We start from the raw sequence: 144,179 nt of genomic DNA on the forward strand, positions 1-144,179 counted from the left end.
TCAGCTAGGTGTGATTTTGGCCTTCCTGGGCACATGGAGTAACATCTGAGGCATTTCTGGTTGTCATATCTGATGGTGAAGATGCTGCAGGCACCTGGTGGGTAGGGGCTGGAGATACTGCTAAACTTCACACAACACACAGGACAGCCCTTCACAACAATTATTCCACCCAAATGTGAAGAGTGCTCCTATTGAGAAACTCTGCAGAAAAGTAGCGGTTACGAGCAAATTCTATAGCCAGACTTCCTGAACCATAACCCAAGTTTTTTATTTACTAGCTATGCATCTTCGGGCAAGTTAGTTATTTCTGCGGTTCAATCATCTGTAAAACTGGAATAATGATAATACCTATCTAAAAAGTTGTGGTGAGAAATGATATCACTTATAAAATGTCAGCACATAATACCATTCAGTTGCGCTAGTTATTAATATAATATCATTTCACATACATGATGTCTTGGTCTTAACATATGCAGTATTCCTGTCTCTGTTTAATTAATTAAAAAATAGATTCTCAGCAACTTTACATAATTTGCACAAAGTTATCTAGTCAGTGAGAGGGAGAACAGGATATAAGTTCAGGTTTGTAAACCCTCTTTGCATCTCACCCAATGCATATAATTAGAATATTTTTGATGGATTAAGTCTAGACCTGATTTTCTGCTTACAATTCAAAGTCAATAGAATCAACTTTAAATCTTTTTTTAAATATCTGACTTATTTATGGATTATCTATGCCCCAAAACACCATCACATCATTCCTACCTCACATTCCTCTAGAACAAGAAAATAATCAACAATTATTGAAAATATCCAGCAAGAAAACACCTCCAGGAAGTATAACAACAAGCAAAAATAGTCAAATCAATTTAGATCCATTCAAACGAGTTAAAAATAGGAAAATTAAAATATAGATATTAGCGGTAATTGTGCAAAGGTAGAAATAAATGAGAATGTCAGAAATGTTAATGTCATAATTTAATGGTCTTTGAATGTAAACTGAGTATGTTCGATCGGGAAAGGAAGGAACTTAAACTTATACTAAACATCGTAAATCAATTTCTGAAGAATTTTTCTGGAAGGAGCAATGTAGGCGAGGGAAACCCACCGTGTGCTTTGCTCCATTCCTCACAATACAAACATGGCAAACTCGGTCCAGGAGGGCAGGGATTGTTGGCTCTTTGTTTACTGATGTATCCTAAGTGCCCAAAATAGTGCCTTCAATGTAGTGGGGCATTAATGAATAATTGCTGGATAAATGAATTAATTCATATAGTCTAAACTCTTTTATTTTCCAGATTAATTACTAATTTCCCCCTGGCCTACTGTCAAAAAGTTCAGTAATTCACTCTGAGAGCATGTTCCCACAAACTTCCTAGGAAATCAGGAGGGCAGACCTGATTCCAAAGGTCAGTTAGAGAAAGAACACTGTGGTTGGTCCCATCTAGTCCTTTTCTCTTGTGTCACACAGTCCAGAACTCAAGGACTTACATCAATCCACTACAACTATCAAACATTTGATAATTCAACTCCCTGCCCACAAATGGCCTTCCACATACACCCTGTTCATATTCCCAGTTTTAGTTCTTGTTCCCTAAGCACAACTACTTGGCACTTTCTAATTGCAACAGCGGTCAGAATGGTTGTTCCTACAAATATCGGCAGCAGGAGACACAAAAATCAGGCCTACCCACAGTACCTTAGACTCATGTAGTGAGCCCAGTTTGTCTGCTCAGACTCCCTCTGAATGCTCTGTAATTTATTATACCAGGCTTTTTTGCCTTCCTTCTCACCGGGTCTAAAATGCAAGCATCCTGATTTACACTAAGCAATTTCCCTTTCTGAAAATTTAGATAGTAGTAACTTAGTCTTGGTCTCTTCCCTCTCAAGAAAGCCTCATATAGAAAATATATTTTCTACCCAGTGATCAGCTCTTTGCACCAAGTATGTTTAAGCCTTTATTCAGCAACTCGAAGGTAAACACCTGATGCCCTCTTTTCTCAAGGTTAGTGGGTGCCTTTTAAATGTACCTAACTACACGTGAGCTTTTAGGAGATTCTTTGTAGAATGAATAATATCAGGTATAATCTGATGATTCTTAGTGTCCATCCTAACAAATGTAATAAATGTAAGCATAAATGACAGGTTTGGGGTGGTAGGGGCTGATAAAACTTTCAGAACCAGCTCTCAAAAAAAAAAGTTACCTGATTTGTAGCATTCAGCAATTTCCATGATGTAAATATTCCCATCATGGCTTGCCAACATGACATCATGGAAACAGGAAGAGATATGGACAATGAGTTTCCTCTTTTGTACAAGCCAACTTCAGCACACTTGTTCTGAGGAATGAGTTAATGTAGAAGGACGAAATGCCAGCAGCCTCTCTAAGAAAAATTACCATGGCACTTGCGATTATAATTTGATGGTGGGCATTATAAAAGCATCCCCATAACTTATGTCCACAACAAGCTCGTATCTTCCCAGAGTACAACAGGTTTCTTTATAGAAAGAAAAAGGCTCGTGGTCCATCTTACCTTCACAAAAATTTCCCAAAGTTAGAAAAAACACCTTGCAAAATGATGAACAGCTTCCCTTGCTTCCAACATTAAAGCCAGTATTTTTCATTGCCTTTTCAAATAAGCTGAGCAAAACAATTTGAACAAACAAAAGTTTTAAAAAATATGTTTCTTGTTTATATTGTATTTAATATTTTAACCTGTGCTTTATAATTACATATACATCGTATTACACTTACCAGCAAAAAGAATACTTTAAAGAATACTTTAAATTAGAAAAGGAATGTACAAACCCACTGTGAGAAAATAATTCACACATATAAAACAGTCAGACATGAAAAACATAGTTCCACAATCACTTTTACAATTAGCAAAAATTAAAAGGAGGTAAACAATAAAATACCATGTATATCTAACTAAAGTAGAAATAACAGGGCGCCAGAGTCTGAGTGTTTCGGGAGTGAGATCAACAACCAGCCACATCTGTTGGGGTCTGGACACAAAGGTTTTAAAAGAGTGATTGAAGAAATCATGCTAATACTCCAAATTAGGAAAACAAATCTAATAAAAAATATGCAGCTTTTTTAAAGCTGACTTCAGATATCATGACCACATTTTTGGCTTTGATGTAGAATGCCATTTTAAAATAGAAAAGAAATATAAACCTTTAAAATAAAATTCAAAATTTCTATTTGTCATGATCAAAAAATTTTAGGTGTACTCACCATTCGCTTATATTCCTTGCAACCATTAGCATCTAACATTTCTCACATAGGTTGCTTTTCGTTATGAGGGTAATAAAAACAATTTGTTTACAAAATGCTTTTACATATATTAATTTGATGCTTTTTACTAAAACCCCGAACATGGGAAGGGTACCGAATTCCTGAGTTGTGTTCCCCTCCCCTCTTTGAACAAATGGGGATACAATGAAAGGCAGAGATTACTGGGAAGGTTAACTATGTAACATAAAGTTCTCACCTCTCAAACAGTACATAGTTAATATATAGCAGTAGACTCTAAATCTGAGTTCTAACGAGTCCATTGGTGGTGCTGAGGCCCTAATTGGCTCCATCTCCTGACTTCCTTTCCAGAGCTCCTTCCCCCACAGCACACTTGTTTGACAGTCATGTGCCCAAGCAGCACTGCTCCTCAAATAGCTGCTCAATATTAGGCAAGATCCCCAAATGCAAATGTGAACAGGGAGCAGGAAAATGACACTTAAAAATCTTTTCTAATTTTCAAAGTGAAATATTAAATTGTTTTAATTTGCATTTATTTGATTTCTAAGATAATTGATCATTTTTCAAGAATTCAGTAACCATTTGTACTCCCTATTTGGAGAATTATCAGGGCTACCTTTTTAATTGTGAAGGATGACCAAGAATTTAATAACAGTGCTGAACCGAATGCTTAGAGGAATGTCATAAGAATAGCTTCTTGAAGGATGCTTGGGATTTGGATGTGCAGAGAAGATAGTAGAATATAGTTTTATTTTTTCCTTTCCTGTTCTTTGTTTCCATAGTATCTGCCTTGTAAACTTTTCTTATTTCCACTTACTTTTTTTCTTCTACAGGTAACTAGCCTGTCTTCTATTTGTGGGGTAATAATTTTTGGACTTTATTAAGATGCATTGTAATTGCAGTCTCCTTAATTGCTTCCTAATTGGTTCCTTCCTCACCTTGGTGTATTTTTCATGCATTATTAAATTCCAACAGGCTTTCCGGAACTCATTCTGCATTCCTTCCAGACAGCTCTTCCAAAGTTAAGCTCCTGGTCCCTTGTTCACACAGGAAAGAGTACTGGGGGAATTGAGAGGATCATTGTTTAGAACGGATGTGCTTCCTGCTATAACAATGACAACAGCAACAACATCAACCATTCCGACCACTTACTATTATTCCCAAGAACCTTAACATACAGCAACTCATCTGATAACAGTTTTTTTCTTGTTTTCTTTCTTTCAATTGCAATTGATATTCAATATTATATTAATTTCAGATGTACAGTGGTTAGAGATTCATATAACTTAGTAAGTGATTCCTCCCCCAATAAGTCTAGTGTCCACCCGATACCATACATACCTATTAAGATATTATTGACTATATTCCCTATGCTGTACTTTACATCCCCATGAATATTTTGTAATTGCCAATTTGTAGTTGTTAATTCATTCACCTTTTTCACCCAGCTTTCTAAACGCCCTTCCAATTGGGAACCATCAGTTTGTTTTCTTTATAAGTTTGTTTCTGTTTTGATTGTTTATTTGGTTTTTTAAATTGCACGTATAAATGTAATCCTATGGTATTTGTCTTCTCTGATAAGAGCTCTTAAAGCAAGTATTATTATTACCATTCACCATGGGAAGCAGAGTTTAAATATCTTTCCCAGAGTCAAAACGCCGGTCTGGGACTTAAATCTAAGTCTCCTGACTCTGCGTCCGGTGCTCATCCCAGCATCACCTGCTGCTTGTATAGTAAACTAAATGGCAGCCTTATAACCAATTGACCTCATTAACTCTTCTACATATTGCACAAGAAATTATTTTTCTATTCCATCAATGAAGTTCTTTAAAAGGAAAAGTGTTTTGTGGAAAGATTAAGTCATATGGAGACAGAGATCTGATTTTGAGTCTCAGCCCCTAGCTGGGAAGATTGCCTACCCCATCTAATCGGCAGTCTCCCCATCTGTAACGCTAATCCTCATTCTACTTACTTTACAAATTTATTGTGGGTATCTTGTGAACATAAGCTATTTTTATAAGGAGAGTATTGCTAAGCGATAAGGGGTCATTTTACTATAGGAATTTTAAGGTTCATTTCCAATCCAAAATTTTATTAATCTCTAAATATCTTAAAATCTCATGCCAACAGATGCTTGAAAGACTAAATGCTTGAAATGCTTTCTGAAACAAATAGAATTTAAAAACTCATAAAAATACATGTTCTTATATTCCTAGCCTTCTGTCATCCAAAGTCTCCCATTCACCTACCTTTGTGCTACCATTTATTATTTTAAAACAAGTGGGTCATTTGTCTTGTAAAATGTCCCATATACATACATATATATATATTTTTTAGCTGATTGCTAATCCATGCTGTTTAACTTTTTCCTTTATCTCTCCTATTTCATTAGTAGTTAAATCTAGAAGTTTGATTAAATTGGGGCGTGGTTATATCTTATACCTTATAGATACACTGTATATCTATTTTATAACATTAAGAAACGTGATTTTTTTAGGAGTATTCAGATATTTCAGGCTCAGGTATTGTTAGTGCGATCTATCTGTTATACATACTGTATACATACACACAGCATGCTTTCTTTACATACTGGTTTTAATACTCATTGATAATCTTTGCATAGAATTGTTTTCCCCATTGAGAATTTCAAATGATAATTTTCTAAATAAATCATTTCTCCTGCATTGATTATTTATATTCTTCTACAAAAAAAACATTTCCCCCTCACCATCTCATTACCATAAAATAAGATTCATGTAGGTGAACAGGACAATTACTTGATTCTTTTATTTATTTATTTACTTTTACCAATTTTCAGGTGAAGTTGGTGCTAAAATAGCCTCTTAATATAACCATTTTTTTTCCTTTGTGAGTTTTATTATGAACTCAGACATATTTCTAGGTTTGAGATATTTTAATTAATTGCAGTTATTATTCTCTTGGATGTTTAATTCATTTCATTTTTAGCCAGTGGGAACCCCTTTAACTAAATATTAGATGTTTTTAAACATTCCTAGCATTGTCTGAGAGCTTCATTATTTTCTGGAACAATAAAATATGCCAGGTTCACAGTGTATATTTTCTTCCCCAGATACCAATCCTAGTTTCTCAGGTTTTTTTCCCCCATGGGAAATAATATTTATGTTGCCAGTGGAACGGGGTCCTTGCAGTGTCACAAGCACTTCAGGGACCACACATGGGAAGGTGAGGTATGGTGGTAGAATTATTGAAGCTGGAGCAGACACAAAGGACTGTTCCAGGTTCAGCTCTATACCACTGTGGAAGAAGTCCAACCTTGTCTTCAACAATTTCAGCAGTAGGGCCAGGGTCCAGCAATACTCTGCCATTGGTTTAGTCCATGCCAAAGCTTAATCCAGTTCAGTCTCTGTCCCCACTTGGCTAGCTTAGCCCCTGTTTCCAGCTGCGCTCTGACTGGAGCTGTGTTACTGCACCCAGGCTAGTGCTTGGTGCCCTCATGGCTGCCAGGACCACATGACTGTGACAGAGAGTGAACACTTGAATGAACAGGAAATTGCATGTTACAGAGAGACAGAGAGAGACAGAGACAGAGAGAGAGAGAGAGAGAGAAAGAGGGAGGGACCTTGCTGTTGTTAGGCTCTGCTTATATTATTTCAAGCTTGGGAAGGAGCAGGAGTTCTTTCAAACTAATCAATCCATTTCCCAATCTTTTGGGAACAATTTCCCAGATATTCTGGAGTTCTATGTCCCTTTATCCAACCCAATTCTTCTCCCAGGCTAAACAGACAGGCCTCTACGGCTGCCATCTTCTCTCCTCCTATATGTTCCTGATAATAGAAGGACCCCCCACTGTGTCATCTTGGCTTTTAGTGGGCACGCTGCCAGCAGAGAAATTCCGCCTTTATTGTTCTATTCCTTCTCCACATAGTCCAGGTGACTGGACCAGTTGTACCCTGGAGAGTCGGATAGTTAGTTCTTCCTGCACAAGGAAAGAAGGGGCGTTAATCCCCTTGGCAGGGTAATGCTGCAACCCCTTGGGGTATCCAAGGCTGTTACTTTCAGACTTAATCAGGCTTATTATCCCATTCAGGTACCTAGTTTATCATGCTTACTCTATTATTCCCTTTACTCCCTTCTTTAGTAATATCTAGCTATCTATGCTAACATTTAGAGATTACAAACAAGCACTAGAAGTGATCATCTCTAAGTGGGTTTTTTATTCCTATTTGTAGGCCATTTTTTTAAGTGAACAAAGCTAATAAATAAGCATTTTAAAGAGAAAAATATATAGAATTTATGTTGACTTTTTAATCCAAATGTAAGATTATAGAAAGTTTTCTTATTTTTTATTTTTTTACATTTGCATATCTTTAATCTTATGTTGAAAACACCAGTGGCTAAGTCATTAACAAAATCACTTACCACTTATTGCCTTATTGCCAATAACAAAACTGCAAAAAAATAAGATTTCTCAAAATTAAACCAAATGTTCTTATTTTTAGTATGTATCAAAATGCATGATTATAATTAAAAATTATCTTTCTATATATGGTTATGCAACCAACCTGATAATTACATTCAAAATTTCAGCTTTGGGAATTGCTTTATTTTTTTCTAATTTTCCTTTATTTTATTCTATTATGTAAAATATTTACATGTTTTAATGTCTACATCTATTCAGTGAGGTGTTTCTTCTTTTATTTATTTATTTTTCATTGTTGTTCAAGTACAGTTGTCTCCATTTTCATCCCACCACACCCCACTGCCCCACCCATCCCCACCTCCCACACTCCAACCTACCCCCTTTGCCTTTGTCCATGTGTCCTTTATACATGTTCCTTGATGGCCCTTCCCTATTTTCCCCTATTATTCCTCTCCTGTCCTCTCTGGTTACTGTCAGTCTGTTCTTTATTTCAATGTCTCTAGTTATATTTTGCTTGCTTGTTTGTTTTGTTGATTAGGTTCCACTTATAGGTGAGATCATATGGTATTTCTCTTTCACCACCTGGCTTTTAAAATAAAATCCATTAACTGTTGACTTCTACTACGGTACTGCTTTAATTGTCTTCTATTCTACATCTTCAGTTTTTTCTTCAAAGGAATTCTTCCTATTTAAATCCATACCCTTTTCTTTCTCTCTGCTTACAAAAGGTATTCATATCAATTCCAACAAGAACAAAATAACACTCCTTTGACCATGAAACACTCTGGGCACTTGACAAACTATTTATTCACAATTCCTCCAAACTGGCCAACAAAATTCACTGCCTGCATTTCCTCACATTTTGTGTCTTCACCCAATGGGAATTTGACTTCAAACAGGGTATTTCTTTTAAACAGAGCGTGGAGGTGCCCAGCACGGTGAGAGAAACTGTATAAAGCAGCAAAACAAATTGGATGCATAAAACACAACAGTACACTTTCCTATATCTTTTAGCACAGATCTATTTCTGATAGCATATTGACACTTGCTCCAGAACCTTAACATAACAATGCACATGTTCACACACACACACACACACACACACACACTCATCCTGGTACCTGGATGATTTTTGAATAGCCTTCAAAATGGAGAGGCTGCTATTACAGGCTGCCTTTTTCTTTTCTTTGTTTTTTTTATTGACTGATTTTTTGAATGAATATATCCAGATTCATGTTTATAAAACTTATTTCATACCATAACAAACTGGTACACCAGACACATTGTACTGTCTGTTTTCTAGCAGAACCACAGAGTCATTTCCTTCCGAGTTCCACGAGCCAGCATTATGCATAACTTTTCTGGTAGCTGCTTCCTCTTTAGCTCAGGCATCCAAGCCTCCTCATGGATTTACTCCAGGGATTCAGAGAGCATCATGCCTGGGATTATAAACCAAGGAATGAATTTACCACATTGTACTTTCCAAAAAGAGATAAACATTTTTAAGAATTTAAAAATACCCACCAGTTTACCTGTTCAAACGAATCAAGGATTGAGTACAGAAAACAACTGAAGTTGCTCTACATTTTATCAAAAATACTTCCTGCCTCCATTTGAAAGGGACCTGCTAACAATTGTTAGGGCTTCTAAATGGGATGGGCTCTGATCACTTACATAGCGTTTCTAGTCTCCCAACTCAAAGAGTAGTGCTTCTGCCAAAAGATAAAAACATCAAAGGACCCTTACTGCATTGGTAAAACAATAAACTCACTGTCCCCACTTTGTGGTTTTGCTCATGATGTGAACCCTTCCATTTTTCTCTGTACATTTAGTCATTAGAAGATCCTACCAAAATGTGAATGTGTTCCCTCAGAGAGGGAATGACATGTTGTGATTTATCATACATATATATATATTGTCGTTAAGATGACCAAAATAATTTCTTCTGTATTTGTTCTTTATCCACGGTCCCTGGTTCACAGGTCCCAAAATACTTAGAATTTTCTGAGTGATGAGAGCAATAGGAACAACCTTTATAATAATATTTGGTCTCTTGTTCTCAGTCCCTGAAACTGCTTCAGAGCCATGAAGGTGACAAGTATCTGGGTTTACATTAGGTGGTTTTGAAAAGCACCTAAAAATGGGGGCTGGTTGCAGGGGAACCAACCATGAATCAAGGATTAGAGTGGTCAGTCCCCCAGCTCCATGATATCCTGGGAGGGGAGAGGGACTGAAGGTTGAATCAATCGCCAATGTCTAACTAATAATTTAATGAATAATGTTTATGATGAAACCACTATAAAAACCCCAAAAGGATGGGTGTTTGGAGAGCTTCCAGGCTGGTAAAGCAAAAAATTTCCACGTGCCATCATGAGGAGCTTCAAGTGCCACAAGGATAAAAGCTCCTTTTTTAAGGAACTTGTCCCATGTCTCTTCATCTGGCTGTTGATTCTTTAATGTCCTTTGTACTAAACCAGTAGTCCAGTGAGTAAACAGGTTACCTGAGGCCTGTGAGCCACTCCAGAAAATTAATAGAACCCAAGGAGGGGACCATGGGAACCTCTGATTTATAGCCGGTTTGTTGGAAGCACAGGTAACAAGCTGGACTTGTGATTGGCATCTAATGTGGAGGATAGTCTTGTGGGTCCAAGCCTTTAACCTATGGAATTTGATGCTATCTCCAGATAGTGTTCAAATTAAGTTGAGTGGTTGGATAACCAACTGGTGTTGGATAACTGCTCGTTGGTATAGGAGATCCCCTATATACACACATACACACACACATACACACTAGAATTTTTTGGTGCTTAACCATTAGAAAGTAATCTTATTGTCAGTGATTAATATTTTATTACAAATGGGCAGGTAAATAGCATTGCCTAGTTGACTGAAGTATACAAAACTGTCAACTTTTGACCAGAAGGAGAGAGACTGTTGTAAATGATTGGGATTATGGTCAGAGTAATAATCATAATAATATATCATTTAATGAATTATTTCTATGTGCCAGATTTTGGCATCAGTAATTCAATATATCAACTCACTTAATCACAAACCACTATGAAGCAAATTTGATTATAATCCACAATGAAGCATAAAGAAACAAGGCACTATAGAAAGCACAGGTGGAAAGGTGCAGACCATGAAGAGCTCTAGGCGTCCAGTCATAGCAGAGGAATCTGACACCTACATGAAGAAAGGTGGGAAAGATGAAAGTAGTTTCTCTTCTTAGCAAAAGTTAACTTTTACCAACCTAACGAACCTGCCAAGAAAGGCTGGACTCTTAGCTAAAAGAAGTCTTAGCAATTTTTCTTGTCGAAAACTCATTTAAACTGAGGTCCAGAAAGGGGAGATAATTTGTCACTGACAGCAGAGTCGATGACATAACTGGGACCAGAAACAGCTGTAGTGACTTCCCAGGCCACTTCTAAATCTAAATTCCTGTACCCACTTTCCCAACTTTCAATGTGCATTTTCCTGTCATCCTTCTGAATTTTATTTCAGATTTATAAATCCAACGGACAGTGTAGTATGCTAGAAAGAATGTCCTATTCAGAGGTAAGCAGACTCACACTTGTGTCACTCTACGCTTTGGATCAAGCATTTGTCATTTCTGGATGTCCCTCTTCCCAGCAAGACATAACTCATTTCATGGGATAATCATGAGATTTTATACAACGTATGCAAATGTCTATGTAGCTAGCATCTGGTTAGAGATGAATTAATGCTTTATTACTTTTCCCTTCAAAACTCAAGTTGTTTAACTATATAAAATTTAGCAACACATCCTCATGATAATTCCTAAAGAGAGAGAGAGAGAGGGAAACCTTAAGCATGCTACTTATTCTCTCTTGATTCCTGCTTAATATATTTTGCATCTGGAAAGACATATGTTCCTATCATTACCTTTATCTTATTATCCAAGATTATTTTTGAAACATCTTGGTGTTTATCAAGAGAATTCCTTAATGCATGATGCATTAATTGATGTCAGGCCTGTTGTCCTACTTTTGATTTTTAAATCATTTCCTTGTTTTATTTTCTAAAAGGAGAGGTTCACAGGAGCTTCAAGAACAGACACAAAAAGTATTCCTACCCAAGCTGATTACACATTTCATAGAACAAAGTTCCATGCAAAATTCTAATTTGCCTGGGACGATAACATGACTTAAGTACCAAACTAGCTTCTCTCCTGCCCAGTTTTTGGTATTTTAGCAGCCCCCAACCAGGGGCCCGGCACTCATGACAGGCGCCACATCCCAGCCTCACTTAAGAACGGTTTCATCAGACTTTTTCCAGTCACTTTATTCTGTTCTCCTTCTCCAAGCTTTTAGTCTGTTTGTTCTCCTTCCATTCAGCACTATTTCCCCAAAACATTCAGCTGTCCTCCCTTTTGCCCACAATTTGTGTTCTGCCTTAGATGGAAGTATACACAACTATTTTAGTGCCTTCACCTGGGTCATTCCAGCTGAAACAAGAAAAAGAAGGTTGAATATGTAAAATGTGCAGTAAAGGAACTGAGTTTTGGGGAGATTCTTGCCCATAACACCTGGTTCTAGGCCACCATTATGTCATTTATGCTTTTCTCCCCATATTTAGGATGCCCTTCCTTCCTCTTTCTTTACCAAGCCAAAACTATTCATTCTTAAATATTCAGATAGATATAACATCTTTTAAGAAACATTCCAAATTTTTCCCACCTCTACAGAATATGTTTGATATCTCATTTTTGCACTCGATTAACATCCTGTGCATATTTCTATTATAGGATAATACATAATTAATTGTGATTATGCTCTCATACTTACATAAAAATCATCACTTCTTACACTAGACTGTGAACTCATTGAAGATAGAGAATTGTTCTTTTTCATGTTCACACCATTACCAGGAGAGACCTGGTTCTTTTTGCCAATTCCGTAAGGAAGTACAGATCACCAAATCTGTTAGTGTGCAAACAGGGTTTATTGGTGACATGTTCTCATGGAAGAGATTGGGCCTAGTTAAGGTGAGGTTAGGGGTATATAAGGCCTAGTTTCTGGGTGAAGCAGGGTATGGGCTGCAAAAGCAAGGGTGGCCAAAGCCCAGGGTGGCAAGTCCCGGGGTAGTGAGGACCGGACTGTCAAGCATGCGCGTGGCCAGAGGCCAGGTGGCCTAAGGCCAGGCAGCCAGAGAGCCAAGCCCATGAAAAGCCCTGAGTCCTTTGTTCTAAGGACTTACATGGTTGGCAGGATGGGATTGGGGTGAAGAAGGTACATAGGGATTGACAGGTAAAGGTGGTGCCAACTTTGGGGGTGGGGGAGCATGAATACCCAAAGATATTAATGGGCTTCTTCCCTTTTGGGCCTTTCAGGCCTTGGGATCAAAGCACAGTTTCAAAGGCTTTCTTTCCCAGATAAAGGAAAAGATACATAGAATTTCAAGGACTGCTGAGTCAGTGGGTAGGGCATGTATCCTTCCTCCTCCCTGCCTTTGTTTCCCCTCTGGCTACTCATTCTACCACAACAGCACCATTTCTAATGCATTGCCTAGCACAAATAAAATACTCAATATTTACCAAAACAATTAAATTTTAATAAAAGGTCTATAGGGGAGAATTGGGACAGCAAGGAAGAGAAGGTCCACAAACATATCACATCCAAACAGATTTCCAATTCATGCAAAAACCTCAATTCTTTACTGAAAAGTAGAATTTAGAGACTGCCTTGGTAAGTCTCATTTTCTTTACCTGTAAAATAGATACAGTGATAAAGTGAAGGAGATTAAATAAAATATATGGGAGCACCATAAAGGACTCAGCACAAGAGTAAGTGATTTGTGGCAGGAAAGAATGTGGGCTGTTCATGTAGCTAGGGTTTCTCCTATAATTTTTATTAAAACATCAGAAAATCTATGAGGAACAAAAGTTGATATATTTTTTAAATATGTAAAATGTTCCCTAACCAGGAAATTCTTTTTAAAATATATTTATTGGTTTTAGAGAGAGAATAAAGGAGAAGGAGAGAAAGAGATAGAGAGAGAAGAAAAAAAAAAACATTGATGTGAGAAAGAAACATCAATGTGAGAAACATTGATTGGTTGATTCCCATATGTGACCTAACTGGGGATCAAACGCACAACATAGATGTGTGCCCTGACAAGGAATCAAACATCCAACCTTTTGGAATATAGAACAATGCTCCAACCAACTGAGCCACTCAGCCAGGTCGCACCCAGGAAATTCTTATAAAGGGGACTCTTGTCTGATGGAATGAATCCTTAAGACATACAGACATAAGAGACATAGAAGGCTTTTGAGCATGTTATACCAGTAGAAATATTACCAGCTTGGATTAAAAGATACAGAGAAAGATGAAATAAAACAAGGCTGTTAGACCCCCAAAATTCTGTAGGCATGAAACAGGTTGATAAAACTATTCAACTGGGAATACATGCTACCCTTTATGAAAAAGAAAAATCACTCATACGGTAAAGCCATAGGCACAGAGAGGAAAACCACCAATTTCAGAGAGTAAAACTATAGGCCAAGAGTTTTGGGTAATTTACAACAGCAGCAACAAGAACCTAATTCCCTCGTAATAACTGAAATTATCTCATTGATTTATTTGTTCAGTGTTAGATTTTTTCTTTTAGAAAGTAAGTTCCATGAGAATCAAAGACTTTGCTCATTACTGTACCTACAGCACCTATGACAATTTCAATATATTATATATCCAATAAATATTTGATAAAATAAATAAATTGGTACATATTAATAGTACATATATTAATAGTTCAACTTTTGGCATAAACAGGCTAAGAATTCAATGCAATACCCTGATCTAATTCTAAGCATTTCTCCACCAACTTACACCATACACAAAAATAAACTCAAGGTGGATAAAAGACTTAACTATAAGTCATGACACCATAAAAGTTCTGGAGGAAAACATAGGCAGGAAAATCTCAGATATTCCATGCAGCAATATTTTCACCAATATGTCCCCTAGAACAAGGGACTTAAAAGAAAGAATAAACAAATGGGACTTCATCAAAATAAAAAGCTTCTGCATGGCCAAAGAAAACATCAGCAAAATGAAAAAGGAACCAACCATATGGGAAAACATATTTAACAATAATACCTCAGACAAGGGTTTGATCTCCAAAACATATAATGAACTCACATAACTCCACTCCAAGAAGACAAACAATCCAATTAAAAAATGCACAAAGGACCTGAACAGACACTTCTCTAAGGAGGACATACAGAGGGCCCAGAGTCATATGAAAGGATGTTCAGCATCACAAGCCATCAGAGCAAATTGCAAATTAAAACCACAATGAGATACCACTTCACACTGGTGAGAATGGCCATCATAACCAAATCAACAAACAACAAGGGCCAGAGAGGTTGTAGACAGAAAAGGGAACCCTACCATACTGTTGGTGGGATTGCAGACCAGTGCAGCCACTGTGGAAAACAGTATGGAATTTCCTCAGAAAACTAAAAATGGAACTGCCTTTTGACCCAGCAATTCCACTGCTGGGATTATACACTAAGAACCCTGAAACACCAATCCAAAAGAACCTATGCACCCCAATGTTCATAGCAGCACAATTTACAATAGCCAAGTGCTGGAAGCAACCTAAGTGCCCATCAGTAAATGAGTGGTACATTTACACAATGGAATTCTATGCAGCAGAGAGGAAGAAGGAGCTCCTACCCTTCATTTACAGCATGGATGGAACTGGGGAGCGTTATGCTAAGTGAAATAAGTCAGATGGTGAAAGACAAATACCTCATGATCTCACCTATAAATGGAACCTAATCAACAAAACAAACAAGCAAGCAAACTATAACCAGAGACATCGAAATAAAGAAAAAAATGACAGTAACCACAGGGGAGGGGGGTAATGGGGGAAAGAAAGGGAAGGGTCATCAAGGAACATGTATAAAGGACCCATGGACAAAGCCAAAGTGGGTAAGGATTGAGGAAGGGGCAGGGAAAGTGGTGGCAGGAAAATGGAGACCACTGTACTTGAACAACAATAAAAAATGATAATTCTAAGCATTTCTTTTCATCTCTAAAGTGTACAGCAAAATGTGCCATTAACATAAAAATACATATAAAATCATTCTGAATGATTTAAGAGAAGACATTTGCAAGTGTTAGTATTTAACCATGATAAAGGGCCAAATGTATTATGTTATACCTCACAATGACCTTGATACATCAGTGCATCACAACACCAAGTTTAAGTGCCCTCTCCTCCCTGCCCATCTCCAGGGATAATGTCAAAGGTCATGGGCTTTAAGGAACTATTATTGGTATTTGAGATAACTCTTTTGCTTTGCTCAAAAATCCTGAAGTCATTTACTACTGAGCTGCTGCTTTCCTGGCAGACTTTATCATAAAAACATATAAAGGCTGGAGTGCCCCATTGTGAGAAATACAGAAATAATCTGGAAGTCAGATCATTTTAAAACTGTGCATACTACCACCCCAGGGAATTTAAAATGGGATGTCCCAAAACCAATCTTTACAAATATGGTAGCTCCATCTGTGGGCCATTCTTGAAATCTGCTGCTACAGTTTTATGCATTCAAATCACACCAGTTAAGTGCCAAAATCAGGCCTAAGAATGATGCATATCTTTTTTCATAAATTTTGTTCATATTAATGTGCTCAGTATAAACCTGACACAAGAGTAAAGTTTCAAATGGCATGTTCACCCTTTGAGAAAATTGTATGGTTGTGAAAAATAATCTAACTGAATATCCTCCAAAAAATTTATAGCATGCATGGGAGAATTTTCCAAGTACATGGTGAAAAGCTGAATTTTAAAAAGAAGCTGCCTTTGATTTCTGATTGTATTTTGGATAACTCAGATTGCTTTGACAGAAACAGGAAAAAACAAACAGAAATAAGCACATGTAGGCAGTTAGAAATGTGATTTACCAACCTTTTGGGGTATTTCATTACTAAATCTGGTGATTCTTGTTTCTATTATCCCAAAAATTCTCACTAAGTATCTATCAAGTGTCCTAGACTTAGCAATACCTGGTTAAAACTCCACAGGACAAGATGTCATTTATCCTTTATCTCTCAGTGGTAGCTCTATGTTCAGCAAGAAATCCTCACTAAAAGTCCAGTGAAAGGAAAAAGGAATCCCACTCAAACCATCTCTAATTTACAAGCAAGCTAATGATGGATCTTGTAGTAGTGATCCATGGCTGTGTGACAAATCACCCCAAAATTTAGCAGCTAAAAACAACTATTGTTTTTAGTGGGTCGGGGATTTAGGTGTGTCTGATAGGATCTCTTATAAGGCTACAGTCAAGTTGTTCACCATGGCTGCAAAACTTGACTAGAGTAGGACAAGCTCTCAAGCTCAATCACATTGGTAGGTATGAGGTCCTCAGTGGCTGTTGTCAGGAGACATTGGCTCCATGCTATAATGCTCTCTCCATAAGGCAGCTCACAAAATGTAAGCTGGTTTCTCTCAAAGTTAACATGCAAGAAAAACAGAGAAGGCACCCAAGATGGAAACTATGGTGCTTTGGTATGTTAAAGTCTGAGTGGGCATTCCCTCGTTTTGCAGTATTATGCCTGTCAGAAGGAAGCCACTAGGTCTAGCACTCACTTGAAGAGGATTATACAAGGCATAACTAATAGGAGGCAAGAATCACTGGAGAGCACCTGAGAGGCTGCCTACCACAGCTCTCAGAGATTTGAAATCTTCATATTGTGATAATTAATTTGATGTGATATCTTGACTAGGATATAGTGACCAGTTGTTTGGTCAAACACTAGTCTAGATGTTGCTGTAAAGGTACCTTTTCAATGTGATTAACATTTATAATCAGTTTACTTTAACTATAGCAGATTACCCTCCATAATATGGGTGGGCCTCATCCAATCAGTTGATGGCCTTAAGAGCAAAGACTAAGTTTTCCCAAGAAAAAAGGAATGCTGCTCTTAGGCTGCAGAAACCCTGCCGGAATTTCCAGCCTTCAGACTCAAGACTGTAACATTAACTCTCACCTGGATCTTCATCCTCTTGGTTTGCCATACAGATTTCAGTTATCATCCTCCTCAACCATGTGAGCCAATTTATTAAAAATCTCTTTCATTTCTCTCCCTCTCCCTTTCTTCTCTCTCTCTCTCTCTCTCTCTCTCTCTCTCTCTCTCATAAGATTATATATATATAAAATAAATATATAGTTGGCTCTGTTTCTCTGGAGGGCCATGATATTATATATAATGTCAAATTTTATATGTGTGTGTATGTGTGTAATTATACTTATAATGTTGAATTACATATATATGTAATTATACATTACACATATATATGTAATGAAAATGATAGTACCTGATCCAGTTACCACTAAGGATTATTGTGAGGCTAAAATATATTAGTATATTGAAGAACATTGATTTTTGGATCAGTCACACAGACCTATATCCAAAACCCTGCTCTCCCCCTTGCTTAACAGTTTTTTGACCTTTAGTGAACTACTTAATCTTCCTGAATTTGTATGATCACTTAAAATGAAGATAATGGTACTTATAGGGTAGGATCAAATGGCTTGAATGTGCTAGTCATTTGATTAAAGTTAGTTATAAATATTTTTATGTTACCAAATATAAGCATAATTATAATTTTAGTATAATTGTTGTTGCTACTACTATGATAGTATGCCACATTCAAATATTAAAGACTCCATGTGAATAAAGGCAGTCAATACCAGCTCTCTTTTCATTATTTATAATGTGTTTCCTAACCAACCGGAAATACAAAAATTAATAGCAAATAGGGCATTTACAGGTGGAATGAATAAATCACAGGTAAAAGTAGTCAATTAATCAGATTATTTTCCTTGAAATCAATGTGTTCTCACATTTGTTAGTATGCTAATTACTGTGGCAAAGTGTTTCAGAGTTGCTTAATAGATTTAACCACATCCCAGGCCATATGTGTATTTGCTATAGTACATTTTATGTGTAAATATCGACAATATTTCTTTGGGGTACCTTGGCAGTGCTTTGTTTCTGCTCAGTTTAAGAAAGTATCTCTTCACTTTTCCTCAGATTAGACAGTGCATGTAAGTCACGTAATTAGCTTGTAAGTCATGACTTGGTGTGATAAAAACCACAGAAAGGACAGAGAGTGGGATTGTGAAAAGCTCCATTTAGTCTACTGAACAGGGGCGAACATCCCACCTGGTGAATATATTTATAACCCTGCCTTTATGAGTATAGATGCCAAGGCTTCTGTTTGGTAACTCTGTTGTCCATTAATAACTATGATTTATTAAGAATGGTCCTCAGCACTTCCTACAGCACGCAGGTATAAAGCACAGTGCAGCGCAGCACAATGCAACCAGCAGTGTGCCGAGGCTCAGACAACGACTATCCGGGCTTTCTGCTTGGAGCTACGTGATATTGAAGACGTTTTTAACATTTTTCTAAATCTAGATTTTCTTATCTACAGAGTGAACCAGTCAGGATACAACCCTTCCATGAGTCTATCTAAGGATAATATAAAACTTCAAATTCTCCCCTTGGGGAAAAAATAGGTTACACCATGTGCCGAGCCAAGTTATATTACTTATTGTTTCATTTATTAATATTCCATTTATGACTGTAAGTTGAACAGTTAATGGCTACTGCTTTTTACCAAACTTTTGTTAGTCTGCTAGCAAAGCTACAAAGAAATGAAACGTTAGATAGTTAAATGTAAATGTAAAGCAGCAATTTTCACCTTTTTTTTAAATCTCATGGCACCCATAAGCTAATTACTGAAATTCTGCAGCACACCCAAAAATATGTTTTTTGCCAATCTGACAAAAATGTATAATTTTGAGTGATTTACAAAAAAGTGTTAATAGTAATTACATATTCTTTTTGCTCCAAAGTGACTTTTTAAAAAACAAGGTGCTTATACTTGTATATAAGGATTTCTGGTACCAAGAATTAACCAATCAGATGCAACATTCTTATGCGATATGACTAATAAGATGCAACTCTAGTATATGACCTATATACTTATAGTTTAAAACAGAGCATTCACAGCAGATGGCTATTGTTGTGTTGTCATATTTTTATTTGACAACCTAAGGGAGAAGAGGTCAGTGCCCCTGACTAAACAGTCAGGAATTACATGTTTTAAAAATTCTTGCAGCACACCAGTTGAAAATTGTTAATCTAAAGGATAAATCAAGAAAAAGACAAGGTCAAATAAATTGTCGAATAAGACAATTTAATCATAAAGTATCTAATCTCAATAATTATTTTTACTATTATCACTAATAGTTGGTTTGTGTCAAGACTGAAGTAATTCTATTAAGGTCTCATCATTTGCCCTGCCATCTCCTCCTGTGGTGGTGAGTTTTAATATATGAAATTAATAGGACAAAAGCCCCCTTTCAGGCTCTCTTTGCCAGGGCTAGCTGGACCCAATATAGCCCGGCTGAATCCTATTTTAGGAGCCTCTATCCTAAGGACTAGAAAATTACTAGAAGTGCCCTGACGGCACCAAGGCTCCTGGAACTTACGAAACAGGACATGCCAGACGGCAAGGACCAGACCCTGCACCCAAAGACAACACTGAAACAAGCCGCAGCCTGTACAAGACCAACTGAAACATTCTGCTCTACAACCACCCCGATCACTTAGGGAAAGCTTAAAGCCCCCACCCCTCAGGACTGGTGTCTTTCTCCACACCAAGCCCCTGCCCCTCTTGGAGAGTGAATAAAAGTCTTTACTCTGTGTTTTCTTCTCTTTGTGAATTCTTTCACAGCCTGCATCACCAGCCACCCTAACAGAAATAACCGGATGAAAACAGATGAGAGAAGGGAGTACTTAGCCCCAAACTCAAGAATTGGAACTAAATGGGGCCCTGTTTGGGCACTGTCTTTTTTCTCCATCAGCGGTCACAGAGATGAGGCTCCAGCTAGAAGGCAGCTGTTGCTTTAACATCAATGTTCAGGAGACTAAGGGACGCAGCTCAAGCATGAAGTCTTGAAAGGCAAACTATATAAATGTAATAACAAAATGGTTATTTTGCAATGATTTCAAAATGATGCTTTATAATTAATAACTATTTTAAGAACTAAACAAAAGATGAAAATTATTAGAATTTCCCTATCTTAAAGTATCTCTCATGACATCTTCTTACTTTAGCAATTGGTCATAGTCCACAGCAGTTTGAGGTAAAAGATCTTGCACCATTGGAGTCGTTCCCAACTTCTTATACACTACTCCCCGATCTGGTCATCCAAGGGTGTGAAAAATAAACTATCTTCAGTACTCTGATGCACAGTCACCATATGAAAAAGGATCATGCACTTTATCGCACCATTGATGAGAAGGTTTGCATGGCGTTTACAACCAGACCCCAAATGTCCCTGCACTCTTTATGGGACTTGGCTCCTGTCTTGCAATCATGCATTCCAGGTGTCTGCCATTCCAGCTGGCCCTGCTAAGTCCTGGAATGTCTTCCAAGATCCCATGGGACCTAAAATGTCCAACAAAAATCCAACATCCACTCTTAATAAAAAATAAACCCTTAAACTAGGAATAGAGGAAATTTTTCACTCAATAAAAAACATCCACAAAAACCATATAGTTAATGTTGTATTTAACAGTGAGAAACTGGACATTTCCTCACTAAGAACAAGAAGTAAACAGAATTGTACTCTCTCACAATTCCTACTCAATACTGCACTGAAAGTAGTAACTACTACAATAGGACTAGAAGACAAAAAGGGAATTAAATACATACAAAATTGGGAAGAAAGAAATAAAACTGACTTTGTTCACAGATGTCATGATTATCTATGTAGAAAATCCCAAAGAAGTGACAAAAAAATTACCTAAACTAAGCAAGTATGTCAAGTTTGCAGAATACAAGGTTAATATACATAAGTCAATTGTCTTTCTATATTCTAGTGATGAATAAATGGAATTTGGAATTTTAAAAAGAATACTATTTACAATATCACCAAAAAAGTAAAATATATAGATATAAATCTAATATTTATAGATGTCTATGTAAAAAACTATAAAACTCTGGTGAAAAAAATCAAGGAAGATCTAGATAAATGGAGAAATATTCCATTTTCATGGATTGGAACTCAATATTTTTAAATGTTAATTCTCCCCAATATGATTTGCAGAGGCAATGTACTCCCAAACAAAATCCCAGAAAACTATTGTGCAGATATCAACAAACCAATTATAAAGTTTATATGTTAAAGCAAGAAACCTAGAATAGCCACCCCAATGCTAAACAAGAACAAATTTGGAAGACTCACACTCCCTGATTTCAAGACTTACTATAAAGCTATAGTATACAGAATAATATATTCAGAACAGAATAATATTTCTGGGAAAATAGATGCATAGATCAATGGAACAGAATAGAAACACCAGAGATATGCACACAAATATCTCACACAAATATACACACAACTGATCTTTGACAAAGGAGCAACGTAATTCAGTGGAGATAATTGTTTCAACAAATTGTTCTGAAACAATGGAAGCTCAACAAACAAACAAACAAAACCTCAAAAAGACAATAATAACTACACATGTTTAGAAACAAACTCGTACACCTTTCACAAAAAAATAACTCAAAATAGACTATAGGCTTATAAATAAAACTCAAAACTATAACGTTTATAGGAGAAAATAATGGCAAATCTAGATGATCTTGGGTTTGGAGATGAGTATTTGGGTAGAGCATTAAGTGCACAATCCATGAAAAAAATAAGTTGCAATTTGTTAAAATTTAAAAATTCTCTGCTAAATGCACTTAAAATGTAAAAAAACACGTTACGTATAAGAAGAAAATATTTGCAAGATGCATATCTTTTAAAGAAGTGATATCCAAAATATATAATCTTAAAACTCAGCAATAAGTAAGCAAACAACCCATTTTCAAATGGGCAAATGACCTGTGAAGACACCATAGCAAAGAAGCTATGTAGATAAAAAAATAAGCACTTCAAAACATTGTCACTACGAAGTTGCAAATTAAAACAACAGTTATGTGCCACTGTGCACCCATTAGTACAGCTAAAGTTTTGTTTTCTTTTTTTAACTGACAATACTAATTACTGGTGAGTATGCAAAGGAGTTAGTTCTCATTCATTGTTGGAAATTCAAAATAGTTCAGCCACTTGGGAAGACATTTTCCAGATTCTTACAAAGCTAATCATAGTCATACCCTAAGATCCAGCCATCACGCTCTTAGGTATTTATCCAACTGATTTGAAAACTATGTTCACACAAAATCCAGCATATAAATCTTTGTATCTGGTTTATCTATAATAACCAAAAAAAGGGAAGCAATCAAGATGCCTGTTAATAAGTGAATGTATAATCTAACTGTAGAACATCTATACAATTTAATTTTATTCAGCAACAAAAGAAATGAGCTACAAAGCAGCAAAAGACATTAAGGAAACTTAAGTGCATATTGCTAAGTAAAGAAACTAGTATGGAAAAGCTACATAAAGGGCTATCCCATTTACACAGTAGTCCAGAAAAGACAAACTCTAAAGATGCTAAGGAGATCAGTGGTTGCCAGGGATTCTGGAAGTGGGGAAGGAGGTTGAATTGGAATAGCACAGTGAATTTTTACAGTGGTGAACATATTCTATACGATACTGTGATATAGGATACATTACACTATGCATTTGCACATTCATAGTAATTGAACACTAGAGCACAAAGGATAAACCTTAATGTATAAATTTTTTAAACTATTTAGAAGGTAAGGGGATACCAAGATGAAATAAAATAACTGTAACAAAACAGCCACACTATATATACAGAATAACATCAGCGAAGGGGTTGTAGAAACAAGGTTCTGACCTAAGTACTTTGGAAATTACTGGAGTCTGTAAGACCAAAGCAAAGAAACTGTACATAAGAATTGTACTGCAGGTGATAAAGTATTTCCACAGGAGTATGGATCAATCATTGCAATACCACTATACATGAACAGCGAATGCACAATTAAGTAAATGGATGGTAAATGGTGGTCACCAGGCTCCTACCTGATAGAGTGGGAATTTACAGATAAGCAAGGAAAGAGGCTAAATAATCCATGTGGTAATAGATTAGAATTAGAGACATTGGTACAGACTCATGCTTAGGTTTATATAGATAAATATGATTCTGTATATATATATACATATGTTATAATATACATGCACATATATGAACATGTTTCTAGACTCACACACATTTCTTTGCAGTGTCCGCTAAAAGAGCTAGAAGCAATGAAACCCCAGTATCAGAAGCACATCTAGCTCCTGGATCTTGGTTTTGTAATACCATGCTCCAATAAAGCCAATTGCTGATTCTAGAACTGGAGCAAAGATATACAAGATGAACCCAGCGCATTTGTAGTGCCAGAAACTTAGCAAATACTAAAACAAAAAAAATGCTTCTATGATTATATGGGTATATCAAAGAAACACAGTAATCAACTGGAAGAGCTGCCTAGTCTAATCACGAAAAAAACAGACAAAATTTAATTGGTGGACATTCTACAAAATGGAAGTGCGTGGCAAAGCTGTCGATGTCATCAAAAGCAAGGAAAGTCTGGGGAACTGTCACAGGTGGGAGGAGCCTAGAGCAACAGAAGAATGGGACCTAGGATCATAAAAAAGATGTTAGGTAAAAACTAAGGAAATCTAAATAAAGTATAAACCTTTCACTTAATAATAACATATCAATATCAGTTTATTAATTATAGTTAATGTTCCATTCTTATGTAAGGTGTTAATAACATGGGCAACTGGTTATGTAGTATTATGGGAACTTTCTGTACTATATTCATAATTTTTCTGTAAATCAAAAACTCATAAAATTAAATTTTAAAATGATAAATAAACCATTAATGCCTAAATTTTTGTTTCTTTTTCTGACCTATGATATAACCAGACCTAGAAACTCCTATATTAGACCTTTTGAAAACCTCTTACAAGAGTGACTTTGATACTTATTATAATTCTCTGGAGTATCTACTATAGCTATTGTTGTTGTTCTCATTTTATAGGCTGGTAAAATAAAGTCATGAAATATTTTATGATTTTCTTATGTCATTTAGCCAGCAAGTTTTAAAGATACATTTCGGACTCTCTCTTCATCCCTCTTTCATTACCCTGTGTTACACACAGAGCTCCACGCCAAATTATTGACACATTCATACATGTGTCACCAGTACCGTACAGGGCATCTGGTTAATAATAGAGTCAATGAAGAGGCTGTACAGTAATCCATGCTTTATGTTTAGGTTTAAAGAAATTTGTAACTGAAAGAATAATCAGAGTTAATCTTTTCAGCTCAAGCTTTCTCATTTTGAGATAAAGAAAATAAAACTAAGAAAAGTGAACTAATTTTCCCATGCTTATTGCGCAACGAGTTGGCATCTGAACCAGAGCTGAAATCCAGTTCCAATTCTATTTGTTTCTCCCTTCAGCAGTGTTCTAGTTAATAGACTGCAGCACAAACACATACGCACAACCTCCTTCATCTGTGGCAAGACTTAGGAAGCAAATTGCCATAAGAATTGTAATATTCTTGAAAGTTCAAGAAAATCTCTAAGCAGATGTTGCCTAAAGAGCAAGAAAATAAAAATTAATATATACCAAGAGAGAACAGCTGTTGACAAATACTCTGGGGGATTAAATTGAGCTATCTGAAGTTAATGATTTTAAACATTTTGCTATGCAAAACTGTCAGTTTCATGTGGTTTAACCAATGAGATCCTGGCAACTGGGTTAACATAGGATAATGTAGTAAAACCTGCCTATCATATTGGTATGCATATTAAAATGGTACCAATTGTATGACCTTTAGATATGTATTAAAAACAATATTCATTCATTTATTCATTCATTTAGTAGGTGTTTATTGAGCATTTTCTATGTAAGGCATTGAGTTTCATGTTTACAGAATTAAAAAGATAAGTAAGATATAAACCCTAAGCTAAAAGAGAATATTAGTCTAGTATTAGGATAAAACATGGACACTATCATTATAAAATAATAGTTCCTCTTCATTAATCAAAATGTAAGAGGAACTATATTATATCCTTTTAACTCTCTAACAGTCTTCAGGTTAGAGATATGTTACCTCATTTTCCAAATGAGAAAGCTGAGTCCCAAAAAGATGAAAAAACACAAGTAAATCCACTGAGTTTGTAAGTGCCTGGGCCAGTGTCTGAACTCAGACCTATCTGCCTCCAAAACGTATATTAATTCTTGTAATCACATTGATTTTTTTAAATTAAATGTAGAATGGGTTGTTGTCGACAAATAAAATGCTTCTACACTACTGAAGAGAGTGCGAATTGGGAAGCTGTTGGTCAATATTTAATGAATCTAATAACATACATACTCTATGACCCAAAAGTTCCATTTTATATTTTTATGAACAACTTTACCTTAGATTTTCTACTTTGTTTAACCTTTACAAAGAACTGATTTTTTGGTTTTGCTTATCCTCTTCAGTTTCTCTTTCGTTGCTTATTATATTGACTTCTGCTTTTGTGTTTATTACTTTTCTTTTCTCTAGGTTTAAATTGTTATGCTTTTATAAATGTCTTAAATTGAATGCTTACTTAAAATGTTCAGTCTTTCTTCCTCATTAATATAAGCATTTATGGCTAAAATTATTTCTCAAAGTAATGTTTTGATTACACAAGTTTTGATTTGTACTATTTGTTAGTATTCAGTTCTAAGTATTTTCTAATTTATTTAAGATTACTTCTTTGACTTCAGATTAATGTAAAAATGTGTTTTTAAATCTCCAACTGTTTGGGATATATTCTTATTTAAATTGTTATTGATTTTAATTTAATTTCACTGCTGTTGAAGAATATATTCTAAATTGAACAGTCATACTGAAGCAGTAGAAAATTCATATCAGTGACTACCTTTGGCTGGTTGGTAACAGGAAGAAAGAATAATCATCTAAGAAAACCAAAAAGAGACATATTAAGCTAGGCAGAAACCACAGAAGTAGTATGATTGATTAGTCAATTTCTGAATTCAAAGCCAGGACAAAGCCGCAGTCTTAGCCTGAGTTCTCTTCAAAACCAGGACATGACACCAAAATATACACGCTTTAAGCTTATTGAGGAAGTGGTCCCAAGCAGCAAGAATACAAGACAGGAAGGGTGAAAAGAGGGAAAAGGCAACAGAGAAGCATGCACCAGGTTGGCTACCCCCAGAGCCTTCATAGGCCTCCTGTAAGTTTCCATTCATACGATTTCTCAGAAACCATGTACACTGTTGATGGAAAACCTATATGGAAATTTCTCAAAAAATTAAAAATTGCTGGATTGCATATCCAGCAATCCCTCTTCTGGGTATATATCCAAAGGAAAGGATATCAGGATCTGAATGTGACACTTGCACAGACAAGTTCATTACAGCGCTATTCACAAGGGCCAAGATATGGAAACAACCTTAGTGTCCATTGACAGATGAGTGGACAAAGAAAATGTGATACACACACATTATACATATGATCAGTACATCATATATATAGCACTATACATATAGTGTACATCATATATATAATGTACTACAAAGATACAGATAATAAAAGGAAATATTATTCATCTTTAAACAAGAAGGAAATCCTGCCAATTGTGACAACGTGGATGAAACTGTAGAATATTATACTCAGTAAAGTAAGCCAGATGCAGAAAGACAAATATTGTGTGATCTCACTTATATGTGCAACCTAAAAAAGTCAATCTCATAGAACCAGAGAGTAGAATGGAGTTTCCAAAGGTTGGGGAAAATGGAGAGATGTTGGACAAAGGATATAAACTTTAAGTTATAAGATGAATAAGTTCTGGGAAATTTAATATAAAGATTGTTGAATATTGTTAATATGTTTTTATCACACACACAAAAAAAAATGATTATGAGCCAAGGCACTGACTGCCTCCTTGCACCTGCAAAAGTCTTGTCTAAAACCTCAAGACACCAGTTGCAGATTCATCCCTTGGGTAAGAGGTGTGGCTGAGAGGATACTGAGTGCCACAAAAAAGATGCCTAACATGCTTCTAAAGCTAAGTGAATTTCACTTTGCCTGGCCTTGTCTTTTTTGTGTTTATGATTTCTATGACCCTGCCTGAGAAGAACGGCTGGTTAGACTAAAGGATTCAAGTATTCCTAGGTCTTCTGGCTAGTTACCTCTTGGAAATTCAGGTGTAATCATGTCATCCCCCAGTTAAACAATGTAATAGTTTTCCATTACTCTGGGAAAAAAGACCAGAATCCTTCAGGGCCTTCCTGCCACACCCACACCTCCTTTTGAGGCAATCCTCCTACCTCTGTGTGATCCAACCACTGATATTCCCACCCCAAGAGCCATGCTTCTTTTTCCTCAGGGCCTTCGTACACGCTGTTTTGTCTGCCCCTTCTTTTGGTTAACTACTTTCACCATTAAAATCTTATCTCAAATATCTAAGAATCATCTTCCAAGAATTTATTTGGTTTTTTTCACACTTTCTTAAGTCCTCCAGTTGGAACATGCCCTCATGATATTTAACACCATTTTAAGCTATATGTTTATTTGCATGTTTACATGGCCCATAGCTACATCATTCAGTACACTGTTAACATCGGGGCAGGAAGTGGGTTTGCAATTCATCATAGTATACCTAGTGCCTGCAATATCCTTATAAGTACATCAAAGGAACAGAAAATTTATAGAATCGAAGGTTTCTAAGAAAATAATCGTTTTTCTTCCCATTTCTATAGGGTATAATCTAATGTTCTTGGCCCATATCATTCAGTAATCCTGCCCAGGAAACTTCACGTGTTCAGACTGCTTTCACTGTGGTTCCCTTGATCATACTTGGATGGTGCCTACCTTTAAACTGTTTTTCTCACTGTGTTTCTTCTATAGTTGCCGTGTTCCTCTGTGTTCCACCCATCATACTTCTTCGGCACTTTGACCAGCCCATGTTGCTTCTCTCAGACTCCTAAGTGATTAACCTTCCCACAGAATTCCTAAAGCTATTTAATCTCTTCTGGGAAGGGGGGGTGCAGTTTGTACCTCTAATTGTCAGTTTTAATACCTAATGACAAAATGTATTTTAGAACATAGGCCAAAGGTCTTCAGTCATCATCCTGCAGATTGGAGTAAGTCCATGGATATCTTTTCTTGAACCCAACACACTCCATTGACAAATTCCAGTAATAGATAAGAATTGGCAGAAATAACTGATATAGATAAATATGGGTAAACCAAACATGATTTACTTCTCTAATTATATGAAATAAAATCAGCATTGTCAAGGTACCCAGCAGACAAATTAGCCAAATTCTCCAACACAGAGAGGCACATGTATATCTTCAAAGCCTCTCCCTTGCAAATGACAACATCCGTATGAGCAAGAATCACACCAGAACTCTTGAAATCATAGCAGTCACCTCTGGTGCATAATATAATCTATATTTGTGCCAAGGACCCCATCATCTTGGCCTGGAGAACCTATCAGTCTCAAAGCTCTACAAGTCACAATCTAGCATGGGCTATACAATATATAGCCAAGCTCTCACACACCACACTCATACTTTCCAGGCTAAATTCAGACTTCTGGACTCAGTGCCATGGAACCAAGAGAGAAATCAGTTTGCCAGACATCTCTGAGGAATGATAACGGGCTCTACTCATTCCATATTTCCATACATTGCTTTGTGGTTGTTACTATTATTATTGTCTTTTTAGTTTTTAAAATCTGAAAATAAGATAACACAAAAATTCAGATTTTCTGTTTCTCATAAGAAATCAGAAGGCAACAGTGGACACAGCTTTGTCCATGGCTACAGAGTAACAACTATACATGTTAAAACAAAAATTCATTCTCCAATCTATGCATTTCCTACCTCCTGCTATTACATCTCCATGGATAGTTGCATTCATTTACTTTACCTACCAGGAGGACATAAGCCTGTGCTTTTTCTGAATCCTGGTTTAAATTGTAAGCTTTCTGTGGGCAGGGCCTTTGTCTTAGAGTTCAGTTTTTTACACATCACCTAACATGTGGTGTTACCTATAGCATTAGAAAGAGTAGACTTTGTAAGAATGGCAGAGATGGAGTTCAAATCCTAGTTTTTCCCCTTGGTAGTTTTAAGGTCAAGGGAATGTTTTTTCATTTGTCAAGTAGAAATAGCTTTTAACATCCATTTGATAGGGTTACTGTGAATTAGATTACATTATGCAAAGTCTCAGGCACTCCATAGATGCTAATTTATCATTTTTATTCTTACTTGATTAATTGTGGAAAACATACAAAGAAAAATGAAGACTAGATCATCAGGCCAGCAGAGACACATTAAACAGATGGCAAGGCAACAAGGAGATGAGGCGTGAGAGAGCAATTTGAAGAAGTCAGGAATGGTGATGTTTAATCAGTATGAAAATGCAAGCACAAAAGAGCCTAGATTATGCTGAATACATTTTCTTCTCCAATAATGAGGACACAGCCCACTGCAGAAGACTGTGCAGGCTTCCTAGTTTATATTACTAGGTCTGTTCTCACTCTGTGCTCTCCTGTAATTGACATGGCAAATGAAAGTCAGGTCTGAGATAGGGATGCAGGGCCTGCTAAGGCAGGTGCCCTCTCATAGGCCAGGTAGGCCAACCGATCTGCATCACAAAATAACAGACTCATACACTTCATATCTGTTCCTGATGAGGACAATACTTATTATATTTACTTAGTTACTATCTGTGGGGGAACTCCACCTGCAGGCCCCGCTCCCCCCACCCCCAGCAGTCACGAATGAGAATAAGTATACCAAGACATGATCTGCCTGGGGAGGAAAGGTGGCTGATCTCTCAAAGGAGAAGGACCAAGAGCCTTTTCCTCAGTGGGCTTTTACTAGGTTCAATTTGCACAGGAATACAGGTAAAGCTCATCAATCATTGTCAGGCAGTAAGGATCAAACAATAGATAACATTCAAAGAACTATGAGGGCTTATTCTGAGTCAGGGTCAGTTAGCTAAACGGCCATAAAACTTTGGGAAACAAACTCATTTCATGCTTGGACCCTTATCATTTAAATTGAGGGTATTAACAAAGTAGGTTTCATAGGATTCTATGCATTCTTTCTTAGGCCTGATCGCCCCTAGGAAACCTGCCCTTTCCAGCACAGGGCCACACCCACTCTCCCTCATTGTTTCAGGCCTCAGTCAGGCAGGGGAAGTAAGGCAGCCAAGAGATAAGGAGACTTCTTGCAGACAGAAGGAGGACTCAGTCTATGTCAAAGCCAAGGGGTGAGGGTCCATCAGCCCCTTTTTCTATAGCCCCCCAAGTCCTTCCCTGTGGGCCTTTTTGTGACCATGCCTGTCTTAGGTAGTCCCTCCCTTGAGGAATCTTATCCATCATTGGCTAACTGGTCAGGCTCAGGGCCAAGCAGAGTAAAGTAAAGTGGGCAGGGGAGGTGTCCCTGCCAGGGAGATAAGCTTTGTCTCCTTAATGGCTTATGGTCCCAAGGTCTCTGACTCAGCCTTAGCCATGGGGGTTTACAGCTTCTGAAACCAGGCAGAGCGGTTCCCAACAACTATCACACTTATTAAAACATGTATTGCTTATGTTAAGTTATATTGAGGGCTTGCTACGAGTTAGGCTTTATGCTAAAAGCTATACATATTTTGCCACAACTAATTCTAAACACAAATCTATGAAGTATGTTGGAATATGTACTATTAATAGCCCTATTTTATAAATAAGGAATCTAAAGTTCATAGAAATTAAATAACTTGAAATTTCTCATATGACTGGCAGTATTAAAGCCACAGTTTGAACCAACATCTTTCTGATTTCAACAGGAAGGAAGGAAGGAAGGAAGAAAGGAAGGAAGGAAGGAAGGAAAAAGAAATTTTCTTCACGGGAAAATGACATCCAGAGCACCCAAAGGCTAATTCTAGCTGTCTATGAGTCATTTAAATTTTAATTTACATTTTCTAATTTTCAATAATAGATATAAATTGTATATTCATAACTTCTAAGAACCAATAAAATTATTTTTGAAAACACTTTTCATCATTGACACCATTAGCATCTGTGTCTTAACTGTCATAATTGTTCAGAGATAACAGTTTAGTCACTGTCCTTAATTGGTTTGTGATATACTAAGGAAAATCATGGATATGTATATAAGTGGCCATATGACTATCTTGTCTTTCATCAATATTAATGGGTATACTGTTTTGGTATCTGTTCTGTCCTCCTATACCTATAAAGACAGGTGAGGGTCAGTTGACCTAAGACTATCTAAAATAAAATTGCAGTGCTGTTGTCCCCCCAGTAAAACACCCCAACCTGTGTTCCTCCAACTGTAACATCACTACTGACAGAGAACATACTACCGGCTAACGCGGGCTAGCCATTGTAGAAAGCATTTCATAAAGTTGGGACTGAGTCTTTCCCCATATCTCCATCCATTGATCCCTACTCTATTTCCTAGAGTTTCACAGATAAAATCTCACTCTACTGAAATGGAAAGAAAAGAAAAAGAAACATACAGGTGCAGAAACTAGAGCAATCTCTATAAAACTACTACCTTTTGCAAATCAACCAATAATACTGCATTATTAGTGGCCTTCTGTAGGCATTGGTTGGAGCAAGCAAATAGCAATTAGGATAACCACTTTGAATTGTTCGACTTTGAAGACATTAAACTGAACAAAAGTGAGTCTGCAATTCAATGCCATTTCCTGATTTTTGTAGTTCTTCCCCATTATAGGCATCAATGTCATCAATATCTCAAATACACTCCCTTTCTGAGACAATCTTGTAGTGAGCACAGCCATAGATATTAGTTCAGTTACCAGCAAATATTTATTGTGTCAGTCATGTGCCAGGTACTGTGATATGTCCTGGCAAGGAAACAGTTGAAAAAGAAAATTCCCATCATTGTTAGAATTTACATTCTGATAGGGTAGACTAACAATAAATTATAAATATTTAATTTGATAGATGCTACAAAGGAAAATGAAGCATGTAAAGAGATTGAAAGTGATTAGGACGAGAATGACAATTTACAAGATGTAACAGCAACTTCCCTTTGAAGATCAACATGTGAGCAAAACTGTGCAGGAAGAAAGAGAGATAAGACTGTGTAACTAACTGCAAAAAAAAAAAAGAGACTGTGTAACTCCAGGCAGAGCAAATAGTAATGTATATTTCCTGAGGTGGGAACAAGCTTGGAATACTCAAGAAACAGGAAGGAGGAAACCAAGGTGAGTGGTCAAAGATAATGAGAGATTGGTAACTGTGAGGGGGTGGAGACAAATAATATAAGGCAAGGTTCTGAGACTTGGAGAACCATTTCTGGCTGCTGGATAGAAATATCTGAAAAGATAAAGTACGAAAATAAGGCCCTGGCCAGTGTAGCTCAGATGTTTGGAGCATCGACACATAGACTGAAATGTCGCGTGTGTAATTCCTGGGCGGGACATATATCCAGGTTGAGGGTTTGATCCCCGGTCAGGGTGCACCTGAGAAGTCTCTCGCAGCAATGTTTCTTTATTTTTCTTTCTTTCTTTTCTTTCTTCCTTTCTTCCTCCCTTCCTTCCTTCCTTTCTCTCCTCCCTTCCCCTCTCTCAAAAAAAAAAAAAAAAAAGCAATAAAAAAATGTCCTCACGTTCGGATAAAAAATAAATAAAAAGCTGAGAAGATATTAACATAGACAAATAAAAGTAGGTTGTGTTGCCTTTGACATTGATAGGAACACAGGAGGTGGTGGGAAAGAATCAGATTTGGGATATATGTTTTAAACCAGAAACAAAAGAATGTGTTGATGGCTTGAATGTCATATTAATTTTTCTGGGCTGCCATAGTGAAATACCACAGACTGGGTAGCTTAAACAACAGAAATTTACTTTCTCACAGACCTGGAGGGTGAAGATCCAAGATTAAGATGTTTGCAGGACTGAGTCTTCTGAGGCCCCTCTCTCTGGCTTGCACATGGCCACCTTCTCCCGGTGTCGTCACATGATCTTTAGTCTGTATGTATCTGTATTCCAATCTCCTCTTCTTGTCATGGCATCAGTCATTAAATTGGGGCCTACCCACATGACCTCATTTTACCTTAAATACCTTTTTAAATAAAATTATAGTCACATTCTGAGATACTGGGCATTAGGGCTTCTACATAGGAATTTTGTGGAGACACAATCCAGCCTATTACAGATGTAGACTGTCAGAAAAGAGATGATGCCAGAGTAAACTTACTTTTTTTTTTATCCTGAACACTATGGAGTTGCCATTTACTGAGACAGGGAGACCAGGCAACAGCAAGTTGCAAGGTAAAAAGTCACCTAGTTGCCATGTTGAGTAGGTAGTTGAATATGATAACAGAATTTAAGGAAATGTCAAGGATGAAGACGCAGCCTGAGATGTGTGTCAGAAAATATTTGGTACTTCAAATATGGGATGACTGAGATTGCCTAGACAGTGGGTTTGGACAGAGAATAAAATAAGTATGCAGGCAGAGACATAAGCCACATACATATATGTAAAGGAGACTGAGAAAAAGTGACAACTGAGGTAGCAGGAAGACCCAGAAAGTATGTATCTGGGAAGCATAGTGAACAAAATATTTCAAGAAGGAAAGAAGGAACATATACATCAAAGTTGGAAAAGAAGAAGAGTACATGGGGACTGAGAGTAGACCACTGGCTCTTTCCACCTGAAAGGTATTAGTGACTTTGAAAGTGACTTTGAAAAAAGCAGTATTGGTGACATGGTAGAGATGGAATCTTAATTCCTGATGTATAACAAACAAGTGGTTTCTGCAATTAATTCTGCTACGTTACTCCTGCTGTCTAGAGCACGTGGAGTAGAGGGCAATTATCTGTGTGTGCACTGGACCCACTGTCTTCTGACTCCTCTGTGATTAGCTTCCTCCCTTCATTAGAGACCTGAGAGCTCACGCACCTCCTGCCACCTTATCTTTGCCATGAGATGAACACAACTGCTCGGGGTCCTCCTCTGAGTCAAATGAATCACCCCAGACCACAATTCTTTCATTACCTCCGACCAAAAATCCCAGCCACCTGCCTAGAAATTCCTGTTGTCATTTGAAACACTCTCTGCCAGACAATATGTATCATTAGGTAAACTGTACTACTCAAGAATTGCCTACAAGTCATGCAGCCAGAAAATGACTCCTGGTATAATATATTACTATATATTTAGAGGGTACCCACTATAATAATCAAACCACAATTTTTTCTAAAAGAGATCTTATATTCATAACAATTCATTTTATAAATTAAGTCATTTTTGCTATAGTATATGGTATATGAAAATAGATCTCCTAGACTGCGAATAACCCACTGGTAATGTCATGTCTGTTATCTGTGACCCAGATATAATGCTGTTTTCCCTAACAGATCCCAGCAATGATATCTCACTGATAACATATCAATTGTGGCCATTATTAGCCATTTTGTGGTTGGGCCAGTAAAATCTATTTTGAAAAATAAATTTCAGTCATGCAAGTATGCACAAATTATATGAGTTTTGAATAAACTTGGACTATGAAATGCAATCAGAAAAAAAGTTATTCTCTTCTTCCCCACTGCCCATTCAGACATCTGCTGTAGCCTATTTCACAACTGCCACTTGGACGCTGTTTCTAAATCATGAAATAGTTACCACACAGGGGTTACTTGTCAAACAGATAGAAGAATGAAATACAAATCTAGACTTCATTTAAAGTTAAAGCTTCAGCCTTCTCCCAGTTTAGACTTGCTATTATAAATGTATGAGGTTGGTTGATTTCCCACTTCTATACTTTTATTCTTTCCCCCCAATTTACCAGGTTGCTTCAGGTATGTCCAGACTGAACACCAGGGAGGGAGAAGAGTTTTGGAGGCAGGAAAGATCTTAGTTGAATGGTATGTCATAAACACATGTCTGGGCTCTCTGGACTTAAGAGACATGTTAGCTGATTCTCTATTTCATTGGATGCTTTTTGGGTTCTTTGGGGAAATCCCTTCAACCATTGTAGTTTCTTCCTACAATTCCCCAACGTGGATAATACACCCTTTTCAACCACTGGCTGTGTGTGGTAATTTCCAATTATAATCTTTTTTATTCTTTGTTGTTATTCCATCACCGCAATGTCCTTTTAACATGACCTCATGTTCTCTCTCTCCCTGCCCCTCTCTTTCACCCAGGCACACACACACATTTGTTCCTCAGAAAACACACCTTACCTCATCACCACTGGTAGGAACACAGCACAGACACTTTTAAAATGCAGCAAATGCCTTGCACTCTATTGTCAGAAAGGCAGATTAAGCCACGCCCTTTCACAATTATTGTTCCTGGGCACAGGTCCAGTACGGGACTCTGCATCTTTGACAGGCCCCAGGAACACAGGACCAAGTTCTCCATGGGGCCTCCCTGGAGCCCATTTCATTTGATAGAGAAGGGATGACTACCAAAACCACTACCCCATGAGTCCATAGAAGTCACAGCACAATAAACACTTTTAAAAGTGCAGCCCAACATGATGAAGAGAAGTAAGACATATAAACTGCCAGCTATAAAACAAGCCACAGGGATGTAATATATAGCATAGCGAATATAGGTAATGATGTCGCAAAAACTTTACACTGACTTGTCATGGTGACCACATCATAAGGCATATAAATGTCAAATCACTAAGTTTATACTGAAACTAATATAATATTGTACGCCAATTATGCTTTGAGAGAGAGAAGGAGAGAGAGAAATGTGCAGCTCAAATTTTCAACCCTTCCCTTGGCCTCTCCAGTGCCTTTTGGAAAACTGAGTGGAAGGTGAACTAAAAGTTGAAAAAACAGCTTTGACGGTCTGCTCTGTAAGTGGAATTTGGGGAGATTAGCACCTCATTTTGGATCATGGGAGTATTTGCCAGGTATTTCACCTATTTTCTTGAGGTCTTAGCCAATAACAACAAAAAATGTATTTTAATATTTGCTACTTTAGCAAATAAATAAATTACATTATAAAAAACTTTAGGGGCAATATATTTATTTAAACTCTAGAAAAATTGTTCAGCCAAAACTAATCACGTCATTGACATTCTAAGTACAGAAACTTCCATTGGCCGTTAAAGTATGACCTAGTTGGGTTTTGTGGTCAAGATGGAGGTGTAGGTAAGTGCAGTACTCGAGTCCTCCCACAACCACACCAAAATTACAACTAATCTACGGAACCCCCATCATGCAGAATGCCTGCAGTCTAGCTGAACAGAGGTCCTATCTATAACTAAGGACATAAAAAGGAAGCCATACGGAGACTGGTAAGAGGGGCAGAGACACAGAACATGTTGGAGTGATAACTTGGTAAGTTATATAATGTCTAATCACTGGGTGGTCCACCTGAAATTAATAATATTGTATATCAACTGTAATATAAAAATTTTAAAATATAAATTACTTAAAGTCGAAAATGGCCTAGTTATACAGTAAAGTACTAATCAGCAAAAAAAAAAAAAAAAAAAGAATAGGCATGTAACAACATGAGTGAATCTCAAAACCACTACGCTGACCAAAGGCAGCCAGACATAAAATAGTACGTATTTATGTTTTCATTTGCACAAAACTCTAGAAAAGTCAAATCTTCATCTTTAGTGACAGAAAGCATATCAGTAATGGTTAGAGGGTCTGTGGGGATTTTAGTAAAGTGGGGCAAAAATTTGGCAGTGACAGAAATGCTTGTGGTGAATATATGAATATGTGGGTATATAATTTTGTCAAAAGTCATTAAAATACATACTTTATATGGCTATTTATGAATTTTATATAAACTTAAATATACATATATTTGTATTATACATATACACACACACATATATTTCTAAAGTAAAGGTGGGAGCTACATACCTGAACTGTATCATATTTGCCCTTATAGAACCATTTTCATTGAATTGTTCTATATTTTTATATTTTGTCATAAAGCCCCCAAAGAACAGAGTGAAAAGTAGTCTCATCAGAACAGCTGTATTTTCTGGGGAGATGCTTGAGTGAGTTGTTCACCACGTTGTATGATATTCTTTCCATAAGAATAAACAAGAGAAATTGCAAAAATAGGTGAGCTACTGTAAACACTGATTGTTTTCACCCTGTGCACACTAAATCATGCAAGGGATCATTTTCCCTCTCAGGTCACTCCCACTGAACTCAGAGGTTTGGGACTCATGGGGTTTATGACGTGCAATCTGTATAGTAACACACAATTTATTTCTCTCTTTTTTTTTCCATTGAGCTTAAAGTGTCCTGGGTTGGCATTGATTTATTACTGCAGAAACATTTAAGAAAGTTAAGTAAAAAGCAGATTCTGAAAAGCATTTGCAAACCAAAAGGAAACACTATAAAAGCAGCCAGAACCATAATTAAAATTCAAATGCTAAAGGCCTTCCCAATCCTTCTCAATACGTGCGACACACCAGAGTGGAATCTGTTTCACGCCATGACCACTGCTGAGGAATCTGAGGTGGGTCAAGGGGAGACAGTCTAACAAGTGATGCTGCTGGGAATACTCAGAACCTTGATTGCAAATCAAAGGAAAGAATTATAAGAAAGTAACTTCAATTTTATTAACTGACTAAAGAATGATTTTTTTTACAGAGTACTTGAATGGCATTTATTTTTTTTTATTTTCTTATTGTTGTTCAAGTAGTTTTCTGTCCTTTCCCCCCAACCCTCCCCATCACCCCAGCCCTCCCCACCTCCCAGCCCCATTTCCACCCCCCCTTGTTATTGTCCATATGTCCTTTATAATTGTTCCTGTAAACCATTTACCCTTTTCCCCCATTATCCCCTCCCTTCTCCCCTCTGATCACTGTCAGCCTGTTCTCAATTTCAATGTCTTTGGCTATACTTTGCTTGCTTGTTCATTTTGTTGATTAGGTTCCTGTTAATAGTGAGATCATATGGTGCTTGTCTTTCCTCGTCTGGCATATTTCACTTGGCATTATGCTCTCCAATTCCATCCATGTCATCACGGAGCTCCTCATTACTTTCTGCTGCATAGTATTCCATCATGTAAATGTACCATAGTTTTTGATCCATTCACTTACTAATGGGCACTCAGGTTGCTTCTTGCACTTGGCTATTGTAAATTATGCTGCTACGAGCATTGGGGTGCATAGGTTATTTTGGATTGGTGTTTCAGGGTTCTTAGAATATAATCCTAGCAGTCTCTATGGTCAATTAATATTCGACAAAGGGGGCAGAAGCATAAAATGGAATACAAATACCCTCTTCAACAAATGGTTTTGGGAGATCTGGACAGCTACATGCAAAAAAATGAAACTCAACCACCAACTTACACCATACACAAAAATAAACTCAAGGTGGATAAAATATTTAAATATAAGTCATGATACCATTAAAGTCCTAGAGGAGAACATAGGCAGGGAAATCTCAGATATTCCATGCAGCAATATTTTCACCAATATGTCCCCTAGAGCAAGGGACATAAAGAAAAGAATAAGCAAATGGGATCTCATCAAAATAAAAAGCTTCTGCACGGCTAAAGTAAACACTAGCAAAATGAAAAGGGAACTAACCGTATGGGAAAATATACTTGCAAATGATACCTCAGACAAGGATTTGATCTCTAAGATATATAAAGAACTCCCACAACTCCACTCCAGGAAAACAAACAACCCAACTAAAAAATGGGCAAAGGACCTGAACACACACTTTTCCAAGGAGGACATAGAGAGGACCCAGAGACATATGAAAGGATGCTCAGCATCACTAGCCATCAGAGAGATGCAAATTAAAACCACAATGAGATACCACTTCACATTGGGCAGAAAGGCCATCATAAACAAATCCACAAACAAACAAATCCACAATCCACAATCCACATTGGAGAGGATGTGGAGAAAAGGGAACCCTAGTGCACTGTTGGTGGGAATGCAGACTGGTGCAGCCACTGTGGAAAACAGTATGGAATTTCCTCAGAAAACTAAAAATGGAACTGCCTTTTGACCCAGCAATTCCACTGCTAGGATTATATCCTAAGAATCTTAAAGAATGATTTTAAAAAGCCTATTTAACTGTGTTGTTTTAAGTAGTACCATATTTTGCCGTGTATAATGTGTTTCCCACTTTTTTGGCCCAAATTTTCAGGAAAAAATATCTTTTGTTTTAATTTTTAAATTTATTTTTTATTTATTTATATTTATGTACTTTTTTGTATTATAAAGGAATTTTAGCACTTATTTTGAACATATTATGGTATAAGAAATTTTATGTAAAAAATAATTACAAAACACAAGTAAAGATACAAGGTACAGAAAATATTAAAAAGAATTAAAAATATTTATATAGATATAGAATTAGCACTACCCAAATATAATGCACAGCCTTATTTTTCCCTCAGAAATTTGGGCAAAAAATTGCGTGTTATACATGGCAAAATATGGGTAATTAAAAGAACATATGTAGGAAAGCCTGTTAGTCTTGGTGTAAAAAAAATGCATGTGCTAAGTGCCGTGTAGCAAAATGGCTGCAAAGTGAGTTCACAAACATTACCTCAACCATCCTCAGCATCGCCTTGAGGTGGCCTTATTAGTGTCTCCATTTCAGATAGGAAAAACTGACACTAAATTGAGGTGAGGTAACATTCCCAGCCTAAAGATCAGTCTCTCATCTGTCACTTTCTGCAGTATAGCAGACTAGAATAACCCTCTCATAGCAATATAACAATCCTTGATGTATTAAAACAAACTTCGTAAAAAACTGCAAACATAAAAAGGGGAAAAAAGAAGGAAGGGAGAAAATAAGGAAGGAAGGAAGGAAGGAAGGAAGGAAGGAAGGAAGGAAGGAAGGAAGGAAGGAAGGAAGGAAGGGAGGGAGGGAGGGAGGGAGGGAGAGAGGGAGGGAGGGAGGGAGGGAGGGGAGGGAGGGGAGGGGAGGGGAGGGGAGGGGGGACAGAGGCAAGCCAATAACAACAGTAGCAGAAGCTAAACTAGATTTGAGGTACTGGGCTGTAAGAAAATGTAGAAGCCAGGCTACTTTAGAATAAATGCCTGCATCAGTGTTGTGCTGTCTTTGGCACACATAAATTGGAGAAGATGAATCTGGGAGTCCCCCTCTCTAAGCTCAGACCCTTGAAGAGGACTAATGCAGTACTAAATCAGTGCCCATAGTTCCAACAGAAACAAATGAAACCCTCTGGAGAAAGCCCAACCAATTGATACCCTCAGGGGTGGACTCAGATCAAATGGAACCAATAAAATATTAACTAACAGAAAAGGTAATACATCTCCATACAACTCAGGAGAAATAACAAATAATAAATTTCTTCCTATGACCAAAGATCTCACGTAAGAAATTTAACACATTTTTTAAAGTATATTCAATATTTAAAGAAAAAAAACAGTTAAGTTGGAATTAAGAACCTAGAAAGTAAATCTAATATACTCCAAAAAAAAAAAAAAAAAGAGGAAAAGTGGCAGCAGAGGTGGTACTGGAAGGTCAAGAAGGTATTGAGGGAAGACATACCCACAGGAACAATGGCATGCCTGCGGCCAAGGTGACTGAGGGTGGCAATGAGGTGGCAAGGAAGGAGGGATGACCGCAGATACCCCAGCAAGCCCAGTAGCCTTTAGCATGTATTGTAGTGCAGATATTCCATTGACAAATTCTTCCAACTTTTGTATATTTGAAAACATCTGTATGTCACTTTCTTTTTAACTTTTTTATTGTTGTTCAAGTACAGTTGTCTCCATTTCCCCCCTCAACTACTCCCCCTACCACAGCCATCCCCTCTTCCCACCCTTGATCCTACCCCTCTTTGTCTTTGTCCAAGTGTCCTTTATAGATGTTCCAGAAAAACCTTTCCTCCTTGCTCACCCCATTATCCCCTCCCACCTCCCCTCTGCTTACTGTCAGTTTGTTCTTAATTTCAGTGTCTCTGGTTATATTTTGCTTGTTTGTTTGATTTACTGATTAGGTTCCACTTATAGGTGAGATCATATGGTATTTGCCTTTCACTGCCTGGCTTATTTTACTTAGCATAATGCTCTCCAGTTCCACCCATGGTGTCTCAAAGGGTAGGAGCTCCTCACCTTCATTTTTTAAAAATTTTTTCATGAAAATGGAATTTTCAGTTAACAAATTTTTTCATCATTGTAATAATGGCATTCCACTGTCTTCTGTCATTCAATTTTTCTTATGAGAAATCAAATGTAATTCAGATTTTCCCTTGTGAGTAGTTTCTTTTTCTCTGGTTGTCTCTAAGGCATATTCTTTATCTTTGATTTAAAGCTGTTTGATTATTATATAGTTTTCTTTACCCTGCTGATTCTTCACTGATTTTCTTGGTACTAGGTCTGGCTTTGTGTTTTTAAATCAAATTTGAAAAGTATTAGGTGAAAATTTATTTTCAAATAAGTTAACCCAGCAATTCTACCCTTGGGTAATAACCCAAAGGAGATAATAAAATAATTCCACCCAAAAATTATACAATAGCATTATAACAGCACAGATCTGTAAATAACCCAGATGTCCATTACCAGATGAATGAATGAACACACTGTTGTGTATTCAAACAATAAAATGTTACTCAAAATGAAAAGAGTTAAGTACTGATAAATACAGTAATATGCATGAATCTAAAAGTATACTGCTTATTGTATGTAGTTTGTTATAAAATAATATACTCCATGTAATACCACTTAAATAAAAGTTTTTAACAGAACAGACAAAATTCAGTTTTGCTGTAGACCACATGTGGCGTGGTGAGGGGTTCACTGGCTCAAAAGAAGCATAACAGAATTTAGAATTTACCAGGATATGGAAACATTTTGGATCCTAATCAGGGTGGTGATTACATTACATCTTTCAGAACTCAGCAAACCATACACTTCACATCTTTGGATTATATGGTGAGGAACTTATATACACCCTTTCCCCACCAAAAATAGTAAGAATGACAATAAGGCTGAACAACTGATTAAACATAGCTGAAGAAAAAAGTGGAGAAATGGAATCTTGCTAAGAAGAAAATACACAACGTGAAGAACAAAAAGAGCAAGAAAGGGAAACTATAAAAGAAAGTTCAGTGACAGACATTTTCTCCTTTGGTTAATTTGATACCACATATCTATATCAACCTCTGCTAATAAACAATGAATAATTCAAGTTAAAATATTTTTAAATCTTCCTAAAATAAGTCTGACAAGAGATTTATGAGTGACTATACCAAAATCTAAGCAAAAGCAAGAATCTAAAGAGGTGAGTAGAGAAGTCAAACCACTTTAGTTCTGACAGCTCTTGCCACCTGAGAAAAACTTTTATTTTCACTGTCTCCTAGGACATAGGGTGATAAAAGCTGAGGAGGAATATAATCTGTGTCTCAGAAGGCAATTCACTCAATTCAGAATGACCTGAATAAAACCACTCAACCCTGTCCCAGTCCCAAATTTGATTAAAAATTTACCTGCCCTGTCAGCTTAACAAGAAGAGTAAATGTCTTCTGTTCCTTAGGTTTTAGGGTTTCCCCTCTTGCTCTTTTTGTGCTTCACTTTGTCTAATTTCTTCTGACCAGGTTTTCATTTCTCAACTTTTCCCTGAGGATGTGTTTATTCAGTCGTTCAGTTTTCTCATTGATCCCACTGTTGTTGGAAATGTTAATGGCTTAGGCACTATGGCAACCAATGTGGAGGGTCCTCAAAAAAAAAAAACTAAACTAAATTACCATATGATCCAGCAGTCCTACTTCCAGGAGTATATCTAAAGGAATTGAAATACAGATGTCAAAAGGATTTCTGTACCCCCATGGTCACTACAGTACTACACACAATAGCCAAGTATGGAAATGACCTAAATGTCATCAATGGACAAATGGATAAAGACATGTGCTATATGCAGACAGTAGATTATAATTCACCATTTAAAAAGGAGGAAGTCCTGCCATTTGCAACAAATATATGAATGGACCTGGCAGACATTATGCTAAGTGAAATAAGCCAGACATAGAAAAACAAATACTGCATGATTCTACCTATATATGAAATCTTAAATAGTTCCTTCAATCTTAATTGCAGTGCTCAGTTATTTTTATCACAAGCAATGTTGTTTAGCAATATAGTCGACATTCTACCCTTGTCAGATTACCGAGAGAACAAAGGTTAAGAAAGATCAAATTCTTTTTACCCGCTACATTGCTACCATTTTTATAAGTCCAGAATGGTCAAATATTAGAAAAAAATGATAGGGTTCAACTTAATATTATGTATTTATTTAACAAATATATGACTATCAAATTTAAACTGAACTGAACTTACAGCTCAAGGTTGGGATTGTTAGATGTCAAAGAAAAAATATAAACCTAGGAAAGAAAATGGGCTACAAATATTGACTTTAAAGTGGGGAAAGGAAGGTCAGGCTTAAGGATGCTATCCCAGCTAGTACAGTAAACTTCTCCCACACTGAAGATAATTAGAAAAAACTCACTGCAGTGGAGGACAAGTATGCAATCCAGAAAAAAACAATTATTTTAAAAGCATCTATTGTTGTGGAAGATCTCAGTTCAGTTCAAGTTGTTTAAACAAAATTGTTTGCATGCTCACAAGATACTAGGAAATGTGATAAAAACTATAAGGTACATATATAAGGCACAGCACCTGACTTCGATAAGCCAATGTGCTTACATTTATTGAACTTCTGTGTATGCCAGATAATATGTTTATAGCTAAGGAGAGAGATAAATGAGATAGCCTCTCTGCATTTAAGTTATTTATAATCAAATATAAACACAAATTGCCATTTAATACACAAGGCAGAGAGTGGCAGAGATGAGGCTGAAGAGGCAAGAAGGGACCTAATAATAATAAACCTTGAAAGTGAAAGGGAAGTTATTGAAAGTTTTCATCAGGGCTAGCGTGATCAGTAATGTAATCCTTGCTGCTGTGTAAAAGGCAGTAAAAGGGAAGTGAATGTAGAGCGAGAAAGACAAGTTTTTGAAGAGAGGAAGAGAATGAATTAAGTCGATAGCAGAAGAATGCTTTCTTTTCTTCAGCATCTGCTCACGGAGATTTCCAAATCAGTCCAGCACCACACACCCCAATCACTCACGATAAACGAGCATTAGTATCGCAGCCCTCACCACATCACCCTCATCACTGCTTCCCACATTGATGGCAAAGTCCTCTCACATGACTCATTCAGGTAGACTTTTTGCCCAGCGCCTTGTAAACAGCAGATATTCAAGACATTTGTGTTTGATTGACCACATAAATCAGGGAAGCTGGTACAGACTGGACACGTGCCTTGCCTCCTGTTTTGTTGGCTTCCTCCTAACTTGGCAAAAGTCCGTGGCCTCGCAAAGAAAGAACTTGGGCTAAAAAACACTGAGGAGCATCTGTGCTCTGTTTACACAGCTCTGTTTTGAAATCTCCTGTCCCTGCTTCAAAGAGCCTGACAGCAGCCAGAACCAACTGTTTGATTAATGAAAGTACAAAGCCTAAAGAAAAACGAAACAAAACAACCTACACGTTCCTTTCAAAATATTCAGTGTTCAGAACTCACTTTATTGCTCAGAAATCCTTTTTTATTATTCAGTATTTGAATACCTACTATGTACACAATACTATATGATAAGAAGATAAATCAAATATAATTCTCACTTTAGATGAACTCATATTTCAATAATAAATAGATGATGGTGATGATGATGATGATGAAGATAGATGTCACACAGATAAAATAGACAGACAGATAGTGGGCTAATATAGTAGGTTCTAAAACAAAAGAATAAAAAGAGTTGTGTCAGAGATGAGGGAGAGGCTAAATCATCAACCTCTGCATGGGACATAGGGGTGGGCTTCACAAGCAAGGGACTGTCAGATCTGGGTATTGAAAGATGAAGAGGAGTGAAACAAAGGAGAGAAGAGGAGGAAATTCACAATCTGTCCGGTAAGAGGCAAAACAGTACACAAGAACACACAACTGGAATTAAGGAAACTGCAGGCCAGACTGTGGGCAGTGACAGACGGATCCAGGTCATTACCTTCCTTCCAAAAGTGGGTTTCTGAGGAGGAGATATTTCAGATATGTATCTTTCATTTATAATCAGCCTGTATCTAAATTGTAAAGCACAATGGCCTTTGTCTTAGTTGTTCCTCTATTTTCATCCCATTTCTGGATCTGCATACTATTTTTTGGCTCCTCATAGTTCCCAAGGATGAGGAAGATAAAAAGGTTTACCCACCGATACTCTACCAAATGGTTCTGGGAAATACCACATCTTTTTCAGAGGAATAGAATCCATTTTTCTAGGTTAACAATGCATTAAATGTGGAGGTAATATGAGACGTTTTCATCATAAGCTCATTAAAACCGTTTGTTTTTTCTGCTTGCAGTGATCAGGATTTCTTAATCTCCAGTGTAGAAGTCGTCATAAAATCTAGGGCACAAATTTGGCAAATGTAGCAAGGCCCCTACTGTGTGGGTGTTACAGGCTCTGCAACATAAGTCTCCAAATGGGTCTTTGAGTCAAGCTGCAGATGGTGTGACAGCTCCAGTACCATCAACTGACCAGCCATGTGCTCAACGTGAAATGTAAATACTGTCTCTGTGATGGCCAGAGAGCCCTTCTTTGCTATTCAAATGTACTGAGGCCCACTTATCAATATGGTCATCCAGATCTTCATGAATATAACACAAAAACTTTGTTATTTAAAATTTCCAGATCAGCAGTCATTATTTTACCACTATGAAAACACCTGAGAATTGTTCCAGTCACTTGAAAAGTAGAAAAAAATTTAAGAATGCCATACCCTAATGTGAGGTGATAGGATACACCGAGACATTATAAAATCAGCCTGCCAGCACTTGACCCTCATCCACATACAAGACACCTGAGGGGAAATTAAGGGAAATGTTCCAGAGACTTTGAAAGTACTTTGAAAAGAAGACACAATTAAATGGAAGCATATACCGTGTTCATTGATTGGAAGAATTAACATCATCAAAATCCCCATATTACCCAAAGCAATTTATACATTCAATGAATCCCTATTAAAATACCAATGACATATTTCACATAGAATAAACATTTTAAAAATTTATATGGAACAATAAATGACCCCTAGTAGCTGCAGCAATTTTGAGAAAGAAGAACAAAGTAGAAAGGACCACAATACCTGACATCAAACTATATTACAAGGCCATAGCAATCAAAACAGTCTGGCTCTGGCAAAGAACAGACACACAGATGAATGGAACAGAACAGAGAGTCCAGAAATAAACCCAAGTCTCTATGATCAATTAATATTTGACAAAGGGGGCAGAAGCATAAAATGGAGTACAAACAGCCTCTTCAACAAATGGTATTAGGAGATTTGGAAAGCTACATGCAAAAAAAATGAAACTCAACCACCAACTTACACCATACACAAAAATAAACTTAAAGTGGATGAAATATTTAAATATAAGTCATGACACCATAAAAGTCCTACAGGAAAACATAGGCAGGAAAATCTCAGATATCCCATGCAGCAATATTTTCACCAATATGTCCCCTAGAACAAGGGACATAAAGAAAAGAATAAGCAAATGGGACTTCATCAAAATAAAAAGCTTCTGCACGGCTAAAGTAAACACTAGCAAAATGAAAAGGGAACTAACCGTATGGGAAAATATACTTGCAAATGATACCTCAGACAAGGATTTGATCTCTAAGATATATAAAGAACTCCCACAGCTCCACTCCAGGAAAACAAACAACCCAACTAAAAAATGGGTAAAGGACCTAAACAGACACTTCTCCAAGGAGGACATACAGAGGGCCCAGAGACATATGAAAAGACACTCAGCATCACTAGCCATCAGACAGATGCGAATTAAAACCATAATGAGATACCACTTCACATTGGTCAGGATGGCCATCATAAACAAAGCAACAAACAACAAGTGCTGGCTAGGTTGTGGAGAAAAGGGAACCCTAGTGCACTGTTGGTGGGAATGCAGCCACTGTGGGAAACAGTATGGAATTTCCTCAGAAAACCAAAACTGGAACTGCCTTTTGACCTGGTAATTCCACTGCTGGCATTATACCCTAGGAATCCTGAAACACCAATTCAAAACAACATATGCACCCCAGTGTTCATAGTAGTACAATTTACAATAGCCAAGTACTGGAAGCAGCCTAGGTGCCCATCAGTAAATGAGTGGATCAAAAAATGGTGGTACATTTAGACAATGGAATACTATGCAACAGAAGGAAAGAAGGAGCTCCTACCCTCTCTAGGACAGAACAGTGTCCTAGTCACTCTCCTCTGAACACACACCAATTATAACTATTTTTATTCCCTTTACATATCTTCCTCTACATATAATGAGAACCTTACACTACTGTTGGCACATTATACAAGCTACATGGCAGAATCAAGCCAGGCTATCATCTCTGAGGCTCAGTATATTCTACTTCAGTGAGAGTAACCAAATCACCTCACCCTTTAATCATGCTCCTGAGAAAGTTCATTAGTTTTGGGTGTTTTTGACCACCACAAATATGATCCCTTAATGCCTGGTCCATGTCATCAGCTCAGGACTCTTCCCAAGCTTCTGATGCATTTACCCTAGTGTCTGCACATCACTCTTGAGTATCCCAAACAGCCTCTGCCTTAACAGATTGAACACTAAAATCTCCGTATTTCCCTAGAAACATGCTCTTCCTCCTGAATTCTCCACGTCAATTAAGAGTACTACCATCATCCCAGCCACACTAGCCAGAATGTACTATGCAGAGGCAAATATTAAACATACATGTTTTCTCCAATGAGTATATCTTTTTTCCTTCCATGCTGTTTCATTATCTTGATATTCTTCATGCTGTTTCCTGTCTCTCCTGTTACCCCCCACATTGTTATTTCCTGCATCGTCTCTTCCCAGAAGTTCAGAGCGAAAAAAGTAAAGACCTTGGCTGAATCCAAGACAAAACTATACACATTTTATGGTGTATGTCTACCACATCCCTCTCCATACCGCCCTCCCTGACAAATACATAGCTCCCACTCCTCTCACTTTGCACTAAAATACATTTGATTTCTTTGATGTTGAATCAATTCTTTTTTATTTTTCTTCATGTATTCTCTAAGACTTACCTTAGTTCCTTGTCACTTCTTTTACCCAAAATAAGACACCCCCATCCCCACTCATTCCATAAAACTTGTTCCCTACCTTTTTTTTTTTTTACTTAAAGAAACTGGCAACTTTTGACAACTATGTTCTCATCAAATTTCAACCAGAAAGGGTCCCTGTCTGGTATTATGGAGACTAACATCCTGGACTGCAGAGACATATGCATCGTATCACCTGAGCATCAGAAAAGACTTTAAAACAATTTAGTTACACAGAGCAAGTATTAGGTAAAGGGCTCTTAGAAATCAGTGATTCCAACTCAGGCCCTCTCTTGGCATCTCAGGGAATGAGATTAACTGTGTTAGAGCCCTGGGTTCATTACTTATAACTGTATTTCTAAGCAAGTGCCTTAACTTCTCTGAGATTCAGGCTCTTCATCTACATAATTGGGAAAAGAATAGTATCTACCTCATTAGATTTTAATGAGGATCAAATGTGATATAAAGTTCTGGTGCACAGCACAAAAGTATTAACTATCAGAAATACTCAAGATCAGGAAACCAGTTGGGAACTTAACGGAGACTGTGTCTCAAAATTCCCTGTCACACCTTTAGAAATGTGTGGTCGATTTTGAAAAACAAGATATATGGCCAAAGATGACACTGGCCCTTTTGAGTTTTCCCTTGCATGATTGCTTCAGCTACAATTTAAAAGACTTGTCAACATTTCTCAGGGAAATTGCCCAGCCAGAAACATGGTCTTGGGCTATGGCACATAGATGCATAGTCCATCAAACTCTGAGTTGAAATAAATCTTTAATGAACATGAAACTTCTTCATGAGCCTTCCCTCCTTCATTTCGGTCTCTTTTATGATTTAATTGTCAGAAGAAAACCCTGATGACTTAGATCTTTATGTTTTTTTCCTGTTTTCATATTTTTTGCCTCATAAACAAATCAGGGTTTAAATTACAGCAGTCTCTCTTAGACTTTTCTGGTCTTTTCAACACTTTTATTTTTCTTATTTTTCATAGTTTGATAGCTTATGAAATGTTTATTTAACACCTACTATATGCTAGGTGCTGTGGTAGGAAAGGGTTTAGTTATAGCCATTGATCCAGAAGAATCACAGCTAAGTGAGTTTAAATGGTGATATCAAAAAAGTAACACAGGTTTTAATTGCTTATTTCATTCATTTTAGCCATTTTGATCAAATTAGCTACATTATCATTTAGATAATAGTTATTGTTCTTATTTGGAGTTATCTTTAGCAAACCCTAAATAAAAATGTTACACTCTAAAAGAGACTACTTTACTATGCTACAGTTTCAGTTTAAAAACTGCATATAACTTTTGAAATGTATCATCTGATTTAATACAAGTCCACAAACATTTGAACCCCAATTATATGCAAGGCACTGAGCAGGAACTCCACTTGTTTCTTGAGGTTGTGTATTGTTTGAAACAGATATGCTGGAAGAGTTTTTGTTGCTATGATCAACACATAGTAAACCCTGACAGGTTCAAATAATTTGGGAAAGATTTGCACATTGCACTTAAGAATTTTTCAATCTAATAATGGAGATGAAGGTACACAAGTAACAATCAAACAAGACAAACTTATACAAATGCTAAAATATGGCATATGCAGTAGCTATGGGGCAAGAAACAGATGGATTTTATTTAGATAATTAAGAAAGTCTTTCTAAAGCAAGTGATATTTGAAATGGATCTCAAAGGTGGAAAGGAATAGAGAGGTCAATGTTGCTAAAAAGCATTCAGGCAAGAGGAATAGAATAAATATAAGCTCATGATCATCAAAGTACCTGGAACTAGTGAATGGACTAGTGGGAGAAGATGCGATGCCCTTATAGGAACCCAGACCCCAGAGCTTAATGTAAAACAGCTGCATTCTGTTCATTTTAGGTAACTGAAACCCTTCTAATGTTTGACGCCTGCCCCACAGTAGATGGCAAAGGGAAGGAAGAAAAGTTAGCTAAAGAGATGGAGGGAAAGAGGGAGAGAAGGACGTACAGAGAGAGGGTAGATAGCTAGAGTGAGCAGCAATCAGGACACATGCCCAAATGTGCAGACTTTGAATTTTAGTTCAAACAAATCAACTTGAAAAAGAAGAAAAGAAAATCAATATGAGTATCTGAGGAATATGAATGCGGACTATACAGATTAGCCTTGAACAATGTAGGGTTAGAGGGTGCCAGCCCCAACACGGTCAACAATCCACACACGACTCCGGTCAGTCCTCCGCATCTGCAGATCCCCAGCCACGGACGGGAAGTACTATACAATGATGTAAAGGAATTGTTCATCCTGTGTGTGATAATAGTATTATGGTTATGTTTTAAAACTTCCTATAGTGATTCATGCTCAAGTATCTACAGATAAAATAATATACTGTTGGGTAATACAAAATTATCCAGTGGCAGAGTGCAAAAATTCGGTGGGGGAAAATAAATGAAAGTATATGGGACATGTATTAATAACTGGCCAAATGATGGACGGATACATTGGAGGTTCACAATAGATTTCTTCAGTTATGTGAAGTTTGATATATTATATAACAAATGTGAACAATCAGAATAATGAATTTAGAAGACTTTCAAGTTTTACAAGTTATGTAATAAGTTCTATAATAAAATAAGAATCTCTACATAGTTTTTACCATGAAAAACTATGTTACATAAATGAGACCAGCAGACTTTATCCTTTCATGCAGTGTTTTGTTTTAATAAAACACTCCAATGACTTCTGTGAATTATTTTTCAAATGATAAACATATAATTTTAGAAAATAAACTACCCAATCTGAAATCGTCATGTCACCTTTTCTCCAAAATATTCCTCTACCTTTTTTACATATATTTTTAAATTTATAGGTAATTAAACTGTATTTTGAACTTCATCAATAACATTCACTCAGTAAACATTTATTCAACACTTTGTACATGCCAAGTACCTGCACCATTTTTGAATAACACATAGCTCCTACCCTTAAAAAAATCCATCACATAGTGGAAGAGCTTGGTGTCTATCAGTCAATTATAGATTTATTTATTTTAATGTCTGGGTTGAGCATGCTCCTAGATTCTCAAATTGTAACCAGATAGATGGTATTAATAGAGATTAGTTATCAGAATCAACTGAATGTCATCTTTGAGTGAAACTCGTGTATTGGGAATCTAGAGAAACTTCTAGAAGCATATAGCTGGTAATTTCCACCTTTAAAGTATAACAACATATGACAATTAAAGAGATATTTTTAGAATTGTTCAGGATGTTTTTTAGGTTGCTTTTATGTGAAAGGTGGTATTTTAAGCCTGACAAACTCAAATAGACATCATACAAAAAAAAATTAAACACTGAATATTACTTTCCTAATTTAATTTTGACAGCTTTGGAAAGTTTAAGATTTCAGTTCAAGTATATTGAGGGCAAATTATTCACATGCTTTCTAAAAGAGAATAAAAATAAAGCCTATCAAAACTCAAATGTTTCAGTTGTTACAAGTTCTCTGAAGAATTACAGAATTTAATAATATGTCCCTAGCTCCCTGTCTGCTTTTCTTTTTTTTCCTCCCTTAGGAAAAATTTACCTGGGATATTTTAGGCAAAAAAAAAAAAAAATGTCCTTCAGCTTGTTAATTTGGAGGCACCAAAATTCAAAGTGATTCATTGCAGCCGTGAATAAGGAATGTCACCAAAATAGTGAGACGGCCTGAATCACTTTACAAATTAATGGACTGACTGTGATATACTGGCACCTCTCTCATGCATCTGTAATTGGAGTGCCAATTTATTTCCAATCAGTTTAAGCACTGTAATTATAGAGCATCATCGTTGCCTGTTTAACATTCATATGGGAAGCTGTCACAGGAATGCTGGCCAGGGACTGATATTTTGCCACTGAGATATATGAGCTATATACAGAAATATAAAAAGATCTGGTTTGGTTTTCAAGGCATGAGCCTTGGCCAAGGTGGGAAGAATTGAATAAGGCAGGAGAGCTGAAGATGGCTCTTTAAATCATAAAAGTTTCTTTTAAATGTATCATCATTCAATGTGGAGAGATACGAAAAACAAAAATGAAAATAGGCAATTATTTCACTGACTCAACAACGACATTTCAATAGGCGTTCCTTGAGCGTCTACTGTGTACCAGGCTTTCTACTAGACAGTGGAGATATTGAGATAAAAGTGAAGCAACACCAACACACACACACATACTCAGAAAAATGTTAACAGAGTAAAAGGTAGTTATGCACTGCACAGCAGGAGGGTATTTTTAACATTCTATCTGCTGAATGCTATACATTTTATTTCAAATCTGCTGATGAAAAGGCACAGACTGCATAAAAGGAGTATTTACCATTTTTTTCACACTCTGGAAGCCAAAAATAGTTTGAAACTTCATGTTCAAATAAACTTTTAACAAAAGAAATTCTTGGACCAACCTAGGAGCACTGGTACAGGCTTAGGTGTCCCACAATAGCAGCCTGCCTTAAAGTCGGTTAAGATGCTTACCTCATATTGCCTCCACTTCACACAACTCTAAAGCAAGGCAAACAACGCATCTTAGTCACAGGAACTTCACTGCCAGTCATTGCACCAGGCCCATTCTGGGGAACCCAATAATTGTCTTCCTGAAAACTGAATGAGTACATGAATGAGATTCTCTGTAAAACCTTTCGTATTTTTCAGTTTCTTTCCATTTCATTTCTACCACTTAGATAAGATCTTCAGCTTAACTGCCCTCCATTACTTACCTACACCCCAGTGACAGATAAAATCCTCCCAAATATCTTCATGGATGCCACAAAATTTTCTCTACAGCTTTTGATTATTCTCGACATATGGAAAATAAAGTCACTCCTTAGCCAGGTACCCAGAGCCCTTCATCATTCATCTGTGATCTACCTCTGTAATCTTATTCCTACCGTTATGAAATAAATGTTGTTCTGTAAAAAGCAATTAATAATAAGTGTTGTTTTTGAGTTATGGTATTTGCTAAATTTGAGTTCTATTTCGTCAAATTGTTAGTACCACCTTAAGTGCCATTTTTATATTCATTATGAAAGTTACAATTATGCAAGCTTTATTGGTACATAAAATTATAATAACTGCTCTGACAGTGAGTTAAAAATAATTATATGTTATTAAATCAATAAGAAGAAAGAAAGCTTATATGAGAGAGTATAAAATAGAAAACGTCTCCAGAGGATTTGCAGAAAGGAGAAAAAGTATTTTCACCAAATGGCACAGCCAAATCTCTCAATCCTCCCCAGAAACAGTAAGGTGACTAAGCACTCCCAGCCCAAGCAAGGCAACTGAGAAGACATTACAATCTTTCTTTTAAATTCGGCTGGTAATTATCTATGTGCGTGACCATTCCACAGCTGAGCCAGTAACGGAGCTAGGTAGTGGTAGATGTACCTGGGTAACTGCAACAGTGATTGTTGGTATCAATTTATATGAGGAATTTTATTGTTCCTATAAGTAAAGCACAATGGCAATTAGGAAATGTGATAATGAGAGTAAATCTGTAATGGAACTTACACTGATGGTCTACTTGGAAAAGAAATCTGAAGTTATGAATTTGCCGTGAAAGGGGAAGAGAACGGAAACTAACAACTATTTAGCCCTCGGTACGTGCCCCCCAGCTCTGCTGCACACTCTGCATGTCATTTCACTTCATCCTCACAAAATTCCTAAAATTAGTATTATTATCAGAGACGCATAAAAAAGCTCCGGAAGTTCATTTGCTCGAGTTTAATCAGGTAGCAGATTCTACGCTGGTATCTAAACCCAAGTCTCTGACTCAAACATTACATGGGTTTCATTTCATTAACCTTTGGGGAAAACCAAAAAAGAAACCACGGCAGGGGAAAAGAAATAGGGACGAAGTGAGAGAGAGTTAGAAGAGGGCGGCTGAGCAGGTGGAAGTTGAGCCCACTTGCTCGCGCCCCCAGCATGGAATTTCGGCTGATCTTCCTAAAGACCTGAACAATGAACGGAATCTCAGCTGAAATGAATTTTTGAAACTAAGGGGTAAAGAGGCTGCTTTGCACCATCAGGAAGAGATTTTAAAAGCTGAGGGGAAATGCTCTGCGTGAGGCGCCTTGCAGCAGGGGACATAACAGAAACACAGCTTAGTGTCTCTCCCTCCCTTCCCAGAGCAGGGCCCTGGTCCCACACAGGGAAACCACCAGCCCTAATCGGGAGAGACCTGGAAGGATATGCAAAGTCTGGGAGACTTGGGCTATACACACACAGCGAGCAGCATGTCCGTAGCTGCAGTGCCCACCGGGAGAGTGCCAGAGAGAAACTCTATCTTCTAAAACTGCTGGAGGCACTGGCAGGTTTTGACAGCCCTGACAGAGAGACTGTGCTTTTGGGGAGGTGGAGCACTGGGAGAACTGCCCCAGGGCTCAGTGCTGCAGTGTGGGGGCCACACAGAGACTTGAAAGAGGAGCTGACGCGGAACTCGGCAGGGAGCCTGTGCTCACACACACAGGCAGCAGCTGTACCAACAAAGAAACCAGAGTGAAAGTGTAGTTTGATCCCACTGAGTCCAGCTACACCCTGAAAGAACAGAAAGTGTCATGCTGAAGGGTCTATGGGACCTGACCCAACACATCTGGTGAACAGTGGGCTGTATAGAGCAAAGATTTAGGGCCTGAGTCTCCTGCTAGTGCGGCAGGCTAGGGACAGGATGGCCAGAAGCTGAACACCTGAGATTCGTTACAGCCAGGCAGGTCCCCTCACAGGCAGGTGTGCCTAACTCCCACCTGCGAGATTGCAGGCTCTGCAGATCAGTGAGGCCAGGCTCAGGAGCCAGCTGCTTGCCTCATTTCTGCAGGGTAAAGAAGGAGAAGCTCTGAAAGGGCCCTCTCTGAACTTCCATCAGATACTATAAGCTACACTGGTTCCTTGGGGCCTGATCCACTGAAACCAGGAGAGCAGAGAGATCAGAGACAGGCACAGCAAGGAGTGTTCAGAGCCCTGCCCAGCCTCGGCTCTTATACAGAGCTTCCGTCAGCACCAGACAGGAAAGAGCTGCCCCTTTTACAGATTGGCTCCTCACAGGAAACAGACAGCTAATTCATCAGAAACTATACATTATTGGAAATAATCTGGGACAGACCGACCTGAGGCGGGGGTGGGGGGGTGGGGAAACACTCCCACCATCTTCCTTGAAGACTAAACAGTGTCCCCCCAGAGGTGACCCAAGGATTCCACCTTCTCCATCACACCAGAGGTGCCCTCTGGAGGCAGGTGGAAGTAGTACTGGCAGTGATCTCAGACACTAGATGAACTACTCCTGGTCCTTGCACTGATGGAAAGCCAGCAAGGGCAGAGCAATGGGAGCCAGCCAAGCACAAAGGAGACAGCCACAGACTTCAATCACTTGTAGTCTCAAACAGGTTGCCTAGGGCTAGACTAGGACACCATCTGACATTACCAGGGGTGGATCCAGAAGGAGAAGACAGTAGCGAACACAAGACTCTGCTGACACAAATTTCACCATGATCGTCATCGTTATTTGTGTTATTTTTCCTTCTGAATAGCTTTTTAACATTTTTTTTCTTTTTCTTCATTTTCCTATTATTTCACTATTATTTTAGATTATTTAAAACCTCATACTTTACTCTTCCCTTCTCTTACTCCATTTTGCCTTCTTCCTTTCTCTTATTTTTGTTTTAAATTTTATTTTTTCACTTTCTATGACTTGTTTCTATTCCATACTTTTACTATTTCTCCTCCCTCCAGACTCTTAAAACCATTTTTCTTGCCATTAGTCATCTCACATTCTTTGTCCTTTTTTTTTTTTTACAGACTTTTATTTATTTTTAGAGAGAGGGGAAGGGAGGGAGAAAGAGAAGCAGAGAAGGTCAATGTGTGGTTGCCCCTCACATGCCCCCAACCAGGGACCTGGCCTGCAACCCAGGCATGTTCCCCATCCAGGAATTGGACCAGCGACCCTTTGGTTCACAGGCCAGCTCTCAATCCACTGAGCCACACCAGCCAGGGTTCTTTTTTCCTTTTCCTCTAATATCCTTATTCTCTCTCCACCTTTACTAATCTTTGCCTGTTGGTTGTTACTATGGTGGATGTTGTTGCATTTCTTCAATTTTATTCCTAGATGTGCACTATTTTTGAATTTCAAATCTCAAATTTTACTCTTCCCCCCTCTTACTCCATTTTGCCTTCCTCTTGCACTTCTTCCCTTTCTATATTTTTTTGGTGTTAAATTTCATTTTTTCCCTCTTAGCCTGGTTTTCATTCCTCACTCTTATTATTTCTTCTCCCTCTATGCTCTCAAAATCACTTTTCCTTCCTTTAGACATCTCATAATCTTTTTTTTCTTTCTTAATCCCTATCCACCTGTATTAATCTTTGCTCATTTGTCATTGATGTTGTTGTGGTGGGTATTTTACTTCAATTCTGTTCCTATTTTCTCACTATTTTTTTAAACCTCATATTATACTCTTCCCATTTCTTACTCCATTTTGCCTTCTTCCCTACCTTTTTTATTTACTATGTAAATTGTATTTTCTTTCTTTCTTCACTTTGTTTCTATTCCCTACTCTTATTATTTCTCCTCCCTCTACCCTCTCAAAATCATTTTTCTTTCTGTTAGTCATCTCATATTTGTTTTTCTTTCTTATAATAGTCTTAATCTCTTTCCAACTTTATTAATATTTGCTCCATTGTGGTTGATAGTGTGGTCATGGGTGGGGCTTATTTTTGCAGGTCTGGGTTTTGATTCCTGGGTTGCTTTGTTTTGTTCTGGCCACATCTGTACAACAGCATACAAGACATAGTGGGCAGTGTGACTCTCAGTCAGCCAGCTGGAGGGAAGAACTGAACAAAGAATGACCCAATAAGAACAGAAACCCAACTATAACAAGAGAGCCCACATAAGTGGCATAAAAGGCAATCCAAGAGCATCAAGTTCAAGAGATCAAGGAGACTGAACCATTGAGTTTCACAGGTCACCTACCATAGAGGGCCACCCCACAAATCACCTAAAATGAGGGGACAAAGAAACAACCCCAAATCAAAAGGAAAAGAGGAATCCTCAGAAAGAGTGCTAAATGAAATTGAGGCTAGTAATCTATCAAACATAGATTTCAAAATAACCATTAAGGATTCTCAAGGAGCTCGGTGAGAACTACAAAGAACTCTATGGAAGCTGCAAGGAACTTAGTGGGAACTACATCTGTATGAAAAAGAATGTAGAAACTATGAATAAGAACCAGGAGGAAATGAAGAATAACATATTTGACATGAAGAGTACACTAGAAGGAATTAAAAGCAGGCTAGATGAAACATAGGATTGAATCAGCAAGTTGGAGGACAAGGAAGAAAATGATAGCGAGACAGAGCAATAAAACAAAAAAAAGACTCAAAAAGAATGAATACAGTTTAAGGGAGCTTTAGGACAATATGAAACATAATAATACTCATATCATAGGAACACCAGAAGGAGAAGAAAAGGAACAAGGAATAGAAAACCTGTTTGAAAAATTAATGACAGAAAATTTCCCTAAGTTGGTGAGAGAAAAAGTAATACAAGTCCAGGAAGCACAAAGGGTCCCAACCAAGATAAATCCAAAAAGGCCCACTCTAAGACACATCATCAATAAAGTGGCAAAATTTAAAAACAGAGAGAATTTTAAAGGTAGCAAGGGAGAAACAGCTAGTAGCATGCAAGGGAGCTGCAATAGGAATCAGCTGATTTCTCAACAGAAACACTACAAGCCAGGAGGAATTGGCATGAAACATTCCAAGTAATGAAAAGCAAAAGCCTGCTTTTCATTACTACTCTACCCAGTAAGGCTCTCATTTAAAATGGAAGGCAAAATAAGGAGATCCTCAAACAAATTTAAAAAAAAAAGACAAAAAGAGTACCTCTCCACCCAGCTATCATTGCAGGGACACTAAAGGGACTACTTTAAGAAGATGAAGAAAAAGAGAGAGAGAGAAAGAGAGAGAGGAACATAGGTACAAAGGGAAAAATTGCAATAAATAAGTACCTATCAAGAATAAAATTAAATGTAAATGAATTCAATACTCCAATCAAAATACATAGGGTAGATGAATGGATAAGAAAAGATGATACACATATATACTGTCTACAAGAGACCCATCTTAGAATTAAATATCTACACAAGCAGAAAATGAAGGGATGGAAAAAATATTCCATGCAAATGGACAGGAATAAAAAGCTGGGGTAGAAGAACTTATATCTAGCAAAATAGACTTCAAAAGAAAGGCTATAACAAGAGACAAAGAGAATCACTATATAATACTTAAGGGAGTAGTCCAAAAAAGAGGATATAACCCTTGTAAACACATATGCACCCAACATACAAGCACCAAAATATACAAGGAAAATCTTGGAGGACTTCAATGAAGATATCGACAGCAACACACTCACCGTAGGGGAATTTAACTCCCTACTGTCAGCAATGGATAGATCTTCCAAACAAAGACTCAACAAGGATATTGTGGCATTGAATGATACTCTAAATCAAATGGACTTAATTGATATATGCAGAACCTTTCACCCCAAAGAAGCAAAATATGCATTCCTTTCAAACGCACATGGAACATTTCTAATGAGAGATCACATGGTAGGATGCAAAAAAAGCCTCAACATTTCAAGAAAATTGAAATAATATCAAGCATGTGCTTGGATCACAATGGCTTGAAACTAGAAAACAACCACAAGGAAAAAAACTCAAAAGCATTCCAATACATGGACACTGAATAACACGTTATTAAACAATGAATGAGTTAACAATGAGATCTAGGAAGAAATCAAAAAGTTTCTGGAAACAAATAAAAATCAACACACAACCACCCAAAACCTATGGGACACAGAGAAGGAAGTCCTGAGAGGGAGGTTCATAGCAACACAGTCCTACCTAAAGAAAATAGAAAAATCTCAAATAAACAACCTAACCCTACATCTAAAAGAACTAGAGAAAAGCAACAAACAAAGCCCAGAGCAAGTAGAAGGAAGGAAATAATCAAGATCTAAATGACATAGACACTAAAAAAAATAATAAATCCAAAGTATCAATAAATCCAGGAGTTGGTTCTTTGAAAAGATAAACAAAATTGACAAACCTTTAACCAGGCTCATCAATAGAAAAGGAGAGGAGACCCAAATAAAAATCACAACTGAAAGAAGAGATATTACAACCAATAACACAGAAATACAAAGGATTGTAAGACATTACTATAAACAACCATATGCCAAGAAATTGGACAACCTGGGTGAAATTGACGAATATCTAGAAACATGCAATTTTCCAAAATTGAATCAAGAAGAAGCAGAAAGTTTAAATAGACCAATAACAACTAGTGAAATTGGAACAGTAATCAAAAAACTCTCAACACACAAAAGCCCTGTACCAGATGGCTTCACAGGTGAATTTTACCAAACATTTAGAGAAGAACTAACTCCTATCATTCTTAATCTATTCTGAAAAATTCAAGAAGAGGGAAGACTCCTGCATTCTTTATAAGGCCAATATTATCCTAATTCCAAATCTAGGTAAAGACCAAAAAGGGAAAGAAAACTACAGGCCAATATCTGACTAACACAGATGCTAAAATCCTCAACAAAATATTTGTAAACCTGATCCAGTAATACATTAGAAAGAATACATTAGAAAGAATGATCAAATAGGATTCATCCCAGGCACACAAGAATGATAAAATATTTGCAAATCAAACAACATAATGTACCACATAAACAAAATGAAGGACAAAAATTACATGATCATATCAATAGATGTTAAAAAGGCATTTGATAAAATCCAGCACCTATTATAATTAAAAACATTCAGCAAAGTGGGAACAGAGGGAACATTCCTCAAAATAATAAAGGCCATATACAAGAAACCTACAGCCAACATACATAACAGGCAAAAAATAAAAGCTCTCCCCTTAAGATTAAGAACAAAATAAGGGTGTCTGCTTTTACCACTCTTATTCAACATAGTACTGGAAATTCTAGCCACAGTGATCAGGCAAGAAAAAGGCATCCAAATTAGAAAGGTGGAAGTAAAACTGTCATTTTTCTAAGATGACATGATAGTGTACATAGAACACCCTATAGTCTACACAAAAAACTGTCCAACCTAACAGGGTACTTTGGCAAAATAGCAGGATACAAAGTCAATATTCACAAATCAATGGCATTTTTCTACACCAACAATGAAATATCAGAAAGAGAAACTAGGAAAAATCCCACTTACTATAGCAACAGGAAAAATGAATTTCTAAGAATAAATTTAACAGAGGAGGTAAAAGACCTGTACTCAGAAAACTACACAACAGTGAAGAAAGAAATTAAGGAAGACACAAATAAATGGAAGCATATACTGTGTTCATGAATTGGAATAATTGGCATCATTAAAATGTCCATACTACCCAAAGCAATCTATAGATTCAACACAAACCCTATCAAAATACCAATAATATGTTTCACAGATATAGAACCAATATTTCAAAAATTTATAGGGAACCATAAATGACCTCAAATGGCCTCAGAAATTTTGAGAAAGAAGAACAAAGTAGGAGGGATCACAATATCTGATATCAAACTATATTACAAGGACACTGTAATCAAAACAGTCTGGTACTGGCATAAGAACAGACACATAGTCCAATGGAATAGAATAGAGAGTCCAGAAATAAACCCATTTCAATAAGGTCAGTTAATATAAGACAAAAAGGGCAGGAACATAAAATGGAGTGAAAAGAGCCTCTTCGATAAATGGTGTTGGGAGATCTGGACAAATACATGCAAAAAAATGAAACTCGACCACCAACTTACACCATACACCAGAATAAACTTAAAATGGATAAAAGACTTAAATATAATTCATGACACCATAAAAGTCCAAGAGGACAATATAGGCAGTAAAATTTCAGATATCCTACATAGCAATATTTTGGCTGATAATCCCTAGGGAAAGGGAAATTAAAAAAAATAAACAAATGGGACTACAGCAAATTAAAAAGCTCTGCACAGCTAAAGAAACTATCATCAAGATGAAAAGGGAACTGACTATATGGGAGATCATATTTACCAATGATACATTGAACAAGGGTTTAATCTCCAAAATATATAAAGAACTCATCTGACTCAACATCAGGAAGACAAACAATCCAATTAAAAAATGGGCAAAGGACCTGAATAGACACTTCTACAAGGAGGTCATACAGAGGGCCCGTAGACATATGAAAAGATGGTCAATATCACTAGCCATCAGAGAGATGCAAATTAAAACCACAATATGATGCCACCTCGCACTGGACAGAATGGCCATCATTTATAAATCAGCAAACAAGGTCTGGCCAGAATGTGGAGAAAAGGGAACCCTAGTGCGCTGTTGGCAGGAATGCAGACGGTGCAGCCACTGTGGAAAGTAGTAAGGAATTTCCTCTAAAAGCTAAAAATGCAACTGCCTTTTGACCCAGTGATACCTATGGGGAACCGTTCCAAGCGTGGGAAATATGGCCCAGCCCCCACTCAGAAAAGCCAGTGGGGAGAGAGGTTCAGCTGGCCGGACCACACCTACAGATAGGTTCTCCCGCCCTCATTGTACCTAGGCCGCTTTAAGACTTGCTTTTTGCTAAAACTCCCTCACCCTGAATTGAGGCAGCAAACGTTTACTGCATACCATTAAAGTAACTTCCTAAAATCTATGCTAAATCTTCGAAGGATGAGTGTAACCAGCTTAACCACTTTTCCCTTTACATTTGCAAATATCCTTTCTCTTTTATGTAAGTAGCAACACCCTCTCCTTTGTTTTCTGTAACCGCCTAAAGCGAACCTGTGCATAGTAAATGGGGATCATCCTCAAGGTAAGGTGCTCAGAAAAGCAATAAAAGCCTGTCAAGGCAAGGGTCAGGGTGCTCTCCTCTTGAGAGAGTGGCCACATCATCCCTTTTCCTCCACAGGACTCGGTAGTGCGTGTGAATTTGTCTATTGCCACCACAACACAGGATCCTGCGGGTCGGGATCCACGTCAGATTCCTCTGCTGGGAATATATACTAAGAATCCTGAATCACCAATTGAAAAGAACTTATGCACCACTATGTTTATAGCAGTGCTATTTACAATAGCCAAGTGCTGGAAATGGCCTAAGTGACCATCAGTAAATGAGTGGATCAAAAAACTATGGTACATCTACACGATGAAAAAATTCTATTTTAAACAATCCTTATTTTGAAAGTATGATAAGACTGGGAGAAAGGAATACTCTTAACTCATATTCCACCAATATGTCTATTATGTCTCTCATGCTGTAGTGTTAACGTGATATAATTATACAAGAGGATAAATAAATAAATGACCAAATTTAGTGTTAACATATTTATATTCAATTGGACTACAAATGTGTCCCTGGTGGTTCTTCTCTGGTCAATTTTTTTTAATCGACCACTGGAACAAATATTTCAGGAGACAAGATTATCAAATCAAATTAGGAGGATGTACCAAGGGCAACAGAATCAAACATCTTAGCAGCCTTGTACAACAGGCCAAATTACCATGATGAAATTTAATGAAGATAAATGTAAACAATCCACTGAGACTAAAAATCAAATACACAAGTGCATGATGATTAAGATATTAATTGCCATTTACATAAAAGGAGCCTAGACAAACGCTGACAGTAAACTCAATAGGAATCGATATTGTGACATTGAAACAATTTATTCTTAGACTACAGTACTAGAGATATCCAAATAAAAGAGATGACAGTCCCACTGTGCTACACACTGATCACATATGAACTATTATTTCCACGTATAGACAAAAGATTAAGTGAGACACATTTAAAACAACATCTAGAAACAAGATCTAAGAACAAATAACTGCAGAATGCCTAAGAAAAACACTAAAGTTATTCTCACGTATTAGGAAGACCACAGCATGAAATAAGGCCACAGGAGACCTAAGACTAAAGGAAGTCTTAGCTGCTTCTTACACTTCAAAGGAGCTTGTGGGATTCTGCTAGCCTGTTCTCAGGTTCACTCACAGGTACATTTCCCACAACCATTGTTTTTCAAACCCTTCTCCATCCTCTTCAGCCCAAACATTCCCCTAGAGGCTTTTACATACCCAGGATGACATCCAAGAATGCAGGATACCAGGCCCTGTGTTTTAGATTCCCTGCAAACCTATCACAGAATTTTTACCCACCTTTCCTAATCTCTTGCCAACATTTTGAAACTGAGTCCTCTAAACTCTGCTTTTTTCTCCCCACTGGACCCCAGGCTCCACCCTCTCCCACACACCAGAAAAATGTTCTACTCCCTGTGTTACAGGAACTTACTTGTGTCAAATCTTTACCTTTCTTAAATTATGATTTTATTTGTTGGAAAGAAGGGTGGGAGGGAGGCAGAGGAAAAACCTGTGCTCCAGAATTTCTGGCTTGGCTTTTTGTATAAACCTCAACATTTAAACAAATGTTGTATAGAAGAGGGGAGAATTATTTTACCTATGAACAAAACCTATCCCTAGGAGAAAAACAGGCAATTGAAAACAAAGAAAAATATTAAAGAAAGAAAAAAAAACTTTATCTTTAGACTACTAGATTCCCATTAAGGATTCTTAAAACTTGGATCCAAGCAATGATTCACCTTACTTATGACTGTGTTTTATCTTTGCAGTAAAGCAATGAATGTTGTTTATTCAATGATTGCATAAGCAACAATACAAAAATAGGAATTAGGGATTTTTAGAAATATTGAATAAATATTTGCATTATATAAAGGGCTTGAATTCTATCAAATGTATTTTCTCTACATATATTGAGGTAATTATAAGGATTTTTGTTTTATATAAACATGTTAAATTGTCTAAATTGATTTTTGAAATGTTTAAGCCAACTTTACATTCCTAAAATAAATCCTATATAATAATAATATATTATCTTTTTAATGTGCTACTAATATCAACTTGTTATTTAATTTGGGATTTTTAGCTCATGTTTAATTTTTTCAATTCTCCCAATACCATGTAAGTCTGGTTTTGTTACTCACCTTTATAGGGGAGATCTGAAGCTTTGAAGATTATTAAGCAATTTACTCTAGGTCATACACCCAGCCAATGAAGTACTTGGATTTTAATCCAGATATGTCTGATTCCCAGAATTAGGCTCTTTCCACTCTATTATACATCAGCCACAATTTTTCTGGTTCTAGAAAGGTCAAGAATAAATCAAGTGCAGGTTCTTTACTCAAGACACTCATGACATGCCTCAATTCCATTTTCCTTGTTTACTCCTATAAGATGACAGTACCTGTCAATAGAAATGCCAAATGACTAATGCACTGAGCAGGAACACTGGAATTTCGAATTCCGGCTTTGTTCCTAACTAGCCATGTAATATTAGCCTCAGTGAGCCTCAATTTCCTCAACTAAAAAATGAAGCTAAGAGTTCCAGTTTCTGGTATGGGATACAAAGAGCTTGGAAGTCATCACTTTGTCCTAATGGTAAAAAGCTGAACAAATGAGAAAAATCATCAACTCTCCTTAGATCTATCAGAAAAGTGAAGTTACAAGGCAAACCACTGCTCCCAAAATTGGAGGGACAATAAGATGGATAAAGAGTATCACAACTCACCAGCGTAGAAACAGCAAACATACCTAAAGTAATAATGACTGACAATTTCTCCAAATCAATGCCAGACACCAAACCACAAATCACTAAACTTGAAGAACATCAAATAAGATAAATGGTTATTTTTTTAAAAAAACTACACCTTAGCATATTATATTCAAATTACAGAAAATCAAAAATGAAGAAAATACGTTAAAAGAAACCAGAGGGACAAAGAACATGTTACCTACAGGGGAGAAAAGAAAAGAATTGCATTTCATTTATCTTCAGAAACCATGCAAACAAGCTGTATAGACTACAATATTTAAGGTGTTGGGAGAAAAATAATCTACAATTCTATATTTTCTACAATTAACCTTCAAAATTGAAAAAGAAATAAAGTCTGCCACACATACACAAAATGTGGTGGAATGTACTGCCGATAAACCTGCTTTGCAGGGAAGAGTGAACTAAGTTCTTCAGAGAGAAGAAAAATGGTATAGTTCAGAAATTCAGATGTACAAAAAGAAAGCATTGAAAAAGGAATAAGAAAATATAAACACATCCATCTTTCTTACTCTTAATTGATGCTGCCAAATGTTGGCTATTGAAAATAATGCTGCAGTGAACACAGAGGAGCATATATCATTATACTTAATTTGAGAAACTTCATTCATTTCCACTAAGATCAGGAACAAGGCAAGGATATGGCCACTCATCATTGCTTATCAATATCAAGATTCTAGTTACTGACTAAGACATGATCATTTATATTTAAGAAAACCCACTTTTATTTTACATAGTACTGGAAGTTCCAGCCACAACAATCAGACAAGAAAAAAATAAATAAAAAGCATCCAAATAGGAAAGAAAGTAGCAAAACTGTCATTATTTGCAGATGACTTGATACTATATACAGAAAACTCTAGAGACCCCACCAAAAAATCCTAGAACTCATAAATGAATTCAGCCAAGTAACAGAAATCAAAATTAATATCCAGATATTGGTGGCATTTTTATACACCAATAATGAGCTCTCAGAAAGAGAAATTAATAAAACAATCCCATTTATAATTGCAAAAAGTAAATAAATAAGATACCTAGGAATTAATTTAAGTATGTAAAGACCTGTACTCAGAGGTCTGGAAGCAGAGACTGGAGTGATGTCCTTTGAAATGGATGGAGAAACCACAAGTCAAAAAAGAAAGACTAGAAGCTAAAGAAGGCAAAGAAACAGTCTCCCCTCAGGAGCCTCCAGAAGAAAACAATCCCGCCTACGCTTGATTTTTAGTCCAGTGAAACTGATTTCAGACTTCCTACCTCCAGAATGGGCAAGTCAATAAATCTTTGTTTTAAGCCACTAAGTATTTGTTACCGTGGCAAAAGATTACCCATACACTTTTCATTGTGCAACAAGGTTCTAAGACAATGAAACAAAAAGCCCAACAAACAAATAATGCAAGGAGGATTGGAGAAATTCATTTAAGGTTTAAGAAATTTGAAATCTGGCTAGATCACACAGATTTCTCAGTACAGAAAGAACGTCCCCCACTGCGGGTCCACTGCTGAGTGGGTGGCCCTGGCTGGTTCCTGCACCACCTAAAGAAATGAGGAGTTTCTCTGTAAAGTTAGCCTGTGATACATAATTGATTTTATTTGTTTTTAGCTGAAACTTAATTGAAATTGTCTACATCAACAGAAGAGCTCATATTGATTTCTTTAAAATTTAAATGCACCTCCTGTGTACCCTCTAGGTTTTTTAAAATTTGAGATGAATTCTGTTCTTGTATCTATTTGCAATGAAAGGGGCAAATGATGATTTGGGGATTTTATGGTTTGAGGTTAAAATATGGCTTGCATGTGCAAATATTAAAAGCCAATTAAATTTATTTACTTTACAACAATGAAATGCTTGTCTTGTAAATACCAGTTGCTTTGCACCAGCATTTAGGATCTGTCCTGACCTGAAACACACCTCCTCTCATTCTGCTCAGCATTCTATACCCTCGGCTTTCCAAAGAGTTGCAGCCACTCAAACGTACCTTGCATTTCTTGCTTCCGTGTCTTTGCAAATACTGTGCTTCCTCCTTGAAGTTTTCTCTTCCTTTCCTCAACCCTGTTAGTAGATAAAAATGCCTATGCATTCTTCAGGGCCCCAAAAGGAAGTGGCAACAATTCTGTAAGCTTCTCTGAACTGGAGTCCAATATTCCCTCCTTTGTGCCCCACTGTATGCCACACACATTATTTATTATTACTTTATTTTCAATTAAAATGCATACTTAATGTTATTTTGTATTAGTTTCAGGTACACAGCATGGTGGTTAGACACTCATATACTTTACAAAGGGTTCCCCCTGATATTTCTAGTAGCCACCTAACATCAAACAGTTATTACAATTATTGACCATGTTCACTTTGCTGTACTTTGCATCTCCATGGTTATTTTGTTACTACCAGTTTGGACTTCTTAATTTCTTCACCTATTTTACCAGTCCCCAAATCTTCCTCCCTTCTTACAACCATCAGTCTGGTCTCTGTATCTGTGAGTCTGTGTGAATTTTGTTGTGTTCATTAGATTCCACAAGTAAATCATATGTATTTGTCTGTGTCGGACTGACTTACGTTGACTTCTTGTTCTCCTCCACTTAGTGCTATGGGTTGTGTGTACATTGACCATAGGAACAGGCAGAGACAGAAGTCTAAGAAGACTGCCACCTGCAGGAGTGAGGCATGTACACGTTTGGTTTTATAGAAAATGCACTTAGTGAAGGATAATTGTAGTCAGTCCTGCACTGTATGTTCTTGACCCTTTCATCCACATAGTCTGCTATTTGACCAGTGTCCTCGTATGCTTTCTCTCCACAGTTTCACTAATGCCTATATTCCTTCATTCCAGACTTACTAACCATTTATTGTATTTCTGCTAACACTGCAAGCTACACCCTCCCCCTATAATGTGGATTTTCCCCCTGACTTCCTCCTTGGATCCATACTGCACACTCGGCGCTCTTCTAGCTTGTGTATAAGTGTTGCAAGTTGTCTTTCCCTCCTTAAACCAAAATCCTACCCTCATTACTTTTTGTACCTATATGTTCCAGTCAGAAAACTCCTCTCGTTTCTCATTCACCCATCATATGTGGTTGATAACCTAACTGTTGTTCTGAACTACAGCTTAGTACTCAAATAATTTAGGCTTCTCCATATATACTACATTTATTAAAATATTGGAAAACTCATCTTTAACCCATCTTGTATTACCTTTCCTATTTTGTTTTATTATGAATTCATGAATTATCCAAAAGATTCAATTTAACCTTATTGACTGTAATCATTGTTTCTTTTTCTCACACTATCATTGGCTACTAGGAGTCTGCTTTAAATCCAAGACAGTCACCACTAACCACATGTGACTATCAAGTGTGTGAAATATGACCTGTGTGAAAAAAATGAAGTGAATTTTTCACTTTATGTAATTTTAATTAATTCCAATTTAATTAGCTACTGTGGTTGCTGGCTACTCTATTGGACAACAGAGCCATAGAGGACCTTAAAATTATGGGGTTAAAATTTTTTCTTTCCTTCTATTTTTTCCTTCTTGATGCCCAGTCCATCTCCACAGTCAGACAGGTCCTGTTTCGTCTGAGCACAGCACCAACTATCTGGAAACAGAAAGTACCAAGTTCAATACAACTCTCTCCCAGATAAATACTAGTGATATGCATACATAGCTCATTAAGTACTTCAAATAATGTTGCCATACACGTAATAAGTAATAAAAATAAACATTGGGTTTTGGATTTAATCTAAATTTATTCTCTAGGTCCTTTTTATATGAAATATACCAGATGGGGGAAAAGTAAATTTACAGTTGTGAGTATGTGACACACAGAGTTTATTCTTATATTATTATTTATTTATTATTGTATTAATTTCTATACAAACAACTGTAAACCTCCTTTTGCCCCAGCCTTAGTCTAATATACTTTATTATGTTATATATAATTGTCCACCCCTTTGTTACAGTCATTTTAACACTGGTTTCCAACGTTTTACAGGTGCTGAAAACCACAATACTTAATATCCACAATGTTGCAAAATTACAATCCCCTTAGTGGAGAGTTTGAGTTGTCAGCTACACAGACTACAAAAACAAGGGGGATTTGAAAAATGCCAACAGTTTAGACGTGGTACTAGGCTAAGGGAGGCTCTGACTTCATTGGCTGTTCCCCGCAAGATTTTTTAAGATGGTTTCAAGGTTTTTAACTGTTAATATTTTGTTATAAAATATGTGTAAGTCTCTTTCTTCCAAGGCAACATGAAACCTTGAGGTTCTTGTTTTCTGGGAATAAATCAGGTTAAAAATTATTGTCTAGTGGTTTCATCGCTGACTTAATTGGGGACATAGCATTTTTTCACTGATAAACTGTTAAATATCACCTAAGTGAACTTTATGAAATGTGTGTGTCGTGACTATGCCCTGGCTAGGTGGTCACCTGTCTGAAAACTTAAAAATAAAAGATTCATTGTTTTCAGGAAGGCTCATAGTTCCCTAAAATACTGAATTGAGATGATCTTAGTACAATTGAATGAGAATATGATTATATCTTCAGCTCTATTTGACATCACAATATTTATATCTCAGGAATACAATTGTACTGTGAAGATTAGGAGTGAGTGGGTAGACAAGATTAAAATATACCTAGAACAATAATTATCAGAGTTCTTTCTCTGAAAACTTAAGTTGTGAAAGGGAAAAAAATAATCTTTGGGTTATTTTAGAGTTTATCTGTGCAGTGTGACTCTGTCTGCCCCTGAGTCTCTTAGTTTTCCTCTTCCACACTGAATTCCCCCATAGATTTCTTTAAGGATATGAAAAACTGCATGTATTTCCAAAACCAAAGATGTTTTGAATCAGACTTGGGTGGCTTTATTCCCTTATGGGTTCAGATGGACTCATTCCTGAAGTACCTGCACTTATTCAACTGTGTCCTCGGTGATCATTTCACACCCTAGTCAAACACCAAATCATTTATTCCAGGATCTACTCGTTCATCCTTATCCAGACGGCACCAGTCTTGCAGGACCAACGTAAGGGATAAAGGAATTAATATAAATAATGTGCTCCTAAAATTGATAATTTCCCAAACAAATCATATAGAAGTAACATCCCAGGACTGTTCAGCCCTTCTGTGTTCCCAAGGCCATTCCAGATACTAACCACAATGGGGAGAACAGGCAAGAGCACATAAATACAAGTACACATTTTACCTGACTTATTGACCTCCCTGTACCAAATCAGCAGAAGAAAAACACAAGGAGACACTCTTCATAAAAGCCTTCTAGTGGTTAATCAAAATTTAACTTTTTAATGTATCATTCAAATTCTTCCCTGTCCACAGTTCATGTCAAGCCTCTCCTAAATCTTCCTTTGATTTCCCCCAAAGGAGAGCTACCTTTAACACAACTCTTCATTTGCATCTTACTTTTCTCATTTTAATATTATTATTATTATTATTTATTATTATTGTTATTGTTATTATTATTATTATTATAAGTTGCAGGTCCCAGGGCCAGGGCAATTGAGACCGGTGTATAGAAATTCAGGAATTATGGAATTCTTAACTCTAGTGGGTAAAACTCTGTGGTCTTGTTCACTTCATTAACAGTTTAAAAATACAAGACATCCTTCCAGCTTTGTTTTTATGTCTTTCTACTGTTTTATCAACCTGTTCATTTGTTTAACTTACTAACTTAATTTGTTGTATTTCTACTAGATAAATTTAATGCCCTTCCTTCCCCACTACGAAAGTAACACTCTCAGTTCCCTCATTGATCAGAACAGTATAGTCAACTTCTGCCCCCACTGGGCACCCGTCACAGTATGTTTTTGTGGATTGCTGGTCTAGGAACAACTCGATAAGAAAGATCACACCTTATTCTTTTTTATATAATGTTAAAAAAGTTATTTTCATAAATATTTTAATGTATTAATTTGTTAAATGACTAATTTACTAGAACTGTAGGAGTTAAGGTAGTGGCAGCGAAATATCCTGATGTAAAGTTTACAGAAGGTAAAATATTTTCACAGTATACAAACCAGGCACACACACAAAAAAAATCGCACTTTACCTTCTCAGTTATAAACTTGATTTTTTCTCATGGCCTCATTTGACTGAAGGCAAAGAATGAATCTTAGTCCAGTTCTTGTTGCTTTTTCCAGTGAATTCAGGATTTGAATGGCAATTTGAGATTCCGTCTATCCAATTTGCTCTGAACTTCGTAAGTTGTGGGAGGAATGGGTGAGGGACTTTCAGACATCAAGGCATTGGAGGTGGACAGTGTCTGACCGGGACATATTCTGTCCAAATGGATCTTCACTGAGATGAAGATCACTACTCTTGTGTTTGGCTATTTCATCTGCTCACTCTGGCATCTGCAGAGATGTCTGCATTTTCATCTGGCCAATGGTCAGTAAGTGTGCCCTAGCATTGAACTCTTCCCCTTGTCCTGACCAAGAACTCTCTAAGACCCAGCAAATCTTAGCAGCCCATGCCGCTTCTACTCAAGGGTGCCCAAGGTGAAGGGAGGGTGGTGCAGGGCCCCTTCATGAAGACAGGCATTGGCATTTAATGATATTTCTTTCTTCTGGTGCAAGAGACAGAACTAGTCAGAGGACAATAGAAGATGTTTCAAGGGAAAAAACATCTCTGCACAAATAAATTTGTCAGTTTAAACTTTAAACAAACTCTCTTTGTTGTGACATTGCTTAGGAGCTTTAACGTGCTGGTATACATCACGAATATCCAAGAGAGGTTGTATGGATGCAGCCTGTAGCTATTTTATTTGAGCAGCTCCCATAGAACAAGTGGTCCCTGGTATTCTATTTGGGAAGCATTGTTCAACATGCTGTGCAATTATTGACCTGTTACCTAATGACTGAAATAGCTCAGGGTACATACCAGAGTGTGAGGGAAACTTGACTCTGAGAAGTTGGCATTTCATTTCAATTTGGTCTAAGTTCTCTTTTATACCACCTCAAACAATATGCAAATGCAAATTTCCAGGGATAAATTAAAATGGTGCAAGTTGAACAAACTTCCAGTCTCTCCCTGCTCCTCCTTTTCTAACTGTTCATGTCAAACTAGAATACTGCTATTTATCTAATAAACTTATAAGCAGGGTGTTTGAGAAAGAATGCTGGACAGGAAGTGGAGTATCCAGTACCCATTCTGCCACTAACCAGTTCTGTGGCCTTTGTTAAAGCACTTCACCTCTCTGGGCCTTAGTTTCCTCATTTCACATTGGAGATTTCTGAGGAAAGAAGAGAGAGGTTGAGCTTACCTTTCCATTCTAGTGACATTCTGCCTAGTGATCATCGTCACTAGGTAGATCTGTCTAGCAGACTGGCAGGTAAGAATTCATTTCTCACAATACGTAAGCAGCAGGAGACATTAATATTGACAACCCGGTATTACATTTGCAGCTGTTCAACTTTTTCACAACTATTACTTTATTTGATCCTTAAAATCAGCCAATACACAGCAGGGATTGTTATTCTTTTTTCAGACAAGGAAACCAAGTTTTAGAGATTTGTCCAAAGACACCCAGCTGTTACATGACAGAACTGGGCTTGAGCCCTGGCCTTCCCACTTAGTCCGATGTGTATTTACTGGTACGGTGTTTCCTTTCCATTCTGAAACCCCAGCAGGGCGCAATTCTGCTCCAAGCCTCCATTGCTGCAAGACAATGACGACTGAAAGCCCATACTCATTATTTTTCTGAAGGGAAAACACAATGTTAACTCAGACAACATAATAATTTTATGGTTTGAATGAAAAAAAATTTGCTACTGTCAAATTCAATTTATATCACAGGACTAAATAAAAAATTTTATGTACTGGGTAAAGGAAAAATGGAGAGAAAATGTTCTGAGTAGATGAGCTTAAATTATCTCTCATTTGAATGAGTTCATTTCCTGGAGAGAATTTCATCAGGCCTTTTAATTATGAGCAAATTGTTCATCTAGAGTCAATAATTTGCCAGTGACCTCTTCTTAACACTCCCATCTAAAGTGGCATAAATGACAATGGGACTTTCAAATTAAAAATGTGAAGCTCTCACAGTTACTGGGCCTCTCAGTTCACCAACTGACTCATGGAAAAGAGGGGACAGGGAAACAGTGACATTTTATCCAAATTTATTCCTTAAAATAAGGGCTCAGAGATGTTTAAGAGGTCTTAAGCTTGGCAAAAATTAACATTGGAAATTGGTGACATCCAGTAGCATGTATAAACAAATATACAACTACATGTATACATATATATATGTAGGTGTATATGTTTATATAGTATTCATTATATGAGTATAGAAAGAATTCAAAATAATATTGCCTAGTTATTAATGTGATGTTATTACAGCAATAGATGGATATGGGGTGGAGGGATAGGAAGGTGTGAAAAGGGAGAGGGGAGCAAAAGAAAGGGGGAAAATAATTGAAATAAAAATAGACAGCATAGATATGATACCTTTTATCTCTTACATATGCTTTTATATGTGTGTGTAAAAATTTTAAGAGAAATAATAGCACAGGAGGTTTACAATGTTACTTTTGTTGAACTAAAGCAATGAGAGCTCTGAAGGACAAATACTGGCAGGGAGTTGTGGGAAATAAAGCTGGAGCCCTGGGCAGAGGTCTGAGAAGGAGGCCTAGCTGCAGAAAGTTAAGGAGCCTAGACCTTCTCCTGAGGTCAAGAGAGTCACTGGGGTGGGGGTGGGGACTTGTAAATAGGAGGTGACTGGCTCAAACTTGGGTTCTAGGCATGTCATTCTGTTAGTGGCATTGTGGTTGGACAGGGTAGGAGAGGAGGGAAGTAATGATCTAAGAGGCGACGAGTTCCTTTCTACTCCAGGGCTGTGGTAATGGGATTAGGTGGAAGCACATAATTCAGAAACTTTAGGTGCTACAACCATCATTGTCTCCATGAGTACTACTTTACACACATACTATTACTACAGTATTACTTAACTGCTACAATTTAATCAGAATTACTGTGGACCAGACACTGGATCAAGACCCAGAGTTATCTTACAGGAGTAACTATGAAAAATAAGCAACTGGCTGCTGATTACTGTTCAGGGCATCGGATGAGGCAAGAGAAAGTAACCCTGGCAAACAGAAGAATCAAACAGAAACCACAATTTACAAGACAAACAAGGCATGCAAAGGAAACTACCTGAACTCGTATTATTTTAACACTAACTCATTCAAACCCAAATATCTCAAGAAAAGACCACAAACTATTTTAATAGTAAGTTCCCACAGACTCATGCATTCCCAGGGAAAGATCTTTATTTCTTCCAGCAACTCACCTAGTTTAGAAACCCTAATGCTGCCCAGACATACTTATTAATTTACACCATGCAACCACTCCTTACCTCCAACCTCTAAAAACCTCTCAGCCCACAACTAATCACTAGAGAAAGTCAAATCAAAGCAACTATGAGATGTTACTTCACATCCTTTAGGATGGCTACTATCAGAAAACAGAAAATAACAAGTGTTAGTGAAAATATGGAGAACTTGGAACACCTGTGCATTGTTGGTGGGAATGTGAAGTCGTGCAACCATGGTGGCCTATACATACAATGAAATATTATCTAGCCTTAAAGAGGAAGGAAATCCCATCACATGCTACCCCACGGATAAACCTTGTCGACCTCATGCAAGTGAAATAAGCCAGTCATAAAAGACGAATACCGTATGTTTCTACTTCTGTGAGGCATCTAGAGTAATCAAATTCATAACACAGAAAGGAGAATGGTGCTTACCAGGGACCTGGGGGTTAGGGAGGAGTGGAGGGTTATTGTTTAATGGATAAAGAGTTTCAGTTTTGCAAGATGAAAACATTCTGGAGATCTGCACACCAATGTGAATATACCGAACACAACTAAACTATATGTTTTTCAATGGTTAAAATGGTGAATTTTATGTTATGTATTCTTTGCTGCAATTAAAAATTTAAAAACAACAATAACAACACATCAAAACCCTCTAAGCCTCTTTCTGTAACCATCCCCTTCAGAACCGCTATCGCTGCTCTGTCAGGATGATGCTCTGCTGTGCTCAACAAGTTTATAAACCTAGCTCTGTATGATCAGCAGACTTCCCCAATGGTCTCTGAGGGAATTAGACACCGTACCAAGTACATCCTGCAGGTCACAAGTCTTTAGGTGCCGTGGTCAGGAACACAGGCTTGAAGTCTGACACAGTGGAGACATTTGAGCCTTGGCTCTGCCACTCACTGTCCATAAAATTTGGGGAAATATAAGAAACCATTCTGAACTTCATTTCTTCACCTAGAGACCTGGAATAAGAGTGCTTATTTCAAAGGTAGATCATGGGTATTAATATTAAAATAAATAAAAATATCTGGCAGAGTACATGATACACAGTAAGTAGGTACTTAATAAATACAGCTGGTGACGTTGCTCTATGCCCATGAATACCATTCCTCCCACCCGCTGCATCGTCCTGAATGAAGAGTGGAAAGGATTCCTGCCTCCTGCACCCTGATGCTTCTTTTCTGTTTATTTCCTTAACGGCCACTTATCAAGCTCTTACCAAATGCCAGGCTCTGGGCTAGGCATTGGGAGTGTGATTCAGAGACACTGCATTGTGAAGGAGTTTCACTCAGGTAGAAGAGGCAGATGTGTGTCCACATAATACAAAGAATAAATTGGAAGTGTGGGGTAGGAGAAGAAGTATTCAGAGTCAAGCGAGCACAAGACCCCTCACCCTCAGGGTTCCAAATTAAAGCACCAGTCCTTTAGAGGTGTTTGTGTTTTGTTTTGTTTTAACAAAAAGGGTGAAGTTTAATCTTTATTTATAGGACACTGCTAGATATGAAATTCCACATAGAAATAAGAAATCCATTGAAAGGAGAAACTTCATGCAGCATGTACAGTTTGCAATGGTTCAAGTATAGTTTGTTGTAAAAAGTGCTATAATAACATAACCCACATTTTAAAAGAGTTTTTAATAAAGAAACAATAGACAAACTTTAGTTGGTCTCCTGCATCATGATCCAGAAGTATCAGCAGATACCTGATGATCCAAATGAATGGACTGAAATGGTCATGAAAACAGCAGTTGTGCCCAACTTGCACAGCTCCTGGGAGCCACTGAATGGCCGATTGTGATTTCTGCACTGAGAGCCATAGGAAATACAATCACTGGGACAAGTGAACAGACTCAGGCTGTTGGAGAGGTATTTTAAAACACCACCTGCAATAAGTTAAAAATATATACTAATAATGGTTAATTGGTTTATCCTGGGAGCCTGAAAATAAGCTGAGTAAAGGGGCCCAAGACAGAATTCAGCGGCCCTGTTTCTTTCTCATACCTTTGTTCTATTAAAAACTAATTCAAGGAAGAATAAATGAGATCGTCTGGCCAAGAGGTCAGCACAGGCAGACATGGCTCACCTCTTCACACAACCACATCAAAATTACAACTAAAATATAGAACAACCATCACTCAGAACCAGAAATTGAGTTAAGTAGAAGTCTGACAACTACGGAATTAAAGAAACCACATCCATTCAGACTGATAGGAGGGGTGCAGATGCAGAAAGGGCCGGTCCCAACCCCACATGTGATGGGTAAAAATTTGGGAGGGATATCTCCGAAGCAAGGAATCCCAGCCCCACACCAGGCCCCCCAGCCCAGGGTTCCATGCCAGGAAGGTAAGTCCCACAACCTCTGGCTGCAAAAACCAGCAGGAATTGGGTCAGTGGAAGAAACTGCTAGAGCCTCAGTTACTCTTAAAGAACCCACACATGGACTCACCTTATCAGACTCACTCCCTCTGGGCTCCATACCAGGGTAGCAGCTTGAAAGGCACCAGTGGTATACAGGGAAAAACTAAAGTGTCTGCCATCAAGGAGAGCAGATGCCATTGTCCCTTTGACAAACCTTCCTCCCCACAGAGCCAGTAAACTAGTGCCATATCTGAGACTCCACCAACCTGGCTAATGCTGTTTGACCAGCCTTGGAGATCCCCAGAGACTCTGCCCCACCCAACTTATGGGCCCACCCAATTTATAGGCCTACCCAAGCTGCTTTTCCATATGAATGGCTGGTCTTGGCTCATGCTTCACAACTTCCTAAATCCTATCAAACAAGCAACAGCTGGCCTCAGTGAGCCCCAGCCCTAGCACTAGAAGTAGCCAGCTTAGACTCACAGCTTGGCCTTCACCTGGGAATCTCCAAGCCCAGCATAAGGAGCAGCCATCTCAGATTGCTTTGTAGCTCAGGCAGGGTGCAAAATACAGGTGGGAGTGGACCTTGCCCTGTACCACCTGGGAAGCCCCAGGGCCAGTGCACCCAATGGAGAGATATAGGCCATGTTCGGAGAACAACCACCCTGCCCCTGCACATCTGATCCTCCATGGGGGTGGAGGTTGGTGGTCAATGGTCACAGCCAGTCCTTGCAGCTGATTGGCCTGGTAAATTCCTCCCGTTCATCTGCCAACAGCAACCAGGACTCAACTACAAGAGGATGCCCATGCAAAGGCTGCACCTCGAGTACCCAGCTTGGGTGATAAAGGAGGCTGTGTCACTGGACCCTACAGGACACCTACTACATTAGGACACACTACTAAGACATGGAGCCAACGCAGCTCTACCTAACACATAGAAACAAACACAGGGAGGCTGCCAAAATGAGCAGACAAAGAAACATGGCCCAAATGAAAGAACCAGTCAAAACTCCAGAAAAAGAGTTAAATGAAATGGAGATAAGCAATCTATCAGATGCAGAGTTCAAAACACTGGTTATAAGGATGCTAAAGGAATGTAGTGAGGACCTCAGCAGTGTAAAAAAGATCCAGTCAGAAATGAAGTCTACACTAATTGAAATAAAGAACAATTTACAGGGAAACAACAGTACAGTGGATGAAGCTGAGAATCAAATCAATGATTTAGAACATAAGGAACAAAAAAATACTAAATCATAACAACAAGAAAAATAATCCAAAAAAATGAGGATAGTGTAAGTAGCCTTTGGAACAACAACAAGAGGTCCAACATTTGCATCATAGGGGTGCCACAAGGAAAAGAGAAAGAGCAACAACTTGGAAATCTATTTGAAAAAATAGTGAAAGAAAACTTCCCTAATTTGGTGAAATAATAAACATGCAAGTCCAGGAAGCACAGAGAGTCCCAAACAAGCTAGATGCAAAGAGGCCCACTCCAAACACCTCATAATTAAAATGCCAAAGGTTAAAAATAAAGAGAGAATCTTAAAAGCAGCGAGAGAAAAGCAGTAACTACCTACAGGGGAGCTCCCATAAGTCTGACAGCTTATTTCTCAAAAGAAACTTTACAGGCTAGAAGGAATTGACAAGAAATATTCAAAGTCATGAAAAGCAAGGACTTATAGCCAAGATTGCTCTACCCAGCAAACCTATCATTTAGAATGGAAGGGCAAATAAAGAGCTTCCCAGACAAGAAAAATCTAAAGGAGTTCATCATCACCAAAGCATTATTATATGAAATATAATGGTTAAAGGGATTTATTTAAGGAAAAAAAAAGAGATCAAAACTATGAACAATGAAATGGCAACAAATACATATCTATCAACAATTAAATCTAAAAAACAAACTAAGCATACAAGAAGAACAGAGACAGAATCATGAATACCGAGAGCATTTTGATAGTTGCCAGGTGGGAGAAGGGTGTAGAGGAATGGGTGAGCAGGTGAGGGCATTTAGAATTACAAATTGATAGTTACAGAATAGCAGTGAGGATGTACAGTGTAGGAAATGGAGTAGCCCAAGAACTTATATGCATGATCCATGGACATGAACAATGGTGTGGGGATTGCCTGAGGGAGTGGGAGCTGCTGCATGGAGGGAGACAAAACAGGAAAAGTCAGGATAATTGTAATGGCATAATAAATAAAATATAATTTAAAAAATAAAAATAAAAAATTTAAAAAATAATTCAAAACCACCATTTCAATCAAGTCCCTGTTGAGAAGAGGACCCAGAAATACAGAATGATTGATCTTGAGACTTTCCCTCTCTCTGCTTTCAAAAGAGGGAAGAAGAAAAAAAATAAAATTAACTGATTGTGTGCACAGTGCTAAGTACTTTTACATATGATATTTCCTTTCTCCTTATACCATCTTTGCAAACTGCAGTTAGTGTTCTCATTGTCCAGATGATGGAAATAAGGCTCAGAGATGTTCTACAACCTGCCCCCTTTTTCACAGCTGCCAGGTGTGAAAACTCAGATCTGTATGACCTGGAATCCTATGTTGATCCCAATCTCCCACCCTGGCAGGAGCAGTAGGTATGTTATTATTCTCAAATTCCTCAGAAAGAAACTAGATCCAAGGGTAACCCTTTCAGGCGACATCTATAAAAATTGGAAGGCTGTGGAAGTCAGTGACCCAAAGAATCTTGAATATGCAAGCTTCTCAAGTTCTTACAACTAAATAGATCACAAAAGAAAATCTGTTATAAATATTACAGCAAGTTCGACTTTCTGAATTCCATATCCATGAATATTGAGGAAGTGGAAACTGTAAGTGGGTATCCACGCAATGCTGCATTAACATTCACTGCTCATCTTCTCTCCTGCTTCAGTGGTGGAAAAGATTAATATATCATTTTGTTAATACAAAGTAATTTATTTCCAAAGTGGTGTGTTTCCTTTACAGCATCAAATCTGGCAGCTCTATGCAAGAGCTGTTCTGTCAACTGGAATAATGCTTTTAATGAACTTGTCTCTGGAATATTAAATGTATAATCTTCTGCACAACTTGCAACCTAACTGCTGAGACCCTCATCTGACCTAATGGCTTCCACATTAAAACAAGGAGAAGAATGCATTCCAGGGCCTTAACCTCAATAAAGTGACAACCAGCCACTAGCATCCACAAGGTTAGTTTCAGTTTCCTCCTGTTCCATCCTGCAAATCTGCTATTCTAACCACTTGAGCATGCAAAAAGCAGAGATATTTTTACTGGTCCTGAAGTGGTGAAGTGGCAGAGGCCACTGGACAGACAATATTCTCCAGAACCATGGAATTCACATCGCTTCCCCTCAAAAGAACATAGTCTCATGGAATCCTAACACCCTCTCCTGGGGCCCTTATTGGGTAAATTAGATGCTCCAAAGCCAGCATGTTGGCCATAACTAGGCTTTGCCATTCAGCCATATTGCCCCAGCCTTTCAAGTTAATTTTATCCACCTAGCCATCATGCTTCCAAAAACCAGCAAAGGCAAGCCAAAAATATCTGCTCTGCCAATAGCAATAAACCCATCCCTCTGCTTTCATATAATTCTTTTCTGAGCTGCTCTCATTCTGAACATTTCCCACTCAGCTACCACCAGACCTGTGACTGCTGGAATGTGCACTTTGTGTTGCTGTCTGATTTCTCCCATCGGGAGTTCAAGTGCACCTAAGGTCTGTGTAGATTTAGGTTATCCAATTCATTTAACAAAAAACACATTGAATATTTATATATGCCATCCTTCTTTTAGGCCCAAAGAGTAACAAAGAACAGAGCAGGAAAAACACATATTTATCTCATGGGGCTTACATTCTAGGGGTAGAACAAATAATAGATCGAATGAATCTCTAAGTTATATATGTGTAAAGTCATGCTAACAAAGAAAAACCTAAAGCAGTTAAGTGGATGAGGTAGACAACTCAAATGTAAACAAGGCTCTCAAAGGAGACTTCCCTTTGGAAGTCATGTTTTAGCAAAGACAAGTAAAGAAGGCTGCGAGCTGGATGCCTCAGGTAAGAAGAACCTGCCAGATGGAAAACTCGTTGAGAGCATGAATGTGAGAGTCAAGTGTTCTACCACTTGCTAGTTTAGAAAGAATCAGCATATTATTTATCGTCCCTGAGCCTCAATACTCTCAAATGTAAAGCAGAAGAAACAGTACCTTTCTCAAAGGAGTTTTGTGGAGATTTCAGTGAGATAGTAGATATAAAATGCCTGTCATTTTGAGCAGCTAAATCAGTGTTAAATAAAATAGATTATACAGGGTCTGGCACAGATAACACCCTTTTTTATTACAAAATCTTTATTACAAAACCATAAGCATGTAATTCTGTAACATAACAATATCACAATCAAGCACATCATATGACATTTTATGTGAAATGTTCAAGTTAAAACTATAAATTATTACATCCACATTATTACCCTACCAACCACACTCAGATAGGCATTACTTCTGCCAGACTCTGTATGTATGTGTGTGCGCGTATATACACACACACACACAGATGGGCAGATGGGCAGACATAGCTAGAGATATAACAGTTATCCAGGGCCACAGACCTCATCCTTACCCCTCAGCTGGGCATCTAGCTACTACATCCACAATTTAAGTAGATTTTTTATTTGTTTCCTAGTCTTAGCTCTAAAACTAAAAATAAGTGTGACCATAGGCAAATCACTCAGTGTTTCTGGGTTTTATTTTCCTCATTACTTAAAGTGAGCAAGGTATGAGTAAGGAATGCCCCAAAACTTGGAATTATCTTCTGGAAGGCAGGTCCCTTGTAGTACAGGTTTCACCTGCTAGGTGATACAGAACCCTTCCATATCAGTGTACCAGCTGGTGGTGTTGTAAGAGGCTGCATTTGGCTTCAGTGAAATTTTTTTGAAGATTATTTTAACACTTTGCCCATTTCATGACTGATGTTTTACAAGTGCACCTACCCATACCATGCTGAGTGTTTAGCAGTTTTGACCAAAAACAGAATGACCCCCATCCTTGAGCCTCCCTATTCACCAGATCTTGCCCTGAGCAACTTTTTTATTTTCCCAGTGAAAATAGTCTTCAAAGGGAAAGGTTTTGCCAATGTGGAAGAGGTGAAACAAAAAGCAACAGAAGCACTAAAAAGTATCAGAAATTGACTACTCAAACACTGTTCTGAGCAGTGAAAAAAAGGTCTCAATAGGTGTATTGCATCAAATGTTGAGTACTTCGAAGGTGACTGCAGTTTAAACATGTAAGAATACACATTTTTTTAAAAAGTCTTAGAGGAAAACATAGGCAGTAAAATTTCAGATATTCCACACAGCAATATTTTCACTGATATATCTCCTAGGGCAAGGGAAATAAAGGGAAGAAAAAACACATGGGACTATATCAAACTCAAAAACTTCTGGTCACCTAAATAAAATATCATCAAAATGAAAAGGGAGCCAACTGTATGGGAAAATATATTTGCCAGTGATACCTTGGACAAGGGTTTAATCTCCAAAATATACAAGGAACTCATATAAATCAACACCAGGAAGACAAACAATCTAATTAGTGGGCAAAGGACCTGAACACACACCTTTCCAAGGAGGACATACAGAGGGCCCAGAGACATATGAAAGGATGCTCAACATCACTAGCCGTCAGAGAGATGCAAATTAAAACCACAATAAGATACCACTTCACACCAGTCACAATGGCCATCATTAACAAACAAATCAACAACAAGTGCTGGTGAGGTTGTGGAGAAAAGGGAGCCCTAGTGCACTGTTGGTGGGAATGCAAACCAGTGCAGCCACTGTGGAAAACAGTATGGAATTTCCTCAGAAAACTAAAAATGGAACTGCCCTTTGACCCAGCAATTCTGCTGTTGGGATTATACCCTAAGAAACCTGAAACACCAATCCAAAAGAACCTATGCACCCCGATGTTCATAGCAGCACAATTTATAATAGCCAAGTACTAGAAACAGCCTAGGTGCCCATCAGTAAATGAGTGGATCAAAAAAATGTGGTATGTTTACACAATGGAATACTACTCAGCAGAAAGAGAGAAGGAGCTCCTACCTTCACAACAGCATGGATGGAACTAGAGAGTATTATGCTAAGTGAAATAAGCCAGGTGGCAAAAGACTAATGCCATATGATCTCACCTATGACGGGAACCTAGTGAACAAAACAAACAAATGAGCAAAACAGAACCAGAGGCATGGGAACAAGAAGCAGACTGACAGTGACCAGAGGGGAGGAGGATGGGGAGAAGGGAGGAAAGAAAGGGAAGGGTCTAGTGAAGGAACGTGTATGGATGACACATGGGCATGGACAACAGGGTAAGGATTGACTCTGGGAGCAGGGGGTGGGCAGGACAGGGGAGAACAATGAGGAAAGAATTGGGACAACTGTAATAGAACAACAGAAAAAAATCTGGTGGTTCTTTTTGAGGGGTCCCCCTTGTATACTAAATAATTGCTACGTCTTCCCCAGCTCTGCATATTCCAATAAGATCCAAAATTCATTTTTATGGCCCTTACCATATCTAAATAAAAGAGTCATAAATATTTATTAAAGAGATGAGGGTTATTCTTTTATTTGAAGAAATTAGCTATTTAACATTTATTGAGTATCAACTATATCCATAACCTGCTTGTGGGAGAATAGGAAAAGCCAAAATAAAGAAGCACACAATAGTAAAAACAAGAAAAAAAATAACAGAAATATACAATCCAAGCCGGAAGACATTAGGCATTTAAAATCTATGGTAATCTTGGGGGTCGGGGGTGGGTGGAGGAGGAAGAGGGCATAAGGGGGATAAATGGTGATAGAAAAAATACAATAAAATAAACTATTAAAGTGAAAAAATAAATAAAATCTATGGTAATATTCACCTCTTATATTTGTAAAATTCAGCATTTGAAAAATATCTTCTATATCAATTTTTTTACTCCTACCAGTATCAAATTACACTAACTTCAAGTTTTAAAAATTTATTTCAAGCAATAAAAATTAATTCTATTTGAATCTAATGTTATCCAATAAGCACAGGAACTTTTTGAATGAATATGCAAAATATGAAATGAATGAAAAAAATATGTGAGCCCATTTCCCTGAACATGAGATAACATACTATAATTTATAAACTGATGAATTTTCATTTACTCATTCATATATTTGGGAGCAATTATTGAGAAACTAACTTGTACCACGCACTGTGTCGAATGCAGGGAACACAGATATGTCAAGGTCTGTGCCTTTGAAAAGCAAAATTCAGCAGAAGAGATGGGAAAAAGTGCTAGAGTACTGAATGACAAATGCATAAGCAGTGAATACATGATACAGGTATACCATAATAGAGAAGTAGATTAATTATCCCTTGGGCAATCAATGACTTCACAGAAGAAATACATTCAAGGAGTGTTAAAGAATGAATTTGTCAGGAAGACAATTTTTCAACAATGTGGATTACACTCATCATCAGAAAAAAGTGATAGTCATTATTTCAAGGTGATAGGGTTAGAGGTAATTATTTTTCTTTTTGTCCATTTCTTTGGATTGCATCCAAATTATGTTTTATATCTATAATCAGAAAGTGAGGCAACATTAATACTGCAAAATGAACTACATGTTGTTTATGGTTCAGGTTTTTAAGTTTTGTGAAACCAGAGCTAACTTTTCTCTAATTCATCAAAAATGACAGCAATTGGGTGATTAAAAATATTGTAAAAAATTAATCTTTAGTGTCCTGGCAGAGATAATATAGTCAACATTTACTTCCTAGAAAGCTATCCAGAAACAATTTTAAGTTCCAGTAAGCAACACCACTCGGAGAGTGGTCAGGCTTCATGTGCAGGTGCAAGTCACCCCTGCCTCTGCGTCTCCCTCTTGCACCTCACAGAGCTCATACACCCTTCACCTCTGACCATCTCTGAATGCACCATGCCGACTGGTGCTATCTTCAAACTTCTACACAATTCAAAACCTATCTTCTGACATTTCTTCTTTGATGCCTTCTAATAAATAAAAAAGAAATAAAAGGATGTATTAGTTTTCTTTCCAAAAAGAAAATCAAAGTGTCTGAAGAAAGGACATACCTAATTTTGAGGCCTCCTCAGCTTAGCCCCTCCTTGCTTTAGTGAGCCTTTTGGACATGTTAGTCCTGCAGTTCTGCCCCTCAATAATCCCTCCTAAATACATTGTTTTTCTTCTTATCTTCTTCTTTTTTCACTTATGAGTAAGATACACTCATCCACTGGCCTGCTCTCATGGATCCCTTAGATACCTGAACTCCCCATGAAAATAGAGGCAGTGGGCAACTTTAGCCCAAGAATATTGATTCTATGTAGTGATATTGATTCTATCATACTGACCAGAAGTTTTTTTCTGGCTAGGAAATAATTTAGAGTAATTCTAATTCATGCTTTGTTTTATAGGTCCTCAGTAAAGGTAGAAAAAGCTGTAGTTACTATTCAATAAATGCAATTTCTGAAACAAACTGCTTTTGAGATGTATTCAACAAATTTTACTGAATTCTTACTATATGCCAGGTGTTATACCTCATGGAGCTTATGTTCTAATATAGGAAGCAGAATAAGCATTTTTAAGTAAAAATGTGATGAACTGCTAGATAAAGAATTGCCTCTGGCATGAAAAATGAATACTCTGTGTATTCTGGAGAAACTCTTCAGGGTTTAATTCATAAATGCTGTCTTGACGATATCAGTCACTATGCCCCCAAGGTTCCCTTTGGGAGCATATTTCTTATTACTTTGAAAATATCTACTTACACGTTTATCTCTCCTATTACTGTGAGCTTCTCAAGGACAGGAGCTGTAGTTCATATCATATTTTTGGATTTAACATAAATTAATCATCCAGCCGTATGTCATAAAAGCAAATATACAGTGACTATAAACCATCAAAATCATTCACAATAATGGGATGATGTTCCAGGCTCTACAAAATATATATAAACCTCTATAAATATTGTTACACATGTAGCCTCAAAAGACTGTGAAAAAAGCGTACAACATACAAAAGAATTGACAAACATTGACCTAAATTACCCTCTTTGTACTCAGCTCCCTGGTCAATTCTCTTTGGGCTTTCTGTCCCACACCAGCTTTCAAACAGGGATATTTCTACCTACAAAAATTTACATGAATATGCACAGGAAATTAAAAAAAAAAACACAAGATAAACAGGGTGATTCTTCCTGTACTTAGAAATTTATGTTAATTTCAAAATAGAGTAGAATTCCAAGTTGGAGTAGAATTCAAAGTCTGCGTGCATTTTGAAGATAAACTGGAGACTTCAGTATAGTCATGCTTCTGTGGGATCACATTGAATCACATCCTCCAGAAACAGGAAACCATGTCCAGAAATAAGGTTTTGAGGGAAGAGCCACACTATACTCTGCCATTGAGGGAACTCTATGAGAAAGCTTAAAAATGTCCTCTGGTGAAATCACATGCCAGCATAAGACCAAATTTAGAGGAGAAACATGAGTTTGGTTTTGGACATGTTGACTATGAGGTACTGTGGGGATATATAGCAGTTGAAAGCAAATAGGCAATAGATTATAAGGATCTGGAATTAGGATAGATGGTCTCAGCTGTAAATAAAAATTAACCTATCAACAAAAAGCAGATAGCCACCTATCTGCTGTAGCTGTAAATGAAATAACTTGTAGAAAAAATGTATACAATAAGTAATGCAAGCCTAAGGCTGTGATTTGAGAGACCCAGCATGCTGGCCAGAGAGCATTAGAATACAAAAAGCAAGAAGTAGTCAAGAAAAAAAGAGACTTCTATATCAAAATAAAAAGGCAAAAGAGAGAGGGCACTTTGGGGAGGAAGAAGCAGCCAACAGTGTTGAGACTGCTGAGAATTTAAGTAAGATGAGGACTGGAAAACATGCATTGGGATATTTGAGAATATCTGAAATGCAGCATAACATGGTAATTAAAGACTCCGGAGCTAAATGTAAGGTATCAGATCTAAGCTCCACCACCTACCACCTATGTGACCTCAAGCAACCTCAGTTTCTTTTTTTAAAATTTTTTAAAAGATTTTATTTATTTATTTATTTTTAGAGAGAGGGCAAGGGAAGGAGAAAGACAGGGAGAGAAGCATCAATGTGTGGTTGCTCTCACATGCCCCCTACTGGGGACCTGGCCTGCAACCTAGGCTTGTGCCCTAGACTGGGAATTGAACCAGTTCCTTTGGTTCTCAGGCCTGCGCTCAATCCTTTGAGTTATGCCAGCCAGGGCTGAACTTCAGTTTCTTTACCAATAATAAGGGAACAATAATAATACTCCAGAGGGTGGAAGTAAGGATAAAATGAGTTAACTGTGCAAATTACTTAAGATAGTGTCTGTCACACAATAAGAGCTATGAGTTAGTTATTGTTATTTCTAAGGAGAAACTGAGTTCAGAGAATGAGGTTGGATATGAATGGAGGAGAAAAAGTTAGTAACTCCAGATTTGTGAGAGTTGAAAGGGGTGAATGCAAACCATAAGTGGAGGGATTAGCCTAAACTAAGAGTACTTATTAATGCCTCTATTAAAAATGAAAGGAAGAAGGATGGGATACATGCAGATATACAAAGGTCTGTACCTTATATTAGGAAATAAGAGAGCTCCACTCTGGTAACTTAAATATTTTTTTCTATTATAAATTGGAGCTAATGTCATCTGCTGAAAGTGTGGAGAGAGGAGTGTTTAAAACAGTTATCATTGGTAGTAAATGGTGAGTTGACCAGAAAAACAAAATATGATTGCCTTGGAATACCAAAGGCCCATTTGGTGAGACTGATGAACTTAAATGTACAAATAAATAAATCTGCGTCTAGTGGTAATTTCTCTAGGACCATTAGCTGCTCCGGTGTAGCCACAGAGAAAGCAAATGAGAGGGTTTATTGATTTCACCCAGGGTTGACGTTCTGCCAGAGGGTTGTGATGAAATACAGCAGAGCCAGCAAACTTAGATCATTATTAAAAGTGTTATATAAATAATAACATCATGAAATTGAGGCTAATTGCAGAGAAATATTAGTAAAAGAAAGGTTTTATGGTGGGGTGAAGGCAAAAATGTGAATTAAGTGGAGGTCTTTCTAAAGTTGAAGAATGGTCATGGGACAAGGAGGTGAGGCTGAAAGAAGATAGGCTTGGGGTAAAAAGTGGGAAATATGAATTAAAGGTAGTTTTAGCTAAGTTATCACAAAGCCCACATTGTCAACTTGTCACCATGAGAGTTATTGTCTGAAACTGTAACAAAAATGTCAGTCACTGAAGAAGAGAAGGTGAGGAGTGCAGGTCACCAGCACGCACAGTGAAGTCACTGTGAATGGTGGTGGGCTCGTGCCAAAGATGTGGTAGCTGAGGGAAGGACTACAGCCTGGCTTCTATCTGTGGGGTGAACAGTTTTGCTTCTACTGAATTTTACTAACATTTGAAAGATAATCCAAACAATAGTTTTTAACAATGAAAAAATGTGAGAATATAATTTTGAAATTCCCAACATTATATAATATATACCCATATATATATTTACCATAAAATATATGAATCCCATGATAAAAATATAATTTTAAATATTATTAATCTATTTTAAAGATGAGAAAATTAGAAATGAGTAAATTTCCCAAGTCACAAATATTCTAAATGGCTAAATCAATAGTGAAATACAAATCTGACTCTAGACATTGCAACCCCAATCTAACTCTAAACTACATAGCTTCTAGAAACTACATGGTACATGTATAGCTCATTGAGTTCAACATCAGACTCACTCGAAACACTTGATGAATTTGGCTCCCACATTTTTTGTGATACTTAGAAAAAGCATACACAGCAGAAATATGAAGTCCTTTCTAAATTTGATGTTCCATCATTTGAATGTCCTAACATGTCTTTTGAGATGAATGAGTTTAATAAGCTTGACCATTCTCCATGGTCCTAGAAAAATCTAGGCCCAGACATTTCCTGAGGCCCTTAATAATACAATTGATAATGTTTCAATGAAACATCCTCAGAAAGCATAAGTGTCATAGAAACTTGTATGCCACTTAATTTTCTGGTTATCCTTTATCATCACATACTACCGAGTTTCATTCTTCATTGGACTATTTTCAAAACCATAAGCTGAAAGAGAAGAAATTTGATCTTGGTCCACTGAATAAAATGATTCTGCACCCAGAATTAGATTCCTTACTTTGCATAAATCCTATTTTGTAAGAGTGAATTAATTATCCATAAAAAGAAATGAGTAGCTTCAGTCCTGTTTTAAAGTTTGATATACCCTCACCAGCCCTGGAAATTGAAAAGATTAATCTTGCAACAAATGAGAAGTTGTCTTCTAAGCCATAAAAGATGTTTTTAGAATGACTGAGTATCTCAAGGAGACACAAGAGAAAGAAAAAAAAAAGGTGAATGGAATGTTGCAGCAAATTGTCACTTGCCTCACATTTTCTTGGGTCATGATCTTACAAAAAGAAAGAAATTTAAAATTTTTTAACAATGTGTAGATTCTAGAAGCTTGAAAGTTATCATGGTTCATTTCATTCAAAGACCTTCATACTGAGGGAATATAATAGCTATTGGTTGCTGTTTGGCCATAAAAAGTCCATTCACCCTAACTCATATTTGGGGATTGCATTCTCCATTACTTGACCACATGCTTCAGATGGAGTCTCCTGTACTTTACCTCCTATGAGACTTTGGGCAAGTTATATAACTTCATATTCCTCATTATAGTAAAATGAGATTAATAATCCCTACCCCATAATAATTTTGAGATGATTAAGTGAAATAATATAAGTTAAAAAGTTCTCTGAAAACTCTTTGAAATTGTGTCAGTACTTATAATTAACACTTTAAATTAATGAGGAAAGGACACTTTTGCTTCTTTTACTTTGTATACAATTGATCAAAATCTTCAACCTTCAAATTTATTATTTATTTTCAACAGATGAAAAATGGTATGCCTAAGCTTTAGATTTTAGTAAGAGAAATGTATTATGAAGTAGGAGGGAAAATAGGAGAAAAATGGGTATGTTACAAATGCTATTCCCTTCGCTTGGATTTTCCTCCTTTCCAACCCACCAACCCCATTTATCCCCCTAGATCCAGGTGGTTATTTCTTACACCCAAGTTAAGGCTCAGGTGCCTATCACCCACCTTAAGAAATACTTACTCCCTAGGTAGAACTAACTACCAATTCTTTTAGGCCCCCACTGCATATGGTGCTCCATCTCTACTTCTGTATCTGTCACAGAGAATCGCACTCATCTATTTATATGCTTATCTCCCCACCCAAGCTATAATCTCCTTGAATAAGGGGTCTATATATCATTTATCTTTATACAAAAATTAGCATAAACACACAATAGTATAGGATATATGTACATTGAATTGAATGGACATGAGCATGTATTAATTACATAATATATATAAGAAAATGCCAGGTGCTTTACATGTGCTGTCTTATTTCATCCTCAAAACAACCCAATGAAATAGATACTGTTTTTACCATTTTACAATTCAGAAAACTTGGGTTTAAATTCACCCACAGTTTTTTCCATAATTTTCTGGATTACCTAAATTTCATACCTGTGCTCATTAATAAAAATATGAATTACAGGAATATAGGAGCTATACATTTCTCCCTTTTATCACTAGGACTGGAAAATAAAAATTGAGATTAAGAAAGATTGTCCTCCATTCTGTGAGCATGCCTAGACCTGTTGATTAGCCAAAAGAGAACTATCATTTATCAGATTTTATGCCATTGAAAGTCTGATCATTCCAAACTGCACTGAAGGAGCTATTCCTGAGACAGTAGAGCAAATAAATGTAAGTGTAAAGCTCTATCTAAAAAATCTAAAAGCCAGTCATGTCCTTAATCTATGAGAGAAGAGCAGTAGTTAATCAATTTTAGCTGGAAGCTACAGGACCAAGGCTTACCAATAAAATAATGGTCCCACGGCAACAGAGACAAGAATGAAGCATGGGGTAGTAAAAGATAAGAAAGACATATTCAGATAACAGAACTGTAATTATAAATGACTTTTAGCCTCAGCAAAATTAATTGAGAAGCTCTTGATAGATGGTAAAGATTGAGCCCCAAATGACATTGACTATGAGTTATGGATTTCTGGTACAAACTCTGAATTTCCCTGAAGTGAGTCAAATCTAGATCTATTCCAATGACAATGCAAGAGATAAATAGGAAATGTATCAAATGATTGATCAGATTCTTGACCACAGAGTTGCTGACTATAATTTTTAAAAATGGAACATCGGTTTTTATAAGAAATTTGGTTCTAAACTAAATCACTTAGAAGGGGAAAAGGAAGGTCACAGAAAAACAGTCTCAGTGGGAAGTGATTGAGTAGTTTCTGAATTAATTTTTAAATTTCTCCATGAGAGCTGATCATCACCAACTTCTGATCATCCAATAAAACTTCTGAATTGCCACTAGCATTATCATTTTCAAATGCAGAGATACTTTTATTGGAGTTTCAAGTTTCCCACAGGATGAATCTCATTCTTCCTTTTATGTCATGTATTGTCCCTTACCATGTGGACCAGACTTACATTTGCAGTGCTAGCTCCTTCCTTTCTAAAATATTCCATACTCTTTTAAGAACATAGCATCTTTTGCATGCTATTTCTTAGCTGCTTTTCCCTCCATGCTTTTTGGTGACTCCTAATATCCCTCAAAACCTACTTCAAGTGTTGCCTCTTCTGAGAATTTCTATCCAGCTTTCCTAGGTAGGAGAGTGATGTCACCTGAACATTCATCTGTATAGAATTACCTCCCTCTAAACGGCAAGCAGAGACCATGATTTATTTACCTTTGCATATACTCCAGGACATAATACCTGCTATTGTGAGAACAATTATGTTCTCTAGACCCTGGAATACAATTGTAAGCAAAATATATTCTTGCTTAATTACATGGTGGTAGGAAAGAAAGAAAAGTATAAAATAAACTCATATGTGCCAGATGATGGTAACTGCTATAAAGAAAAATAAAGGAGGGCAAGAAGATAAAAGTGACAGCAGGGTGATGTTACTTTAACTTACATAGCCAGAAAAGATCTCCTGAAAAGCGAATATTTGGTATTTATGCACACATATTTCAACAGAGACATTGGGAAAGTAAGCCAGAGCATACCAATATCCATATGGTACCCAAACAGTGGAGTACCTTAGGAGAGTTATTCAGTCCTCAAAAAAGAAAAAGCTGGGTGGAGGGGGGAAAAAAACATGCTAGGAAGAGCTGAAGGTCAAAGCCAGGGAATTAGCGTCATACAGAAAGATTAGATTCTAGTCCAACCAATGCAATTTAGTAACCTAGCAACACAAACTATCAGCTCTGTGTGCATGTGTTGCAGATACCCCTAGAAATCTGAACTTCTACTAGGTAACTCAGAGTACAAATAGATTTGAATAACAGTGTACACTTGAATTTTATTTTCCTGTGCCCAGCACCACAGTCAATTCCACACGGAGAGCTCAAGGCTAGGGATAGCTAGAGGTCAGAATCCCTGTAGTCAAGGGATTCTCAGTAGTGGCACTATTGACATTTTGAACAAGATAATTCTTATTTGTGAGAGGTTGTCCTATGCATTAGGAGATGTTTAGTGGCATTGCTGGCCTCTACCTAGGCTCCAAATATTGCCAAATGTCCCATGGAGGGAGAGGGACAAAATTGCCCCATGTTAGGAAACACTGCTTTAGACAAAAGGAAGAGAGTGGAGAAAGAGGCAATGGTAGCCACAAAGACACAACCACATACAATTAAAGTAAATGGGCTTTTGGAGTCTAAAACAAACCTTTATGTGCCTTTCCATTTATGAGATAGGTACAGATAACCAGAAATGCTTTCAGAATCATGTGTTTACCCTTAAAAATCTTTAAGGGCCAGCCATGCTTATTTCACCAAACCAATAAAAATAATTTATTTTACAATTTATAAGGATTTTGAAGGACAAGTTTTGAAAAGATAACAGGCATTCATCCAATTCATCTTTCTGACATACTACAATTAATCAAAATTGTATTGACTTGTAATGAATGTTTGTTTTGTATTTCCTAGGGACTAGACTTTATTAGAGTGTTACTTTTATTCCTTCATCAAACAGCCTATACTGAGTGATTACAGTGTGTTCATATTTGATTGCTCAATAGAAAGAAGATGTAGTCTCTGGCCATCAAGACACATAACAAAGAAAAACAGCTATATATTTGGAGGCATTTTACTTCTGATTAGTTCAGAACTTGGGGTGAAATTGTATGTACTGCTGACTTCCTTTCCTGCATCCTGAATTAGAGATACCATAGAAGTGATAGAGGAGTTGGTAGATCCCAGATACTAACCTCAACTCTATGAAAATTCCTGGGTAGACAGAGTGTCTAGGTTGTTATGGTGTGTGTGTGTGTGTGTGTGTGTGTGTGTGTTTAAGGGAAGACAGGATGAGAGCAATGACAGTTTAGAGCAAAAGTGGGTTGGGTGCCCTAAGATTTCATTCCTCTGCAGATATAAAAAGTAGTTGATATCTTCAGCAAAATATTTACTCACAAAAATAGGCCATGAAATATTTACAGAATATAAAGATTATTTTAAAAATTGAAACACCTACTAATGAATCAATCAAAATAATAATTCAAAACAAGCATAGTAAACATTTTCAAGTATATGAAGGAAGATAGTGAGGTATATGTGCACAGGAATAACAATAAGCATTAGAAAAACTATAACAGTTAAAGTAGGGTATAAAGATTGGTTGAATAATAGAATGAATGCAGATAAATAATTAACTAGTGGTCTTGAACATCAGGATGAAGAACACTGCCAAAGGGCATCAGGAATAACAAAGTAAGATTAATGTTTTTAAATTAGGCACAGAAGGAAAGGGAAAATAATAACAGAAATACTCTTTTTAAATCATAACCGAAAATTTCATAGAGTAACAAAAAATAGTTTCAAATTTTATGCTAATTGCAGTGATATGAGTTAAACTTACATTAAAAAGCAGAGACTCTCAGATTGCTAACTAAGAAAGCAAATTCCAGAAATATATTAACTGTGTAAAATAATTTTAAAGCAGAGTAATATACAAAGTTAGAAAAAGGGAAAGATACAAAAGACACAAAATATAAGGTAACCCAAACTAAATGTTATGGTAGCAATTTTATGAGGTCTGCCCAGAAAAAGTCAAGCCATTGTTAACATAATGATAATGGATTATGTGATATCGATGTAACCTGGCCAAAAAGAGTTGACTGGATTGCACATGTGTGAACAATGACAAGTTCATTGTACTAGTCAGTGTGGGTGGTAGATGCCATTGATGAGCATCTGTACTGTGTGGCCATCGCATTCAAAATGACTGAGCAAGTAGAGCAATAAAACTGCATCAAATTCTGCATTAAGCTTGAACATTCCTCCACAGAAACTATTTAGATGATTCAGAAGTCTGCAGCTATAGGCAGTTGGTGATTGGCAGTTCCATCACAACAACACACCCACTCATGCATCACATCTCATGCAAAGTTTTTGGTGAAACATCAAATCACCCAGGTGACTTAGCCCCACTACAGCCCAGATTGGGCACCCTGCGACTTCTGACTTTTCCCAAAACTAACATCATCTTTGAAAGGGAAGGGATTTAGACAGTTGATGAGATTCAGGAAAATACAGCATGGGCAGCCGATGGCAATTGGGAGAACTGTGTGAGGTCTCAAGGTGCCTACTTTGAAGGAGACTGAGGCTATGTACAATGTTTCTTGTATCTTCTTCAATGTATGTCTCTATTTTATTACATGGCTGGACACCTTCTGAACAGATCTCATATATTAGTCAAAATATAATTTATGATAGAAAACATAATGTCAAAAAGAGATATCACACACCAAAATGAGCAATAAGTTACTAACAATCATACTTTTTATTAAATTTAATAGTGCTATTTTAATCTATATAAAGATACAACTGACAGAATATTTGTAGAGAAAAGAAAAATAAAGTTGTATTTGGAAATTTTAACAGTCGCTTAGACTTTGATAGAGCAATTGGGCCAAAAATATACATATTTGCAGCATCTAAAATTAACCACATATTGACATCTTGAATATACAAGAATTTCAACATAGCAGAATAAGGCAGAAAACAATGGGCAATGTCATGGGGTCTAAATAGTTAATAGTCACATAATGAGAAACTGAATGGCTATATGTATATGAAGAGATGCCAAAACATACTAGTAATCAGGGAAATGCTAATGTTTTATCTGTATTTCTCCATATTTCTTTGTAAAGCAATGAATTATGTGTATGTAATAGGGATAGATATTAAACCTAATTGTATTGTGAAAATGAAAGAAAATATATGTTAGTATTCTATGTCATATGTAAATTTAAACATATATAAAAACATGACACTATATAACCTTCACCAATTTGTGCATAAGTAAGGAGATAATTTCACCAGTGTAACTGTTCATGTTGGGTACGGATTAGGAGTAAAGAGCTGGGGTGGAGAATAGAATAATAAAGTAGAATAAAAGGAAACAGCTCTTGCATAGATCAATGACGACTGTAACCCTATAAATGAATGAATATGACCTAATCATGCTATGAACCTGATAAAAAATAAGTTACATTGTTTTAGAAGTACAGATTTTGAATAAACAAGTTGCATGGGAAACGGGTTGTAAATGATTCACAGAGGCAAGAACAACTCAACTGAGTCTTCAAGGAGATGTAAGATTAAACTGGGTGAAGAATGCAGGGAGGAAATCCTTCCAAGATTATGAAACCTCACACCCAAAGATGTGATCAAGAAAACATTCATCATGTTCAGGGAGCAGCAAGTAGTCTGTTGGGTATAGATTATAAAATTTGGTGGATTGGGGAGATAGGTGGAGGAGTAGAAGATGCATGGCTGGTGTCTAGGCCAGTGTGACAGATTGGGTCCAGATTGTGACGCCCCTCATATTTCCTACTAGCAAGCCACCGAAAACCCTTGGTGGTGTGGGAAGGCCACATGAAGAATTTCCAAGCTGTCAGAAACTAGCCAATCTGTCAAGATTCCAGAGCTGCAGCAGAGTAAAGCAGTTAGCTAAAATGAGGCTTCCATGAAGAATGTCCCTGTCACTCTGTCTGGGGTGGCATCTGCTGTAACCAGAGACTAGCAAGTCAACAGACACTTTGATCGTCAAATGATTTATGTCGGCCATCATGTGTCGGAGTGGTAGCCACACATCTGTCATCAGGACAACACTGTATAAAGTGATTTAATTGCCTCTGGATTATAAATAAAATGAGCAGAACATCATAGAGATAAATTATGGGATCACAGCTAATTTGAAGATTGTATTATGAAGGACAAAGTAAAACCCCAAAGGGCTGTTGAAGAAAAAGAAGTTATTTCACTGATAGGAGGTGTAGGCAGGAGTGTTTTAATAACAAATGGCAACATTCATCCTATGACAAGAAACTTGACTCACAAAAATGTCAAGGTGATGTATTCTGTTTTCTGTCCTGTATTTAATCAACTGCAGAAGGTATTGATGAAAAGAGCAGACTGTAAGAAAAGGACTTGTGAATGTCAAATGTTGAAAGAAATTAAGAGTTTTAAGTAACCTCTTCCAATTAACCATGCATATTAGCCATAATTTAATGTCTCCATACTGATTTTCACCCGCCTCTCTCTGACATTTTCCTCTTGCCCATTCCCTACTGCCTTTTCCCTTACGTTAACCCTTATTTTCCTCCTCTTCACTTGTGTCTCTCTCCTGCCTCTGCAGAATGAATCCTCCTGAAGCAGTACTCAGGGTATCCTTGCCCAGAAATTCCTTTAGGCTGACCACTGCCTACAAAATCCAGTTTCTACTCCTCTTCTGGAGGTCAAGGCCCTTCATGCTATTCATTCATTCATTTATTCATTCATTCAATAAATATTTACTGAACACCTACTGCATTCCAGGCAGTGTTTGGACACATGAGGCATATCAGTGAACAAAACCTGACAAATACCCCTGCCATCACGGAGCTTACAGTCTGCAGGCACCCTCAACTTCACACTTTCCCATCAGACCAAGAAAACACAAACTAGGTTATTCAGAGACCTTCAAACCTTCTTCCAACTTTCTACTCTTGCTTGATTTTTATTTATGTATATAATAAGTACTTCTTTTCTATTAAATATGTCTTTGACATCTGTATAATTCCTTGGGCTCTCAGTTCAACTTTTTCTTCAAAGATTCCTTTCTCCTCTCCAGCTCATTCAACCCTTCCCCATGGTCATATAAACCAGGTGGTGAAAGACAAGTACCATATGATCTTACCTTCAACAGGAACCTAATCAACAAAACAAACAAATAAGCAAAATATAACCAAAGACATTGAAATTGAGAACAGGCTGACAGTGACCAGAGGGGAGGGAATTCCAGGGGAAAAGGGTGAAGGGTTGGCAGGAACAATTATAAAGGACACATGGACAATAACGGGGGGGAGGGGTGGAAATGGGAGGGAGGTGGGAAGGGCTGGGGGTTGGGCTGGGGTGGGGGAAAAAGGCAGAAAACTGTACTTGAACAACAATAAAATAAAAAATAATTAAATAAGAATTAAATTAAATTTAAAAAAGACTTCCTCAATAAGTCCTTCCCCTCCCACAACTCATTAGAAAGGGAGAAGAACCTCTGCTAATTGCCTCATAAAAATTGCCTCATTGGAATCTTGAAAACAGCCATATTATGTGAGCATTATGTTTATTTTACAGATAATAACAGCAATAATGATAATAATAAGCATTTTTGAACCCCTACGATTATATTCCAGCACTTAATAAAGAGCTTTGTATCTCTGACTTACTTAATATTCACAATATGCTCATGAAATACGTACTATTATTATCCCCATTTTGTACATAAAGAAACTGAGAATTAAATGCTTTTAGAACATAGTGATAAATAATTAAGCAACTTCTAAATAAAATTGTAAACGCTCAGTAAATGTATGACAAATATAATTCAATTGCAATGCAATTGGGAATCACATTCATTTGTGAGCAATCCTACCCATTTGAAGCATTTTAGTGTTATAAAATATCAATGTCTTTTGTCCACATCACAATCTTTTTTTGACTTCTGCATATTTCTAACAGTGTTGGCACCAAAACCATCATGAGAAAAAATTATGCAGACTGCCTTCAATTTTTCCTGGTTCTGGGTCTAGTCCATATTCCAGTCCTATTGGTATAGATGTGACTACATCTCAACTCAGAGATCCAAAAGCATGGCTAAAGACTGACCCAGCCCATTCTTCTTTGGGTGCACAGCAATGACAAATGACATACCGACTTTGAGAATGGGCCTCAAGTTTTCCCAGAATTCTTGGGTTCCTGCAGTTGGTATAGTAGATGGAACAGTGGATTCAAGATCTGGCTCTGCTGTGTGTCCTCAGACAAATTGTGTAGCATCACTCTTTTTCCTCATCTGAAAAATTACATAAATTATGTCTGCCACACAGAGTTATTATCAGGGATATTTGAGCTGAACATTATACGTGGCAGCACTTTGTAAACTATAAAACACTTTAACCACTTAAGAAATTTTTTTAATTTTTTTTTAATTTTTATTCAGTTACGATTGTCTGCATTTTCTCCCCATCCCTCCACCCCACCCCAGCCAATCCCACCTCCCTCCCCCACCTCTACCCTCCCCCTTGATTTTGTCCTTGTGTCCTTTATAGGAGCTCCTGTAGACCCCTCTCCCTACTATCCCCTCCCCACTCCCCTCAGAGGTTTGCAACCTCAAATAATTTGGTAAACAGAAATTACTCACTACCCCCCAGGATTTTAACCATGCTGGCAATAAATATGTACAATTTTTTGAATTGTGATGATAATTTAAAGTCACCCATAGACAAACACCTTGGGCAAAACAGGCCTGCAGTCCCACCCCCTTGGTCTCTTATACAAAGACCCATTAGGGGAAGGAAAATGGGAAGGCCCAGTTGCACTGTTAACTTGGGGAAGAGGGTATGCTTGTTTTTTCTCTCCAGAAGGACCTTTGGAGCTGCATCAAAGAGGCTGAAGCCATATCAGAAAAGGCTTCCCTAGCAGCGACCCACCTCTGAAGCAGGGTACAGCCAAGAGGAGGGCCCCAAGAAGGGATTTGTAATGGGGTCCAGAACTCAAGGTGTCCAGGAAATATTAGAAATATATATAGGATGTCCTCACCCCCACAAGCCTGAGCCAGGGGGGATGGGACACATGGAACAGGGCCATTCAGAGCTGTTTTGGGTAGCAACAGCTTTGCAGCTAACCCCTGGCACAGTCATTTAACATATCTATAACCTTTAACTGGTTTCATGGATATGTTAAATAGCTGTGGCCATGCTTTGAGCCAGGGGGATGGAAGCGAATTCCACCCAAGATGGGACTGGGAAGTAACTCCCCCTGGTTACAGGGCCTGCGTGAGAGCTTGGAGATGATTGGCTCCATGCCATGGGGCCACACCTGCCCAGACTTACTATGGCAGCCCAGTAAAGCTGGAAGAATACGGGGATGCTGGCAGGTGTAACTGACTGTAGGAGGGGTCGGAAATGGGGCTGCAAAGGAAGATGGGCGCTGGGATTTAAACCTAGGCCCGGCAGCCATAGAAAGGGAAGACCACGCGGTTCTGAAGTAAATAGGGGGCCACACGGTTCTGGAGTGAATAGGGGGAACCATGAGGTTCTGAAGCAAGTAGAAAGGGAGAGAACTGCAAGGTTCTGAAGGAGAGTAGCGAGGACCACAAGGTTTTGGGGGAGAAAGGAGAGGATCATGCAGCTTTGGCAAAGTAAATAGAGAGAACCACGAGGTTCTGAAGCAAGTGAAAAAGGGAGAACCATGAGGTTCTGAGGCAAGTAGATAGGTAGAGGTCCACGCGGTTCTGATGGAGGGAAAGGAAGAGGACCATGTGGTTTTGGAGTGCTTCTTTTTGCCACACGGCTTAGGCAGCAGGAGAGACTTTGCCAGGAAGAAAAGGGGAGAAAGGGCTCTTGCTGGTGGGCAATGAGAAGGTGCCGCATGGCTTTGGATCAACTGGAGATTGCAGCAGACACACAGCTGATGGTGCCGGGAGCCTGAATCACGGACTTCTACTTCTTTTCCTGAGACATGGTATCCTGGACTGGGCACAGGGAGAGGGAAGGACTGTGCATCTGTGGGTATTCTAGAGGACTTTAGTATCTTATTGAAGTCATTAAAGCCATTAATCTAAGTCTGTGTAACTTTTAAGTAAATAATTCATTTCCTTTTCACCAGTCTCTGGCATTGAGAGACGTCTTTCCTCTGCCAGCAGGCATTGTGAACCTAGCAGGTGTGTGGGGGGGGGGGGACTTCCAGAGACAGAAAGGGGGGATCCTTTTTGTAATAATTTATCGTGAACCACCCCCCACCCTTGCTCTGTAACACCTCCACCCCATTGGACTCTTCCAATCCAGGATTCCCCAAGCTGTACATCACCCACCCTGAAGTACAATTGCATCCAGTACTCCTGGAGTGATAGTCAACATCACCTAGAGGAATTTTTCTACCAATTTAAGTTGCAGCTAGAATTGCATCAGCAGCTGCAGGACATTCAATGCTTGATTAAGCAAGAGGTTTTTCAAACCCTCTGTGACAATCTCGGCTGGCTAAACCCAAAAAACTTGTTTGATAAACTTAATCCAGAATGTGGGTCTTTGGAACTGCCAGTTGCTTACTGATTATAATAATGCTCTGTGTACTCCACTGCATTTGCAAATTATTTTCCCAGGGTCGTGTGAGAGTCGAGCAAGTAGCAAGCTTTGTGGGATCTATAGCGGTCCTAACTAAAAACAAGGGGGGAGATGTGGGGAACCATTCCAAGCGTGGGAAATGTGGCTCAGCCCCCACTCAAAAAAGCCAGTGGAGAGCGAGGTTGACGGGCAGGACCCACGTCCATGGATAGGTTCTCCAGTGGGAAATCAGGCCTGCATTGTACCTAGACTGCTATGAGACTTGCTCTTGCTAAAACTTCCTCACCCTGAGGCAGCAAATGTTTACTGAGTATCTTTATCTTCCTAAAATCTGGGCTAGACCTTCCAGGTATGGAACATAGATGGTTTGGACCATTTCTCCTTTTACGTTGCAAATATCCTTCTTTGATGTATTCAGCGACACCCTCTCCTTTGTCTGCAAAAGATAATCACCCCAAACAAACCTTTGCATAGTAAAGGAGGACCGTCTTTGATGTAAGGGGCCTAGAAAAACAATAAAAGCCTGTCAAGGCAAGGGTCAGGGCGCTGTCTTGAGAGAGGGGCCACGCTGTCCCTTTTCCTCCACAGGATTTCTGTAGTCCGTGTGTATTTGTATATTGCAGCCACAACAGCAGATCCTGAGGCTGGGATCTGCGTCATCATACATTGTTGGTGGGAATGCAGACTGATGAGGCCACTGTGGAAAACAGTATGGAATTTCCTCAGAAAACTAAAAATGGAACTGCCCTTTGACCCAGCAATTCCGCTGCTGGGATTATACCCTAAGAACCCTGAAATACCAATCCAAAAGAACCTATGCACCCCAATGTTCATAGCAGCACAATTTACAATAGCCAAATACTAGAAGCAACCTAAGTGCCCATCAGCAAATGAGTGGATCAAAAAACTATGGTACATTTACACAATGGAATTCTACACAGCAGAGAGAAAGAAGGAGCTTATACCCTTTGCAACAGCATGGATGGAACAGAAATTATTTGATATTGGTGTCAAAATTCCAGCCCACACAGAAAGGTGCCTAGCCAGTGAATCCACCAAGGCATAAAAATTCCATTCTTGGGTCTACAGAGTTATCAGAGAATCAGTCTATTTCTTTCCTTCTGCTCTGCCATTGTTTGCAAATGAATTCTATCCTCAAGGTCACAATATATCTGCTAAAGATACAGCAATCATGTCCACATTCCAGACAAGAAAAATGTCAAAAGAAAGAAGGGAGAAAATTTCTCACAGATAAAACGATCTGATTTAAAGTATTCTAAAACACTCTCAAGCCAATTTCTACTGACCTCTTAGTATGGAAGGTTGTAGTTGTTTAGTGCACCCACTATTACCATAAAGGAACGATATAGTAGAAATTCTTTTATTCCACATTAAGTATAATGAATTCATGTTGTTGTACGTAGCAATAATGTGTTTACTTTCATTGTTGTCTAGTACACTATTGAAAAAATGTATTACAATTTATTTAATCATTCCACTTTTGATGGACATGAGTTATTTCCAATGTTTTAGTATTACAAAAATTTCTCAAATTTTATGAATTTGTTTATTTTTTTCTTTTAGCTTTGTTGGAGTTTACTTTAAATATCGATGTGATTTCATTGGATGCCTACAAATTTAGAATTGTTGTATCATCAAGATGAATAAAATCTTTTTTCATTATAGAGTATTTCTATTTATTTCTTATAACTTTTCCTTAAGGCTCTCTTTGATACTAATATACCTATAAAAACACTCTTTCACTTAACGTTTATATAGTACACATGTTTCCATCATTTTATTTCCTGTTTTTGCCTCCTTTTGTTTCTTATAGAACAGCTAGAATTAAGTATGATAAATTGTTTTTTATTTCAATCTAAAAATCCCTATATTTTTTAGAACATTTAGACTGTTTATATTGAAAATAATTATGGATATATGAGGTCTGTCTGGAAAAAGTCCAGCCATTGTTAACATAACGAGAATGGTTTGTGTGACATCAATGTAACCTGGCAGCCAAGGAGAGTGGACTGGAATGTGCATGCATGAGCAATAATGACTTCATTGTACTAGTCAATAGGGGTGGTAAATGTCATTGAGTGAGCATGTGTCCTGTGTGGCCATTGCATTCAAAATGATTGAGCAAGTAGAGCAATAGACCTGCATCAAATTTTGCATTAAGCTTGAATATTCCTCTGCAGAAACTATTCAGATGATTCAGAAAACTTTGGGGGATGATACAATGAGTACAGCACAAATAAAAGTGTGACACAAATGTTTCAAAAATGGTCGAGAATCTGTTGAAAGTGATCCACATTCTGGAAAACCTGCAAGAAGCAGAACACCTGAGAATGTTAAACTTGTTAGGATTGCGATCAACAAAGATCGGCAACAGACAATGTGAGAACTAGAAGCTGATCTGGGGATCCCAAAAACCACTGTGTCCAAGATTTTGACACAGGACCTTGGCATGAAACATGTCATGGCAAAATTCGTTCCTCAGCTTCTGCTACCAAAGCAGAAGGAACATCGTGCTGCAGTTGCTAATGACTTGATGCAAGCTGCTACCAATGAACCAGATTTCCCCAGGGAGGTCATACTGGAGAAGAATCATCAGTCTATGGCTATAAGTATGATCCAGAAACAAAGGCCCATTCATCCTAAAGGAAGTCGCCTGGTTCTCCACACCTGAAGAAGGTATGGCAAAGTCTCAGCAAGATCAAGACCATGTTAACTGTGTTTTTCCATTGGGAAGGTGTTGTCCATCATGAGTATGCCCCTCCAGGCCAGACAATTAATAAGGAGTGCTACCTCAATGTTCTCCATTGGTTGAGAGATGCAATGCAATGAAATGGTCACAGCTACGGTCAGCTGGTGAGTGGCAGCTTCATCACGACAATGTACCCGCTCATGCATCAGGTCTCCTGCAGAGTTTCTGGCAAAACATCAAATCACCCAGGTGACTCAGCCCCGCTACAGCCCAGATTGGGTGCCCTGTGACTTCTGGTTTTTCCCAAAACTAAAATCACCTCTGAAAGTGGAGATTTCAGACCATCAATGGACTCAGGAAAATACAAAGGGGCAGCTGATGGCAATTCCAACAAAAGATTTTGCAGAGTGTTTTGAACAGTGGAAGAAATGCTGGGAGAGCTGAGTGAGGTTCCCAGGTGCCTATTTTGAAGGGGACTGAGGTGTCATTGTCCTTTGTACAATGTTTCTTGTACCTTGTATCTTCTTCAGTATGTGTCTCTACTTTTCACATTACATGGCTGGATACTTTCTGCTAAAGCATTTATATTTGTTCTACTAATTCCATATTCCTACTCATCAATTTTTGTTGTTCCATTGGATTAGTAACTTCACTCTTTCATTCCCTCTCACAGGTCTGCAGTTTTGAATTATTCTAGTAGTTACACAAATTATAACATGCATCCTTAATGTTAAAGCATAATACTAATTATTGTACTATCTTTAAATGAGGAAAGTCAATGTGGTAAAGTATTCTGATGACTTTATTCAATTCTCAGTTACAGCTTTTAGCTGAATGACTTACATTTTCCTTATTTTGCTTTGTAATAATTTAATTGAAAAAGAAAGTCAATTTAATGTATTAGACACCAGGCCAAGAATTTGCACAAACACTAAATCATTTCAAAGGTCCCAACATTCTGCATTATATGTTCTATTATTCTGATTTTAAAGATGAGGAAACTGAAACAAACAAACAAAAATATAATTGTGTATAAGAGAGCCAGGATTTTAGTCTCTGTTTTCCAAGGCCAACCCTGAGTTTCCTTCCACTGCTCTATAGTTTCTGCCCAGAAATAGAAGTGCAGTACCTGCAAGGCCCTGAACAGAGTTTAGTGAAGGAGAAGAAAAAATTGGAGGACTGAGCTACCTGATTTCAAGACTCACTTAAAAGCGACAGTGGTCAATATAGTGTGGTATTGATAAAATCATAGACAAATAAATCGACAGAACGGAATACAGAGCACAGAAATAGAACCCCATAATTCCAGTCAATCGACTTCTGACAAAGAAGAAAAGGCAATGCAATGGAACAAACATAGCCTCTTACACAAATGGTGCTGAAACAACTGAACGTCCACATGAGTTCAAAAAAAAATCTAGACACAGAACTTCCATTCTTTACAAAAATTAACTCAAAATGTAAAATGTAAAACTGTAAAACAGCTAGGAGATAATATATGAGGAGAACTAGGTGACCTTGGGTATAGCGTTGCCCTTTATATACAACATTGATAAGCGGTACTTCATTAAAATTTAAAAAATATGGTCTACAAAAGACAATAGCAAAAGTATTAGAAGGTAAGCAACAGACTGGGAGAAAATATCTGCAAAAGACACATCTGATAAAGGACTGTTTTCTAAAATATACAAATAAATCTTAAAACTCAGCAATAAAAAAACAAATAACTAGATTTAAAAATAGCTAAAGATTTTAACAGATACCTCATCTAAGAATAGATACAAATGGCAAGTAATTATATGCTCAACAGCATAAGTCATCAGGCAAATGCAAATTAAAACGAGACACCACTAAACACCTATTAGAATGGCCAAACTCCAGTTTACTGACAATACTTAAATGCTGCTGAGCGTAGGGAAGCGGCAGGGACTCTCATCCATTGCTAGTGGGAAAGCAAAATGGTACAAGTATTTTGGAAGACAGTTTGGTGATTTCTTTAAAAACTTAACACACTCTTACTCTGTGATACAGCTATCACACTCTTGGTATTTACCCAAAATAGCTGAAAATTTATGCCACACAAAAACCTGCACCTAAATGTTTACAGAAGATTTATTCACAATTGCCAAGATTTGGAAGCAATCAAGATATCCTTCAGTAGGTGAACTGGTAAATAAACTGTGGTACATCCAGACAATGAAATATTATTCCATGTTTACAAAAAAGTCATAAAGCCATAAAAAATGGAGAAATGTTAAATGCACATTACTAAGTGAGAAAAGCCACTCTGAAAAGGCTGTGAACTGTATGATTCCCAGTATATGGCATTATGGAAAAGGAAAACTAAGGAGACAATAAAAATATCAGTGGGTGCTGCTGGGTTGGGGGTAGGTATAGGGAGATATATAGGCAGGGCACAGAGGATTTTTAAGGCAGTGAAAATATGTTATATGATATTATAATTAGGAATATATGTCATTACATGTTTTTCCAAACCCTTAGAATGTACAATACCAAGAGTGAACCCTAAAGTAACTGATGGATCGGGGGTGAATATGATGTGTCAATGTAGGTCAATCCTTGGTAAAAAATGTACCATTCTAGTGAATGATGTTTTTAGTGGGGGAGATAATGCATGTGTTGGGAAGCAGGAGCTATATGGAAAATCTCTGTGCCTTCCTTTCAATCTTGTTGTGAACCTGAAAGTGCTTTAAAGAGACCTTTGCTTTAAAAAAAAAAAAAAAGTGTTTGGCTTCTCTAGGTCTTAACAGTGTCCAGAAATAAGCAAACGCCCCCAGGAAAAAGTGGTTCCAGATGAGAGGCTCATTTTTCTGGGCTTCACGTTTCTTCAGTTTCTGGTTATTAGTTTTTCACTGTGGTGTTTACTCTCCAATATCGGTAAGCAGATTTATTTTTGTATTTTGTCTAGATCTTCCAGATGTCCTAAACTGTAAAATTAGTCCAAGTTACCCACTCTACCATTACTAAGAACGAAAGTCATGAACTGTTTTGTCACCCAAATATATTCTCATGTCAGTAGGTCATAGTTTATTTAACTAGTGCCCTTTGTTGCACATTTATACTGTTTTCAAGTTTTTATATTCCAAATACTCCAAAATAATAGTAATGTTAATAATAATGATTACAAATCTATTAGTGTTTAAAATAAGCTATTCATTATGCTAAATGATTTATATCTATTATTTTATTTACTTCAAAACAAATTTACTCTGCAGATGAATTATTAAGGCCCAGTGAGGTTAACTGACTTGGCTAAGAACACAAAATTGGAAGGTTATGGGGCCAGGTCATTCGATTGCCATCAGATGAGGCATTTGCTGGAGGGCAATAGAGGGCCCTGACACCCAGAATACATACTTGTCCTTTGGCAACTGCTTAAGTGGAGAAATAGAGACCCTTGAGGAGAGGGTATAGGTCAAAAGAAATGAAATTATAAGGCTAGAAATCAACCTACATATAGATATACATGTAGATATAGATACCTACATATAGTTACATATATAGATACATATATAACGATAGCTAAAGAAAGTGATAGATGATATAGAGATTTATATAAATATATAGACCAAATGACTCTCAGAAAAGTTGCATCAAACTGTCTGTCCACTGGATTGTATAATAGTAGCTGTTTCAACATCTTTCATTAGTTGAACTGTCTTCCTTTTGCCCATTTCTTTTCAGTATAAGTCTTAGTGTTTTCACATGTCTTCACATATGGTTTCTTCTGAAGTCATAAAAACTGCTTCACATTGGCCTTTAAAAGAGAGCCAACTGGCACAAGTGATGATAGAAACAAAGAAATCTACAAAGTAGATGGATCCTTGCCAGAAAATAGCAGATAGCCTAATTTAATAGCAAATAGAGGTGTGTGGGATTGGGGGAGGGGAGATTATCCATCACCAAGGGAAGAAGATATGGGCTAGCTCTATGTTTGGAAACAGAAAACTGATGGAATGAGTGGGGAGGTGATACACTCATTCCAAATCATCCAAATCATCCAAAAATGAAGAAAGGAAAGAGATCTGTGATTAAGTAGATCCAACCTGTTCCTTTTTAAAGATTATGAATGATTCTCATTAGCCTGGTTATTTGATTTTCTTTCAATGTTTTTTAGAAACTTGAAAGTACAAGGGTTTGACCACTCCCTCTTTGTCACCTTTCAGGCACTAGAAGCTGCAAAACATTAAAAGAGGGCCAAAAAAAAAAAAGAAAGCATTTTCTGGGGGACTAGGAATTCACATCTTCCTATCCAAAGGGATTCAAAGGGATATGAAGGTAAAAAATTCAGGTAGGAGAGAAATTATACTCATTAAAATATATTTTTAAAATGATGAAATTGTATAACCTATAAAATATTCCTCAGTAAAACTGATCTTGAAAAGTAAAAACTTAATTGGCTTCTCACCTCATTTTAAATTGTCTACAGAGTTCTAGAAGATCCTGTGTTAGCCCCTGCCTTTCACGTCCCTGATATTATCCCTATCACTCTCCCCTCCATCTGTTCCCGCCATGTCAGCCTTCCTGCTAGTTACTGAAAACTTCAGACAGTGCCCTGTGCGGGATCTTTCCACTTCAGCCTGGTACTTGCTTCCCCCAACATCCAGAGAGCTCACTCTAGCACTGACTCAGACCTTCAGTCAACTGTCACCTCGTGAGGCCTCTCCTGGGCCTCATATAAAATTACCTCCTTCTTGCCCTGCTCCCTAAAACACATATTTTTTTCCTTTTCAAGTTCTCATTTTGTCCTTTAACCTTAATTTTCATTAATATACTAGGTATATATTCATTATTTATCTTGTCTTTTTGTTTATCTTTTCCCCTAGAATGCAGGTTTTTGGATAGTAGATTCCTTGTTTATTCAGTACTACATCTCTAGTGCCTGGAATAATACCTGGTTCACAGTAGGTGACAAATAAAATTAAGTTATTTTTAAAATTTCTTTCTTATATTTTCCATCAATTCAAATGTCCCCAAAACATTCAAGATGCACTATCAACTTAACTTCTATTAAAGTGTCAAGATTCTTCCCACGAGTCCTCCAACTGCCTTCCTGAGCCCAACTCCTATGGGAAGGAGGCCACTTGGAGCAGAACGCCAAAGAGAAGAGCAAACGGTCTTAATCCTACAAGCGGAGCTCATGTTTGGTGTCTTGTGTTCTCAACTTTTGCTCTTATTCTTTCTGAGCTCAGACCTAGATAGAACACCCCCTTTGAATAACCCAGAAGCCTAAGGTAGGTTCAGATTCTTCTCAGCAGCAACAAACTCCCCTCTGCCAACGGACGGCCTCCTTTCTGAACCTTTCACTCCTGCTTCTAGGATGTTTCCTCCTTACCCTCTAACCAGCAGTAGCACTAGTCACACTCTATCCTAGATAAATGCCTGCCTCAGGCCCTTCTCATCCCCCATGTAGGGTTCCAATGGAGTCCTTTAAGACAACTTACAGCTCCAGAAGGCTGCAACTCTTTACCTAATTATACATATAATATAATATATACAATACTGTATATATGTATACAATGTGTATGTGTGTGTGTGTGTGTGTGTGTATAAAATGTTGCATAGTACCTGCCCAAACTAAGATGTATCAGTGGTTTTGTAGGGCAGAAAGATGTATATAATTTGGTGGGATAGAGGCATAAGGAGTGACTGCTAATGGGTACAGAGTTTTTTTTGGGGGGCAGGGGTGACGAAAGTGTTTTAAACTTAGATTGTGGTAGTAATTGCACGACCTTGTGACCATACTAAACATCATTAAATTGGAAGGGTGAAAATTATGGTATGTAAATTTTATCTCAATAAGGATATTTTTAAGAGTTCATTTATGTATACTCTATTATTGCCTCCTTGAGTACCCATCTACTGCTGTTCTGTTCTTTAAATCCCAAGCATACCATTCATTCATTCAATCAGTATTTACTAAATGCCTGCTACTTGTCAGACACCATGCTAGTCACTAGGGATACAAAGAGAACAAGGAAGCAATGGGCCTCACCTCTACAGCTTACAATCTCATAAAAAAATAAAACAAATGATAACAAAGAGAATAAAACAGGTGTTCTGAGAGGCAGTATACAGGGGGTTATGCCTAACCCAACAGTGCTCTCTGTAGTAGTTGCCATGGTGATCACCACAGTAGTTACTCAATAAATGCAGAGAGAATGTTGTCACTCACATGCACTCTGTTCTTTTTTTGTTTGTTAGTTTTATATTTTTTCTCTCCTTGGGTCTTGACAACCTCCATACACACAACTGGAGATCTTTATCACTGCCAGAGATCTGATGTGACTCAGTGTATCCAGAAAAGAACCTCACTCACAGTTTTTTCTATGCCTGATGCATAACTCCTGGCATCTCACAAAGTCTTAGGTTTTTCTATGTAAATTCACATTATTTGAGAAGAACATCTTTTCAGAAGATAATTCCCTTTCAAAATTACCAAAAAAATATCAAGCTCAATACATCCCCTATTGTTGTACAAGTCAAATCCCAGTGATTTGGCACGAGCTGTTTCCTCCTGAACCTCTGTTTCAAAGCACAGCATTGACTTCTTGTTAAGGGGCTGAAAATACATGCTCTCAATGCAATCGTCATGAAACAGTCTTTCACTTAAAACAGAACTGAGAGACTAGAGGAGTCAGGAAGAGAGTTCTTCCAGAACAAATGCTACACTTAGGAGATTTGAAGCAGTTTTCAAACACCAGCAGCAAGGTGCCCCTAAGTCATTTCATTCAATTCCAATTTGTGAAGAAAACCATAGTGAAGTCTCATGTTGCCTCTCTGGTTGTGTTCAGCTGTATGCCCTTATTTATGGCCCTTTCTAGCTGTAGTTTGAGGCATTTTTTTGTTTCCTCTTTTTTGGCTTCTGCTCAGCTGAAGGAAATCAATACAGGGGTGCTTAACAAAATCCTCAAGAAATTAATCACAACTTGTCTATGACACCATTGTAGTCTGATTTACTCAACAAGAGTATGTGATTGTTTAGACATTAAAATATGCTCAAAGAGGCAGCCATATTGTGGTGGCAAACAACCTAAAATTGGGATCAAAAGACCTGTGGTTGAACCTGGCCTTAGCAAAACACTGCCCCTCTCTGGGCCTCAGTGAAAGGGTGTTCTGGTCTGGACAGCACTGTGCAAATGTAAGGCTTTATCCTGAAGATATTTTAATCATTCAAAGTGTTTTACTACTATTTCATGCTGATTTTCCAGACACAGTGTTATACACACAGAATTACTGATAAATATTCACATTTAAAATTATGCTATTGGGTTACAAAATAAAGATTGCCCCCTTTGTGACCCTAAAGCTTTATTCTGTCTCATCCTTTATTCTTGTCGGTCCAGCTTCTTCCCTGCCACTGCCTTCTGCCACCTCCCTCCTATGCTCCCAGTCTACATGTTTGTACTCATGTTGTTCTCCTTGCCTTCCCTCCTCCTTGTCACTTATCTTTTCGCCATGTATTCCCCAAAGTCCAACATACACCTGCCTTATCCATGATACCTTTTTAAAAGACCCTCCCCCCCCACACACACACACACTGTCGCAAGTTGCCTCCTATTTTGGTCTTGTCCTCTAAAAAGATTAGGCTGCTACTTGGAAGGAGGGATGGAGAGCAAGCCTGGAGAGGTTAGCTGGGATGAGAGTGCAGAAGGGCCTTGAATTCCAGGCCTCTCTAAGCACCTTGGACATCAAGCAGAAGAGTGGTGTGACACAGCTGTGTTCAGGGAGATCAAAGATTGTAAAGACCAGCCAGGAGACTGCCACAGTAGTCTCGATAGGAGGTGATGAGGGCAATAACTAACACCTTGACACTGGAAGTGTGGAGAAGCCAACAGTGAAAAGGTCAGGCCTAGGGTTTACTAATAACATCCTGCATGGTCCTAATCATCCCATGAAATCTGCTCCAGCTGAGTTCTCTCTGTGTCAGGAACTGAGGTCTTCATCCTCTCAATGTGGAGGACAGACATCCAGGCCTCATGGATACCTCCTTGTCGCTCACTGCACACCCTACCTCATCACTAACTTACACCAATTCGGCCTTCTAGATGCATCTTCCACTTCTCTCCAACCACTCAGCACCACCTGGGTCCAGGCTTTAGGCATTTCCAGCCTAGATTACTTCCACGTGGTATTTTTCTGCCAGGCCTGTCCTTCCAATCTATCCTCCAGCTCTCTGTCAGACAGGTCTATCTAAACTGCTACTCTGATCCTTCTGATCCTTTCAATTTCATGCTTAAAACATGTCAGTGATGCCTTCTTGCCTACAGCATTAGTTCCAGTTACTTTAACATGACTGATGATGCCCAGTGTGATCTGGTCTTTGTCAACCCCTCAGACTCTTCCCTTGCCTCTCCATGTTCTATTCCCCCAGCTCACACTTTTACCAATCTTAACAGAGTCTAGTGTTGAACATCTACATGCCTTTGTGCATGCATTCTCTTTTCCCTTCCCTCTCGAAATTATTTCAAAATAACTTTATTCCTCAAGTATTAAAGGAAATACTCATCCTTGGTTGGAAATCCTCAATGGCCTTTCGCTCCAATCACAGAGCTCCATCATGATGCCTGCCGCCTTCAAAACACACCACACATCGTATTTTCTCTGTGACTTTGTTTGACTCAGAGTTCCTTGATGACAAAGACAGATTTATTTTTTGTTGTCCTCAGCACCTATTACAATTTCAAGGCACATAACTAGTATGTCATAAATGTTGAACAAATCAACAAATTTATGACTATGTAAGATGATGCTCCCAAAATGAAAAGGTAGAAAACAAGCCAAATGTGTATAAAGCCCCAGATGTTCATAATCTGACCCAGGTCCACACTCATGCCTGAGTCAGGGCTGGCTCTTAAAGGTAGGGACTCCCACTGAGATCAGAGCTGGTGTTTGCCAAACTACATTTATGAACTCAGAAATGCTGTTGGTTTTGAAGGAGGAGCCCAAGTGCTGGAGTGCGCTTGACCTACTTGTCTTTGTAGAGAATCAGAAAAATCATTAAGCTTATTATAAGAAACTCTCAGTTTATTCTTTCTAGTCTGTAAATGAAACTTAATCATTTCTGTGACTAAGTTTCATCATCTTTAAATGAAGGGAATAATCATGCCTACCTTACAAAATCAGTGTGAAATTAAAACAAGATATACAAAGTGCCTATTATAGCAACTCTAAGGGATGAATGGAAATTATAATAACTATTACCATCATGTGAGAGTTTCAGGCATAGTAAATACTTTGCATGTGTTTGTTTTTAGGACCATGTACAGCTGCAGGGGCATTAAACTCTAATGAACCCAATTCTGCAGAAAATTCTGACTCTGGTTTAATCCATATTTTAAGACTCATCTTGATTGGTTAGTCATCAGTTTATAGGATATAAGACATGCATAGCCCTGGCCCGGTGGCTCAGCTGGTTGGAGCATCATCCCATACACCAAAAGGCTGTGGGTTCAATTCCCAGTCATGGCACATATCTAGGTTGCAGGTTCAATCCCTGGTTGGGGCATGGGTGAGAGGCAACTGATAGATGTTTCTCTTGCATATAAATGTTTCTCTCTCACATAGAATGTTTCCATTCCTTCCTTCCTTCCTTCCTTCCTTCTTCCCACCCTCCCTCCGTCCCTTTCTCTCTCTTTCTCTCTCTCTCTCTCTCTCTCTCTCTCTCTCTCTCTCTCCCCTCCTCCCTCTCCCTCTCTCTCTCTTTCTCCTTACTTCCTTTCTCTCTCTAAAATCAATAAACATATCCTTGGGTGAGGATTCAAAAATAATAGTTAAAACACATATACATAGAAGATTGAGGATTTCAAAAAGTTAACACTGCTCTTACCTGTACTAGCCCCAGTTATAGAAAAATGACTATGTCAGATGTCATAGATACATTAATGCCTTTAATCTTCTCCACAATTGTAGAAGGTAGATGTTATTATCCCGTGTTACAAATGAGGAAAGTAACACTCCAAGATGGTAAGTAATATGCCTTAAGTCCCACAAAAGTGGTAAATCCCCATTATTTTAAACTTGTCTTTGGCTCCCAAACTTCTGTGTTTTCCATTCAGACTGCTTTTTCACTGAACTTTGCCTTCCAGTTTGTGGGACACAAACACTTTCATGTAAATGGTGCCCTTGGACTTGACCCAATATCCTATGAAGTAATCAGATTTTCTAATAAACTGAGACTCAAGACATTTAAGTTGCTTGTGCATGTTCACAAAACCAGGACAAAGCAGTAGTCCTAGAACTCAAACTCCTATCTTTTAACTATTATCCACTGTGCTTTCCTACAATGAAGTAACCGCCATCTGGCCAGACAAAGGAACGTAGAAAGAATAAGGAGAGAACTGTTTCTTATCAAACCTAGTATCATAAATTTACATAAAACTTCCTCCTGGTGGAGTAGTTATACAAGCCATACTCATGTGAAAAAAAATATAACACATTGTACATAAATTTCTTCCCAACTTCCTCCTAGTACTAGGAGAAATTAAGTAATATATGCAAAATCATGGATTTACCAAAGAGCACACCTGGGATTGAAGGAATCTGCTCAGAGATCATGAGACTATAACCATTTAAAATGGGATTTTACTTACTCAAAATTTGGAACTTTATGAAAAACTAGAGAGATTTGGGTCAAAATTTAAACATATTAAATGCAGTTTTAGTGATCTGTGTTGTATGAAGTGAACTGAAAAATCTAATATTCAAAAACAGCTTCTATTACATTTGTTTGAAAAGCTTATCAAATGTTGACTGGGCAGCATATTGTCCTAGGCAGTAGGGTACAGAGATAAATAAGACACGGCTATACCTTCAAGGAGTTTCTGATCCAATAGAGGGAACTGATCTATAAACAACTGAGTATAATAAATCGTGTTTCATTTGCCTCAATTATCATGTTACAAAGAGGTACACAGTGCATAGAACAGACAGTTTTATGTGAAGATACAAATAGACTTCAGAAAATAAATGACACTTAAGCTGAATCTTGGAAAGGAATAGTTTTACCAGAAGGACAAGGAACTACAGATGGGTGTATTTGGGTCAAATTCTTAGCCCCTTTTGTCCTGGGAACTTCAAATAGTGCCAAGAAATTAAAGTTCAGGGGATGAGAGAAGCAGATATGGTAAGACTTAATATCAAGTCATATTAAGAGCCTAAACTGTGGCAGTAGCAGTTAAGATTGAACAGATGATATCTCACAGATATCAAAGTTCTTGAGGCCTATCAATATGTGAAGCGTAAAAGAGAGACTTTTCTGCTTTGGTGGCACCAGGATGTGAAGAACAGAGATAGAAAGCAAGGAATAAATATATTATGGGAAAAAATCAAGTTCACTCTCTGATAATTGGCTTAAGAGTCTATGCAACATCCATATGTAGAAAGGAAGTAAGTAGGCAGAAAGATGCATAAGGCAGGATTCAGAAGAAAGGTCCAACCTGAAGATACAAAGTAAGAATCAATCATATTTGGGTGATTGATAAAAATTACATGAATGGATGGCTTTGTCCAGAGAAGGCAGATAAAGTGAGAAGAGAATAAAGGATAAGGACAGAGTGTTAATAACAACATTTAAGATAAGGGGACCAATGATAATGGAAAAATATAATAAGGATTATATTTTTAACATATATAGCATAATGGTCAGAAAGAGAAAAAACTGTCCCAGATGAAGATGAGGATGAAAGGTCATCTGGGCAAAGGAAACCCAGAAAAAAGGATTTCTTAAAATCCAATGGAAGAAAGAGTTTACAAAACATGAAGGTAATGGTTAGTAGATCCAATGCCACTGAGAACTCAAGGAATAAAAGAGCTAGGAAGAGAAAGCAAGGCTTCTGCATGAGAAAAATTTAAAATACTATTTTATAGACAAAAGATCATGAGAATATGCATTAAGACAAGAAGGAGGGGATGATGAAAAATGCAAGGAACAGAAGAGACATTAAGAATTCATGAGGCTTGCAACAAACATCATATTCAATGGGCAAAAACTAAAAGTGTTTATCTTAAGATCAGGAACAAGACAAGGGTATCTGCTTTCACCACTCTTATTCAACATAGTACTGGAAGTACTAGCCACAGCAATCAGACAAGAAAAAGAAATAGAAGGCATCCAAATTGGAAAGGAGGGAGTAAAACTGTCATTATTCTCAGATGACACATTATAGTACATATAAAACCCTAAAGTTTCCCTAACTAAGGAATAAATTTAACCAAGGAGGTAAAAGACCTGTACTAGAAATTATGACCAGATACAAAGTCCTTAAGGACCTGAAGTTCAAGAGACCACAGTTTATCTCCCTTTTTTGGAAAAGAGAAATGGCATTTATTGAGGATAACTTTCATGGTAGTGGCAAGTGGGTAGAAGCAGCTACGATGGATTCAGAGGCTCAGTTTCCTTATTGGCAAAATGGAAATCATAAAATGCACATTACAGTGCTGTTTTGAGAATTAGATAATATGTAGGAAAATTTTCAGCATAATGCTGGACACTTTGCAGATTCCTGAATCTGACAATGTGGAGCATATATTTTTGCATAACTGTTGTCTCTGCACTTCATTTCAATCCCACATATAGCCGATACTTGAAATGGTTTTCGTGGAGCCTGATATTCCACAAATCATTGTTCATTCAGTTGTCTTTTAACCATTCCCAATTAATTCTCATCTCTCTATATATTAATTCTAAATCTTTAGTTCTCTCTAGCTAACAGTTGCATCATTTATTCCCAAAATTAGCATATAAATGCTAGCATATATAACATAACCCATATGTATATATTAAAATATGTGTGAATATCATTGTAGGAAATTAACTTTTTCTCTATTACCCTAAATTCATTCTCTTGTTTGTTTTTCATTTGCTGTGTTCATTGGATTTTTAAACCAAATTATTGATGTGTCAACATCACTCTAGAAAGTAAAAGCTTAAAAAAAACTTTCTCTAAAATGAGAATAAAACTTGCATCATGAGTTTTTGTGAAGATTCAGAGACATATAACTGCCTAATTCAATGCCTATCACATAGTCGGAGCTCACTATTATTATAAAAATAATGGCATTTATAATTTTTTCTCTTGACATAGAGACAGGTAGGGAAAAAGGTAGAGTATGAGTTTTGATCTCTGAAAAACATGAGTTAAACTATGGCTGTCTTTGACCAGTCATATGACCCTAGTCAAGCTACTCAACTTCTGTAAGCCTTACTCCATCATCCATAACATCCAGATGATAATACTGATCACAGGATCATTGCAAAAATGCAATTAGACAACATCTGAAAAGAGCCTAGAATAGTACATAATATATTATAGTTGCTTAATAAAGTTTTTCAATAAGACTACATAGTTTTCTAACTGCATATTTTTTCAAACATTTTGAGGAAATTTATTTTCCATTTGAATCCCATAAAACAAGTTAGTCTTTCTATGATTAGGAAAATCTTTCATTTCTGAGTAGTCCTTTCCCCAATGTGAGAGAAATGACAACTTTGTCAAGGTCCACATTGGCTTAGTGACTTAAACCATCTCTCAAAAAACGATCCTGAAAAGTGTTACTATTCCTTTTGTTTTGTTCCTTTTAATCAATACTGATACCTTACACCAGTATAGTAATTTTCACTTTAACAGAATGCTTTCAATATCTTATCCCATACTATACACACAGACTCCTGCAGTAGGAGGTGGACGTATATTATAATCTCAATTCTAGAGTTAAGGAACTAAGAATCAGAAGTGAATTGGCCAAGGTCTAATAGTTGGTAAGTGTCAGAGCTGGGATAGACTCTGATCTTCCCAACTCCAAGGCCCATGGTTTTAATGCACAAAGAGTTAGAACGGCAGATTCCAATTTAAAATTGTATCTCCAAGTTTTAATTCCATGGATTATATTAGTAGATCATAGCTGCCTCTCATATCAGTTAATAATATTTTAGAGTGCTAAATTTTTCTATGTGACACTACTAAATTCAACAAAGTAAATGCATTTCTATTGCACAGTCATAGAGTCACAGAATGTCAAAAATAGAAGAACCCATAAAGAGCTAGTTCAATCTCAGTACAAGAAATGTTAGAAAACTTGTTCAAGACTATACTTATTAATGTCAAGTCAGAGCCAACCATGGGTTTCCAACTCCTGGCCCAATACCCTTGTCAACCTTTCTCTACTGACCACCCAGGCAAGAACGAGAATGACATAGAATTTCTTTTGTTTCTTTACTAAAATACTTGTTTGCTCAGAATGTCTGAGATAATTTTGTCTTCTATTAACTCAAAATTAGATTGTTAGTAGGGAAAACAGATATTTTACTTAAATGTGCTTAGCATTGTCATTATGGATTGGTCAATATGTATAAAGGAGTATTGTTCATTTAAAGACATCACTTTCATTCTTTAAGTCCATATTTAAGTAAATACTCTATTTTAATTAGAGAGAGAAAAATGAGAGCATTTCTTCATCATTCCTGAGGTTTAAAATCATTTACTTGAAGCCAATTTCACTTTAGAAGTAAAATCTGGGGCACTTTAGCTTGATTTTACAAGTAATATAAAATTTTCCCAATTATTCTCCATTATGAAATATTAACTGGACACATTGGACACTGTCATGACATATGATTATAACCAGAACTATTAATACATCAGAATCTGCTGCAACACTCCCACCTTAGCAGTTATTTTGCTTTCTTTTCACTTTCCTATCGAAGAAATAGAGCATTAACCTAGACATAAAAATGTATGCAGTTTTACCTGCTTACTTGAAACAGTAGATCATAGAATTGTCCTTTCTTGTAACAGGTTTTGGGGGGGTGTGTGCGCTCGGAGACCTGACACATACCATCCACCTTCCTTTCGGGCTATTTAAACTTTAGAGTTGGCTTAAGATGAAACTAAAGTAAAGTTATATCTGGTATGTGTATCATTTGCCTAAAAGGTAAGATACACAGAGAAAAGTCTAAATTTCAGTCAGATACACAGGGGCTTAAGCCCCAGCTTCTCCACATATATACTTTGTAACCCTGAATAAGCTTTAATTTCTATATTTTTAGACTATGAATAGTAAAATCCACCTTACAGAGAAATGTAATTATTAAAGATGATGATGTTTATAAATAACCTAATATAATATTTCAAATATACCCATAATGTACCTTCAAGAAATGTTGAAATAAAATAATAGTAATGAAAAGCTAACATACTAAAGAAGACAGTCACAAGTGTAAAACACTGAAGTCAGACTAAGCTGACAATTTTTATTACCTTTTCCAAATTTTGAAGCAAATCATTCAAAAGAAGGAGTGGATAATTGTGGGGGGTTGTCCCTACCCTGTAATCATTCAATAGTGTTTAATGAGGGCCTCCTACGAGCCAGATACTGCGCAAGACAGAGGATATGGCAGTAAGTTCTAAAACATTGTCCTAATGAATCTCCTATGTGCATATAAGTAGAAAAATAAGGAATAAAAATGATAGATAAGGGTATCTAGTTGGGTTTCCACCAAAAGGAGACCCTAAGATAAGAAGTTGGCTACAAGTATTTTACTTGGTCCCAGAAACAAGGTGAAGGGGTGTGGAAGTGAGAAAAGCCAATAAGGAATGCCTGGCTTAAAGAATTCTGTATTGCATGCTTGAAGTTTGCTACAAGAATAGATCTTAAGTTTTCTAAACACACACACACAACTAACTGTGTGAAGTGATAGATGCATTAGCTTCATTGTGGTAATCATTTCAAATCATCACATTACATACCTTAAATATGTATAATTTTTATATGTAATTAGATTTCAATAAAGTTGGGGTGAAGGATTGAAACCGCTGCCCCTCCCCCCCAAAAAAGAATGCCTAGATGAATGGATTACTGGGTATAAACCTCACTGCAGTGACCCTCAGAGAGAAGTATCTGTAGCACGTACACTGGACATTTTCCACCAAGAGGTGAAAAGGCTGGGTTGTGTGTTCACTAAATTCTGCCCCGAATGGTTCAAGGTTGCCCCTTAGGGCAGTAACTCTTGTACTTCCAGATCTCCCCACCCAGGAGCCAAGCAAACTTCTGTGGCCTGAGAAAATCATCCTGCAGAGGGACACAAGTGTTTCAGGGAGGAAGCTATCAGCACAGACAGAAAACTGCCCACCAAAGCTGCATTAGATTCTGAGGTGGGCTCAGAAGGTATGGGTAGAGTCCAACAGCATTTTCTATAAATGGGTTGCCACTCAAGATATAGCAATCAACACAGTCCTTTGTAAGCAGTAGAAATGTGATAACAGACACAAAGTTAGGAGTGAGCCATGCAAAGATCTAGGTATAGAGCATTCCAAGCAAAGGGAAGACAAAAGGCCCTAAGGCAGAATCAAGCTTGGCATATTCAAGAAAACTTGGGTGGTTGAGAAAAATGAGCAATGAGAGAATTTGGAGGTAGATGTCCAAGCTGATCTGCCAAGAGCCAGATCGTACAGGGCCTTGTAAGCCATGCTAAATAGTTTGCACTTTATCCTAGATGAGATGAAGATCCACAGAAGGGAGTGTTGAGCAAAAGAGTGATGTAAATCAGCTTGTATTTTCAAGTTAAATTCTAGCTTCTACTTGGACAATGGGAGTTTTAAGTAGCTTAAAGAATATACGATGCTGCTTCTGGTCATGTTCAAACATAGGGCAGGAACAACTGTAGCTGACTGTCTAAAATTTACAGGCAGAAAGCAACTTATCCAAGGCTAAGAAGCTGTTAAGAAAGAGGGCAAGCCCTGACCAGTGTGGCTCAGTTGGTTGGAACATTTTTTCACGCACCGAAACATTGCAGGTTTGATTCCCAGTCAGGGCACATATCTAGGTTGCAGGTTCGATCCTTATGGGGGCACATTTGGGAGGCAACCAATCGATGTTTCTATCTCACATCCACGTTTCTCTCCCTCTCTCTCTCTCAACTCAATAAACATATTTTTTTTTACTTAAAAAAAGAAACAGTGATACACGGACTACTGTATTTTCACAGAAGGAATAATGAACAGAGTTAAATTGGTACATTGGCAGTACAACTTCTACAAACTGTAGAGGCATCTTCCCCCCAGCCATATCCCTGTATTTCCCTTTCATGGGCAAAGTAGCAACTGTAATTGTTCAAAGTTCCAGAAATTATCTCAGGCCACTGTATGTTAATATTAACAGAGCAGCAACCTGGCACTGGACTGCTTTCTACATCTGTCTGATAAAACAACACAGGCAGGGTCTGGCCTCTCAGAGAGCTCTGGTTCTCTCACCTCCTCCACACATTCAGTAGGTTGGGTACAGTTTAGCCAAAGTCTGCACCATTCCCAGTCAGCAGAAAAGGTGATAAGAGCCTCACCCAAGGCCCCAGGCCTAAGCCAAAAGTTCCCACCTGAACTTTACCAGAGGTTTGTATTAGGGAACCAGGTACTTGTACAGCAAATGATAAAGTGGTACTTTGCGTCCCAATCTGCTTTGGCCTCTGTGTTTACAGCCCCCTCAGGAGCCGCATGGGAGGGAAGGATCAATTGGTAGATCCAGGTTCATGACAGAGAACCGTCAACATCCATCCCAAATTATAAAGCCAATGTGACAGGCTGTTTACCAAGTTACAACCAAATGCCAAATGTTAGTTACTGATAATTACTGCTTATGCTACCACTAAGGAAACAATGATAATTACATGGTGAGGCAACCGTGTTATCTCTCATGCACCTGGATATAATACCTGTCATCACAGTGGCAACAAGAGGGATTAGGCTTCTCTCTGCTCCAATGCTCTCACGGTGATGTTTTCATCTGCCGGATAAAAAGGTTCCCTGTCATTTTAATAATATAGCTTTTAGGCTTTAAGAGTTCTGAAGGATGATGCTGTGCATTTTTATATCATCATTTGATTTTGAAAAGGTTGGTGTTTTTCCCAGGGCAAACATATAGAATACAAAACTGATGACACAGGAGACCCTTTCTGCAGAGCCTCAGGGAGTGGGTAGACTTCAGTGACTGGTCTCAAATCTGGGCTCTGTCACCTGCTAGCTGAAAGACCTTGGGCAGATAGCTAGTGGGCCTTGTCATCTCGCCTCTCCAAGTCTCATTCCTCAATTATAATAACTACCTTAGGGGATCACTGTGAAGATTAGATGAGATCACGCTTTATACAAAGCCTCACACAGAGCGGGTGCTCACAATAGTAGTTTCTTACTATAGCAGTTTTGCTCCAAACCTTAGGAGAGACTCCCATTTCCCTTTCTTTTCCTCTGTGTATTTTTCTTAAATTTATACAAAATCTAAATAGCCAAGAAGGTCAATCTCTAGGTTGAGGGTGAAGAGAACTAGAAGGCCATTTTTCTTCTAGAAAAAACCAATGATCTGCCTCAGCTGAAATAAAAGGATTCCTCATGGTTCTGTGTGGGTCAGCTCAGCTCACCAGGAGAAATGTATGTTTGGACTTAGAATCACACGCTAGCTAGTGATTAAAAACATCACTGTCACCAAGCATTCACTTGACCTTGTCTTCCACATGGCACCCCAGAGCCCCAAGCAGGGGATTTAGAATCTCTGGCAATGAAAATCTTGAATTACCATTTACCAACAAAGTCTCTTCATTTCAACTATAGTACAAGACTGAGATTAAACGTTTTGATCCTCGTTTCAAGGGATGAGGAATCTGAGACTCAGACCAGTTGTAACAAACCAAAGATCACACTATCAGGAAGTTGACATTTAATCCAGTCTTTTGTGTGCAGACCCAAGTCCTTCCCTGGCTGCTGGTCTGTAGGAGACTCACGTCAATGGGGCTGATGCACTGACCAAGCCAAAAGTTCTTAGGTCATTTTCAGTAAAAGAAATCCCATTGTACTGACAAAGCCACTAATACAGCATGTTTGTTTTTAATCATCATAAACAAACAAAAAAAAAAGCAGAGAATACTTTTAAATTTAAATAAAGCAGGTTTTTAACAGCCTTGAGCTAAGATATAAAACAGCATTTAGTTCAAATATTTACATCCACACTAGTCCTAGAGAGTCTATGAGCCAAATCAGAGCAGCAGGGCTCAGCGACAGAAGCTGCATAATGGGCCTCCTGTCCCCTTTTATGAGTTTCCACGTCCCCATCCTCCAGCCAGAGTCCATTTCTCCTCCTCCCCAAAGAAGTGAATGATAAGCACTTTATCGAAGACCTTTTACATTGTGCTGGTTCTCTGGGCATTTTCTGCCCCTTGTAGGTTGTGCACCGTTAGAATCAGTAGCCCCGTAGTCATAGAAATATGGTTAAGGGAGTGTGAAGTTTGCTCAAAAGTGGACCTGATTTATCAAGCTGATAGGTATAGATAGAATTATACAATTCTGGAAATGTCCTTAGGTATAATCTGAATGGTTTTAAAAATCCATGCCATTTTCATTTCTAATCCTTTCCTAAGCCTCTCTCCTGTAAGAGTCAGATCTCTAACAGCTGCTGTATAAAGCCCCTTCTCACCAACTGGTCAAAGGAACCACCTCTTTCTGGTGGAGAGTCTTCCTGCTTCTTTGCCTTCCCTGGAGCCAGGCCTCCCATAGTTTGCCTGCCATGGTAAGTGCCCAAATATGGAGGTCTGTCCAGGAAGTATCCAGCCATGTGCTAAGAAAAATAGAGACATTTATTGAAGGAGATACAAGATGCAAGAAACATGGTACATAGGATGATGATGCCTCAGTCCCCTTCAAAGTTATGTCCTTCTTGAGGAGATCTGATTTATCAGTAGCTATTTGAATCAAGTCATTAGCAACAAGAGCACGATATTCCTTCTGCTCTGGTAGCAGAAGCCACAGAACAAATTTTGCCACGACATGTTTCATGCCATGATCCTGCATCAAAATCTCAGACACAGTAGTTTCTGGAATCCCCAGATCAGCTTCTACTTATACCACTGTCAGCTGCGGATCTTTGTTGATTGCAGCCGGTAAACGTTCAGCATTCTCAGGTGTTCTGCTTGTTGTAGGTCTTCCAGAACGTGGATCACTTTCAACAGATTCTTGAACACCTTTGAAGAATTTGTGTCACACTTTTGTTTGCACTGCATTCATTGCATCACCCCCGAAAGCCTTCAGAATCATCCAAATAGTTTCTGTGGAGGAATTTCAAGCTTAATGCAAAATTTGATGCAGATTCTTTGCTCTACTCACTCAGTCATTTTGAATGCAATGGCCACACAGGACCCATGCTCACTCAATGGCGTCTACCGCCCCCACTGACTAGTACAACGAAGTCGTCATTGTTCATGCATGCACATTCCAGGCCACTCTCTTTGTTTGCCAGGTTATATCAATAGACAGAGGGAGAGAGAAAAAAACATACAGGCAAGAGGTTTCTAGTTGTTCATATGGAAAATAATACAATAATCAATAAATAATAATACAAGAATAAACTCTGTGTTTTGAGCACTCAAAACCATAAACACACTTTTGCCTCACCCGGCATATACAAGAATAAACATAGGAAAAAATCCGATTGGTGAATGTGTATCTGGCAAATTTGATAAAGTACTAAGACTGGATACCTAGGTTTCAAACTCTGACTTTGTACCCATTAGGATCTTAGAATTTTGTGAGTTTTCATAACATATTCACCCACTATTTCAGCAAACATGTATTAAATAGGCAATGTTTAACAGACTCTGTGGTAAGGCTTAAGAAAACAAAAATGAAGAAATAAAGGAGCAAAGTTCCTGACGTTGGTGTTTACAGTTTACAGATAGTGACAGGTAGAGAGCAGAAAGAATGAAAAAGAGATGTAAATAAACTTGGCAATGAGGTACATGCTATACAGAATGAGCTGTGAGACATTAAGGGATTTCCGAGAACGACACATTCACAGTCCCTGGGGAGGCCAAGAAAGCCTGCACAGAGGAAGCGACCAAGCCCAGAAGGATAAATAGTGTTGTTAAGGCAGACAAGGAGAGGAAAGGCAGTCCAGTTAGAGGGTAGTCCATATGCACAGAAGAGTTACTTTAGATAAACAAAAGTACTATGCTCAGGACCAAGAAAAATGCTTGTCACGTGAAAAGTACTGATGGATATATAATTAATTGATTAAGAAGCACCTTCATTCTACAGCGATGCTTCAGAGAAAGGGGCCCATGCAGATCAAACAGGCGCTCTGTATCCCCAGCCCTGGCCAGTGCCCATGCACAGGAACCAGTCAATACTATCCACTGAAAAATAAATAAATGAATGAAAATTAATCTGTACTTAAAAGACCTGGAAATCAAAGTCCACTCTTTTTTGGTAACTCTGTGATTATGACAAATTATTAAACCTCAGTTTCTTTAATAAGTTATTTAGAATACAGTTTCTTAAACTTAAAGTTGATGCGAATCACCCGGGGATATTGTTACACTTCAGACTCTGACTCAGTAGGTCTGAGGCCAGGCTGGGCATTTCTAATAAGCGCCAGGTGATGTCAACACTGCCTGTCTGAGGACCATACTTTCAGTAGGAAGGCTGTAGAAGATCTAAGGAAGTGTTGTACACAAACCCTTTGGAAGCCGTTAAGCAGGTAGAAGTTAATTACTGCTTCATAATCCCTTAGTTTTTATTAGTTACTCGTCTGACTGCCATATATCCAGTTTTTTATCCTTTGGTTTCTTTTTAATATTTCTTCTATTATATTTTGACTGGCAAAAATATAAAAGAGGGCAACCAAAAGGAACCAGAATTTATTTATAAAAAATTGTGTATTTATTCTTACCTGTTTAAACCTCAGCCACCTTCAAAGTACAGTCCATGTGATGCAATCCATCTATCGAGACATTTTTTCCACTGTTCAAAACAGTTTTTTAACTTGTTGATTTTGGTGCCTTTTAGTGCTTCTGCCATTTTTTGTTTCACCTCTTTCACATCAGCAAAACATTTCCCTTTGAGGATTTTTTTCATCTGGAGAAACAAAAAAAAATGTTGCTATGGGCGAGATCGAGTGAATAGGGAGGGTGGGGCCTGGGGGTCATGCCATCTTTGGTCAAAAACTGCTGAACGCTCCGTGCAATGTGGGCAGGTGCACTTGTGAACCACTCATCAAGAAATGGGCAAATGTGTTCAGTCCTCAAAAGAATTTCACTGAAACTAAATGCAGTCTCTCACAACACTAGCTGGTCCACTGACACAGATGGGTTTCTAGAGCCCACCTAGCTGGGGCAGCCTGTACTACACGGGGACCACCCTCCAGAAGATAATTCCAGGATCTTCCATTCAAAACTGGCATAAGTATACTATTCCACTTCCTTCTAAATTTTTGCCAGCTATAAAAAAAATGTTTAACACTTTTATCCCACTGAAAATTATCTTTGTGTGTAGAATAAGGTACAAATTTGAGTTAATATATTTTATACTGGTATTCAACTGCACAAAAGAACATTCGGTAATCATTTATTTTCTCATTTTTATAATACTTTTGTTAAATCTTGAGGTACTAGATGTATTCAGGTTTTCTTTAACTAATATTAAATCTACTAAAGTAATCTAAATCTAGTTCTCAATGTATCAAATTTTCAACCCCATATCATGTGATCTTGATAATTGTTATTTTCAAAATGTTTTAAAATCTTATATAGCAATAACATTGTTACTGTCTTTAAAAAACTTAAGCCTTTGGTATTGCCCACTGTTACATAAGAATTACATATTAAAATTCAAGGTCTATGGAATGTTCTACAAAGGTCCTAACGTTGCATAGATATAACATGAACTAGAGGATATTACCATGTTCATGATAATTAGTATCACCAGTCTGCAACAGGGTGCAGCTCTCCTTTCATTCATATTTCCTTTTGCTTTTCCCATGGAGTTTACATAATTCTTCTCCATTAAAAAATAACCTGTTGTGTTCTGGAAGAAACTATAAGGTATAAATATACAAGTAAGAGGCAACGTGGGATGTGAGGGCATTGGCTGGTTCATATATTCTCTCAGTGATTTCTGAGCTTTATATTAATAGAATATAAGTAAAAATGCACTTAATTGTTGCAGAATTGTTGTATAGCCCGTATCTCCTGTCTCAGTGTTTTCAATAACGTTGGTTGAATATTTAGGTGCAACTAAGGTATCTACAAAAGTGACTCATTCGTTTCCCTGTGGTCATTTTTTTCTATCACTGAGAACACTTCACTGGGTGCCGAGTGTGTGCTGGACACACTGGACAAACGCTATCCTCCGCTACACACAAAAGATTTCAAAACAGGGGGAACCAAGATGGCGGCGTAGGTAGACACACTGCGCCTCCTCGCACAACCAGAACTGACGGAGAATCGAAGAGCAAGGGAGACCGACACCAAGGAAATAGAAAATAAACATTCATCCAGACTGGTAGGAGGGGCGGAGACGGGCACCGGGGTGGAGAGGACTCGCGTGGCTGTGGCGGGACTGAGACTGGCAGAGTGTGGGACAAATGGCGCAGGCAGTCCGAGCACTAGCAGACCCTGTGGTCCCACATTTGCACAGATAAACCCAGAGGGCCGGACTCAGAGTGGCGGAGAGTGGGGCAGGCAGAGTGGCGGGTAGCACCCTGCAGCACCACATTCGCCCACAGATAAACGGGACGAACGGCGGGCAGCGAAGCAGACCGCTGCGCAACCCAGGGCTCCAGCTCGAGGAAATAAAGCCTCAAACCTCTGATTGAAAGCACCCCTGGGGGTTGGGGCGGCAGGAGAGACTCCCAGCCTCACAGGAGAGGTTGTTGGAGAGACCCACAGGGGCCTAGAGTGTGCACAGGCCCACTTACTCGGGAACCAGCACCAGAGTGGCCCAGTTTGATTGTGGGTATCAGAGTGGAAGATTGAAATCCGGAGGAGAGTGAGGCGGGCGCCATTGCTCCCACTCGGCCCCTCCCCCACGTACAGCGTCACAGCACAGCGACCAGCATTACCCTGCCCTGGGGAACACCTAAGGCTCCGCCCCTTAAAGTAACAGACGCGCCAAGACAAAAAAAAAAAAATGGCCCAAATGACAGAACACTTCAAAGCTCCAGAAAAAATACAACTAAGCGAGGAAGAGATAGCCAACCTATCGGATGCACAGTTCAAAGCACTGGTTATCAATATGCTCACAGATTTGGTTGAATCTGTTCGAAAAACAGATGAAAAAATGAAGCCTATGCTAAGAGAAACAAAGGAAAATGTACAGGGAACCAATAGTGATGAGAAGGAAACTGGGACTCAAATCAATGGTATGGACCAGAAGGAAGAAACAAACATCCAACCAGAAAAGAATGAAGAAACAAGAACTTGGAAAAATGAGGAGAGGCTTAGGAACCTCCAGGACACCTTGAAACGTGTCCAACATCCGAATTATAGGGGTGCCAGAAGGAGAAGAGGAAGAACAAAAAATTGAAAACTTATTTGAACAAATAATGGAGAACTTCCCCGATCTGGCAAAGGAAATAGACTTCCGGGAAGTCCAGGAAGCTCAGAGAGTCCCAAAGAAGCTGGACCCAAGGAGGAACACACCAAGGCACATCATAATTACATTACCCAAGATTAAACGCAAGGACCCACATCCAAGATTACTGTATCCAGCAGAGCTATCATTTAGAATGGAAGGGAAGATAAAGTGCTTCTCAGATAAGGTCAAGTTAAAGAAGCTCATCATCACCAAGCCCTTATTATATGAAATGTTAAAGGGAGTTACCTAAGAAAAAGAAGATCAAAAATAGGAACAGTAAAAATGACAGCAAACTCACAGTTATTAACGACCACACCTAAAACAAAAACGAGAGCAAACTAGGCAAACAACTAGAACATGAGGGTTGTCAATAAGGGAGTGTGAGGGGGAGAGGGGGGTAAAGGTACAGAGAATAAGTAGCATAGATGATAGGTGGAAAATAGACAGGGGGAGGGTAAAAATAGTGTAGGAAATGTAGAAGCCAAAGAACTTATAAGTATGACCCATGGACATGAACTATGGGGGGGGAATGTGGGAGGGAGGGGGGTGGGCAGGATGGAGTGGAGTGGAGGGGGAAATGGGACAACTGTAATAGCATAATCAATAAATATATTTAAAAAAAAAAGATTTCAAAACAAACGATAGCAGTAATAAACAGCAGACCTTTGAATTGTCCAGAACCTGAAAATAAAACACGTGAACAAGTCAATAATTGAAAGCACAGGATGGTAAGGAGTGCTCTTTGTTAAGTATGGGATGTTCTGTATTTTCTGCAGGAACTAAACTCCCAAGATCTTGGACCAGCGTCTGCAGGAAAAAGACTGCCAGATGTTTTAACACCAGTTAACTTATCATGGAGAGCAAGCGGGTCCTGAGGGGCACCAGTGGTAAACTGCAGTGGATGGCCTGGGGGCTCAGAGTTGAGTCCCGCTGCGGGAATTGCCCTCCACTACAATGAGCTGCCTCACCCAAACGTTATACCCCTCCCTGGTTTACCACCTGCCCACATCAATGACTGAATGATGCAAGGTCTCACAATCGCTGCGGTGTGAGACATCTGTGAAGGACAATGCCCACTCTAGAGCATCAGGCAGGATTGGCCAAGGCCCCTATTATAAGTGGTCTCAATGCAACTTCTCCCTCTACTCACTCTTTCTTCCTCACTCCCTTACCTGTAGGTGATCCCACAGGCAAATCTTCATCCCAGAGTCTCTTTCCCAGGATTGTGTCCTATCTTAGCTATATATTTGTACAGTACAGGAGCACTAAACTCCAACCAGGGAGCTGCTAAGTGTTCGCAATGTTCTGAAAAAACCACCCAGAGGAATAGCCAGTGTGGACAGATGTGGGCATGCTGTTCATTACTCACATTACAGGGGAGCACACCGATGGCGGCGGGTGGGTGTGAGAGAGACCACACCCCCTCCAGCCTGAGGCTCACTGTAAGGGGTCCCAGACAGAGGAGGCACACGTCCTACACGGATTTTAAACTACTTGACCTCAGTGTGTGAAAGGGTCAAGAAGCAGTCACAGGACAAGAAGCCTCTCCCAAAAGAAGATAAGGAAGGAGTTACAATCTATTCCCAAAACAATATACATTCCTTCTGGCCAGTGGCCATCTGATCAGCCCTCAGTCATGTGAATGGAGGATCACGTCCATTGACCCCACAATTTGTTGTTCCTTATGCCCCCTTTTCAGTTTTGTTTGGTTTCTCCTCTCAGGCACAGAAGCAGAGCTCTTTCCTGTCATTAACTTGTATATCTCGAAGACCTAAAATCATACTTGGCATGTAGGCAGTATACATAAACATTTCCTGAGTGCAAGAATAGAATCGGGACCTTCCCTTGCTCTTTCTAGTTAGACCAAAGGCTGAGTCCCCTACCCCAGTTCTCAGAAGGCAGCTGAGAGTTGCTACCTGACACACCTTCTGGAGTCTGACTACCTTCCCCTCTGCGCAGCTCGCTGAAGATGCCTGTTCCTAGATTCTCACTGCTTGAGGAACCTTGATTACTTCCCATTTAATCTCCCTACTGCTGACACCTGCCTGAATCTGAAGGGGCTGCCCTTCTCTCTACTTGCCATCTTTTCCTTCTTGCTTGTACTCTGCTCCATCACCTAGAGGTGACTTCCTCCCTACTTCCACCCACCTAGTCAGTGGCTGAGGCAAACTTTGGACCCAAAGACATCGGATTTCATAATTACATTGTGTCCACTTTACCGTGCTGCCACTCAAGCACAGCCAGGCTTACAACGAGCATTTGCATGCCACGGCACAGCTGACAAAGCGCAGACATCTCACAGCAAGGCCAAGGCTTATAACACTAATTGTATGGCACATGACCTGTGTTGTCAGTGTCGCCACATCTGGCCCTCCAAGAAATATCTGACAAGTTATACGTCTCTAGTATCTACAAATTTACCTCAGAACAAACATAATTAAAATTCAGAAATCATAGAGAACAAAATCAAGTTGGTAGTGTCGCACAGACACTGACCGCCCCCGATTCTGCCTAAATTTTGACCTGTAGCTGCCCGTCACTTCATCAGAGGGCTGAGGAGAGAAGCAGCCCGTTAGGTCATTTTCCCAGAGCCTCAGTTTGAGGCACCATCTACATTCCTCTTCCCACAGGTCTCCTTGCTTGCTGTCGGTGACACGACCTCAGCTGTAATACCTGGCTCCGTGGGTCATTTGGAACGTGCTGCTCTCCCTTCATATTCCCCTTGTAAAAGAAACAGGAGGTAATTGCAGTCCTTTTTCCTCCTGAGGCCACCCTGTTGTTCTTAGCTCATTGCCGCCTTCTTCCTCCACAGCTGTTCCTCTTCTCTAGACAGTCACCTCAGCTTCCTCTGGCATAGTTTTTCATTAACAAGATTTCACCTTTAACCTGTATCTCTGAATGGCAGCCATGTTAGACCATATCTGGTAGACAAATCCTCCAAGGTGGCTAGTGCAGAGATTATTACCATGCTCATCAGCATTTATCAAGAAGAAAACTCAGTGATTTACCCAAATCCACACTGTCATTAAGTGACAGAACAAGAACCTGATCCTATATTCTGTAGCCCACACACGATCTTTCAGTCCAACCACAGCAACCTCCTGACATATGACAGCAACATCAACATCAGCAGCCACGTTTACTATTGCACAACGCTCACCTAAGCTGCTCTCATGCACTGACTCATTTAACCCTCAAGGCAACCCTACTTTCACGGGATAGGTAAGTGATACTACCCACGTTTTACATATAAGGAAACTGAGGTTCAGAGAGTTATGTGCAATCTACGGCCTGAGATCTGACCCCATCCCAGGTGATCACTCTACCGTGGCACAAAATTCAGCTGTTATTCTATTAGGAGTCATTCTCAGTTGCTGGTTTCATTTGTGACATTATGTCCCCAGAGTGCAATTTCCAGAGCCGCCATGACTCATATGGTACTTGTCTCCCATTCTCACCTGCCACTTCCTGAAACTTTAATCATTTTATGAAAACAGTTACTTCTCTATTCATCCTTGTCTTCTCAAGTAATGTTAAAACACTTATTTCAGACAAATTCTCACTTGAAAACTCTCACAGACACCATAGGCCATCTGCACTGCACCATGTTAAAAAGAGGAGTGGAGCTAGTAGTCGTGAATGTTCCCCTTGCCTCAGCGACTGCATATGGTTCGTGTAGTATAAGCAACAATCCTGTAAAATGGGCATCGTAAACCCGTTTTACAGATGAAGTAATAAGATTCAGGAAATGTAAGTCACCCAGAATTACACAGCGTCCAAATGGCAAATAATTGAGAGTCGGATCCACCTGACTCCACAGCAGAATGCTTTTCCCACCACACAAAAGTCCAATAAAAAGTGTACTGTGAATTACCTTTTAAACAACAACTTCCACGCTATCCTTTGCATTTTATCAGGATTGTAATGTGTTTTTTTCCCCCAAGACCTCACAGGATCACATGGACATTCTTCTCTGTAAAGCAGAGACATTTTGAATGCTAATCATTTTAAAAAGCCAAACGCATATAACTCCAAAGTACCAGAAAGCAGACATCAGAATTCATCTCATTTGTTAGAAAGACTATTTGTTACCTCATGCTGAGAAATCATGTTTACTGCATATATTGCTGGGGGCAAACTAAGAAGATTTCAGAGTTAATTTCCCCTCATAAATAATACAGGGCCAACCCTAACACACAGCCTTTGCCTCAGGTCCATTTCTGGGCTCCTGGCGCCATCTACTGGGCCCTGTGCTGCCTGCAGCAGCTCCTGCTGCTGAGAACAGCCTGCAGTGTGAGTCCCAGCACTTGTCTGAAAGCCTGGTGTGACTGTGGCTCTCTGGATCGCACTGCAGAATGAAAGTTAACGTCACACCAGATGTCCTTTACAAGGATTCATTTCAAAAGACTGCTCTTGTTTTTCTTCAAAAAGCATGGCTTGTTTCTAATTGAGTGGCCATATGGCAGGGAGACCTCCCCACGGAAGACAAGTACAGTGAAGATGTGGTTGTACCACGAAAATGTGGGCAGTTTTAAAAAAGCAGGTGCCAGAAAAGAATGCTTTGGCCGCAACAGCCTATTAGATTAGGAAGAGAAGAATGAGAATGCAGTGTTCTGCAGGGCAGCCAGCACAAACCCATTACATCCTGATGGAAGGCCTGTTATCCACCAGGCAATATGTGAAGCATTTTTATGTCGTTGGGGCTCCTGACCTGGTCCCTAGATAGACTTCGGGCACTCTGTGAACCCTCTGCCATTCTGTGCAAAGTGGCTTTTATGTGTTTTTTAAAATTTCTCAGTGGCATGTTTATACAGTTCACTAGTTTATCAACGTGCCAACGCACTAAAGGGGCATGAACCACTGCCACTGTGACCTCAGACAAAATCACATAGGCACAGAGTGTGGATTTGGGGGCTATTCAGAATAACTGAATTTCCTTTGCCATTTTTTAGCTGCCTGACCTTAGACATGCACACACAGACACACACTTAAATCCTCTACCTCTCAGCTTCTCCGTTTTAGAGGTGCAGATAAGCTGCACCTGGGAGCAAGGAAAGGCCTTGTCAGAGGCTGGATACCAGGAGATATGGGAGCCAGAGCTCCACCCACACACGACCTCAAGCCTAGCGACTGTTTTCCCAGTGTTCATTTTCTTCACTGAGAACCAACCCCTCTATGCTTAGCTCATGGTCAACACTCAAGGATAGTTGGTTAAACAGGGCCAACCAGATTCATGGGCTTGCGACCTCTGTGTTCTGTGCGGGGCTCCATTTTAAGAGGGACTCCTACACTTGGAGTTAAATGCTCTGCAGTCATCATCATAAAATTCTTAATAATTTTGCCTTTGAATTCATGTTTTATAAGCGATCTCTGATGGAAGAATGGGGCATGGGGGAAGGAAAGGGCTTGAATCCCCCACTCACACAGGGTCCTGCCTCTTGCCACCTCCCCACCAGGCTCTTAGTCTCCCTCCCCAATACCCACATTTGCACCCTACCCTTCTAACCTTGGTCCCTCCTTCCCTGCTCTAGCCAGCTGCAGACAGACCTCCACCCAGAGCATCACAGACCAGGTCTCAAGGCCCTGTTTTTCTGCCTCTCCGCTTCACCTCCTTCTTAGGGCCTGGAAGGAGGGGAGGTGGAGGAGGGTACAAATAGTGGATGACCTGGGGGTGAGGCAAAATATCACTCATCCCTGCCAAGGGCTAAGACCACCACAGTGAGTTTTGTAGGCAGTTCAAAAGGGGCTGCTCATCCATCCCCAATCCCAGCATCAGTCACTCCCCCTCTCGGAGGTTGCCAACCCTCAGGGTTGCCCCTTTGAATGAAGGATCAGGGCAGGGGATCGATGAGAAGAGGACAGTGACTAGTCTGCCCTGCCGTTGCGTCACATTTTCATTTTGCATCGAGCCCCACAAATGATGCGGCTGGACTTGTCCTTAAAAGAAAGTATGTGTGAATTTTAATATTGAGGAGTAAATGCTAATAAGCTGCTATTACTTGACCTCATGCCTTAAAATTCTTTATGTTAAATCCTCTGTCTGCTGGCATTAGCACTCTGGCCTCCCACTTATACATCATCAATTATTTGGGGATAAAAATGCAAACAAATAAAAATTCAATTGTAACAAAAAGGAGACTATATACAACACTCCAGTAAAGATGTCCTATCATAGGGAACCATATGGTTTGTCTATTTGAAAAGCTGAGGGGAGAGAAATAAGCCAGTTGGGACAATTGTCATATTTTTCCTTGTCGGGACTGTCTCTTCTATGCTACAGCTCTGTTCTGGCAGTGAGCTCTGACAGGGAGGCCTGTCGGGGATTAGTTCATTTTATGAACTAAACGGCTAAAAAGCTTGCTGTCTTCTTTCCATGTTTTTCCTTGAGGAAATAGGCTACAAGCTCTATTTTCTGGTCCCGGCCAGAGTGCTCATGCCATGGCATTTAAGAAAAAATATGCAACCGTTCATACCTCAGGGTAACTTGAAGGTTCACCCACTTCCTCTCTCCTTTCCTCCTTTTACCCAAAGCACATGTGAGTGGACTTGTTCAGGAAAAATTATAAATAGGAGTTGTTTTCATGGCCCCATTCTCCCACTTCCAAATCAGTCTTTGCGACCTCAGATCCTCATGCTTATTACTACCTGGGTGAGTACCTGAACTACACACCAGGTACGTAAAGAATCTGTGCCCACTAACAGGACCTAAATGACCCTGCGTTCAGGGCCCAGGAACAACTTACTATGAGGCAAGCAGAATAAAAATTTTATTAATTACATTATCAGATAGATAGACAGATACATAGATGCGTACATTTGTACCTACATACATACACACGCACATACACACTCCACAGGAAATGGGCAAGGCCATCATCCAAACCTAACTCAAGGAGAAAGGCTTCATGAAACACATCATCAGCAACTTGCCAGTTCTGTACTCTCCAGTTCATGGAATGAAAGGGGCAAGAGAAGAGAATGCTGATCCTATCCTTTTAAAATCAGAGACATTAACACCTTGGCTTTATTTTTGAAAGACATAGGAAACTTTTAGTGTCTACTTCAGTGAGACCTAGTCCCTCAGTAAGAATAGTAGAGACAACACAAGCTAATTAAAGCAATTAGCTGGGACAGGAGACAGGGCAAAGAGAAGCTTCAGTGCAGAGGGCTGGCAAGTTAGCCATCCAGCCTGCAGTGAAACAAAGAGAAGATAGGCTGATAAGAAGACAGCAAAGGTAGCAGTAATTACAGCCTGCTAGGGGCAGCCCAAGGGAAATCTCCTTAGTAGTTCCATTATAGCACTCCTCATACTCTATTATGCTTGCAGGTTTAATTGTCTATCACTCCTTAGTAGGAGAATTCCTTCAGGGAAAAGTCTCCGCTTCTTTCTTTCTGCCCCACGTCTATGAGAAGTGTAAAGGCTCTACTCCCAACTGTTGAGGGGGGTGGGAAGGGCTTGAGAATACAGATCTTCAATTGCATCTGGGCCCTGAATTTTCTTAAGGTTCGTTCCACCTGGAGAATTAAGATCATACGAACAGTGCTCTTTCCTTTTCATATAGTTTCCCTACTGCCAGTCCTGAGATTTGCAACTGTTTGTCCCTATCACCTAGAGCAGAGCCTGGTCCACACCTATCCTCCCCTACTCAGCGCTATTTTTTATCATTGGGGCTAGCCCCAAATTACCAAAATATAGCAGCCTCTGATTAAGAGAGACAAAGGCTCATGACCTGTAGAGGCTTCGACCAATTCTGCAGACCCACCGAAGCACATTCTCTGTCATCGGGACACTTGTCAATCCTGATGAACGCACTGGCATATTTCATCACTAGCCAATCTCCACCAGCCTCCCTCCACCTGAGACAGCTTATTCTGAAGAAAAGGACAAATGAGGCTTCAGTGTATAGCTCCCTCTTTCCCTGATTTCTGCCGGAAATACCAATATAGACTAACTGTCCAATTTTCCATGATCCACACTACAATTGGGGAACATTCTACCTGCCATCTGTCACTTTTTTTCCTGTCAGATTTCTCACAAGGCAAAGGAAACGGATTGTGTTTTTACATATAAATTAAATTGATACCCGCAATAAAACACCTGACTGAGCCGTGTGACTCTATAAAGGCAGCCTGTTCTGGATAACTGTGTCTGCACAAGATGAAGTGGCAGTCATCTATCAGGAATGGCAGGCCCCCTGCCTGCCCGCTCCCAACTTGGATGGAGCTGATCTCAGTGGCCCTTGCAATGTCTACTTTCCTCCCTGTCTTACACATCTGTTTTCTTTGGAGCACGGCTATTGTGGGGATGTCAAGCCTCATAGAGAGTCTGGTGCTAGCTGGGCAGTAAAGTGTAGTGGGAAGAGCACCCATCTTGGGCCAGGCAGACTTGGGTAAGGGACCCCATTCTGATTCCTAATAGTAGGGTGCACTTAGACAATTCACTAGTCTTCTCTAAGGGCTTCCTCAATATGCAATATGTAATTTTTTTTAATACATACCTTTGCAGATTCTTGTGGGAGTAGCAACATGGGATATAAAGCACCTGGTTTGCTACTGGCTACCTATAAATACTGACAGCAGTCAGTAGTAGCAGGATATAAGAGGTCATTTGTATCAACCTCCACTAAAAAGCTACATCTGTGTTATTGTTGTTGCTGTTATTTTTAATAATTTTAGTAGATTATTTAGGAGTATAAAAGGTTTTTCTAGAATGCTATAAGCAGGACTAGAATGGAAGGGCAATATCCACTTGGAGGAATCAAATAAAACTGACTCATAACTCAACAATTATTCAAGCAGCCTTTCTCCTATGTTAGCAAGGCCCCCTACTTTAGTTCATTCTAATTACCTTACCTCCAAAAGGAAATAAGGAATATGGGATTTTCAACAGTAGAACCAGACTTCACCTAGAACATTCCTGAAAGCCTAGATCATTGAAGATTCAACAGAGCCCCAGCAACCAAGGTTTCCTGTCACTTCCTCAGTAACCAGGCCCTTTGACTCCAATACTGGGCTGTTAGCAACTCAACACTCCCTTTTTCTTCTGATACTGTCATCTTATTTGACACTATGTCCCCTTTCTGGCTTTCTCAGGCTTCTGCTTACACTCAGCTTCTACTTACTCATGGCTCCTTGCTTACGACTTCTACTCTTTCATAAAGCCTGTTTATATGTCTCATTATGTCCTCTTTTGGTTCTCTGCTTCTGATGACAACTGCTGACTCTCCATCTCATAATCAACTCCTCAGTGGAGAAGATCTCTATAGTTCAGTTTATCATTGTCAAAGATAATCACCATCACCCAAGTGGGGAATAGCTCTTACACCAGGCTGCCACAATTCAGATACCTACCCCTTGTCCATTCAATTATGGCCAGGACCTCAGATTCAAAATTCTGCCTCTGCATGGGACCACCCCCCCCCCAAGGCTGCTTCCATCTGCAGCAGGCTGCGTGCTTGGCAGGCAGTCAGCACAACAGATTCCCCTCCAAAACATCTCTTTCCTCAGGCATTTTCATTCCAGAAAGAGCCTGTTACATGAAACACAGAATTGATCACTGCACCAGAGGTAGCACTTATTACACAGGACTGTCCTCTTCAGAAATTTCAGAGTAATCAGAACGACGAAGCACCACACCTAAACCATGTCCTTTGGAACAGAAAGCTTGTGAATCATCAAAGACTTCATATTTATTGGCAAATGCAACCAAGTTAATTTAAAATCCATTTTCAGAGTTTGCATGGAATGCTTATAGTATTGGGTTGGCCAAAAAGTTTGCTTAGTTTTTTCCATAAAATAAAAGACACAATTTTAATTTTCACCAATAACTTTATTCATTTGGATATTTTGAGTATGGTGGCTATCTCCCTCAGAGTATAACATTGATCGTTCTCAACTAATGTCATGATTTGATTGCTATCAACTTCAACTGATCTACCCAGCCATGGAGCATCATCCAGTGAGAAATCTCCAGCATAGAACTTCACAAACCACTTTGGACATATTCAATCAGTCTTAACATCTTCGCCATACACTGCACAAGTCTTTTATTTGGCTCAGTTGCATTTTTATCTTCCTTGAAAAAATAAAGTATAATATGCCAAAAATGTTGCATATTTTCTTCCATCTTCTATATTAAAATGGCTACACAAAAATTCACCAATTTTCACAAGGTTTTTTAAATACATGCTGACATGACAGCTGTCACAATACAATCTAACAAAATTGTTTCAAATGAAATTAAAGACAACTAAGCTAGTAGTGCCATCTTATGGAAAAAAACAGAACGAACTTCTTGGCCAACCCAATATTATCAGGATAATGAAAATTTTGAAGACACCCCCTGAAATAACAGCCATGTCATAGAAGCAGGGTGCAATATCTGACTTACTCTGATTCTTGATTCTGTGTGTGGTAACTCCTGTACTCAATGAGCACTTATGGAGCATACACTAACAAAAAGCAACTACTGGCTCATTGTTTTAATACTTATGGATGACAAGGGACAGTCTCAAAATGGCTTTGGTGAATGCCAGGTGGTGAGCCTTGTAAAAATTGGTAAAACAATTCTCTTTCTTGCCTGGAATTCATATCTCTAATTGTGATGTTCCCCTATTTTATTTCTTGGCAACACATCCTTAACTCATTCCCTTGCAGCATTAGAGACTAACAATTCAATAAAGCCAACTCTCTTTGCTTGTAATCTGGATGAATTTCTGTTTCATTCTGTTGAGAAAGAGAGCGCAGGAGGCAGGGCAGGCGGGCAACTTGGCCAAACCAGAAACTTCGTTTTATTGTTTGGGAGCATCATGCTGTAGTTTATGGCAGTTTAAGGCAATTTGCATGATTTTATTAAATGACAAGAAGCAAAGTAACATTGTTTTATGAATGATCGTGAGGTCAGAGGACTCAAGGGTGGTGTATCGCAGCAGGCACAATTGCGCCTGTGACACGCTGCTGAGGGCAGTTATCCAGCTGTCATTCCTGCAATAGAATGGATTCAACAGTTTGATGCCTCACACCAGCTGGACTGACCATATCCGAGCAGCCCCAGTGTGGTGATTTTACAATGTAGAATTCGTTGCATGAAGGTAGTGAAGAGGCTTAGTAGGTACCTCCATGATTCCCCAAGCAACAAAATATTTTTGTTAGAATACATTGAATTGATCTATGTAAGGGGCTTTCTCTCCAGTTAGAATCAGAGGGCCCTTCCTCTCTCTATCTCAGCACCTAGCACAGAGTAAACAGTCAATGCAAGCTTGGCGTATTAAATGGGGTGGGTCTTATCCAGCTCAGACGTCTCTTTGAAGGACTGCCGATGGCACTTTGAAACAGGAGGGGAGTATTAGCTAAGAATGACTTACTGGGATGAGAATGTATAGTTTCTTATCATTCGTGTGTGTGTGGTATCGTGTGTGTAAATATATCATATATGTGCTTATACATGCACATCTCAGAAAGACTACACAGACTATCACCACAATGATTCAGAGTCTGTTTGGGAGTCAGCCCATACTGCCTCTCTGTGCATTCATTGCTGATTTTCCTCTTACTAAAGAGTGGTCTATACCAGCATTGCCCCAAATTTCCCTAAAATTCCCTTCCTCAGCATTGCTAAGGGTTGTCCAACCCTCAACCAAGTTTTCCCTGCAAGATGATACTTTTCAACTTAACTTGTTACCTCAAGAAGAGGCGCCTGGGGCTGTGTCTTCGCCAGTTTCTCAGCACTGGGAGGCTGTGTAATGGGTTGGAAGGGACAGAACCTTGGAAGACATCAGTCAAGGACTTGGGTCCAACATGTCCCTCGTTACGGAACTTCTTTAAGTCTCAATTACTTCTTCTCTAAAACAAGCACAATAATAGTAGTTATCTAGTGGGGTATTGCGCACATTAAATTAGATAATGTATGTAAAATAATACAGTTTGGGGCATATAATAAATTCTTTAAAAGCAATAGCTAATTTTACAAACCATTTTTCACGTTATTTTCTTGTCTGAACATTCTGAGTTATGCACCATGGTGCTGCATCCGTTGTCCTGATGGGCCGAAGTGAGCAACGAAGCTAGCTTTTTTACTAGCACACGAAGTAAAAGCAAAGCCTCTCCCAGTCGCAGGTCACCTGATGTTTCTTCTCCAGTGTTACTAAACATAGCCCCATTTCCAGTTGTGTGACTATTTCAAACTTGGCATGGTATGGGCCACATTTTCACAGTCTTAGCAAAGAGAATTACTAATTGTCATATAATCACTTAATTTACAGATGAGATGGAAAAGTCTTGAACTCTTCTTAGGGAGAGTGACGCAGATTCCCTCTTTCAGTCAAACTAAACCCTAAATCCCAAGGACTGGTATCCTCGGATATTTCCTTTGGCAGACATTAAACAAGTGCCTTTTCTGCATAAAGTGCTATGTTGGGTCTTTCCCTGGTGCCCCAGTTTGAGTCAGCCGCCCTTCCTGTGTCCACAGAAACCGGCACATGTCTAAACTAGCCTATCACACATGCTGCATCAAAACGGCCTGTGTACTTGTCCAACACTCTCTTTATCTAACACCGACTCTTATAACCAATTGCTCCTTAATCAGCTCTCTGAATTAAGCATCTGTCTCTCTAGCCTGCTGACTGAGGACCACTGAATCCAACAGCTTAGGACTGCACTAGGCCGCTTGAAATGTGTTGACACATTTTTGCTTCCAAAGCTAGGTTGTGAATTTGCCAGTGGTGTTTGTTCCCCAATCTTTTTCTGCTTTAGTTGATATTGTAATCATGTCATTTAATTAACTATGATATAAACCCATTAAATATGAGTGTGTAAAGAGAGCTGTTATACCAATAACACTAAATAGAATAGAGTAATTCTTTTTAAATGCAATTAAATTAGCAAGGAGAGGAAAGGTTTCAAAAAATTGGGAGGCAAAACTATAAAAAGTTTTGAAGATTTGGTGGTGGGCTTGGTTTCAAGTACTCAGAGAAATGGATCTGGACATTGTAAGCAACGCAGTATGGGTGGGGTTTATGTTAGCAAGAGGACTGGGGCCTCCTGTCAGCAGACTCACGGTCAAAGAAAAAAAATGTGACTCTACATTAAAAGACTGATGGTTAAATACTTTCTTGACTGTTACAAGTTAAAATAAAATGTTTAAAGTACACATATATCATTTTAATGGTACAATTTTTTCAATTAACCAAGTAGTAATTAACATGAATCACATGGTCTCACATTGCCTCGTTTATGAAATGTGTCCCCAGACTAACACAGTTGAAACATAGAGACCACTAGTAAAAGCTGGAACGCAGGCAGGAAGGCAGGAAGGACGGATTGACTGAGCGGCTTTGAGTGATCTAAGTGAAAATCCAGTTCTTAGGTTGCCAAACTGGCAGGTCGGGAAGGTACAACACCTTAAAAGTGCATCACAAGGTGAGGAGAAGAATTTAGTTTGTCCCCTAGCCCCCCCATTAAAAAAAATGAAAAGAAAAAAAAACTTGCCAGCAAAAAGTTTGTTTTTCTTACTAGCAATAGATTCATTACCTAAACCAAGCTCCCAAGAAATGTAGTATCTCTCCTATTACTGCAGTTCATATTTATGCTCTTCCTCCAAAGTTTTGCAAATTAATCTACTGAGTATACATGAAGAGCTGGGTTTTACACATCTCCATACCCAGCAGAAGCTGAGAGCACAGTCTAAAACTAGTAGGAGGAGATAATTCTGACTTGACAACTTCCAGCTCCAGATGTGTCTAAGTTTAGGAAGTTTCTACTTTTTATGCATAATTATCGGGAAGACTGTTCTATAAGAGAATAGGAAACCAAGGAAAAGTAACATTAAGCCCTACCAAGCTCTGTGCTGGTCCTTTAATTATTTAATCCTACAGTGATTCTGTGAGGAGGTATTATTATGTTACCTTCATTTTACAGAGGAGAAAACAGACTCACAGAAGTCAAGCCATGTGCTCAGGATCACAGCAAGAGAAGGGAAGGAATTCCCACTGCCCTTCCCCAGCCCCACCTTGCTCTCCAGCATTATTTCTGGGATACTTGTGCTATTTGGAATTCGTTTGCAGTAAGTGCTGACTGAACCCATGGGAGAGTCTAGAGGTTTAAAGTTTCTTGTAGTCGTAACTGAGGGCAGAAACCTACAGAAAGAGACTATTGAGTACACCCAGTGTCTCCATTCTCATCACAGTGCAAGCCGCGTAGCTGTCTGGCACTCCAAATTACGCGAGGCGCAGAGGAGCACTTGAGTACACTGGAGGGTCCTTGTATACATTTGGGTTATTAGGTCTCGGATTCTTCTAACCACTCATTGACCAAAGTGCAATTCCTCTCACAGCCTCCCAGAAGCTTCTGCTCACATGTCTTCTTTTTTATTTTTTTAGTCTGCATGAAAACTATTTCCCAGGGTGAGAGTTCCACCTGGAGGATGATAGAGAATCTGGACCACCCTCCACAAAATCGTGAAGGAGGTAAACTGTAAAAGGCTGAATGCAGAACAAATGCTCAAGAAATTTTGTTAAGTAGGAACATTATGACCTGATCATATTTAGTCCTTAATAAGAACTCAGAGAGATACTATTGTTCTTCCCGTTTTGTTAATAAGGTAATGGAGTTTCTAAAGTCAATAATCTTCTAAATTCACTCAGCTATTAAGTAACGAAGAGGGAATTAAAACTCATGTGTCCATGAACAAATTTGGACCCTTAGGAGTATTACATACTGAATCACTAAGTAATATAACAGTAAAAGATTTACTAATGGGCTCCCCCAAACATTATCCTTTGCCCCTAATCCCAACCCAAAGAGACTAACTTCATAGTCTGAACGCTTCCTTTACCCCTGGAGCTACAGTGCTCACTAGGAACTATTAAATTCCTTTCACAAGCAAGCAGACTTAAGCCCATTCACATTCAAGTGTAAGTAAAGATCAATCAATAAGGCTTATACTTTATTCATTCAGATTGATTATTTAAGTGTAACAAATAAAACTTAAGCATAAATTCATTTTTTTTACCATGCAATTAATTATTCACATCTCAATTAAGATGAATAAGGCTTAAAATACCAACCTTTGACAGAAAACACCAGTCAGGTCTGGGCTGCTCTGGGCTCTCCTTCCTCCTCTCTGCCCAAGGCCTTAGTACTCTTTTCCATTCCTGCAGGCTGCAACCACCCATCCCATTCCTTAGGAGTATCCTCTCCAAAATCCATCTCCAAAATGTTCATGGTCTCCATAGCACAGCAATTCTTACAAGTTTTGAAACAAATTCACAGACCCTTGGTGTTTTAAGGGTTTCCTTAGGGAGTGCATGGGTAGGTAAACAGAAGATAACATGGGGACATGTGGCAGTTCTTATTCTCCAAGATAGCAACGACAATATCTCTGGGCCCACACACTCTTGTTCAAATGTAGTTTTGGCATTCTTTTTATTAAGTGGCAAGGTCTATGTCCACTTCTTTGAACCTGAGTGGCTCTTTGTGACTGACTGACAATCGAAAACAGTGGAAATGATCCTATGTGACCTTCCACTAAAAATATGCCATAACCTTTCTCCTTGCTTTCCTAGGGCAATTGCTTTTAGAATTCAGACACCTTGCTGTGAATAACCCCAAACGAGCTCATGGGGAAAACAAGACTGAAGAAGCCACAGGTAGGTATTCTCGACAGATCAGCTAAACTGGTTTTCCGTTCTCCACCCTCTCATAGTACTTCATCGAACTACTATACCAGTTGATGGGATAATATTTCTTTCTTATCTCCCAGCAGGCCTGAGCTTATTAAAAGTAATCAGATTTATACCCTAGCTCAATAATTGATACACAGTAGCACTATAAAAATGTTTTTTAATTCAATAACTACGTGAAATATGAATTCTTAGATGTTGGTTAAGAAAGGCCATCCAAAAAAGGTAATATTTGAGCTGGGTTTAGGAAAACAGGTTAAGCTGGAACATTCCAAGCAGGGAAGGGGGCAGCAAAATATGGAGGGAAGTAGCAGCACGGATAATAAGAGAAGAAACAGCAGGAGAAGTGTTTCGTAAGGTAGGGTGTGGTGAGTTGTGTAGT

Source organism: Desmodus rotundus, chromosome 5 (assembly GCF_022682495.2).
Source record: "Desmodus rotundus isolate HL8 chromosome 5, HLdesRot8A.1, whole genome shotgun sequence".
Classification (NCBI taxonomy): Eukaryota; Metazoa; Chordata; class Mammalia; order Chiroptera; family Phyllostomidae; genus Desmodus; species Desmodus rotundus.